The sequence below is a fragment of the Microtus pennsylvanicus genome, chromosome 10 (assembly GCF_037038515.1).
Source record: "Microtus pennsylvanicus isolate mMicPen1 chromosome 10, mMicPen1.hap1, whole genome shotgun sequence".
Lineage (NCBI taxonomy): Eukaryota > Metazoa > Chordata > Mammalia > Rodentia > Cricetidae > Microtus > Microtus pennsylvanicus.
The window spans coordinates 92,456,950-92,601,128 of NC_134588.1; the positions used below are offsets into that span (position 1 = coordinate 92,456,950).

The 144,179-nt window shown below is 40.0% G+C and overlaps 1 protein-coding gene and 1 pseudogene across 1 annotated transcript; both read left to right on the plus strand.

The window, feature by feature from the left end:
• The first annotated feature begins 1,003 nt into the window (after nucleotides 1-1,003).
• On the plus strand, nucleotides 1,004-3,043 carry Crp (C-reactive protein). The gene is made up of 2 exons (XM_075987555.1): nucleotides 1,004-1,173; nucleotides 1,389-3,043. The coding sequence occupies exons 1-2, from the start codon at nucleotides 1,110-1,112 to the stop codon at nucleotides 2,000-2,002; spliced, it is 678 nt and encodes a 225-aa protein (XP_075843670.1). The 5' UTR covers nucleotides 1,004-1,109; the 3' UTR covers nucleotides 2,003-3,043.
• A 31,060-nt stretch (nucleotides 3,044-34,103) lies between these two features.
• LOC142858165 (high affinity immunoglobulin epsilon receptor subunit alpha-like) lies at nucleotides 34,104-103,182 on the plus strand (annotated as a pseudogene).
• The last annotated feature ends 40,997 nt before the right edge of the window (nucleotides 103,183-144,179 follow it).

A 144,179-nucleotide genomic window follows, 5' to 3' on the forward strand; every position in this document is an offset into this window, starting at 1 on the left:
GGAGTTAACAGAGCAGAATGCTGAGAGGAAGAGGAAGTGAGCTCAGACTGGATAGCTCTCCTCTCTGGGGCAGACGCGATGAAGCTTCGACCCAGGATGGATGTAGGCTAGAGTGTTCCTGGTAAGTGCACCTCATGGTGCTACACACATTAATAGAAATGGGCCTAGCAGTGTTTATATGAAAACAGTTTGTGTGTTGTTATTTCGGGGCATAAGTTAGCCAGGTGGCCAGGAGCTGGGTGGCAGGAATGCAGCCCGCAGCTCCTTCAACAGTAAGGGGTTCAGGAGCAAGACAAAGGAACACAGTATTCAACTAGAAGCCTGAGTTAAGTAGAGACCTACTTAACTGCTTAACTTTAGCTAGGCTATGTGATTTGTGAGCAAAAGAAGCAAACAGCGAATCATCCTAACTCCTCTCTGAAGCTTTCACATTAAAACAAAAAACAATAACAACAACAAACCAAAACAACAACAACAACAACAAAAAAAACCAACCACAGAAAAAACAATGTTTCTCGGGATTGAGCACAGTGGTACATTTAGGATGGGACACCTGTTCCCTTCAGTCAAGCGCCTCTGATAAGTCTATGCAGTTGGCCAAGAAAAGTTCGTTTTTGGTGCTGAGAATGTCATGCTCATTTTCTTTATTTCCCAAAGCGTAAAAGAACAGCTTCTGGAAGTGGTTAGCAGATGCTGGAGATGCAGGCATCATATGCACACACGTGAGCGCTCATCTATTAAGCTAAGATTTCCCATTATTTTCTTAACCTAGATAGGCAAAGGGGAGCCTTGGGAAGTGTCCTCATTTTTCCTGTCACAAGAAACTGGTGATTCAGTGGTCACAAGAGTTTGTAATAAATAACCCACATCGATTTCTCTGTTCCAGAATGATTTTGGCTTCCCTTCCTCCCAGTGGTCTGACATTTGCCCCAAGAGGCAGTGTTAGGAAATCATTTACAAAGTGGTCCAGCCTCTCCATCTGCTATAGTTATAAATCCAAGAATGGGCTGGGACTGAGGCAAGGGATCCAGGACTTCTCATCATTGCTCTGTCAGATACAACTGTGTCCTCGTAGTGGAGAAATCCAGATCCCAGCAGCATCAACAGCCATGGAGAGGCTTCTGTGCTACTTACTGATCTTGATCAGCGTCTCTCAGGCCTTTGTCCAGAAAGGTAGGAGCTATTCTAAAGATTTGATCTGGGGTGAGAAGGATGAGAGCCTAATATTTAACATATGGAATTCAAGAAGCAGCATCGGGTACAGATGTGTATTTGTTTAACCTAGGAAAAGGCCAGATGCATCTTGATCCCAAACTCTACTTGTAAATGAGGGATATATCATTGTTATATGAGAAACTACTCACCTTTTTTGGTTTTCTGTCTCACAGACATGTCTAAAACGGCCTTCGTATTTCCCAAAGAGTCAGCCAATTCCTATGTATCCCTGGATGCACTGTCAAAGAAACCACTGACAGCCTTCACTGTGTGTCTCCATATCTACACAGATAAGAGCACAACCCGCAGCTTCAGTATTTTCTCTTATGCTACCAAGAAAGACTCTAATGACATTCTCATATTTTGGAGTAAGGATAGAGGGTATATTTTTGGAGTGGGTGGGCCTGAAATACTGTTCAAGGCTTCCGAAATTCCTGAATCTCCAACACACATCTGTGCCAGTTGGGAGTCTGCTACGGGGCTTGTAGAATTCTGGGTTGATGGGAAACCCAAGGTGCGGAGAAGTCTGCAAAAGGGCTACACTGTGGCGACAGATGCAAGCATCATCCTGGGGCAAGAGCAGGACTCATATGGTGGTAGTTTTGATGTAAACCAGTCTTTTGTGGGAGACATCGGAGATGTGAACATGTGGGACACTGTGCTATCTCCAGAACAGATCAATACAGTGTATGTTGGCGGGACACTCAGCCCCAATGTTTTGAACTGGCAGACACTCAAGTATGCAGTACAGGGTGACGTGTTTATCAGGTCCCAGCTGTGGCCCTGACCTACTGTTGTGAGTCACGAGACACCTCCTGGGATTACATTCTCTCCCTTGTCTCCGGTTATAGACCTTTTAACACCAACAGATGCTGCAGCTCTAGTCTGTGACTATGACCCTCCCACCTCCCTGCTCTGCCTTCCTTGGCAGCAGGGCATGGCATCGAAGTGTATGGCATTGCAGTTTGTGCATCACACTGGGAGTCTTTATCAAAGAGAATCGGAAAGTTGCATGGTTTTGTTTTTGATTTTTTTGAGACAGGGCTTCTCTGGGTAACAGCCCTGCTGTCCTGGACCTTGCTTTGTAGACCACGCTGGCCTTGAACTCATTGAGATCTACCTGCCTCTGCCTCCCAAGTAATAGGATTAAAGGTCTGTGCCACATCACCTGACTTTTATAATATATATTTTTAATTGAAAGAATTTTAAACAATCACTCACTCTCACATAAATGAGAAAACAGACATACAAAAAGAAGAGTGAATTTTTTTATTTAAATTTTTTGTTTAAAGAATTTTATACATGAATGCTGTATTTACTTCATTTCTACCTATCCCTCTCCAAATCCTCCTGTGTCTTGATCTTTTATTTATTAGTTTTATATGCATACACATAAATACATACAATATGTATCATCTGTCTGTCTGTCTATCAATCGTCTATCTATCTATCTATCTATCTATCTATCTATCTATCTATCTATCTATCTATCTATCTATCATCCATTTAGCATTGCATGGATCTTGTTGAGGGTTGACCACCTGGGACTGGATAACCTATGGGTCGGGCGGCACACCCCTGAAGAAAACTGATTCTCCTTTTCTCAGCAGCCATTGGTTGCCTGTGGCTTTCATACAGGGGTGGGACATTGTGAAATTTCTTCTATCTGTGTTGCATGTAAACTAGTGTTGCCATTATGAAGGTCTTGTTTTGGCAACCCAGAAAGATGGAACACTGTCTGCACTGTGCTCAGAGTCAGTTCTTTTCTGAAATAAAATCTATATCTGAACTTCCCACGAGTCAATAAAGCCACTATGGTTTGAATGAATTGGGGCTGTTTCATGACTAACTTCATTGTCAACACTCTGAAATCAAGAGCCTGAGTTCAAGCTGATGTTGCTGCCTTGCAGGACCATATCCATAGCACTCGGCCTTCTGCTGCTGAAATCTCCTGTAATGAGTCTCTTTGAGAGGCACAGCCCTGCTTTGGAGATAGCTGGTCATTCATGGGTTCAGGTGTGGGGTCTGACACTTTTAGAATTCCAGTTTGGGGGAAAAACCCTAAATATCATTGAGAGTCATGATTCTGTAGTTAAGGCCCATGATGGAATACGTTTGTTTCATTCTGTTTGGCTTCTTAAAGAAACAGACTCCTAAGGTACCCTTTACCATGGTCTTTCAGAACTGGGTGAATGTTGAAGTTATTTCATAAGGCCCTCCTTATTCAGGGTTGGGGAAGGGGTTCATTAAATTATTGTTTTAGGGAAGGTATATGGTAGACTGGCTAAATATAGAGGTTCTAGGGTTAGGTCCAGGTCTTGGTTTTATAACTTACCAATTTTGTGACCTCTATGACTCAGTTTTCTTATTTATATACAAATTGGGAGAAATGATTTAATCCACTTAAAGGGTCATTTTAAGAGCCAGATATGATCACACCAATAGAAATCTCTTATAAAAGTCACCCTCTGTTATTGTTAGTGGACATTGAACTCTATGCATAAACATTATACACCCTGAAAATACCACTGCTGGGATTTGTCTAGGTTGGCAGCAAGTGAGTTTCTGTTTTGCTAAGAATTTAGTTCGGACCATTAGGAGAATGAACAGAGTGTCATTGAAGAAATTATTTATGAATATCGATTCCCCTAATTGACCTTTGATAACCATTTAGATGCACAAGAGTTAAGAAAATACATTCTTAGGAAAACTGTGAGTGCAAATAATTCTCCATTGTCCAATTAGGGTAGATCCATACACCCTGACACTCAGCTAAGTGGGAGAGAGGGTTGATGCTCTTCTCTAGTTAACGAATCTAACCAAGAGATATGTCTTAATTATAGAAGTCCGTTCCAACTCCCCAGGGATGTGGGATGAGCTAATATGTTCTTCAGAATTCAATTATGGGTATCTTGCTACTCACAGTCGAGTGGAGAGCCTCTGGCCCTGATGGTTTTGTCCAGGGAAATTTTAACAGGTAGCATTTACATTCCGTGTGGATTAAAAAATGTTAATAAATTATTTCTATAGTGCTTAAATTTAAGCAATTTAACCTACTGGTGAATACTTTGATGTAATCTTTTTAGAAAATGTATTCCTAGGTACCTGGTGAATTGTCATCCGATATGAAGTTGTTAGATGTAATCTAATAAAATGCTATCTACTGAGGATGATTTTGTTTTGGGAATGTTTGTGCCATCATTTTATATTTTTGTAAGTGGATAATACCAATCTTCCACGTTCATCATGCTCTTCCATTGCTCTTGGGAGTACAAACTTGTACAGTTGCTTTGGAAATCAGTATGGCGATTTCTCAGAAAATTAGGAAACAATCTACCTCAAGACCCAGCATTTTCACTGTTGCGTATATACCCAAAGGATGCTCAATTATACAACAAGGACATGTCCTCAAGTATGTTCATAGCAGCATTGTTTGTCATAGCCAGAACCTGGAAACAACCTAGATGCCCCTCAACCAAAAAATGGATAAAGAAAATGTGGTATATTTACACAATGGAGTACTACATAGTGGTAAAAAATAATGACATCTAGGAAAAACCATATTGAGTGAGGTAACCCAGACCTGGAAAGACAAATATAATCTGTACTGGGTGACATTGGTAATACTGTGTCAATACATGTCTTCCCAGAGTTTATACATCCAGCTTATCCAGTAACATTAAAGCACAAGTTAAAAAGACAGAGAGCCATGCTGTACTTAAACTCTGATATTAAAACTAGGCAGTAGCTAGGAAGATGGCTCAGTTGGTAAAGCACTTGTCTTACAAGTCTGAGGATCTGAGTTCAGTCCCCAGAGCTTACACAAAGTTGCCAGGCATGGTGGTCCATCCTTGATCCAACACTGGGGAGGTAGAGACAAGAGGACTTCCAAGGCTCACCAGTCAGTCAGTCAGTCTGATCTAACTGGTAAGCTCTGGAGTAATGGGGGATGCTGTTTCAAAATAGATAGATGGTGTTCCTGAGGATGATCCACTCCCGAGAATATTTTCTATCTCTTACATTTCAAGTACAAATAAATGTGCACACAACTGCACACACCTGTGCACAGGTAAATAGGCACAAGCATACACATGCACACATATAAACAGGGAAAAATGACATGCCTTGTTTCCTGGCCTGGAAGGTAAGTTAAGTGGGATTATTTGTTTATTTTTTCCTAGTTCAGTTTCCCTGGACACCTGGGCCCAGTGACACCCTATAGACTAACATGGAAACCATTACCTCTGGGATGTGGATCCTGAGTGTAGACTCACTTGGCTTCAGAACTGCTAGGCCAGACTCTCTGGAGTTAGAGCCTGGGAATGTAACACATCATATTCCCAGTGTGCTTCAGAACCAGTTGTCTGGTGGGCATTCATAGTTCCCAAGAAGCTTCAAGGCAGATGTGGCTGTCTTTAAAGAAGGTTCTAGAAGAGATAGACCCAGAGAATACCCCTGACCCAGCTTTGGTGCATGCTCCATGCTCTGTGAACGTGAATATGTGAACTCGTCATGTCCCATTGAGGCTCTGAGGGTGCTGACTGTCTAATAACAAGGCAGATCCCTCATAATATTTAAAAATACTCTGCTGGGTGGTAGTGGTGCACAATTGTAATCCTAGCACTTGGGAGGCAGAGGCAGGCAGATCTCTGTGAGTTCGAGGCCAGCCTGGTCTACCAGAGCTAGTTCTAGGACAGGTTCCAAATCTACAGAGAAACCCTATTTCAAAAAACAAAACAAAACAAACAAACAAAAACAAAAAAACACCCTATTCTTTTTCAAAAATATTTTTATTTTTGAAATTAAATATATATTTATTTAAAAATACATATCAAATATAAATACATCATTTCCCCCTTTCTACCATTTAACCCTTCCCACACACCTCCCCTTGCTTGTCCTGAGGGCCTAGGCCAGATCCATGCAGGTTTGCTGATGGTTTTGGTTCAGTCTCTGTGAGCCCCTGTGAGCCCTGCTTAGTTGATTCCGTTGGTTGTGTTCTCATGGTGGACTGAAGGAGCACAGACTCTTTCTTTCTTTCTTCCTTCCTTTCTTTCTCTCTCTCTCTCTCTCTCTCTCTCTCTCTCTCTCTCTCTCTCTCTCTCTCTCTCTCGGTCTCTCTTAGTAGACTTGGGACTCACTATACAGATTAGGCTGGCCTCAAACTCATAGAGAGCTTGCCTTTGTCTCCTGAGTTCTGGGTTAAAGGCATATGTCACCATGAACAGCTATGTTTTGTTTTCTGTGTAAGGAAACCAAGGTCTGAAGAGGTTAGTTAACTTTCTGAGAGGTGGTATCTGAATCGAGACCACGTAGCCTCTAACCACGTGTGTCTTACCACCGCACTTATCTGCCAGCAGATCCATGCCTTATCACCACACTGTACTCAAGTAAATAGGGATATGTATGTCTTCCCTTAGGGAATGCCCATACTTAATTTCTTTCCTTGAGACAGGGTATTTTACATCCTAGGCCTCAATCTCACAGTATAATCAAGGATAACCTTTAACTTCCAATTCTCTTGCTTTTACTTCCCGACTTCTGGAATTATGGATGTGTGGTACCATGCCTTACATGGTGTTGGGGATCAAACTTAAGACCTTGTGTGAGGTAAGCACTCTACCATTTGAACTATACCCCATCCTGTATATTGTTTTTATTTATTCAGTTTCAATATTAAGAAAATATTAGGCTGCCTATGCTTGTAGTATACTGTCAAGTTCTTCTCCAACCTGGAACTCCTACCTCATATGCATCTATGAATGCCTCAGACAATCCCTTACCTAGGAAGCATTCTCCACAGGCATGGAATTATGAGAAGATCCCTCCACACCCATTGATCAACCCTAGATGCTAATTAGAGTTACTTGGAGAACTTTTAAAAACCTAGAAGCCATGGTTTCACCCCAGATTATGACACTAAAGTTGCTGATGGTGAGACCCAGGGATGAGTGTTTATAATGCCTAGATGATTACAATGTGTTGACAAGTCTTCCACTGTGGAGAATGGGGTACCCCTATACTAGGTGCGGTAGCTATGAAAAGATCCCAAGGTCATGGCTGCTCTAGGACATGATAAAGTGACAGCTCCGTGTTTCCCATGCCATTTATTCAAAAAGCTGCATGGTTGACAGGCATCCTGCCTTGGTTCATGGCATTTTTCTTTTTCTGAAGACTGTTCCTCGGAATGCTGCCGTTTGGGGTGTTTCTCTGATCTACAGGATCTTTAAATCAGGGAGAATCCAATGTGCCAAGGTGTCTAGAAAAGCTCAGATTCTTTCCTAGTTTTATGAACCAACACAGGCTCCACAGAGAAGAGAGGAGGTTCCCACCACCCCACCCCAGAGAAGGGTCAGGTCACACTGGAGCCTGATTTATTGCACCCAGTGCTCGGTGAGCTGACAAGAACAGTCACAGAGCTGTGCCAGCAGCTGCTGGAAACAGCAGGGATTGGAACCTGGCTCACAGGACTCTCTGGCTCCCCTTCATTTAAAGATTTGTTCAGCATTTCCATTTTGGAGGTAGTTCTAACAATGTAGTGGACTCCATAAAATCAATAAAATTTCCAGCACCCGCTAACCGTGTTGGAGGTTGTATTCTATGAAGTCATCTGCAGAGCCCAGATGTTAATAAAAAGGCAATTTCCGCACTGGGAAAACATCTTATTTTTTTTTGGTCTATGTATTTTCACCATAAAATTGTTTTTCTGTTTAGACAATGTTATCTCTTTTATTGGCTAAATGACTAGAATGAGAGGACTATAGTTTTGGACCAACTACGTCAAGCCAGTCACATATCTTTTGAAAATTTGGTGCAAGAAGTCCTTGGGAAAGGACAGTTTAAAAGAAAATTTAACTATGCATCATTAAAAATCAAACCATTCTATAAGCATATGGTAATATGAGGGATAAAGCATAAAGGCATAACGTCTTCTTTTTTTTTGGTGTGGTTAGGATATGTTAATCAACATCTGAGTTTTCTTTCTAGTCAATGGAGAAATTAAAGCGTATTATCAATTCCTCATTGAATATCAGTGAAAAAAAAAACAAACCTCAGGATGAGACCATGATAAATAAGCTCGACTCCCTTTTACATAAACTTATAATGCTTTACAATGGAGGTTGCATATTTTTTTTTAAAATTTATTTATTTATTAAAGATTTCTGTCTCTTCCCCGCCACCGCCTCCCATTTCCCTCCCCCTCCCCCAATTAAGTCTCCCCCCAGCCCGAAAAGCAATCAGGGTTCCCTGTCCTGTGGGAAGTCCAAGGAACCCCCACCTCCATCCAGGTCTAGTAAGTTGAGCATCCAAACTGCCTAGGCTCCCACAAAGCCAGTTCGTGCAGTAGGATCAGAAACCCATTGCCATTGTTCTTGAGTTCTCAGTAGTCCTCATTGTCCGCTATGTTCAGAGAGTCCGGTTTTATCCCAGGCTTTTCCAGACCCAGGCCAGCTGGCCTTGGTGAGTTCCCAATAGAACATCCCCATTGTCTCAATGTGTGGGTGCACCCCTCGCGGTCCTGAGTTCCTTGCTCGTGCTCTCTCTCCTTCTGCTCCTGATTTGGACCTTGAGATTTCAGTCCTGTGCTCCAATTTGGGTCTCTGTCTCTGTCTCCTTTCATCGCTTGCTGAAGGTTAATATTCAGGAGGATGCCTATATGTTTTTCTTTGGGTTCTCCTTCACCAACCCCGCAACTGACAAAGGTCTGATCTCCAAAATATATAAAGAACTCAAGAAACTAGACCGTAAAAGGCTAATCAACCCAATTATAAAATGGGGCATTGAGCTGAACAGAGAATTCTCAACAGAAGAACTTCAAATGGCCAAAAGACACTTAAGGTCATGCTCAACTTCCTTAGCGATCAGGGAAATGCAAATCAAGACAACTTTAAGATACCATCTTACACCTGTCAGAATGGCTAAAATCAAAAATACCAATGATAGCCTTTGTTGGAGAGGTTGTGGAGAAAGGGGTACACTCATCCATTGCTGGTGGGAATGCAAACTTGTGTAACCACTTTGGAAGGCAGTATGGCGGTTTCTCAGGAAATTCGGGATCAACTTACCCCTGGACCCAGCAATACCACTCTTGGGAATATACCCAAGAGAGGCCTTATCATACAACAAAAGTATATGCTCTACAATGTTCATAGCAGCATTGTTTGTGATAGCCAGAACCTGGAAACAACCTAGATGCCCTTCAATGGAAGAATGGATGAAGAAAGTATGGAATTTATACATATTAGAATACTACTCAGCAATAAAAAACAAGGACTTCATGAATTTTGCATACAAATGGAGGTTGCATATTTTAAAACACTTTGTATTTATTTCTGTATCTTAAGGACACTGTTTCATTGAGGCTATGCTCTGGTTTACTTGGTCTGGCGTAGAGCCAAATAGCCATCCATTTGGGTCTCTTATTCATAAAATGGGACAGTAGTTTTTGGAGCTTCAAGGACTGCTAGTCTCTATCCCCTCTTTCCTTGCTTCTTAATTACACACACACACACACACACACACACACACACACACACACACACACACACACACATATTTTAGAAGCACTAATGCACATTATGGAAATGTTGGAGGAAAAAAAAATCATACCTAATTCCACTACCACAATACGAGGACATTATCTGGGGCATTACAGCCTTTTCCTTAAAGTAGTTACTTCTTTTAAATGCAGTGTGCAGACTCGTCTTCTATTTCTTTCTCTTTTCTAATTACACACATTTGCCATGTTGTACCATAAAGTTCACAACTAACATTTTAAATGGCTATCCATTCTGTTTAGTGGGTGCCGATGTACATAGTTTTCTCAAATGTGCCCAATTTTCTAATTTTTCATTACACTAAGCAATGTTAAACGGTTTCCTTTCTGAACAAAGTCTCCGCCCTGCCATATTTTACATCATTTCCCAGGATGTGACTGTTCTAATTTCCCAGGCAATGCCACATACAGCTTCTGGAGAACCAGCCGGTACCGTGGAGTCGCTAATAAATAACCCATATCGATCTCTCATTTTGTGATTTATCTTACTCTCTTTGGTCTTAGAGCTTTGATTCATGGCTCCAAGGGGGCAATTTTGGAAAATCATTTACCAGCTGAAACATCCTGACGGTGGCACATTTAAGGTCAAGGTAGAGGCACCTGAGACAGAAGGATTACAGATGCTCAAATCCAGAATATACGTCTCCTGTATATATTTTCCAGGAGGATGATCCAAATTACGTGCACACTGAGACCAGGGCCATGGTGGGGCGGCAGAAGGAACATGGAGTTTCCACGTTTTTCTATGTTTTTGGTGTTACTCAGTCAGGGAGCAAGCCCCTGCCTCACGTAGCTGAGACCCCGTTCTAGGCTTATGACTGGCCACTCTGAGTCTGGGTAAAAGGTCAGCCTGGAGGAGGAGTTGTGGTCTGGGGAACACATCACTCTATGGTTTCTAAATTCAATATTGCCAGGCAAGGGGTGAAGACAGAGCTCTGCAGCCTTACAGGTTTAACTGACCCGCGTTTGTCTTTCTGCTTTCCATGTTGTTGCTGTGAACAAAAAGGTCTTTGAGTTGCTCTGAGTTAGAGGACTCCATTGTGACTTTGGAGATGGTGCCGAAAGCCCCTTGAAGTTTTCTCAGTGAGCCTCACAGACAAACGGATCCAGACAAGAACTACAGCTTCTTTGTTCATTCCCGGGGCATGCAGACACCTTTTTCACCCATGCACCCTGTCGGCGGGTGGAGCCTCCCGAGAATTCTCCTGTGTTGGTGTCCCTCTGGCCACTGCGTGTCTAGCACAGGGGTTGCAGAGTTCTGGGTGCGCAGAAATCCAGTGGTAAAGGGAAGCCGGAGAGGGGGCACTCATGGGGACAGAGCTACCTTCCTGGGGCAGAGGCTGTAGTCCCAGCAGTCCTGGTAGGGTCTTTAATGAAAATCAGATTTTGATGGGAGACACTGGAGATGAGAAGATAATGGGGTCTTCTCTTTCATTTGTGCTGTCGAGATAAAGAATCCTGATATTAACCAGGTATGTGTTGATTGGGTGTTCAGTCCTTAAGTTCTGAGCTAGTGTAGTGTTTTTTAAACACTAGTCTTGCTCCTGACCACTTACCATGGACCTGGGTGCCTGCTGGGGCTCAAAATCCATCTTTAACATTGTCATTTTGCTGGCTAAACATCTGGGTTCTGTACTCCTCTCTCTATTTCCACTAGCACAGCCATGTAGTAAAGAGTCTCGTTTATGACTGCACTTTAGAATCACTGGGTCATGCCTCAGGTCAATTAAATACAACATTTCTGGAATTAAGACCAAAACATCTAGGTTTTGAATAGCTCTCCTAGTGATTGCCATGTTCAAACAAAGTCATAACATTTAGGTTATTAGAGCAAATGAACCAGCATTTTTTTTTCTAAAAGACTTGCATACCCCTGACTATCATGCTGCCAAATTTTTCATTTCTCTTTATAGATACACCTGGCACATTTTATTGTGCTTTATTGTGTTAACTAACAGAGACAGGAATGTAATTTTTCTAGCATTTGGCCCCACCATCGGCATGTGATGGTTATAAATTAGAATCAGCGATCTCCTCTTTAATCTTTTTCAGTTTGAAGATTCAAAACTCTAAGAAGATGTTTTTTTGTTGTTGCTTCTGTTTAATTTGTTTCATGTCTTTCTTTGGATGGCCAGTTTTTATTGTGTGAAATATTTGTTGCTTTTCCATCTCACTTATCATCACACAGATTTCTTTTATCTCTGTCCTCATATTTTGATACACTTTCTCTCAAATTCTCCTTCATATTATAGATTTTTTCTTTATACATATTGAAACCCTTACTTTCTCCAATGCTTTTTAAAATTCTGCAATGCTTTTTTTGAGTTATCTTAAAGTCCTTTTTCAGATTGAGTATGCCTTTTTTCTGCTCTCTACTTCCATTAAGTCTTTCCCCCCTTCAATTTGGCTGAAAATTTAATATACAGTTACTGTCTAAAGTTTTCTAAATTTTCATGTCATTAATCATTTTAGAAGAAAATGTTTCTAATGTTTGACTTAGAAGTTTTTGTTTTTTAATCCTTTCCAGTACTGCTATTGCTAAAATATAGTGTGAAAGATGTATTCTCTTTGATCTTTGAGCCTACTTTTAGTCTACTTGACTTGATTACACGCTCTGTAAACTTTAGCTAACTGGCTGATAGACTTAGGTTACATTAAGTGATGTTAGTCATTCAGCTTCAGGACAAGCCAAGAGAATCTCCTTTATTGAGTCCTGCATCCCTAACAATTTCTGCTAATTGTTCTTGAGTCATCTGGACATACCTTTTTCAATACTTGGATTTTCACATCCCTCTTGAAGGAGTATCTCAGAGATTGGGGAGAACACAGGTAAAGGGAACAGAAAAGACCAAACTTTGGGTCCTTTGAAGAGGACTTTGGGTCCTTTGAAGAGGCAGGGAAAGAAGGAGGGAGGGAAGAAGAGAGAGAGAAGAGAGAGAGAGAGAGAGAGAGAGAGAGAGAGAGAGAGAGAGAGAGAGAGAGAGAGAGAGAGAGGCTTCCTTCAACCATTGGTTGGATCCTCCTCCTTTGGACTAGTACAGTCCTAAGTCTGATACCCATTGGCCCTTAGTCTTGGACACATGATGCATGTGTCCTCTCTCTAGGACTCTGAGATTCTCTACCTTCTACCAGCTATAGAAACAACAGAGATTTTGATTGTGTTTCCTTCTTGAAACTCAGTGTGGAGGAGGAAGCCATGAGGAGAGCCACGTTTCCTTCCTTTAGGTCTAACCTGGGTTCCTTAAACAGCCTAAGGTTGATGTTCCTGTGATCCTTATTTGAGAATCTCATTTTAACACATACTAAACAGGGAAGAGGTGAAGTAGAGTTCCTCTAGGAACTCTAACAGTATCACTAATGATTTCCGTCTCAAGCTTGTTTTTAAATTTTAAATTATGTGACTGTGTGTGTATACTTATGTGCGGGTATTTGCATATGAATGCAGTATCCCTGGATCCATAACAAGACTTCGGATACCCTGAATCTGCATTTATAGGCTGTTGTGTTCCGTTAGATGTGGATGCTGGAGACGAAAGTGGGTCTCTGCAAGAACAGCAGTTCTTTCTCTTAACTTCCGAGCCATTTCTCCAGGCCTAGGATGGAGTCTTTCTTTTACATGCAATGATGAACCAATAATAAAACCAATACCTGCATATTGAGTGTGGGGAAGCTAATTCTCCGGCTAGCACATAAGGGGCAATCAGGACAAATGCCTCCCAGACTGACTTCCCATCCAAACAAAGGACGAGGATCGTTTTAGAAGGAAGAGGAAGGGGGTAAACATTGGAAGTAATAACTGGGACGATGATTTCTGACTTCTCCTGCGTCTATCCTGACATCCTTTATAGCTCAAATGAGTTTTGTCAAGTATCATCCTGCATCTGGTTTCACAGCAGCAACTGGGGTCCCAGATGTCTGTATGGTTGTGTGGGCATCTGAAACAAAACACGGGCTAGCAAAAGAGATGTCTCTCAGAGCTTGAGAGGGTGTTTGCTTGATACTGGATGCTTTCCTATTGAGAAGTTCTTCACCTCCAAGTAGCCAAGGCTCGGCTTGAACAGGACTTCGGAGTTATAAGAACAGCATCTCCTGTAGGTGGTGCAAACTTCACAGCATTGCCTGGGAGATGGTTTTCTTCTGGAGCCAGAGCAGTGTTCTCCTGAACTTCCAGTCCTAAATGGTATGAAGTTACCCAGAAGGTAGAGCAGGCTCACTTTGAAACAAAGAGCCAGATGATGCTTGTAGTCTTTGCCCCTTGGCTTGTTGGTTTCAGGATCTGAAAGGTAGCTTTAACATCAATCCTTTCTAGATGTTTCTCTTATATTCTGGGTCAGATAAGAGCCATTTTAGGCCTCTGATTTTCAGTTTCTTGAAGCATTCCTTGAAGGAGCAAAAAGGAGCTTGAGGTGTCTCGGCACTTTGCCTGGCTCTGTCTCTTAAAATATGTATCCCCTTCAGCAAGTTACAAAAAAGCCATATTCTCCAGGTCTCCTTGCCTTTTGAAGGGAGGTGGCACAGGGCCCACTTCACTGACACAAGCTAGTTCTCAAAGCATATTATCTCTGATTTACTATTGCTAAGAGAAAAACTCAAGAGCAATTAAATTTAACAATGTTTAATTGAGCAAAGAATAATTTGCAAGTTGGGCAGTTCTCAGCTTCCCAGGAAATGGCAGCCTGTGACATGGCAGACGGCACGGAGATAGGAAACAGAAGCGAGGTATAGAGACATCTCAGATGGTCACAGCTCTGCGTCTACCTTCCTTGGGTGTGACTGAACAATGGCCACCCATGACTAGTTGAAAGTAGGACTTCCCTGATTGGCTGAGGCTTACTTATTTGCTGTAAACACATATTGTTGAGTTTTATTAAGTTTATGAAGTTACAAATTTGTAATAGTGGACCAAAGTGCTATGTCTCCTCAGACTAAGTTAAATACTAGTAACATTGCTTTTAGCTTGGTCAGGATTATGAATTTCAAAGACACAGGTCAGGACCGGCAGTTTAAAGAAATCTATCAATGAATATGTGTAGAAGAGACACATTACTCTACAAGGGATGTGTCAGGGGGTGATGGAGAAAATTTCATATAAGTTGTCACAAACTTAAGGCATGGAGAAGAAATTGGATAGGCTTGTACTTGAAAACACCATGATTGAGGAGGATGGAAGACTCCAGCAAGAGGAAGAGAGATTCAGAAATCAACACATAAAAACTCTTTTTTAACATTTTAATATTTTAAATTTTTTGAAATCAAAATATAATTGCATAATTTTCTTCGTTCCCTCTTCTCCCTTCAACCATTCCCATGGACCCCCACTGACTCTCTTTCAAATTCATGGCCTCTTTTTCTTTAATTGTTCACACACACACACACACACACACACACTTTAATTTGCAAATATAACCTGCTCAGTGTGTATACTGTATGTTTATGATTTGAAGACTGAACACTTGGTAATAGACTACCTATGAGGGAAGACTATCCTAGCTCTTAGCATTCCTTAATTGCTATACTTCTTTGTCTGGGATTGAGGCACTGTGAGATTTCCCCCTCCCTTGTCAACTTATCTATCGGTGCTGTCTTTGTTCAGGTCTTGTTTAGGCAGCCATGTTGTGAAGATTTCACGGGTGTAGTTTCTTAGGGGATTCTAGGGGACAGAATCTCAGAGCACACTTCCTGATCCTATTGCTCTTGTAATCTTTCTGTCCCTTTTTCTGCAACGATCCCACTCTATTCACAGTAGCTAGGAAATGGAAACAATCCAAATGTCCTTCAGCTGATGAATAGATAATGAAAATGTGGTACACATCTATTACGGTTTATTTAGAGCTGCAAAGAGAGATGAAATCTCGAAATTTACAGGTAAATGGATGGAACTAGAAAAGATCAGACTGTGAGGCAACTCTGACCTAGAAAGACAAATGACGTATGTTCTCTCTCATCTACAAAAGGCGTTTTTTTTTTCTTCTTCAGATTTTTAGGGGAAGACCAGAAACTCAGGGAGGGTGGAGTCTAGCTAAAAGACAAGCTTTGTTTTGCAGGAAAAATAACAGGAAATAGAAAAGGAAGAGGGAGTATGGTGGTCTGTCTTGCCCTGGTTGACTCTGTAGGGAACGAGAGGAGCAGACTATCTATGGGTAGGTGATTGAAGCTTTTGGGGCTCAGCAATGATGCTCCCTTCAAGAAGGAAAAACAGAGAGAAAGAAAGCAGGACATATCACACTTGAGGAAAAGAAGGTAGAAAAAAAGAGTTCTATATTGTTATATGGTGGGGGTGTGGTGGGCAAGGACAGGTTTGATATTCCATTGGAGAAAAGATGGAAGGTAGGAGGAACCAACTGGGGATGCACACAGTCATCCCTGCTCTGTCTCCAGGAGAAAAGCTTAGGAAGCTCTGACTAGGAAGCCCGGGTTGCTGGCTGACTGAGCCTTTGGTGGGGAGCCAGGCTCCAACACTGAGCATGTCCATCCAGACTATGATGCTCTTTGCACTCAGCAGTAATGCCTATACGCAAAGTAAATAGGCTCAGTCTCCTAGTGAGAACCCTGCCAAAGTGTTCCATTCCCTACTATAAATCCCCAAACACCAGCTGCAGAGGCCCTGTTTTTTACCCTCATCTCCCTCCATCACTGGTTTACCTACCCATCTTTAAAGTCCAGCCCTTCTGCTGTTTCCGATGATTATCTTTTTCTGCACAAATGTACCCTGAATGCCTGGTATGGGATAAGAGCTAGGCTTAGGTGTTTGGAGTAAGCAGTAAAACCATGGAAACAGCAACAGCTTCCTGCTCCCAGTCGCTAGGAACTCATATTAAAGTTACTTTAAATTCGCTTGATTTTTTTTGTCACCTTGGCATTTGTTCTGCTCCATGCCTCAAACATTCTCTCTTTGGATTGGGGCTGGCTGGCCATCATTCTGTCTCAGACCTGACTCCTTTGCTTAGAAAGGACCTTTCCCAGTCATTTTCATTACCTGTTATTGTTTTCTAAGCAAATATCATTATCTGAAAAATTTTTATTGTTGTTTTTTTATGGTTTGCTTATTCTACTAGACTGTAAATTCCACGAGAGCGGAGACATTATTCTCGGCTGTAGTCCCAGTTTCTAGAATGGCATGGGCTCATAGTATGTTCTCGATAAATATTTGATGAATTAATTAATTCCAGGGAAGCAGCAGAGAAATGCTGTGGGCCTTGCTGAGGATGGGGAAATACTTAAAGAGCAGGGCATTGTTAGGTCATAACTCTGCTCACACAATGGCTTGTATTAATGTATGAGAGTTTGCTCTTCAGAGAAAGGAGGGCCTGTGGAGACAGAGGCTGTGCTGGGTTCAGTGTCACTCTTCTGGAAAGAAAACTGGAAGGGAACAGGAAATTAAAAGATTATAAAAAACACATAAGCTAGACAGTGCAGGGGCTTTGGTAGCTTGAGGAGTGGTTAGACAGCTGTAGACCACTGCATCTGTCTAACATTTTTGAAGAGACAGAAGTATTCCAAATGATACTTTCCATAATAAAAAGCTGTATGTTCTGGGTGTGGCAGCACCAGCCGTTAATCTCAACAGAGGCAGAGGCAGAGGCAAGCAGATCTCTGTGAGTTCGAGGCCAGCCTGGTCTATAGAGCTAGTTCTAGGACAGCCAAGGCTACACAAAGAAACCTGTCTCCAAAAACAAACAACCCAAAAGGTCTATGCATCCCAAGAAATATTCCCCAAGACTGTGGAAACTGATTATTTTTTTTTGTGCAGACCATTTCTGCTTTTGTTTTTAAATGTCATCCATATTTTTTTTTTTTCGAGATAGAGTCATATATTAACCTGGTGTTGCCAAGTAGACCAGTGAGTCCCTGGGATCTGACAGGGTCTAGCTTTTCAGTGCTGGGAACACAAGTGGGTGCCACTGTTCTCCCCCTCTCCTTTTAACATGGGTTCTGGAGGCTTGAACTCAGGTCCTTACGCTTGTAAGATGAGCACTGTACTGACCGAGCTATCAACCCAGCTCCCACAGCAGAGACTTCTCCCAACTCTTGTGTGTGTATAAAAGACAGCCTAATTTACTGTTTAGTTTTCACTAAGAATCCTTTTGTTTTGAAATCAAAGTGTAAGCATATATATCGAATCATGAATGTGTAGCTCCGGGTTGTTTTCCAGACAAACTCGCTTGTAAAACCCTGACTCAGCTCCAGCCTTTTCAGGATTTCCCACTTCCATTCCCAGACACAGTTTCTTCAGCCAAAGCCATTACATTAATTTCTAACTTGGAAGATGAGTTTTAAAACTTTGTATAAGATATTTCCTAAATCTTAACTGCTGGGCCTTCTCTTTAGCTCCTAAAATATTGTTTATGACCCACTTAGGAGTAAGTTGTTGGCATGGTGTCCTATCACATCCAGCACTCAGTATGGAGTTCATGCAAACAGACAAGCAAACAAACAAGGAAACAAACCACCCTCTTTAAAACAAAGAACCACCAGGACCAGAAAAATTAAAACCAATGCATGACTATTGTGTAATTCACTCAAATGTCATCAAACGTTTCAATGCTGTCTGCAGCAGGCAGTTGCCATGTTTCTTGAGTTCCCTTTGATATCTGGGACATTTCCTTATTCTTCCTATTATTTCTACCTTTTTCTTTTAGTTCTTAAATAAACTTTAAAAACAAATCAATGTGTGCATAATAGTAACAAAAACACATGAAGGAATCCAGTCATGAGCATCTGCTTTAACCATACAAGGGTACCAGTTGCAGCTGTACATCAGAACACTGCTCATTTGGGTTTATCAAATGCCTTCTAATGATTAGACTCAGATTATGAATTTTTGGCCAAAATATCACAGAATCGATTCTGTATTCTTACTGCATTTTATCAAGGGAGACACAATTTTGATTTGTCCCATTATTTGATGATTTGACTACAGTAATTTCATCAATTTTGTTCCACTCAAAGCTATTCTTTTCTTTGCAAGTAGCAAATAAGTTGCTAGGAGCTGCGTCAAGACTGTCGAACTTCACTCACTAGGTTTAGCATCCATCAATGTGTCTTGGCTGTATTAATTATGACGATGATAGTTTATTAAATGGTGATTTTCTAATTCTGCCATTCTTTTCTCTCTAATAATGACATTTAATTGTAGAATAAAAGCTGCCTCTCCTGCTAATTTATTCACCCATTTGCTTATAGCAGGATGAATTGAGAGATTATCTTTGGTTTCACTCTATTCTGTAGCACTTTCACTTGAATAATTGTACGTACCAATTTCTTGTTAAAAATTTTTGTGGTTAAGAGAGATGTCTGCTGGTTTCTGAAAGCGTTCTTACATTCAGACTTGCAAGCAGGCGTTTCCGAGGATGGCAGTCTCAGGTAGCTTGATTAACTCTTTTCTGTGTAAGCGCACAATCTTTGGGGATCACCAATAATCTCAACAGGTCATACGTGCCTTGGTGGGGAGACATGATCCTCTCTTCTGGCTTGCTCTCCTCTGGCATCAAAGTTTGGCACCAAAACAGAATATATCCCAGAGGAGAGCATTGCTGGTGTTAGAATAAAGGCACATGCATTTTCTGGGGCTTACATTCCCCAAACAAATAGTCTTATCCCATCAGGTCCCCCTACCCAAGAAATACCTCTGACCCAAGGACTTTTTAAAAAAAGATTTATTTATTTATTATGTATACAACATTCTGCCTCCATGTATGCCCACACACCAGAGGAAGGTGCCAGATCTCATTACTGATGGTTGTGAACCACCATGTGGTTGCTGGGAATTGAACTCAGGACCTCTGGAAGAGCAGACAGTGCTCTTAACCACTGAGCCATCTCTCCAGCCCCTGACCCAAGGACTTTTGTTTCCTAGAGAATGTCTTCTTGTCTTGTGATTCATTCTTTCACAGACGGAGACAAAGGAAAGGTGGTGAAGAGAATGCTCAGTGGTTGGCGAGACTACCTGCTCTTTGCAATCAGAACTTCACCCTATTTAACAATGGCCTGAAGGATCAGGTTGGTGCTGATGCGGGGATGGTATGCTGTCCTCATCAAGCCCTGTGATGGGAGTAATAATCTTCTTAGAGCAACACGAGGAACCCAGGTAGAATGTTGTTTCCCAACCTGCCCCTCTTGCTGGTTTGTCGACTTTCCTTCCATCAGGGTTCACTATGGAAGGTCCAGACTCCCCAGCAGGCCTTTCAGAGGACGGCATCTGATGCCCCCTGTTCTAAGTACTTACCCCCTTCTGTACTGAGATCCAACAATATCTCTTTCACCGCTGTGACGTTTTCAGAGCTCGGTTCTGGGGAGGGACCCTTAGCTATTGTTAGTTTCTCATATTCTACAAAACTGGCAAACTCTTAAGGAAGAGATTTAAAAGAGGAGCCCCAAGATTCTTGGGAAGGAAAAGATGCAAAGTTGTGAGGCCACAGGGGAAGTACACTGGAGGGATGTGTCATATCTCTGAAGGGAAGTTCCATATTACATAATCCAGATCATCCCAAAGATGTCAGTCATCAGTAAATTAATATGTACGTTTGATATAATTAGAATAAAATGTCCAGCTTATTTTAATAAAAAGTATGATGTTAGACACAAAGAATAAAAATATGAAAAATAATAAGAAAATTTTATTTTTAGTAAAACTTAATATGTCTAAAGCCATTTGAATCAAATAGATGTAGCGCCTAGATAGGTATTGACAATAGACTGCCAGAAAAACACATGCAATAAAAAGAAATCAGAGACAGATACAAATATTTATGGAATGGGAAAATTCATTTTGATGAAAAAGATGAAGATTTGGCTAATAACTGATACCGAGAATATTGCTTTTCACTTTAAGTGAAAAAAAAATCCATTTTGCAAATAACACCAAGCTAAAAGTTGATCTTCAGTTCTTTATATATAAGACAGGAAAATAACCAAAAGGTTAAAATTTAGAAATGAATCTATAAAAGCTCAATGTCATAGAGTCTTTGCCAGGACACATAGGAAATGAAGGATACACAAAAATTTTGCTTTGGAAAAAAGTCAGACAAATTGACAGTGAAAAGCACCGAATGACAAAGCGGGAGAGTGCATCCCCTCCTCTCCTTCTTTCGTTGTGGTGCATGCATGTATACATGTGTCAATCACCCAGGGAACTAATAACCTCAAAATCCTAGAATTATAAAAACACGAAAAAGAGAAATAATAGAATTATATGTGGTAGGACAGTCACAGCAAACAAATGTCAGATGGCTAGCAGATGTCTCAATGGCACCCAATTTAGCTTTTAATATAAGAAGTGTGATTTAAAGAGCACAATGGTAGATGCCTTTCCATACTATTATGTGAAAAAACTGTAAAGAAAAGCCCTTAATACCCAGCTTTTCCCAGGTTATGGCGAATGAGCACTTTCATCAATTTGTGCTGGGGATGTAAATTTTGAGAGGTGTGTTGCAATTTAATTTGACAGTATTTATTAAAATTTTGATTTGTTCATGTTTTTTTTCTTTAATTCTGCTTAAAGAAATCCATTCTACAGCAATAAAATCAAAATCTATTAGAAGATATGTACAAAGATAGAACAACATTCTAACAGCAAATGTCTGGAAAAAAACACATGTGTTCATCAACAAGGAATTCTGTGTTTTTTTAAAATTTAATTTTAAAAAATTGATTCTTTGGGAATAGCACATCATGTACCCTGAATCCATTAATTTCCCAGTCCTTCCACATCTGCTCTTCACTCTTGTAACCTCCCCACCAGAATAAAATAAAAAAAAATAAAATTAAGAAAAAATCTTGCCGATCCCTCTAGTCAATGACCCGCTCCTCTCTCAACAGCAGCCTCCTTACACACCCACCACAACTATTGTGTTTTCGGCTGAGCAGGTACCATTCCACTCCTCTGTCTTTCCTGTCTCCTCATCACGTATTCATTTGTCATAGTGGAAGCTGTAGTGTACCGTATAGTAGGCCCTTCTGCCCAAATACTTGCAAACGTTCATTGCAATGGTTTGTTGGTCTGGTTCAAAGTCTCTGGCCTTTGCTATATCATCAATATTGGATCCTCACCGAGACTCCTCTCAGATATTCTGCTGTTGTTCTGAGTCATGGAAATCTTGTGGTTATGGTTCCACAGGACTGACTCCTTCACAAGTTCTAGTAGCTCACAAATGGGGTAGATGTTGAGGTGGGTTAGCCAACTCAAAGTCCTGGATCTGGGGGCCTGAGTAGAAGCCAAGTTGATCAGCCTGCCAGATCTCCTTCACCCCTGCCATCAGGCCAGCTTTCCTGGGAGGGGTGGGCCTGCTAAGCACAGCCCTTGGATATCAACATGGTTTCAGGCTATAGCCCAGACCACAGACATCCACATAGCTTTTGGTTGCAACACAAACCCCAGCTGTGGTAGGGCAGGGACCCAGACATGGTTCTTGGTGACAACATGGGTAGGACATCACCATGGCTTCAGGCAATAGTGCAGGCCTATTCCTCACCATGTTTGTGTCTCCAGTTCTGCATCTCTTCATAGAGCACACTTCTATCTACCTCCCATCTTTCCACCACACGCTTGCTCATCAGAGTGGCACTCACCCACCTGCACAGTGAGGCCAACAAGGAACTCTTGAATATGGCCAAGTTATGCCACAATCATACTATGCAATGTTGTGCAACTATTAAAAATAACAGACTAGGTCTACAAATACCATTCAAGAAAGACAGCATAAAAGGAAGTCATGGATCAGTATGGGTGGAATGGTTCTGTTCTGCAATAGAAGAACATATTTCTCTCTGTGTGTAGACAGCCAGTAGGCAGAAAAACAGACAAATACTTAAAATGTAGATTTGTATACCAGTAACATCACTTGAAGACTATTCTAGGTTGATATAACAGCTAGAGGTTGGGACTGTATTATTATTTTACTGTAAACTTTTAAAATTGACTGGGACATGTCAGTCATTATTGCATGTAGAGACAATGGATTAATTAAAATATTTAAGGACAAAGTTTAGTGGGTGAGCTGAAAAAGTAACTGAGAAGAAATATTCTGGGGATGACTTCCTCCTCTTCTTTCTCCTCATCCCCCTCCTCCTTTTCCTGCCACATGTTTATACAGGTAGTATGTGTGTGTGTGTGTGTGTGCACGTGTGTGTATTTGCTTGCAAATGTAAGGCTTTAATGCAAAGATGTACAACATGTATGTACATATACATTTTGAGGCACAAAGTTGAAGTCAAGTGTTGTCTTAGTTTCTTCTTACATCCTGTCATAAAGTAACTTAAAGGCAAACACATTTTTTTTTGGCTCATAGTTCAAGGTATGAACTATAATGGGGTAGTCAAGGTAGCAGAGCTTAAGACAGTTGGCTACATGGCATCCACAGTCAAGGAACAGAGTGTAATAGATGCTTGTTGTTAAACTTGCTTTCCCACTTACACAGTTCAGAATCCCAGCTCAGAGAAATGAAGCTACCCATGGAAGGTGGGTCTTCCCATCTCAATTAGCAAGTGCTTTGTCCAATGAACCTGCCACCAGACCTTTGCAATCTTTTTAAGACCATGCACTTTGAAATATAAGAATATAATTCCATAGCTAACATATCAGGGCAGGGTTAGATTCTACAGACAATGGCATCTGTTTCTCAACTCCTAGGGTACTGGAGTTGAAATGTTTTCATTTCATGGTAGCAGAGAAATGTTTTGCTCCTACAATCTTGTTAGTCAACCTAAACCACCTTACAAATGGGAGAAAAGGGGTCTTTGAGTCTGGGCTTCATGGAAGTAAACCAGACTCCCAGAACTCCGTTTAGACCTATTTGCTGAACTACAAAGGAGCCTGAGAAATGGAGTTGGGTTAGCATCATTCTAAGAGAGATGGTAAGTTGGAGAATGAGTAGGCAGTCACATGGCCCACTCTGGGGTTTACTTTGTAGAGGTTAATATTTTTACATAAATTTATAACTACATCATATTTTATTGAAAATAGGATATTAATATGCACATTTCCTAATTTTAAAATAGGGAGCACACAAACATGCGCACACACATTTGTCAGGGCTTAACATTATTTAAGATATTAAAAGTGGTTTTTGAGAGGAGAAGGAATTACAGATAGTTTTCTACAATAAATATATCTTGATTTAAGAAACTATATTTTAAAGCAGTTTTAAGGTCACAGCAAAACAGAAAGTATAGAGAGTTCTCCTACATCTTTCCTCCCCATCGTGAACATCTGCCCCCAGGGTGATACATCCACTGTGCTTCATGAATGCATCATTATGCTAAGGTTCATTCTTGGTTTTGCCCATCCCATGTGTTTGCATGACAATACATATCTGCTACCAGGGTATCATAGAGAGTAGTTTCTTTACCTAAAAATGTCTCATGTTCTTCTCATTCAGATCCTCACCTTTTATTGGATAACCACTGATCTTTCTTACAATCTCCATAGTGTTATCTTTTTGAGAATTCCCAGAACACAATGTGGTTGGAATTACACAGTACACGGTCCTATCAAATTGGTTCCTATGACTGATGATTTGCATTTGAATTATCTCTACCCACCTCTCTTCTCTTTATTTCACTTTCTCTTCCATCACTCCATATATAGGACAGTGGTTCGTAACCTTCTTAATGCTGAGATTGTTTAATACATACAGCTCCTTACGTTGTGATAGTCAACCATAAAATTATTTTCATTGCTGCTTCATGACTCTAATTTTGCTACTGTTATGAATCAAGATGTAAATATCTGATATGCAGGATATCTGGTATGCAACCCCTGTGAAAGGGTCATTAAGCCCCAAAGGGATTGTGACCCACAAATTGAAAAAGCATCATGTTAGACCCATGTAGTCAAAAGCTCTTCAGGTGATTTGAAGCAGAGTTTGATATATGCTTAAAGTTCTTACCTTTATTTTATTTTGTCTTAGCATTTATTAATTAAGCAAAATAATGTATTTTGTTATGGCATTTACATGTATATAAAATACTTTGATAGAATAGACTCCCTTAATTATGTACACTTAATACTGTTTATCCTACAATAACCCCTTCCTGCCTTATGTTATCTTTTAAAGATTTGAAATCTGAGAGAAAACCTGTGAAGTTGCATTTGTTATTCTCTACGAATTTTATATGTACCCTATCAGTATTTATATAAACTTTGGTAAATTAAATGTAAATCCTAAAATACATTTAACATAGAATAGTTAAATGAATAAGAAGAGGAAAAGATAAGATAAAAATGAATGCAAGAGAGCTCCAGTATTTTCTTGCTGACTTTGTGGATGTACCAGGTACAGCTGGAGAAGGGCACCATTCATGGCTTAGTGCCCTGAGACCACCGTCCTTACATATCTGGTTCAAGCAGCTTTGAGTTTTCTGGGTCTTACTAATTGTGTAGCTCCTTTTGCTGCACTTGATCACCTTCTCTTTCTTTAACTCATGCTTATTCCTTTTGGAAGATCTCCAACTAGATCAACTGCCTTAGCATGTCCTTCAAAACCTTTTCTGTGAGTTTGCATGCACACACATTTCTCAGTTCTCCCCACTTCCCTCTTCTATTTTAAACCTCAAACACACGGTGACTTTCTAATCCCAAATATGTGGTCCACCACCTGACTTTGCTGTTGCCTTAGTATTTCTTCTAGTCAAAAGCAAGTCTTTTTCACAGTTGGGAAATCCCTACCATCTTGAAAGCCAGCGTTCATGTCCATGCCGTTAGAGTACTTCCTAGATTACAAATGCGTTGAGAGCAGAGAGCTGTGAAGTTAATTATGGTAATCAGTATTTTTTTAGAACTCAGTTATATTATGTGTTCCACGAGTGTTAGCGGAATTAGAGACAAAGAACGTTAGAGCTCTTTTGTGCTGTGTTGTTTTGCTGGGAAGACACTCAACCCAATCAGCACATGACAATGCTGGGACTCCACTGGCTCTCAGCCCTAGATGGCCCAAAGGAAGGAGAGATAGCAACGGCACCACGATGCCCAGAGCTTGGTGGGGATTCAGCCATCTTTGCTTTGTTCTGTTCCTCTCTTCATCCCCTCAATCCTGGTTCTTCTGTGTGCTTGAGGACCTGTAACTTACAGTTTCAAAGCAAACATTTTTCTTTTAGGTAGTCCAAATGGCCTAGCCAGTCTGGTTCAGATAGGGTTGATTGTACATCTGGGGCCAACCACTGAGCCCAGTTTTTCACCTTCCCTGGGCTAGGTGTGCGGAGAAGCAGGGAAAGGATGCAGAATTTTACAAATCTAGGCATCTACAGCCAGACTCCCAGACAGATTTTGGTTTCTTTTCCTCTTGACTTTTTCTCTCATATCCAATTTTCACAATTTACTTTGAATTCCTGCCAAAATTACATCCAGTAAAATATTTACCACAACAATGATGTTTATTTTTGGTCTAGTTTGAATAGCACAAAATTACATTTTTGAATTTTGCAATTTTACTGTCATTATTGATTTCTTTTCAAAAATTATGAACATTTAAAACCCAAAACACTGTGGATGTATTTTGGAGTAGAGTACTTGCTTAGCTTGTGCAAGGCCCCGTGTTCATCCCCTGGCAGTGCAAGGAAACAAGTAAAAATTGCATTTCCAAGTGAGAATGGATCTTGCTTAATGAAGACAGTTTGCAGTGCAAGCATCAAATCGCCCAAAGCAAGTAGAATCGTCAGGGAAATACAGAAAAGCAGTCTTTAGTATATAGAAGACTAGACATTAATATTGTCCCCTTTGAATTAGAGAGAAGACGACAAAACTACCCCTTGTCATTTGTAATTGGCAGTAAACAGCAACTTCCAAATTAAAAGGTTTAGGGTGTTTTGAGAAGCCTGTCTAAATATAGGATTTATTATGTTTAAATGTGAATGGGTGTAAAACGTGTTTCTCTCGTTTGAAGAAAGCCACACATTTAACTACACTCTTACTGTTGGAAGCTCCATCCTAAATCTTACGAAAATATACACATGGCAAAAAATTTTTTCCTGCCAAAATTTTAAACAGTACTTAGAGAGTTTTTTTTTAAAAACTTTCTCAACTCAAGTAACTTATTTGATTTAGACTAGTTTGACTGCATTTTTTAAAACATAACCACTTTTAATAGTATTCTTTTTAAAATTTTATTTCTATATTGTGTGTATGGATTTTTGTTAGCTTTTATGTCTGTACCTAGTGCTTGTGGAGACCAGAAGAGGGTGACAGATCCCTCGGAACTGGAGTCATAGATTCTGTGAGCTGCTCTTTGGGTGCTGGGAATTAAATGGGGATCCTCTTGGAAAGCAGCCAGTGTGCTCCTAACCACCAAGCTGTCTTTTCAGCCCCCATAATCACTTTTTGTACTTGGGAAATTTTAAAAAGAGTGAAGCTTTCTTCCAAAGTAATTAAACCAACTTAAAAAAAATGCTTTCAGTTTTTAAACAAGTTATTTCCTAAGAGAAACTTATTTTGAACAGTGAAGTGGTTTTGAAAATTGTTTGTTTTCCTACCATCGGATATATTTATACTGAATTGGGTGGAGGTGTTAGTCAAAGTTTACAAATTAAAGATTGATTTATTCTTTAACTGATGAGGAAAAAAAGTCTTCAGGAAACATCAATATCCACATGAGATGAATTGATTAAATTCTTATCTCAATAATTGAGAGGGGACACACACAAATTTGACTTACTTAGGAACCTGTAAGAGCCTGAATACTCACAATAAATAGCTGTAAGGCAAAGCTATTAAAGTTTTCACGGCTCACAACAAATATACAGGAATGAAGATGGTGTTTCAGAACTGATTAAAGAAAGTTGATTGCGGAGACCATGAGTCATTGGAAATTCTTTAATCATGTTGATGTGATGAAAATGATAACTTTGGTGTTGTGGAGAGCAACATCATTACTATCTTTGCTGAAAATTCTTTCAGTGGTATTTCCCCCAAACAGTATAACAAACTGACCAGTGGATCAGAAACATTTTTTTTTTGCCTAAAAATGACAAGTGCCTTGATTTTTCAATAAGAAAAGATGCTGATTATATTTCCACCAGGCAGTCATTAAACACTCAGCTGTCAATCATTGGCAGGTAGGCTCCTTATCTCGGTAATCGCTCTCATGTGAAAATAAAATATAAGAGCAAGGAAGTAGGCAAACAGCCTCTGTGTACAAAACACAAGTCAATTACCACCAAATTCTATTTCTGTCTCCATGAATAAGCCTAGACTCTTGAAATATTATGATATCAAGAGAGATAAGAGTAATTGCTTGGATGTTGAATCTGATTTAACAGCTGTCTACTGAGTCAAGTTCAGTTCAGGTTTGCTAAGTGACTTGTTTTCTGCCCCAGCCTCAGAGACTGGCCCACAGGTAGAGAGAAATGTAGAAAATGGTTGTGTTATCTAAAATGATTCTGAGTAATTTTAAACCTAAATCATTTATAAAATATCAACATATTAAATATTAGGATGTAAAATATGCATCCCTTTTATAATAAAACATAAAACTGCTAAGACTTTTCATGTTTATGACAAGTTTGCTTCAAGGAATAAATCATTCTCTAAGGAGGGATATGCGCCCATTCATTCATTTTCAAGTATGTGTGCGCGTGTGTGCGAGTGTGTGCGTGTGTGTGCGTGTTTATGTACTTGTGTGTGTGCATGTGTATGTGCTTGTGTGTGTGCATGTGCGTGTGTGTGTGTGCATGCTCTAAGTTGGGCATTCCAAAGTCAAAGCTGAAAGCTTGTATGGGGCAAGTTGACAGTCAAGGGTAAGGTACCCAAAGGGAAGTGAATTTCATGGGAAATCATATAACTAAAGTTCTTGGGAAGCGGAAGTGGGGGCACAGGAGTTGACAGGGAAGGAAAATATGCTCAATCCCTATATAACTGTACATTGATCTGGTTTTGAGGCTGTTATTATATTTTGAGTTTGAGTGCACAAATAAAATTGAGTATGGCTGTCTGCAAAGGAAGGGCTTTTATTTTCACACAGAAGATTTAGCTAATTCCAAAGCTTCTGGGAAGAAGAGGTCTGAGAGGTGGGAGGAACTGAGAAGAATGAAGGGAGCTCGTCACCATTTTAGGTCCTTGCTTATAGGAAGTATAGCTTTTGAGGCTCTAACATGATAGATGGGTTAGGAGAGGGATAGCCTGGGGTGATTTAAGGATGGTAAACCAGGACCTGTGAACTTCAAGAGCATGCCTGACTATGAACCAGAGCTAGTTCCCTCTGTGGATTCTTTCTTTTTTTTTAATGTAAGTAATTTTTTCTACATTTAATAGTATGAAGAAATATGGAGACTTGAGAGAAAAGTTTACCTCCATTCTGGGTTCTCAGTCAAAAAGAGGAGAGAGGCTTCCCCAAGACCATCATCAGATAGTGGAGAAAGAATGTCAGCCTCAGGGAGCCAGGGCTAGGGCTAACGAATTCACATTTCCTCTCTTGTGCAGAGATGTTTTAAGGAGCCCTTTGTTTGGGTGGATTTGGAGAGATGAGAAGCAGTATGTCCGGCAGAACCCTCTGTGTGCTGTGGAAGAAGTAGATGAAGAACAAAAGCTTGCTTTTTTAAGGGCAGGGGATCAGAGTAATTACTTATTGCTTAATTCTTTTTATTTTCCTTTGCTCAAACAAAACCCAGTAATTTAATGTCTCTTGAGACAGAGCTGATAAATGGGGTTTAGGATAGTGTCTGGCACATAGTGAAACAGAGATGCCTATTGAATAAATGAATTAATGAATCAATGAAGAGTGTACACCTTCAGTTCTTATAGCTCACAGGTGGGGAAAGCATGTACAAACACATTTCAATGAGATACGTGTTATTATAGGCTAATGAATACTGAACCTGAAGATGTCATTTTACCTTTGAAATGAGGGAAGGGTTAACAAATTATTCAGAGGTGTTGAGGTTTTTGAATGTAATAGGAAAACACAGTTTCTTTTTCTGGTTGGAGAAAATTTGAGAAAAAAAATTATGATTAGTTGGACAGGACTTCTTAAATGACTCAATATTGTGTGATCAGTTTATGCCTAGAATCTTGGCATCTAAGATGTAATGTTTAGATCATCCCACAGGGGTCAATGACGCATGGAGGTGGACACAGATCAAACCCTCAGGTAGTCAGCTATCGCATCAGAACTTCCTGTAGGAAGGACAGAGGAGAGAAAGTCACAGACTTTCTGCAAATCTTAAGTTCTGTGTCAATCTCAAGGGGTCTCAGCTGTCAGGGAGGACATTTTACTTTTTTGTCTGTGGTTTAGAAACAGCCCGAGATAGATAGGTAAGGCCGGGGAAACTAAAAGCAATCATTCTATTATAAAATAGGTCAAGTTAAAGCTTTGTGTGTGCAGTAGACACCACAGACTACAATTAAGACAGGTGACAAAATAAAGCCAGAATCATAAGGAACTCACCTGGTACATTTGCCCTAAAGAAAAGAGATGACAGTTGTTTGGGCTGCTTGGGAAAAACTGGAGATGGGATGACAGCTAAGAGTGTATCTTAGATTGCCTTTTTCCATCTGCAGTCTGACATTTAGAGGGCTGGGCTGCACAGAGCCAAATAAGCTGTCCTTTTGAAAGACTCAGTCATCTAGGAGAGACAAACAATTCAGATTCTTTTATCCCATTGGATAGAAACGAGATCTGTTTTCTCTCTTGGGGAAGGGTAGTGTGATTCCTCTTCTCTGCCTTGAATAAGGGACAGCACCCACTTTGGCACCCACAGGTGATGGGCTCTTTGAAAGTCCCAGGAATAACAATGGAGGGAGGATGAATGTCTCTCAGAGGTCAGTGTGACAGAGTGAGACACCACCTGAGTGAGGTTTCATGAACTTCAGAAAAGTGTATGAGAACAGAAGCCCAAGAGGAAACAGAACTTGTAGAATCATGTCTAGGGATTCTCAGAAATAGCTGATGCATCTCTGAAGCTGGGAGAAGGATCATGTTTTTTTATTTATTTATTTATTTTAGTTAAGGTAAAACCCTCTTTCCAGATTGGTGAGGTCTGGAAAAATAAGGTACTGTCCACAAGCCAGTTAGAATGCCTACAATTCAAACAGTATGTATGATTGGGATGTGTCCCTCTGAGTTCACATCTTGACAATTTAAATCTCACTGTAGCAGTGTTGAGAGGTGGGGTCTTCCAGATAGTCTGTCATGAGAGTTCTTCCCTCCTGAATGAACGAATGCTGTCATTTTGAGAGTGTTTCCTTGTTAGCTGCAGGCCTCTTGACCTACGGCTTTCTGACCTCCAGAAATATAAGGAACTTTTTTTCTTTAAAAAAAAAACAAAACACCCTGATGGAGGAAGGTCATTGGCTAATAAGGAACTGCCTTGGCCCATTTTATTGGTTAGAGCATAGGTAGGTGGAGTAAACAGAACAGAACGCTGGGAGGAAGAGGAAGTGAGCTCAGACTCGACAGCTCTCCTCTCGGGAGCAGATGCCTCAGCAGAGACGCCATGCCCAGCTCCCAGGCAGACGCACACTATGAAGCTCCGACCCAGGATGGACAGAGGCTGGAATCTTCCCGGTAAGCGCACCTAGGGGCGCTACACAGATGATTAGAAATGGGCTAAATTAATATGTGAGAATTAGCCTAGATAGAAATGGGCCAAGCAGTGATTAAATGAATACAGTTTGTGTGTTGTTATTTCGGGGCAAAAGCTAGCCGAGCAGGTGGCTGGGATGTTGGGGACGCAGCCCTGCTGCCCTTATTACTACAAATGACGCCCAGACGTGTGGCTAACTGAGTCCACAAAAAGCCTGAGAAAGCTTGGAAAAGAATAGAGTAAAGCATGTTTCTTATGGCAATTTCTTGGGTCTGCTCTGCTTGCTAGAGGCAAGCAAGCGCTCTCATATAAGAGAGGCTTCCTGACTCAGCTTCAGCTGTAAAACCCTGCAGCTCATTAAGAGGTCCTGCCACGAAACACTTAAACAGTGTTGATGAAAAGCTGAACACATGCTTTTCGGTTTTCAGCCGTAGCAGGAAAAACCTGCGCCATTTAAAAATGCCGGCTTTCTGGGCTGTCCTGCCAGGGCAAACTCTGACTCTTTTACGCAGGCGGTTCATGCGGTTTGCAAGCATAGACTGCTGAAGCTGGCTTGCTGGCAGGGACCTTGAAACGCCATGAGGCTGGAAAGCTAAGGAATGGGCTACATCTAGCCGGCAAAGCCCCGCCGCTCCTATTACTACATCACCCACTTTGCAGTATTCTGTCATAGCTGCAGTTAAGTAGAGCTAAGGCAGACTGAGGGCTCTCTCCAAGGCTTCTCAAGTGCTCAGGTTTGATCATCAAGTCATGAAAGCAACATGGATCAAGCTGTGTCAGAATGTGCAATATTGAGGGTCCAGGAAGTAGCACCAAGATCAGAAGGGACACTGGCTCATTTATTTAGCATGGATGGAAAACTCTTCCTCCATAAGTTGGAACAGAAGAGGCAAATCATCACATGTAGTCTCTACCCATAGAGGCCAAGTAATTATGGCTGCAGCATATAGTAAACACATTGTTCTCATCAGAGAATGTGAGTATTTTTATTCTCAGTGGATACATTTTCTATTTTTTCTGACCATTTTTTTTTATAAAGATCTTTGAGGCATTTTTTTTTTTGTATTGAGAGGCCCTGACAGAATGGACCCAGATTTTTAGGTTAAAATGAGAGTGTCCGGAGAGAATAAATGCAGGTAATAAGCACTATTTATGGGGCTTTGTCATTGTGAGGCTTATTTCTCTCCGGGTATGTCACTGTTAGTTTGAATGACTGCTTATTATTTCATCCATCACATGGATATAGCATAAATCACTAAGCCATCCATTTATGTAGTGAATATAAATCTTATTCAATAAACTCAGGTGAGCAAGAAATGTCACATCTCTATTTGCTTTAAATCAAATTAAATAACTCTCTGGGCTTTGTCCTACAGGGTTGCTGAAAAATTCTAATTTAGTCACTACTGGGGTTTCCCACCCATTGTCCCCGTCATGGAAAAGTCCCCAGAGTCTTACAATGATACTCAAATGTCAGAGAGGTACTGATGTGACCATTGTCTAAGCCTGTCTGGACCTTTGAAATCTGTATTTGTGCTACCAAGTGGGTCACAGGTGTTTTGGCCCATGTTGCAAGCCCTAAGGTGCATGGGGGTACCGTAGAACCAGTCTCTCAGGGACTCTGCTTGTACTTCACAGGGCTGGCTGGGAGAGGAACCAGGATTCTCAATACCCACCAGTTCTGCCAGACTCTGTTCCCCCAGCTTGGTATTGCCTTCATTCCTCCTGAGTGTCCCTGTGTTTCTGGTTTTGTTTTTTTCAGCATTCAATACAATTTCTACAAGAACTCAGAAGTTTAGAGGACAAATATTCAATAGAGGATTATTCTTAAAGCTTCAGGGTCTGCTGTTTAACACTCAAGATGAGAAAACTGAGCATGTGTGCCCAGAATAGGGTGTACTCCAACATATTCTAGAGGAATAGAACTGTATCTGTTCATTTAGCTGGTAACCATCACCCCATTTTTACTTAGGGGTCACACTTACTCAACAGGCAGTGATTATTACTTACTATGTGACAGAATTTAGACCAGGCACTGAAAACAAAATAGCAAACATTGTAGGGTCTAATCACTACCTTTAAGGACTTTGTCACAGTAGACAATATGTGTATACAGTTGCCAATGACAACATAGTAGATAATTTTTAGGGGGAACATTTAACCTAGAGTGGAGGGATGCCACAAACAGTCCCAGAGACTCCTTCATACAGATTGAAATTAGAAAAAGGACAGAAGTTAGCGGAGCCACATTGAGGACCATGCACAAACATCTGGAGTTGGAAAAATCCTGTCATGATTTAGAAACTGAAAAATAAGCAGACGGTGACACTCAGGACCAAGGTGGAGAGAGGACCCAAAATAGTAAATGAGGCGCTGGTTGCTTAGAAGCTTGTCATGCATCCTGAGGTCCTTAGGTTAACAGGGCTGACCTCTCTGCTTCTTTTCCGGTTGCATCTTTTATTCCTGCCTTACTTGTTTTCCACTTCAGTGACTGGAAAGTTTAAGTGCCTAACTTTCTCTCCTCCACTGGAACTGGGGGCAGCCTTGAGAAAGAGTTCTGGGCTCTGAGTAGTGGGGTGAGGAGACTTCTGTAGTTGCTGTTACCTCTTTCCTCAGTCCTCTCCCTGCTGGTTTCAATGGGGGAGAAGTTATCATGAGGAACAGCAGAGATGAAAGACAGCCATCTTGTTCAGGGATGGCTTCGCAAAGTCACTGTACCCAGGCCGAGCTCCCCCTGCTCAGACTGCTGGTGGAACGGGGTGAATCAACACGTGGTTGCTTAAGTCACCTTGAGTGGGTTTCAGGAAGGTGGAGGCCGATGATGACGTAGGAACTATTGAAATGTCTTACGTGTGAGGGTTGATAGTTTTCCTTTAGAACGAATGCTCCTGCTGCTTTGTGAAAACTAGGATGGAAGGGGACAGAGTGGCCGTGAGGACACCAATCAGAGGTGTGTTGGAAATCCAGCTGGAGGTAAATAGGTCCAAAGCATCTGTGTTAGATTTGAGAAGTGTTTACAAGACGGTAGGGGTGGGCGGAGCTAATTGGAAGTAAGGGAGAGGAAGCTGTTGAGACGTTTTTGGTTTAAATCAGCAGAAAGAATTTTGATTTATTTTTATGTCTTTTTTCCATTCAAGCAATATTGGGCTAAAAACAACCTCTTTAATATTTTGAATGTTATCTTTAAATGGTGGATGGAATGAGTTTTCCCAGGGTTCCAACCCAACTCTAGGGATTGGGAGCTCTGGAAATGTCTTAAAGCTATAGCATAAATGCTATCAGTTGGTAGGCTCTGGATAAGGCCACTCTGTTCCATTCCTTCTGGTAGATCTGGGGGAGAATTTATTTTATTCCTTTACGTAGCAGCTAGAGCATGCCCACGTTCTAGGGCTTGTGGCCCTGTTCATCCACCGTAGAGTAAAAACACAATGTTTCCCATTTTCCTGTGATCCCTTGCTTCCGTTTTAATAAGGAGTCTTGTTACTGCATTAAATTCATCTGTACATTCCCATATAGTCTTGTTATCCCTGGGTCCTGATTATACCTGGAAAATTCCTTCTGTATCTAAGATAGAATAGACACAGGTTTCAGTGTTAGAACAGAGACCACTATTTACTTCATAAATCTGTTTTTATAAGAAGATAGAATTGAGATCCTAAAGAACAAAAATTCAGAAGGCTTGCAGGGTTAGCCTGGGCTGTGACTAGCTCATATCCTGTTGACATAGGAGTGGAAAGATTAACCCACGCCAGAGTTCATGGGCATGAAGATGTTAATAGCATTACCGTTCTCTTAGGCAAGCTTCTACTCCGGGCAGTCTAACCACATCCTTGCTCACTACCCTTTCATAGCTAACTCCAGGGATTACCTCAAAGAAGCTGTCTCAGGAACTTTAGGATACATATTCTGATAACACCCCCAAATATAACCAGATTATGTTACCCGTGGACTCTGCCCTGAAGACTCCCTCTGTTCGCCTCATGTGTCCTAATTTTCTTCCTCTTATTCATGTATAATGCTTCCTGTTCTCCCTTGTCCTTGCCCATAAACATCCTCACCTCAGTCGTAGCTCCGCTATTTTATGTCAGGGAAACTTGCATTTTGCTCTATAACGTGAAGAGCTTCAGCCGCATTTCAAAGGGCAAGACATTTTGCCTCTGCATTTTATAAATCCTCTGTGGCAACGTTACCTTTCTACACCATCATTACAGAGCGACTTTTCATCAGCCCCGATTGGAATGGGGGTTCCTCCTAGCTATCCCTGAGCAGCGGCATTTCTGGTGAAGGTGGAAGCGTTCTGTACCTGCTCTGTCCCATGTGGTTACCACTGTGTGCAGGTGGGTACCATTCCTTAGAAATTTCACCTGTTTCACATTAGTAAGAATGTAATAGCCAGGGGCAGTTAGTAACTGATACACTGGACAGCACAGACCTAGACACTTCTCCAGACTTAATAGAAGGTGAGTGCGGGGTACAGGAGAGGATCTTCTCCACAGAACCGTGTAATAAGGAGAGCAAAATGAAGGAAGGGCCATCACTGGAATAAAAGAACAAATCTGGGAAGGTCTAAAAATTCCACCAAGCTGTCTGGCCCAGTTTCCCTTTTTTCTACCAGATGGTAAATGAATTGTTAACAAATTGTTTAAGGTATTCTGAAGATCTGTGAATTATGTTTTTATTCGTTTGACTGGGCAATATTTCTTGTTACCATTTTAAGTTAGCTTAGAGAGTAATGCATTTTATTATGTCATCTTCATACTATGTCGGCCTCCCAATGACCTCTCTTGACCCCCGTTCTCCTCCTGCTGCTCCCTTTCACCCCACTGATGGATTACCTTCCACACTTATGTCACATGTGTTCCCTATCCACCTCAGTTCTCGTTCTCCTCTCTCATGATAGCCTTGCTTGTCTTTTCTCTCTACCTCCCACCACCATCTTTCTCTCTCCCTTTCTCCTCCCTCTCTCTCTCTTTCACACACACGCGCACGCGTGCGCGCGCGCGCGCGCACACACACACACACACACACACACACACACACACACACAGAGAGAGAGAGAGAGAGAGAGATTTTAAATCCCGGCTCCACATATAAGGTGTTTGTCTAAGTCTGGTTTATTTCAATAACATAATGAATTCCAGTTTTATCCATTTCCCTCAAAATGTCATTTCATTTTCCCCGTATGGCTGAATAAAACTCCACGGTGTATATGATACGTACCACATATTCTTTTCCCATTCATCTGTTGATGGACATCTAGAACAGCTCCATTTCTTGCTCTCAGGCACCTCTGTGGCAATGTGGACTTCGAGTTCTTTGAGTTCATATACAGGAGCGGCATAGCTGTGCCATACTAAAAATAGTATTTTATCTCATTCTCCCCCTGTATTGTTCGTCCTCCCTCTTGAATAACAGTGAGCTCATCCATACTTGCTGTTTTGTTAAAAAAAAAACAACAACCCAGCAAGCCCAGCATGTGATTTTTGCTCATGTTGCTGTGCAGGAAATAGAAGTGTACAGCAGGGCCCTTCCTGTCTAGATTGTGAGGCCCAGGCCTGAAGGCAGGCAGAAGCACCATGTTGCCTGTGGCATTTGATGTATTGCCAGTTTAAAATTATGCCCAGGACAGGTTGTATTTTAAGGATCTGAGATAGATAGAGAATTTATGCTGGATCCAAGAGAAAACCCTGCATTGAGAGGATGCTTCATATTTGCTGCAAGTCTAAGGTGCAACCACAAGAACTCTGTGGTTTCTCTCCCAGGTTGCTGAACATGGCCTCCACTCAGAAAGAAGAGGTGTGTGGTGACCAAGACTGGGGCCTGTCCTGAGAGCCTAGGTGAGGCCAAGCTCAGGAGGAGGTTCTGAGGCTAGCAGGAGTGACCCAGGCTAAGAAACAAAAGGAGTTCCTGGAGGAGAAGGGAGGGTAGTGGGGGCTCCCCTTTACTATGCTTCTGTAGCTGTGGGTGAGGAGTTGTATGTACCGGGTGCAAGCAGAACAGGAAAGCCTGCAAGAACACCATTGCATATACTAGGGTCTATCTGTAGGAAGCAACAGGAGAGCGAGAGAAGGGGCAGAGAAAGAACTCAAGAAAAGTAAAGTCGGAGTGATGAGGATAAATACCACTGCGGATGGTGCTTAGTGCCCTTTATGCTCCATCTATTATTAAAGGCTCCGAGACACTCAAAGGAGGACAAAAGAAAGAAGAACAGTCCCTGACAAGTTCCCAACAAGACATGAGAGGATACCAACAATGGACGGCTTTCTCTGACACTTGTAGTGCAGGGGAGATAAGCAGCTGCCTAAAAGCGATTACAGCGGCGAGAGTCCCTACTGCAATGTGTCCTGAGACCTAGTTCTGCGGCCCTACAGCTTGTACAAAACGCCCTTTGCAAGTTATAGATAATAAAGGATAGATGTGTCTGTATGAAGAGTGTGAGCAATGAAAGCTAGGATAATTTGTTTCTAAGAAACCTTTTAATTCTTAACATCTAGTTCCCCACTGAGCAGATGTGTACCATTTCAAAGTGTTTTTCTTGGTCTAAGTCCATGAGAAAGACATGATTGAGATATTTCTTGTCTCAAGAGAGTTCTCAGACTAGGGGAGGAACCCTATAGATGTCTAGTTATGCTCCCATGATGCAAATGTGTGAACAGATAATGGCAACGGGCCGTTTATTCTTTGTGGAAAACTGGAAGGACAGCAAGAGATGAGCTGTCAAGGAGTCTTCATAAGTGTAGTGGGATTTTAGACTTTAAAAATGAAGTAGACTTTTCCCCAGCAAAGAACTTTTAGAATTAACTTTAATGCAGAAGTTCTGAAACCAGATAAGGCATGGGTTGGATGCTTAATAAGAGTTGCTGAGTGTTCTGCTTCAGTGGCCATGGTGATTAAGGATATTTATCTCACTTGGTACAGCTAATGCCGAGGAGGAGCCACTGGGAACCCAGGATGTTTATGTCCCTTTTGCATGACTGCTGTCCAGGATGAATAGGAAAAAGTCCCTCATACTCAGACCACTGGGGTACTTCTTGAGCATTGGAAGTTTACTCTAATCTTTATGACAATGAAAAGTACCCCAGAAATGTTCACCATGAACTGTGGGAGGGTGATGTCACTGCCTAAGAGATAGTGAGTCGTGTATCTACCGACATAGGACAACCAGCTCACTCACTTTCTGTGGACATCCACAGGGAGGAAGATTACTATCTATCATCTATCTATCTATCTATCTATCTATCTATCTATCTATCTATCTATCTATCTATCTATCATCTATCTATCTATCTATCTATCTATCTATCTATCTATCTATCTATCTATTTATCTATCTCTATCTAACCATCTATCTACCCTCTACCTATTATTTATTTACATATTTATTGATTGTGTGTGCACATGCATGTGAGTGCCATAGCAAGCATATGGAGGACAGAACACATGTGTGGGAGTCACTTGTTTCCTTCCACCACTAACACTTTGGGATTTGAGGGAATGGCTTTATTTCAAGTTGCTAGGAAATCTCATATAGTTTAAAAATTGTCCATTATTTCCACTGAGTGCCTCAAAGAAAATGGATATTTGGAGGATAATTAAGTTTATATAATCTCATATACTATATCTTTTCTTTTTGGCACTGGGGATTGAGCCGAGGGTAAGTTGACAAGATCTCATAAGATATTTATTGGCCCTGCTCACGTTTCTCACACTTGGAACTCTGATGCTTCATACTGTAAAATATGTGCAGTAACACCTCTTTAACATTTTATTCATGTATTTATATTTTACCCAACTCATAGATGTCTATAATAAAAAGATGAGGGCTGGGCATGACGTTCAGTGGTAGACTGCTTAGTACATTCAAGATCCTGGCTTTGTTTGATCCTCTGTGTCACAGAAAACTATTAACCCCCCCCCCCAAAAAAAACCCACCCACAATTAAAAAAAAACCTAAAGATGAAGAATAATATAGAAATGTTTTCTAGAAAAGTGATGATCTCATGCCTCATTAATGCCCCCAGTACTACTCCACTTGAACTTTTAAAATGCATGTGTCTGTGGAGGTAGCCCCCACTTTTCAGAAGCCATGACAACTGTTCTAAAGCCCTGCTTTTGTTTGTGTCTTTTCAACAGAATCCACAGACCTTTTAACAGCACGGGAAACAGTGATGCATCTTGACCGCTTCTCTGATTGACCACATCTGTCCTCTCCTTATATTGCATCTGCTGCTTTGTAATCTTAGTTTAAGTCCAACGGCAGAGACCCATCCCAAAATATCTGCCTTCTCATCTTGCATTTTATAGGATGGAGGACGAATGTAAAACTGTCTGTGATCTCTCTCTTCCCCTTTGCCCTTCTCTCCTCATACAGCTTGTATTTTCAGATCACCTGTGGAGTTTACGCTCTATTCTTAACAGAGTAAAAATTATGTGCTTTGTCTACAGATGGATTTTAAAAACTGAAGCTTGGGAGTGTTTATGTGATTATGATTTTGTGAATATTGTCCATTGCAGAGCCAAGTGATATAATTATCTTTTTCTTTCTCTTGTTTTGCTGTTCCTTAGAGTTTCCAATTCTTTTTTTTCTCTTTTATATCCTGTCTTTGCAGCAGTAAGAATATGGCCAAATCAAAGGAATTAGTTTTTTCTACCGTTCCCCCTACCTATCAATGCCTTATTTTTGGACTAAGCTGCTCTTTTTTTCCTAACCTGGGCTGATTGTTCCTTAGGTTGGCCTAAGAGATGTCATTTTGAGTCTTCTTTTCATTACTCTCTATGCTGTGTGGTTCCGGTTTCTTTGATCTCATATCTTTCTCTTTGTGGTTCACTTCTTAGCTTTTCTGGAACGTGCCTTAAAGTAATTTTCCATGGAAAGGTAGGAAGGTTCTTACGTATCTGACAATGCCTTTGTTCTGCTCTCTCAGATTAATATCAAAATGGTTGTCAAATTCTACATTGAAAATACCCCTTCCGTGTGTGTGTGTGTGTGTGTGGTGTATGTTTAAAGGCTGTCGGAGGACATTGGGTGTCCTGTTCTATTACAATTTGCTTAATTTGTTGAGACGGAGTCACCTCTGACTCTGGAACGAGGCTGGTGGCCGCCAAGCTCCAGCCATTCTGCCATCTCTACCTTCAACAGCAGCGGCACACAGCCCAAATGCAGTTACACCCAGCCTTTCCCATGGGTGTTGTGGATTTGTACTCAGGTCTCCATGTTTTTAAGCTAGAGCTTTTAGCCAAACCCTTTTCTCTCCTTGCTTATGACTGTGAAGAATCTTCTCCATTAAAATTTATATTCATTTTCTAAATTTGATACCAACATGTTTCTCATAATTTAACGAATTCTTTTTCTGCTGAAGAAAATTTTAGAATTTTCTCAATTTTTTTTCTTTTTTTTTATTGATAAAAGGAGAATAAAGAAAAGAAAGAAAAAAAAACAAATTTCCACCTCCTCCCAGCCTCCCATTTCCCTCCCCCTCCTCCCATTCTTGTCCCCCTCCTCCCACCTCTCTCCCTTTCCCCCCACTTTTCTCCCCTCCCTCTCCAGTCCAAAGAGCAGTCAGGGTTCCCTGCCCTGTGATAAGTCCTAGGTCCTCCCCCCTCCGTCCATATCTAGGAAGGTGAACATCCAAACTGGCTAGGCTCCCACCAAGCCAGTACATTGCGTTGGATCAAAACCGCGTGCCATTGTCCTTGGCGTCTCATCAGCCCTCATTGTTCGTCATGTTCAGAGAGTCCAGTTTTATCCCATGCTTTTTTTGGTAACAGTCCAGCTGGCCTTGGTGAGCTCCCAGTAGATCATCTCCACTGTCTCAGTGGGTGGGTGCACCCCTCGTGGTCCCGACTTCTTTGCTCATGTTCTCCCTCCTTCTGCTCCTCCTTGGGACCTTGGGAGCTCTATCCAGTGTTCCAGTGTGGGTCTCTGTCTCTATCTCCATCCATCGCCAGATGGAAGTTCTAGGATGATATGCATGATATTCGTCAGTATTGCTCTAGGGTAGGGTCATTTCAGGTTCCCTATCCTCAGCTGCCCAAGGAACTAACTGGGGGCCTCAGCTTGGGCACCTGGGAGCCCCTCTAGGGTCAAGTCTCCTGCCCCTCCTAAAGTGGGTCCTTTAACTAAGAAATGGGGTTCCGTGCTCCCCTATCCAACCTTCCTTTATCCCGATCCTCCTGTTTCCCCAAGTCCCCCCTCCTTTCCTTCTACCTTTTCTCTCCCCATCTCCCCTTACCCCCATCCCACCCCACCCCCAAGATCCCACTTTTCTCCCCGGCAATTTTGTCTACTTCCCTTATCCAAGAGGATAACTATATGTTTTTCCTTGGGTTCACCTTCTTACTTAGCTTCTTTAGATTCGCCTATTGTAGACTCCGTGACCCCTATTTATGGCTAGAAACCAATTATGAGTGAGTACATCCCATGTTCATCTTTTTGGGTCTGGGATACCTCACTCAGGATAGTGTTTTCTATTTCCATCCATTTGCATGCAAAATTCAAGAAGTCATTGTTTTATTTTTGTGTGTACCACAAGTGAGCAGGTATCTGCAGAGGCTTCAGAATCCCTGGAGCTCATAAGTGGTTTTGAGTTGCCTGATGTGGGTTCTGGGAACTGAATCTTGGTATCTCAAAAGCACATCAAGTGCTCTAACCACCGAGTAACCTCTCCAGTCCTTCAGTATTCTGAAATTTCTGGAACTTGGGACCAGGAGGTCGTTTTGGGTACATGGTAGACAATCTTAGTTTGGAAATTGTTTGTCAAATTTGAAGTATTCTTATTTATTTTATTATGATCCAATTGAAGCTTTCTCTTTCTTGAATTTGTGTTACTTGGACATTAGAATTTCTTGGTTCAATGCTCAGAGAGATTTCTCATTTTATATTGTGATTCTTTGTTCATAATGCTTAATTTGTTAATCACAAATTTTTGTTTCCAAGTGCTTATTTTTCTGTTATTTCATTGATTTTTAAAACAATAACTTATTCCCTATTAATGGGAGCTTGTATATGAAGTTATAACTTGTAAATTTTTAGACTCTCCTCACTCATCCTCTATGGTATTGCTCTATGTAACTCCAGCTTGGCACTAAGGATTCTCCTGCCATAGCCTCGCGGGTGCTGGGACTGCAAGTCTGTGACATCCATCACACCTGGCGTCGGGTTTTATTTTGAAATTTTCTCCTGTCCCCCGAGTAACCCACACCACTTCAAGTTAATTTTCTCCTGCCTTATCTCAGTATTTTCCTCCTCAGTTGCATTCACCTCAAGTACAAGTGCATAATGGACTTTGGTCATCCATCATATTTAAGACTAAGGAAAAAAAATTCAATGTGCGTATGCTTTTTGGATGAGTGTGTGGTGAGGCTGCCTTCAGGTTGGACATTCTTTAATTACGCAGTTTAAAGGGCTCCCTAAACCTTTGAGAGCCCCCACACATCACTATCTCCATTTATGTGCTTTATTTTGGTAATTCTCCTTAGAAAAGTACCCTTTGTTTAAGCATTTGTTTTTGGCATGGAAGTAAAACACTTATTTTTCCAGCCAGTGTGATTAAAGGATTAAGGGAGGACTGTGGAATCAGCACTGTTCATAACTTTCAGGGTCTAACGTCTTCTGTCTGTGGCTCTGGGTCTTGGAGGCGGGATGGTGATTTCTAGGCTCTCCTGGGAAGATTTTCTCCCTGCTCACCGGCGGCCCTCTCATTATTGTCATATATTCTAGACTACAGTTTCCCTTGCCCAGCTTCAGAATGTTTTATCCACTTTTCCTCTCGCAGAAATGTTTAGAAATATTTCACTTGCTAATAGCTACTCTCCTATTCTTTTCAATGCGGTGAGTTTATATCATTTTTATTCTTTTAACATCTTGTTAATGTTGCCTTGGGAGAGAGAACAGATAAACATTTTTGCACACTTTGCAGATTTGAGTTAGAGAATCCTTCATTTCCTCCCACTGGATATCTTAAAATTTTTTGAATTAAATTTCTTTCGTAGATGTAATATATGTACATCCTACAAAATTCATGAGGTCCAAAAGGGTTGACAGTAAAATTTAAGTCTTTCTCTTTCTCTTGTTCTCTAGGTACCCAGTGTCTTATGCACCCTCCCAGACAATCTCAAAGCAAACATATATTTTTTGCAATTAAAAAATTCAAGCAGAGGCTACAAACACACTACATTGTGTTTGTACATGGTACATTCCCTTCATATTCACTATTATCTCAGGCTTTATACTGTATTTTTAAGCATTATTTTAATTTCTGCATAATGTTTCATGAATGAATACTTAAAAAAAGCATTTTCCTTCCATGGAGAAGGGAGGGAATGGGGTTTGCGGGATGGTGGATATGATCATATTTCATTGTATACATGCATGAGTGTCTTAGTGTTTCTATTGCTGTGATAAAACACCATGACCAAAGCAACTTGAGATGCAAAATGTAAGCAAAAAATTTGCTAGCACTTTCATATCACTGTTCATCATTGGAAGAAATCAGGGCAGGAACTCAAACAGGGCAGGAACCAGGAAGCAGGAGCTGATGCAGAGACTGTGAAGGGGAGCTACTCACTGACTTGCTCCTCATGGCTTGCTCAGCTGTCGGGGTCCATTGGGTTTGTATGTTTCAGGGTAGGGGCATATGAATTAGAAATATTTGGCAGACAAAACAGAGGTACAAAAGAAATAGATAGTGATAGAATAGAGTCGGGAGGGTAGCCCAGTGAATACTGAATTTGCTTGCATTTATTTTCCATATGCTTATATACCCCAATCTTAAAGGGGCAGGGAAGAAGGCAAGACTTCTTTGCCAGGATACGAGCAAGGAGCAAACAAAGTAATTACCTCTTTAATAACCGAAACATCAAGCAACTATATCCCGAGTTAAGTATTCTGTTGTTTAGGCAGGACATGCAGTGACCACACCTTAAGTCAAGTATCCTGTAGGCCGCCACTCCCTGGGTCAAACATTCTATCATAACCTTGAAGGAACAAGAATAGGCCTGAACTCTACATCCATGGGCTCTGACACTCGGTCACTTTCTTATAGAACCCAGGACCACCAGCCCAGAAATGGCACCACCCACAATGGGATGAACCCTGCTATATCAATCATTAATCAAGAAAATGCTCTGCCAGGCTTGCCTACAACCCGATCTTATGGTGGCATTTTCTTAGTTAAGGCTCCCTTCTCTCCAATGACTATAGCTTGTGTCAGGTTGGCATAAAATTAGCAAGGACAATGAGATTCCAAAATAATATTGAAGAGCATTTCTTCATTGGTGATCTTTTAACTTCCCCTCTAATCATTCACTTTTGTAAAAACACAATGGTTTCCATTTTTTACACAGTATTTCACATATGTATGGGTATCTCTTAGATACATCACAGTTAATTGCCAGTTTTCTTGGAGTGTTAGCTTTCTTGTGACTGGAACAGAATAGCTGACAAGAAAAGAAAACTCTTGGTTCAGTAGATACAATCCCTCACTTCAAGGAAGGCAAAGGGCGGGTGGCTTCATGAAAGTGGGAACTGGGGCCGCTGACTTCACGGCTTTGGCACTCAGGAAAATAAATCAAATTAGAGCCTCAAGACTCATGTCTCAGCACCTTCCCCTCCATTCAGGCCCCATCTCCTAAAGGTTCCAGAGTCTTTCAATACAGTGCCACGAAGGTGGGGGAGACTAAGTGTTCAAACAAATATGGGGGGGCATTTCACACCTAAACTGTCATAAGGAGCATCGATTCTCCTTCCAATAATGTCAGACCTACTTGTGAGTCGATACCTTTCAGAGCATATGGTTAAGATCCTGTCAGAAGCCACTCCCATGGTCTCAGCTTAGTTTCATATACAGACTTCTCAAGCAGTACAAAGGTTGTAAAGAAGAGAAGTAAGGCAAGACGACGCTGGGAATGTGTGTGTGTATATATGTGTATATGTGTGTGTATGTGTGTATATGTGTATGTGTGTGTGTGTGGTTAGTGATTGATTACAGGAGTTACCATCTCCATGGCTCAGGAACAAGCAAAGTTGTTGAAATGATTATTTTAGAAACTCGACAGAGAGTCTGATCCAGAGACTAAGACCTCTGTGGATCAGGTATGGTTTAGCTGGTACTATGAAGCTGGAGGAGGGCTGAGACCAAACTCCCTGTCGGTGGAGGGGAACCGGGAGGATAAATGATCAAGTGCTGAAAACCTTGCAATCTGGACTCTGGGGCTGCAGTAAACTGGACAGCAAGTGAAAACTGGATTGCTGTGTTGCTGGAGGAACAGAAAACGGGTGGGGAAGAAGTTTACTCTTTTTCTGGCAGCTTCCACTCTATAACTCCTATGGGGGCAGAACCGAGATGTGTTAGGGTGTCAGCATGGGTACCCCAGAGCTGATTTAGAAAGGTAGGACTGGACTCAAGACACAGTAACTAAAAACAAAAACCAAAACCAGACAAACAAAAAAACAAAGCAATACACCACCACCACCAGCACAAAACAACTATAAGGCATCTCAATGAATTGCATTTTGATAACTTAATAGATGTAAAGCCACAGCCTGTTATTATTTATTTTCTTACTTAATTTTATTTTTTTATGGTTGTTCTGGTTGTCCCTGGGGGCTCAGGTAAACCTTACAAGGATGCTTTGAGCTGCTGCTGCTTCTTCTTCTTCTTCTTCTTCTTCTTCTTCTTCTTCTTCTTCTTCTTCTTCTTCTTCTTCTTCTTCTTCTTCTTCTTTCTTCCTTTTCCTCTCCTCCTCCTCCTCCTCCTCGTCCTTCGTAACACTGCTTAGCAATTTTCTTATTAGGGCTGAAATGGAATGCATCTTAATTTTGGGATAATCTGAGGATTCTTTCTATAAGCTGTTGCTGGCTGTCCTCCATTCCACTCACTTTCTTTTGTGTTACCGCTTTCATTTCTTTTCAGTAATTGGTCATCTAATATGGCCTGCACAAACCTTCCCCTCCAGTTTGTAATCTACTTTCAGGATCATGAAGAATCTGTTATGGATAGTTTTAATTTTAACAGAGCCAAGTTTATCAGTATTTTCTTTTGTGACTTCAGAGCTTTTCTCCACATGTGAAAAAAGTTTTCCAATTTTGAAATTCTAAATGTTTATCCTTTTTTTTCTTTAGTTACTGTTATTGGTCTAATTTTAAGATTTACTTATTTGGTCATTTTTGAATTTTCCTGCCATGTCATTAATCTAAATCTTTTTTTTTTTGCCTGTCCATTATCCACCCATCCAAACACTTGCATTAAACAATCCACATTCCCACACATGATTTTAAAATTGATTTTTATTGTAATTTTTGTATTTTGATCTGTTTTGAAGCTTCTTTCATTAACATGTCTACTCATGTATTAGCACTGCATTATTTTAATTGCTCTAGCTAGAATGTATTTAAAATCCCTCTTAAATCCCACTTTCAGAATCTTGGGCTCTTTGCTTTTACGCTCTCATAGCAATATAGGTCAACTTCAGGAAAGATGACATTATCACCTCATTGAGTTTTTCTCTTTGAGAACATGATCTACCGTCCAGTATATTTTTTCTGCTTATTTTGTTTATTTCTTAACAATTTAGTGTGAATTCATACTCTGTCCCTTTTCCCCCATCAGCAGCTACATCTTAGCTGTCCCTAAATGTACAAATTACTACTCCATTTTATATGTGAGATTCAGAATAGCAACATCCTGTAGCTTTATTGAAGATGAGCTTGCCTTTCAGGTTTTTTTTTTTGTTGTTGTTGTTTTGGTTGATATAAGAGAATAAGGGAGAACAACTGTATTTTCTTTGACATTTAAAAGTCAAATGCTCTCTTCTTTTTCCCCTCACATTAAAGACACTAAGGGTCCCATCAATTGACTACAGGAAATCCATTTTGGTATTTGCATGCATGTGTGCATATGCATGTGAGTGCATGTGTGTGTGTATGACTGTGCACGTGAGTGTGTGTGTGTGTGTGTGCACGCACACATGCGTGTTGTGTACCTGTGCACATGCAGGCCAAAAGACATAGCGAGTGTAGCTTTTCAGGTGCTATCCACTTCTTTTGAATCAGGGTTTCTGACCACCTTTGAATTTGCAGATTTGGCTACACTGATTGGCCATTGAGCCCAGGGAGCTTCCTGACTTTGTTCCCAAACACTGGGATTGCAGAGCAGGCAGCAGGCCTGGGTTCTGGAGGACAGAGCTCAGCCCCCCATAGCTGAAAGGCAAGTATTTTACCTACACTGAGCTGTCACCCTCGCCCCATGAAATCCAGCTTTTATCTCTGAAACTTTCTTGAAATTTCCATGGAATAATATATGCTTGCATAAATGTTTGTCAGCCCAGTTAGTCACCCACTACCAAGCTAGCTTGGCATGCATTTTGCAGATAGCATTTGTCTCTGTTAAGACCAGCACCCCTTACTGTGTAGCTGCTCTCACGTATTTCAACTGCTTGCAAACTGTGAATCCTTCCCAGGAGGTGCATGGAAGCATTTTAAGGAGAAATGGAGCAAGCATCCTGGGGCCATGAAAGGGGATCACTCCAAGTGCTGGTACTGGTATTGAGAAAATGACGGTAGTTGTTACCCATCGATCTGTTTGCAGCTTAGGTAGTTTCACCTCTTTGCTCTGAGTGACTTTGAAGGAAGATGACTTCACCATGTTGTCATTGGGAAGGTGACTTTCGTTTTGTACATAATTAGAAGATAATTAAAAGTTAACAAAGAACATTACTGTAATAAAGCTTCTTGCATTGGCATTGAGTTGTCTATAGGAACAGTTGTTTTCATGCTTACACTGAAAAGACAATGAAATTGATGGCAAATTCCGTCTTCCCATAGTAATGAAGAACACTCATCCATGTATTTGTAAATTAATTTTCTAAAAAACGCTCATTTATCTTATTAAGAAGCATATTTCTTGCCCAAACAGGCTTTTATGTTTAAAATTATTTATCAAATCTACATACGAATAAAAAATTGAAATGATTACTTAATCCGGAAAAGATTCTTTACAATTTAGAAATCTTAATATTCTTCAGTATATATGATGTAATATATTTTTTAGGGTGTCAAAACTTATTGTATGCCAAAGACTATAAAATTACTTATGCTGTAATGAGACATTTTAATCGACAAATTAGAAATGGGTGATAAAGACACATACACACATTCTCTCAATTCTTTCAGACTTTAGATGACAAACAGAAACAAAGCCAAGAAGGAAACCCTGTGTAGCTACTGCCTAAGTTTTATTGAATATAAATGGCTACTTTTAACTTCCAAATCTTTGAGACTAAGATAATTCACCAACGAGTGTGTAGGGAAGGCAAATCCACCCCGATGAATGCAGTTTTCGAGTCTGGGCTCATACTGTTGGGTGTGCACACCCTGCGATATCCTGTCTTTGCTCCCATGGTTACAAGGACCTTCCCCACATTCACAAGTAAAGACCCCTCTCCTTCCCTCCCTCCACCAGAGTTCCTTAGAACCTAGCCTTTCTTTTAAACACCAGACCCCAGCTTTTAGAAATACAGGGATGTGGACCACTATTCTATTCTGTTTACATGAAGCCTGCATTTTGTGGCTTGTGTAGGTTTGCCCGTTTCCTAGGGTCACAGTGTCACTGCTACTTTCCTGTGGGATAGTAATGTCTGTTCAGAGGGCAGCAGAATGGGGTAGATGGACTTAAGTAATTCTCACATCATTTGTCCTGTTTTGCCTTAAACAGTATCACATACGGGGCAGCAACAGTCTATCAGGGCAACAGTCTGTCTCCTCTCCAGTGACCAAATATTAGGCCTGAACCTCCTTTATAGCCATCTCTTCAGTTTCCTCTTCTCATGAGTCAAGGCTTGAATAATAACACACCGGCCTTCCAGGAATCAGCAAGAAAGTCTCATACAGAGAAGATAAATTCGCCTATTAGAATACAATCTGCAGAGATAAAGATATGTTAAATGGCACATGCAATTTATATCACTTAACGGAATGCAACCTGCTCAGCTGAAACCTTTTATATTTCAATTCCGTCCAAGTTCAATGGACTAGCTTAAAAGACATCAGAAAATTAAAAGGACCTTCAAGTGATTTTTGCCCTAGCACAAATGGTGGCCTTTCTGAAACCTCAATTGCTTCTGGAAACTCTTTGAAGGGATTATGGGTCTCCTGGAAGGTCCCACGTTCTTATCTTCAGTTTACCAAGGTACAGAACATGGCAGTTGCCTCCCCGGAGTGTCTCTTTGGACTTGTTGCATAGTTTTAGCCTATACAAGCATAGACTTCTTGTTGCAAGGAGGGGCTGTTTGTTCATCCCAGCCGCCTGGCTAGCTTAGCCCTGAAATAACCACACAGAAGCTGTATTAATTAAATCACTGCTTGGCCCATTGGTTCTAGTTTCTTATTGGCTAATTTTTACATCTTAATTTAACCCATTTCTATTAATCTGTTTATCTCCATGTGACAGTGGCTTACTTTGTAAAATTCCCAACGTCTGTCTCCAACGGACCCATGGCATCTCTCTCTGACTCTGTTTTCTTCCTCCTAGAATTCAGTTCTGTCTTCTCCGTCTACCTAAGTTGTGCCCCATCAGGCCAAGGCAGTTTCTTTATTCATTAAACAATACAAGCAACACATGGAGGGGACTCCCACATCAACTTCTTGTACTAACCCGCAAGAACAAGAATGAGAAAGAGGTGTAGAGCAAGGACAAGTGAGGTGCCTCTGCTGTCTCTTAGCTCTGTTGATTGTTTGCCGTGAGGTTGGGGCCTAAGAGGATGTGGGGTTTCTGGCCTGGAACTCTCTATCCTCCAGCCTCAGCTGCTGATTTCTGGGATTATAAACACATGCCGCCAGGGTAAGTCTTCTTTGGATATTTAGTTCACAGGGTTGCAAATAATTCAGACATGGTCTGATTGGAGAGATGGATCAACCTTTATGAACATATGTTGCTTTTGCAGTGAGCCTGGGTTTAATTCCCAACCATATATAATTCCACTTCCAGGAAATCCAATGCCCTCTTCCGACCTCTGTGGGTACCAGTGTGCATGTGGTGCACATTTATACATACAGGAAAAACACTAACACAGAAATAAAATGAATAAATCCAACAAAAATTGTTGGCTTAGGGCTGCTTGTTGGTTCCCAGCTGCCCGGCTAGCTTAGACCCGAAATAATCACAAAGATACTATATTATTTAAAACACTGTTTGGCCCATTAGCTATAGCTTCTTATTGACTAACTCTTACATATTAATTTATCCCATTGCTATTAATCTGTATATCACCACGTGGCAGTGGCTTACAGGCAAAATTCCGGCATCTGTCTCCGGCAGGGCTACATGGCTTCTCTCCAACTCTGCCCTTCTTTCTCTCATCATTCAGTTTAGTTTTCCCACCTGGTTCTGTTCCCCTATAGCTCTGCTATAGACCCAAAGCAGTTCCTTTATTAACCAATGATATTCACAGTATACAGAGGGGAATTCCACATCAAAAAATAATAAAGAAAAAGTGTTGGAGATAGCTCAGTGGTAGAGTACTTGCCTGCCACGTACAAGTCCTGTGTTTGAACCTCAAACACACACACACACACACACACACACACACACACACACACAACACAAGCATGCACGCACCCACCCATACATACTTGTACACACATTTGCACTAATTTAGACTTTATAGATGAAGATAAAATCAAATGAGATAAAAGTCAACTCTTTACTCCTGTCTCCTGCTCAGCATAAAAATATAGGTATTTCTTAGTAACTTTTAAAAAACTCCACAATTTTTCAAACCTCTCATAAATATTGATATCTTATTAGCATTATGTTCTGTGGCAGCACTGGTAGTTTACTTAGAAAGTTGCTTTCTAAACAGTTTCTTTCCCTTCCAACGGTTTTCTGGATTCCAATTTCATGGAATTTCTGCATGTCTCTTTACCTGGATTTTGATGTATTACATGCAAATTTTTTCTCCACTTTTTTCTTTTGACTTGTTTGTCTTTTGGCTCTGGATTTTAAGAAGTACATTAAAAATTTAGATAGTACTTTATTGTCAGTTACACACTTTGCAAATTTCCTTTTCATCTGTTTCTCATCTTGCAAGGTTTGAATACCTTTGACCTCATAGAAATTAAGATTTTGAAGTAATCAAATATATTAATATTATTTTTGTCAATTATATTTTTGTTTAAAAGGGCTTAGTCTTTTATGACCAATTCAAAAGATTTACTGCATATATTTCTTCTACTTTTATATGAATAATTGAGAAAGCCTTAAGGTTGGGCAGTAACTTTTTATTTTGCTTTTAAATGTGGCAGCTGATTCTGTCAATAGCGCTCATTGAACGGAATGATTTTTGTTCTCTAAAATGTCACAGTACTGTTCATTATAGATCAGATCAGCCTTGCCTCTCCATTGTGTTCCATTACAGCCCCTGTAACAGGCTCCTCCAGATGACACACTTTATAATTTGATTTGATGCCTGTAAGAACGATTTCCCATCTTTTAGATTTTGATTTTATTGTATTTAATTGCTTTTGTTCATTTCTTTTTGCTATTAAAATTGTTTTTAATAATATCTTCATGATTTATTGCTTTTGTGCAGAAGGCTCTTGTTTTTTATTTAATGATTATAATAGTTTCTGTCGACTTGACACAAAACTAGACATACCCAGGAAGAAGAAACCTCAGCTGAGCCTTCATTAGATTGGCCCGTAGTCATGTCTGTGGGACATTTTCTTGATTGCTAATTGATCTGTGAGAGCACATCCCGTTATGGGGGTACCATCCATGGGGTACCATCCGTGGGCAGGTGGGTCTGAACTGTACAGGAAAGCAAGTTGAGCAAGCCATGGGGAGGAGCAAGCCACTTCACAGTTCCTGTGTTGGTTTCCCTTGATGGCAGAGTATAAGCTGTAAGCCAAATAAATCCTCTACTCCCCCCAGTTTCTTTTGGTCAGTGTTTCATTACAGCAACTAAAAGCAAACTGAGATCCTGATCAGACATCTGGGTGCCTTCTTGTTACTTCTAATTTTCAGTTAATTGTGTTGGGTTTTCTGGATAAGTGAACGTATTGTTTCCAAGCATAGTAGTTGTAAATCTGCCTTCCCAATATTTATGCTTTTAAAAATAGCATTGTTGCCTACTGCTAAGACTTCTGGCTGATTCGAATAGTGGGTGTGACAGAAGGCATCTGTTTTGTTTCCTGACTTGTAATGCTTGCAATATTTCAGTGTTTTAACTATGTTAAATTGAGTTATTTTTTTTCTATTTAAATTTACTAATTTAAAAATGGATTCAAATTTTGTTACATTCTGTTTCTGCACCTACTTGATGTTTTTCATTTAGCTCAGTTAATGAGATAGAGTAACTCGATGGTGGTTTTCTATAGCATTGCTGCATTCCTGGGATGGATACTGCCTGGTTGCTATGGGTATCCACCTTCATCAGATACAGTGATTACTTTGATTGTTCCTATTGTTGTGACTTTTCTATAAGAACAGTGTATAATTTTCTCATGCTTTTCTAGTCTAGAACAAGTGACTGTTATATTAGCAGTATAAAAGTAGCTGTTTTTTTTTTGTCTCCATTCTGTATTTTGAAACAGTTGGTATATATTCTGGGAACATGTGGTTCCCTAGTAAGCCTGGGCTTACTGTGATCTACCTGGGAGGCATATGTCTGAAGAAGGAATTATTTTTTCCAAACAATTTCTCCCGTGGTTCAGGTTTGTAAACATTTATGCCTATATTTCTCAAATTTTGCAAATTCTTATCTTAGCAAACATTGTGCAATTCATTTAGGTTTCACCTTATTGCAATTCATTTAGGTTTCACCTTATTGTTATATAACTTACACATAGTGTTCTCTCTGTAATTTTGTCACAATAATTTTTCTTATTGCTTATATTTTCCTTCATTGATCAAAAATATCATTTATTTCATTAGTCTTTTCTAGCAACTGACTTTGTCTTTTAACGTTTGAACCTATTAATATTTATTGTTTATATTTTAATAATAATTGCCTTATCTTTATGTTTATTTTAAATTATTTTTAAGTCTTTGAATTAAAAGTACACTATATTTTAAATTTTATGTGTGTGTGTGTGTGGTATAGGTATGTATTTTTAAGGGCATATGTGTGTGTGTGTATGTGCAGTGTGTATGTATTTGGAGGCCAGAGGGTGATATCAGGTGTCTTCCTCTAACACTCTCCACCTTAAATTTTTGAGGCAGGGTCTTACACTGAACCTCAAGCTCACTGACGACTGGCCTGTGGGTTCCAGGGGTCTCCATACTTCTGCCACACTAGTATCAGGATTATAGTTGAATGCTGCTCTGCCCACTTTTCATGTGGTGTGGGGATCCAAACTCAGGTCTCATGCTTATAGCAAATAATTTATAGATGGAGCTATTTCTCTAGACCTTTATTTTATTTTTAAAAGTCTCTCTCTCTCTCTCTCTCTCTCTCTCTCTCTCTGTCTCTCTCTCTCTCTGTCTCTCTCTCTCTCTCTCTCTCTCTCTCTCTCTCTCTCTCTCTCTCTCTGTCTCTCTCTCTCATTCTGCCACATGTGGCCAAAAGAGGGCATCTGATGCTTAAAACTGGAGTCGGAGGTGGTTAGGAACCTCCTGATGTGTGCTAGGAACTTGGTTGGGTCCTCTGAAAGAGCAGCAAGCCCTGTTAACAATTAATCCATCTCTCTAGTTCCAATCCATATTTTATATTTAATAATCTTAAATGATATATTTACATATTCATATGCCACTTTAACTCATTTTAAGTTTAAGCAAGCACTTTCACTTTCAAGTTTGCTTTAAATCTATTTTCAATTGACAACTGAAATTGAATGTATTTATGGAATACAGTGTGTTTTGGAGTATGCATGTTTTGGAAGTTTTGGAATGGTTAAATCTAGCTAATTAACATATGCACTATGTATATTTAAGTTTTGTGTAGTTAGATCACTTAAAGTTTATTCTGCTAATAATATTCAAGTAAAAGGATACAGAGTTACAGTAATGCCATAGGGATAAATTTAACAACCGTGATTATAGTTAAAATAACATATTGTATTATATACTTGAAAGCTAGTAGAATTTCAACTTCCAGTGGGTAGGGGCATGTTGTTTGCCATCTTTTATTCCCAGTTTAATTGTATTGTGGTTACGGACTATATCACTTGTGACACCTGCTTTCTGGACCATGTTGAAATTGGCTTTGTAGCCAACATGTGATCAAAATACACGTTTCCCATGAATAGTCAAGTGTTTACAACATACAACATTTGAATGTGCATATGTCCTATGCACAAGATTAATATTATTGTTTTAACTTTTCTATGTTTTATTATTTTCTAAAAAAAAATCTTAAAACACAGTCTTAGTTTGGTTTACTATTGCTGGGAAGAGACTCCATGACCATGGCAACTGTTATAAAGGAAACATTTAATTGTGGTGGCTCGTTTATAGTTTAGAGGTTCAGTCCATCATGGCAGGGAGCACAGCAGCGTGCATACAGGCAGGCATGGAGCTAGAGAAATAGCCATGTGCCCTATATCCTGCAGGGGAACAGGAAGTCGACTGACTTCACATTGAGTGATGCTTGAGAAGAAGACCTCAAAGCCCACCCGCACAGTGACACACTTCCAACAGAAGGTGTGGCCCAGATTAAGTGTGTGCCCTCCAGCTTGAAGGTCTGGATTAAAGTTTTGTGCCATCCAGTCTCTTCCAACAAGACTACACTTCCTCCAACAAGGCCACACCTCCTATTAGTTCCTCTCCCTATGATCTTATGGAGTCAAATACATTCAAACTACCACAATTACATTTAATTTTTTTTCATTTTTAGTTTTTGAGAAAGATCTCACTATGTATCCCCAGTGTGCTGGTAATTCACAGAGATCTGTCTTTCTCTGCTCCCCAGTGCTAGGATTAAAGGTATGAACCACCACACCCTGCCTGATCGGCTTAAGAGAACTTTATCTTAGTACTGGGACTAATTATTTGGTAATTTCTTATTGTGGCTTCTTGTCATTAAGCCAGGTTGCTTGTTCCATTCCTTGCCACTGATGCTTATTGTTTGAAACATTTTTATTCTTAGTACAAATATGTTCCCTCATTAATATTGCTTCCATTGTTAATATCAAATATCCCTGTTTCTTAAAAAGCATTCCGCAATTGACTCCATTTTTCCCTACTTCAACTTTTTTCTATTTTTTTTCATCTGACACTTCTTTTTCCTATTTTGTTATTATTTCCTTGATTGTGCCATTTTTAGTGTTTCTCGTAAATACTGTTGATAGTTTCATTTAATTAACTCAATCAGAACATTGCCAATTTCTAATAGACGCATTTACTTAATCACACTTAATGTGATGATTGATAGATTTGGACCTGCTCCTAGGTTTTTCTATTCAGAAATTTGTATAATTTCCTTCTCTTCCCTCATTTTTGATTGACATTTTTGTAAATACCCTTTAATGACATAGAAGTTAAGTATCTTGGTCTATTCATCAAATGACTACCCATATATTAACATATATTTTAACAAATACTTATTTAATAAGGCCTGAAATAATTAAGCAAATTAGCTAGTGTTTTTCACTCTTTATGAATTCCATATGCTATAACTATACTGGTGTTTTGATCTTGAGTGCTATATTAATATTTAATAATACTTAAGATGAAAACATTTAGTTTAGAATAAATTTCAGATAATACTTTCTTCATCATAATGGAGGCAGGCAGCTAAGAGGTCCTTTTCCTAAAGAACAACTATGGAGCTTGATAAAACTCTCAAAAACATTAGCTGCAGCTCTGAAAATTTAGTAAAAAATTATACCTCAAAGAGGGAAACAAAGCCTGGTACTAGAAACCTAGGCAACCACTCAGGACTAGTAAAGTCATGGATGGTGGAGGAGAACCTACAACCACCACTTTACCAAAACTGTACAATCACTAACTACACTCTAAATATTTGTCCTTAAACCACTGATGAGTGTAATCTTCACCGCTCATTGAAGGAGCTTCATTCTGCAGCAAATGGAGCCCACTATAGGAACCTGCAAGCAATCAAGTGCAGAGTTGAGGAGCCCAGTCCCAAGAGCTACATGTACAAAGCACTCCCACACCTAAGGTGCAAGGAAGAGAGAGCAGAAAGAGTGGAAGAGCCCGAAGATCAGGGAATTTGCTGTGGGGTTGTGTCTCCTACTAATGCCAGAAGCTACACTCACAACACCTCACCAATATAACTGGCCGAGCGTGAAGTAAACAAGGATGACACCGGAAGATGTGACCAGGCCTCAACTTTACACAGAGAACTGCAGGCAAGTGAGGGATGCTTAGAATGGAAGAACGTCCCTTCCTAGGTCTGCTGACATTCTGTGGGCAAGACACAAAGCCAAGGACTTCTCTGCAGAAGCTAGAAAATGTTCATTTGATTAAGAGCATTGTCCTTATAGGTGGTGATCTCACTTGTAAGCAAACAGGAAGAAACAAAACCCCCACCAGCCTGAAGCTGTTTTCCTAATCAGACCAACCTACAGACCAGAAGGCCATACAGGAATTTGAAGAATTCTGTAAAATGAGACTAATATAAAAGATTTGAAGAATTCTTCATTCATCTTGGGCTAGATGAAGTTTGTGTGCTCATACAGATGACAATGGTCTAGGCCTAGATATCCCAAACATCTTTATCCTGTAGGATGGGCTGTCATACTCAGGAGATGTGAAAGAGCCTGATAGAAAATTAAAGCCGGAGAACCTTCAAAAACAGTCTACTGTTTACGTGTGCCCTGAAGCCCACACAGGTGTCCCTCAGCAAGCTTTAGTCAAGGTATTTAAAACTCCCCCTAAATATATTTGCCTGAGTCCTAGGAGTCAGAAAGGATGAAAGTGTATGCAACTCTAAAAGCAACCACACTGTCCTGGGTAGACAGACTCCACAGACTTTCCTCAAGCTACCAAACAAATGAACAGTGGCAGCCCTTAGGGGAAAAGAGTCACAATCTGTATTGCTTCGCTTCAATGTATTAGTTAAAATGTCAAGTAGTCAACAAAATATTATGCAATACCCATAAAAATATGGTTCATATTTAGGGAAAAAAGTTATTTAATAGATTCTAACTTTTACTAGAAATTAGATTTAGTAGCCAAATCAATCAAAATATTTACAATCAGGGTGAAGAATATAGTTTTATTGTAGGATATTACCTAGCTTGTATAAGGCCCTGGTGCCAGTCCAAAGCCCCATTTGGGACACACACTGGACACACACACACATACATATACATACACACCACACATGTATACACACAGAGCACACACCCACACTCCACATTCACACACCCACACACATATGTGACACATTATACACACATACACTGCCTACATACACACATACCCACACATGCACACACTCCACACACACCATATGTACTTCCACACTCTTACTCCATACACACTTTATATGGATACTCCATGAACATATGCATACACATACTACTATAAGTCACATTTTTATAGTAACACTATAAAACGATAAAGTATAAAGGAAAACATCATTCAAGAACTAAGGAAAGTATAAGATGACAAAAGGAGGGGCTGTAGAGATAGCTCAGAGGCTAAGAGTCCTTGAAGACTTGCAGAGTACCTAAGTTTGGTTCCCAGCACTCATATCATCTCACAACTGTAGCTCCAGCTCCAGGGGTTCTCAAAGCCTCTTCTAGCCTCCAAGGCCATCTGCACCCACATAGTGTACACAAACTAAGTCACACACACACACACACATACACACACACAACAAATAAAACAAATGACACATAGAATGAAGGATTTCAGCAAGAGATAGAGGTGACTTATTTAGTAAAGAGCAAAAGTTGTATTAATGGATTTGAAAAAAACTATAAACAATAACCATTTTTCTTCATGTCTCCATAGCAAATTTATGATGGCAAAAAAAGAAGGAAAAGAATGAATTTTAAGTTGAAGAAATCTGAGCAATAAAGACTAATGTTAAAGGAAGGGCAGTCTGAGACCCGTGTGACCATATGAGGCTTGGCAACACACACAGGAAGAGAGGAGAACAGAAATTATTGGAAGACTTAGGCAGCAACTACTTTTAAGAAAAAAATGTCTGAATAATGTCCTTATGAAAATATTAATCCAGAGACCTGAGAAGGTCAACAGACTCCAGGTAGGAAAGCTGTAAGGAAATCCACACATGGATCCACTATAGTGATTTGTTAAAGACTAAACACAAGATGAGAATTCTGAAAGCAGTAAGAGAAAGATGGAAACAATATGATTGGCAGCCGGCTTCTTACAAAAAAATCCTAGGGGACAGAAGCTAGTGAGGTGACATGCTGAAAGAACAGAAAGATAAAAAAACCACCGGCCAAACTAAACTTTTGTGTGCATCAAAACTATCTTTTAAGTTTGAAGATGAAAGAAAGACATTCTCAAATAAACATACACCAAATTCATGTACCACTACATTTGACCCTTTTCTTTCGTTGGTATGATCTTGTACCCATGACTGCATCAAAGGGTTGTTATTTTATATTTTGAAGCTTCACAGGCCAATTCTATACCATTTCCTCTTTCTCACAGCTTATCAGAAATTTCTGGTTTCCAGGTCAATTTTAGAATTGTTATATTTCATTAAAAAATCGCCTGAGGATTTAGTTGGATTTTCGCCATTGTACCAGTTGGTATTAGTAAAAAACAAAACTAAGGAGTCTCACTAAGGGAGTCCATCTAAAATGCAAATGATTTCACTACAAAGGGATTTTTGATTCTGGGGTAGAACCTCAGAGAGTGAAGATTAAATAGCTAAAGTGAGGAAGGGTGGTGTGGTTGGAATCAGAATGGCCCCCATAGGCTCATGTATTTGCATGTATGTGTCCCAGTTGGTAGACTTGCTGGAGAAGGTGTGCCACTGATGGGTGAACTTTGAGGTTTCAAAAGCATGTGCCAGAGTCTCTCTCTCTCTCTCTCTCTCTCTCTCTCTCTCTCTCTCTCTCTCTCCCCCTCCCTCCCTCCCCCTCTCCCTCTCCCCCTCCCTCCCTCCCTCCCTCCCTCTCTCTCTCTCTCTCTCCTTCCCTCCCTCCCTCCCTCCCTCCCTCCCTCTCTCTTTCCCTCTCTCTCCCTCCCTCCCTCTCTCTCTCTCTCTCTCTCTCTCTCTCTCTCTCTCTCTCTCTCTCTCCCTCCCTCTCTCTTTCTCTCTCTCTCTCTCCCTCTCCCTCCCCCCCTCTCTCTCCTAGCCCTCCCTTATCTTCCCTCTCCCTCTCTCTTTGCATCCTGCCTATGGATAAGACATAAACTCTCACCTACTTCTCCAGTGCCATGCCTGCCTGCTGCCAGCCCCCAATAAAATGATTCCTTCTGTAAGTTTCTTCTGTAAGTTATGGTGCCTCCATAACAATAGAACAGTAACTAAGACAGGTGGCAATGTGACTGTTCTTATAGTCTGTATATCTGCTTTCTGGTTCTCCCAGGATGATGGAAATCTCACTCTCTGGGATCCAGATCACTAGGACAATTGTTTCTTGGGAAGAAAAATTTTTAACATTTCAACTTGGGCCCATGTCTCCTCCGATGCAGTCATCTGTGATCAAGCGACAGAGATTGATGGTATTAGTGTTTACCTGCACCCACTTGTTAGGGACAATCTCACTTTATTTACTTATTTATTGTTTTGCTATAATTGAAGACAATTCCATCTGCTAGCTTTTTCTCGACTCTAAGCTCTTTGGGTGACACTGCTTTCTTCTTCCTCATGGGCATTGTGGATGATGTCAAACTCCCGCTCCTTTATCCTCACCCTTTCCCTGTGCTTTCAGCTTTTCTTCCCTGACTAAATTTTGAGGGCCGATGTCAGAACTCACTGCTTGATTTTGTGGTTGTGTCTAACTTATTGTTCAGCCTGTATATTTTCTAGTGTTGCATTCAAATCACCAAGGTTTATGTTTTCAGTATCGTTTTTTAATGAGGGTCATGTAAAACTGTACTGCTTGAGCATGTTGTGGCCTTTCATTAAAACCCAGCTACTCCTACCATTATCATCATCTCTTTGTGTATGAGCTCTATTGTGTACCGAGCTTTGTGTTTGTCTTCTATGTGTGCCTGACTTTTCATGTGGCTGCTGGGGTCTGAGTTAAAGCTCTCACACTGTGAGGCAGGCACTTAACTGAAGGAGCCATCGCCCCAGCCCCATACTTTCAATTGCTTTCTACAAAATAGGAATTAAATAAAATTCTGGAACATCTCAGTGGTTCTCACCTCTTTTTGTTATCGCGAAATCACAAGATGATGCGGGAGACTAGATCCTACCACTTTGAAAACTGCTTTTGTAGTATACTTAATTTTTTTTGCTATAAACAGAGCAAACTAGTTTGATTACCATTAAACTGTTAAAATTTAAGTAATACAGACTTGTTTACCTTTCTGAAATGTATTTGTTCATTTTATTTTATGTTTATGTGTGTTTTACCTGCCTGGATGCCTGATTATCTTGTGTATACCTAATGCCTACATCAGATCCTTTAGAATTTGAATTACAGATGGTTATTAGCTGCCGTATGATGCTGGGAATTGAACCTGGGTCTTCTGGAAGAGCAGTCAGTGCTTTTAACAGTTGAATCATCCCTCTAGCCTCTTATAAATAGATTTATTATAAAATATTTTATATTTGAACGTATAGCAAAAAACACACAGAGGCTCATACTCACACATTTACATGCATACACACATGTGCACATGCCCAAGCACATACACAAACCTGCACAAATGCCTATACACAAAAATACCCATGCACACCCATCACATAACATCATTGCACGTGCAAATGCACAACCCTCACACACAAACACACACATTCACTCACATTTGCATATGCACACCCACACAAAGGCGCACACCCATACATTCACACACACACACACAGACAACCACAAAACACACACGTACATGCTGAATGGGGGCGTCGTTAATGATTTTAGGGTGTAACCTGTGTGCCAGGTTTATCTCAGTTGGCAGTTGAGTGAAGTAATTTTTTTGGGGGGTATTCACAGGAACCTTTCGGGAGGTTGTGGTCTATCATACCATATCAGGATAGATGCAATCCACAGGGTCTGGGAAATGATGGAGGAAGGTCATTGGCTAATAAAGGAACTGCGTTGGCCCATTTTATTGGTTAGAACATAGGTAGGTGGAGTAAACAGAACAAAACGCTGGGAGGAAGAGGAAGTGAGGTCAGACTCCACAGCTCTCCTCTCGGGAGCAGACGCCTCAGAGAGAGACACCATGCCTTGCTCCCGGACAGACACACGCGATGAAGCAAGCCGCCAGGTTAGACATACTGAATCTTTCCCGGTAAGACCGGTGCTCACAGATTATTAGAGATGGGTTGATCGGGATGTGAGAATTAGCCTGTAAGGGCTAGAGCTAAAGGGCCAAGCAGTGATTAAAAGAATACAGTGTCCGTGTAATTATTTTGGGTAAAGCTAGCCGGGCAGGCGGCTGGGGTGTTGGGGACGCAGCCCTGCTGCGGTTCTGGGGACACTGCCCTTATTACTACACATACATACTTACCCATGCACATACACACAGGTGCTCACAGGCATCCGCACTCATGTGTGATGAGCACATGCACATTCACATGCACACTTGCCTACTACACATCATGTAGGTACACTCACAAATGTGAGCACTAACACACTTTTGCAAATAAGTATAGTCATACACTGACATATGAAAACACATTCAGACACACACATACACACTCACTCACACAGTTAGTCCCCACCTTCATACCCTCACATTTATACAAAATCATGCAAACTCATTCATGCTATCACCTGCATATAGTCTCACATACACTCACAAAAGAGAACTCACACAAGAACATACTCACATGTGCACGCACACACATGCACACTTATACATATGTACACACTCATCTTTACATTTATACACAACCACATACTCTCACTCAAAATGACCACATAAATACACATACTCACATTTGGGCACCCATAGGCACAAACACACACATGCTCATACATATGTATAAACACACCTCTATATGCACACAGAAACACTCACATGTGCAATTATATATCCACACACTCACACCTAGACATTCACATTCATACTCACAAGTCACACAGGTATACATACATGCACACATAGGCATTTCTTTATAGCCACAAACTCATACATACATTCATGTACATATAGGCACATACCTAGATACACAGTTATACAAGTACATACACGCTCACACTCACAAACTTGTGTAGTATACATACATCCACGCAATGCATGTACATGCATATAAAACCTGCGCACACCCACATCCCAACTTATGTGCATGCACACACATTCTCTCACACAGATACAAAACACACAAACATCAACTATCATGGATATATAAATATATGCACACCATTACACACAGATACATATAAACTTATGGACATTCATATATACACTATGCTAACACATGTGTCAATAAATAAAAATGTGATACTTTAAAAAGGGATAACAAACTTGGAAACGATGGGTGTTATAATTTAGAAAAAGCGGTGTGTGAGAGAAAGACACCATGAGACAGAGTTTATGTGGAGGGGTTTTTATTAGGGGAAAGGGAAAGTAAAAGGAGGGAAGGGGGGGAGAGACCAACCTGTGGGTACAGGAACTGCAGAAGAAACGAGAAAAGAGAGAGAGACAGAGAGAAAAGAGGGGGAGAGATAGAGATAGAGAGAGCAAGTCATACAGACAGACAGAGACAGAGGAAGAGAGCGAGATGGGAGGTGGGCAGGGCCCTTTTAAGAGGGAAACAGTAAATGTGCACAGGAGGTGCTGTTAGTGGCTACAGCTGAGGACGTATACCCCAAGGTCAGGCCAGGACAGATGCCTGAATACTAACGAGTAATATGAGAAACTAAAACAGAGAATCCAATTTTGATTGAGGTTATGTAGGTTAGGAAAGACATCCCTATGGAAATTTGATCTAAATTGAGTCCTGTCAGATTAGAAGAGTATCATTAAAAGTATAGTGGGAAGAGACAGATGGAATATTCTGGAAGAAGATCTGGAACCATAAGGAGGTTTCCATAGGCTAAATTGGTCTCTATGCCCCAAATTTACATTTTATGTAGCACCCTCATTTGCATTAGTATATGACTTTAAGACAGGACATTTTAAGAAATAATGAAGGTCAATGAAGTCATACTAATGGGCACTATTGCAATGTAACTCCATGTAAGGAACCAAGAGAGCATGCACATGCAGAGGGCAGACCATGAGAGGACCCAGAAAATGACGGTCTAGAGGTCAGGGACAGAACCCTAAAACTCAGACTTCCAACCTCCAGGGCTGGGAAGAAATGAATTTCTAGCTAGGCTCCCTCATCTGCATTCCTTGTACTGGTAGCTCTAGCCAGTGGACTCAGTGGCCACATTCATTATTTAGCTTTCCCTTCTGCCTTCTGGTAGCTTCTTAGCATTTTCCTCATTCCAGGCTCCCTTTTCTCGATTTGCTCCCTGAAGCAACCGTCTTCTTTCATGGTCACAGCCATTTTCCTGGTTCATAGCTCTCTTGTCTGAATTGTGGGTTATATATTTCCTTTGCCAGGTTTATTTTCTCCTAAGAAGTCCATCACACCCATGTTACAGCTCCCATAGTCCTCATTGGGTTCGCCGGCACCAGCCAGCCTGTCTCACAAGAGTCCTTAGACTGACATTTTCATGTATTTTCCTTCTACAGGCTTCTCTCCCAGACCAGGATTTTTCTATTAACAGAGATTTTGTAAAGTTCATTTCCTGGGAATGATACTGTGGGATCTTAAACAGTCTGTCATGCTCACTTTTCTCTTCAGCTATTCCAACTTGTTATTCTTGGTCTTTAAGGTACCTTTGGATATAGTTAGCATGTGTGCTACGTCTCCCACATTTTACTATTGCTTGCAGCATGCAGTTGTTCATTCCTTCATGTATGTAGGAAATTAATGAATTCCAGGACTACCCTGCAGAAAGTCAAATCGACAAATGTTTGAATCCCTTACATGAGTTGGTGTATTTGCATGCAACCTATGTGCATTCTCCCATTTGCCTAAAAGGTCTCTAAATCAGTCGTGAATTCTAGCAAAATGCAATTGGTATACACAAAGCTGATGTACTGCATTGCACAGGGATCAATGGGAAAAAAGTCTGTATGTGCTCACAGACACAGTGTGGTGGTTTGAACGAAAATGGCCCCCATAGGCTCACAGGGAGTGGCACTATTTGAAAGGATTAGGTTATGTGACTTTGTTGGAGTATGTGTGGCCTTGTTGGAATAGGTGTGGCCTTGTTGGAAGAAATATGTCACTGGGGGTGGGCTTTGAGGTTTCCGATGCTCAAGCAAGACCTGGTGGCTTACTCTCTTTTCCTGCTGCCTGCTAAGATGTAGAACCCTGAGCTCTTTGTCCAGCATCGTTGTCTGACTGTGTGCTGTCACGCTCCCCTCCATGATGATAATGGACTCAACTGCTGAACTGTAAGTTAACCCTAATGAAATGTTTTTCTTTAAAAGGGTTGCTATGGTCATGGTGCCTCTTCACAGCAATAGAACACCGACCAAGACAAATAGCAGTAATTCCAGCCTTTAGTTGGTTTAATCCATGTATATGAAACTTTTAGGTTGGGAGGCCAACTGTATTGCTAAGTCAGCCTCTCTCTCTCTCTCTCTCTCTCTCTCTCTCTCTTTCTCTCTCTCTCTCTCTCTCTTTGACTCTCTCTCCTTTCTCTGTCTCTGTGTGAGTGTGTCTGTCTGTCTGTCTGTCTCTCCCTCTCTTTCTCTTTCTGTCTCCCTTTCTTTCTCTGGTCTTATGCATGTCAGACTGGCTTCAAGTAGCTGAAGATGAGTTTAAACTTTTGGTCCTTGGCTCATACCTTCATGGTTCTGAGACATTCAGTTTATGTGGTTCTGTGGATCAAATCTAGGGCTTCATGCTTGATAGGCAAGCACTTTACTGACTGAGATACATCTCCTGGTTGTCTATCTCTTCATGTACATATACGTATATTTACTTTTATCCTTTATTCTTTTCTTTCCTTTCTTCCCCTTTCCTCTATCCTTTCTCTCTCTCATTGGTTTGCTGTCTTTCCTTCTTTTCTTCCTTCCTTCCTTCCTTTCTTTCTATGGAAACAGGGCCTCGGTATGTAGTTCAAGCTGGGCTAGAACTCACAATCATTTTGCTTACAATTCTTAATCACTTAAATTACATGTGTGTACCGTTCCATCTGGTTTTTATCTATATTTCTCTCATTTTTAATGATTTCAATGGGAATACAAGGTGTTGGATATTATAATTGTCTCCTGAACAAGTGCGTTTTCTGATTCTCCTTTCCATCACCCCTCTCTCTTCCTGATACCTAGATCCCTCTTTGTATCTCCCAAGTCTTTTACCTCTTCTATTTGCCATATTCATCTGTATTTTTGTCCTTAAACATTTATCTCACTTTAAATTTTGTGGATGCATGTGCTGTGTGGGCATATGCATATGAGCGCCATCTCCTGTGGAGGCTGGGAGAGGATACTGGACCTGGAGTTACGGATGGTTGTGAGTCCCTGTCTGGGTGTGGGGAACTGAACTCAGGTCCTTGGCAAAAGCAATGTGTGCTCTTAACCAACCACTGAGTTGTCTCTCTAACCCCATATATATAAGAAATATATATATATATATATTTCTTAGTGAGAAATATCTTGATATGGAGCTGCTATATATAGTTATTGCTTAATTATCATTCACAAATAATGTAAAAATTTGGTATTTCCACCAAATGAGTATAACATCCACTGTTTCTCAGGTGATATTTTCAAAATTTAATTTTTTTCCAGTAGTATGGGTAATAGAAATATGTCTAATTATTGCTTTATTTGTATGTTCTCCATTTCCAGAGGGCTGAACATGTCAATCATTCATGTTTATGAATAAACCCCTCACTGTAGATATGTACCTCACCTGGGAAGCACACTAGAGCTGACCCTGTGGTTAGGACTCAGGTGAGCTGACCCCGAGGACATGGGAGCAGGAGAGTTGATTCCACCCCCCACTTATCTGCCACGTGGTGGCATGGGTGAGGCAGTGATGTCTTGTTCCCCTCACCTATTACCATCTACAGCAGGGGGCAGAGTTGGCCCTGGGGTCAGAAGAGTGGGAGAGCTAGCTCTGACCCTCACCAGCTGCAGCACATGAGCAAACAGCCTCTGCTTCCCTTCTGGGCACCACACTAGAGCAACAGAGCTGACCCTGTCCCACCTTGTATGCCCCCTGCAGTAATTGGGAGAGAGGGCTTCTCGTATTCTTAGTAAAATAGAGCTGGCCCTGGTGATATGGATGAGGGGGACCTGGAGCTGAGGGCCTGAGAGCAGGAGAACTGGCCCTGTTCCTTGCTGTACGCTGTATTGGGTGAGCTAGCCAAGGCAGTGCTGGAGAGAAGAGGGAAAACAAGCGAGCTGACCAACCTAGCTACTATCCAGGCCCTGAACCGGGACTATGAGTTGACCCACACCAACATCCACCAAATCTATGAACTGTTGGAGCATGTGAAGGGGAACAATCTATAGACCCAAAACAGCAGGACTTCCATGACACAGGACAACAGGATAGCCAAGAGGAGCCCCAGTGGAGCCCATTATCAGTGGTGTAGCAGAACATAGGCCTGGAGTCAGACCAAGCACTCGCGGCAATGAACACTTGCAAGTAAAGATGAACATGGTAAGTTGTGTCTCAATGGGACACTACAGCGTCCATGACAAGAGTCTTCTCTTTTTTTTTTTTGTTTCTGTTTGGTTTTATTTCTTTATTTTGTTAGGTTTTCAGTTTTTCTTTTAAATTAGTTTCTGTTTTGGGGGAGAGGTTGCAAGGGCAGAGGGTGGATGTGAGGGGACAGGGAGATAGGTGGGATTAGAAATGAATGATGTGAAATCCAGAAAGAATCAATAAAAATTTAAAAAAGACAAGAAAACAAATAATCCAACCCAAAATATGGGCCAATGTTCTGAACAAATATTCAAAGAAGAAATACAAATAGCCAATAAATAGACGACAAGAGCTCAATATTCTTAGCCATTAGAGAAATAAGAATCAAAGCACATTGAGGTTCTGTTTTTATCTCGTTTAAATTGGCTGTTGTTAAAACAGTATTATTATCTAAGAAGAAGTGATGCGGGCGAGGGAGTGCTTCCAGGTCATTGGTAGGAACGTGGCACAGGAGCTACAGAAAACAGTATAGATTTTCCTCAGAAAACTAGAACTAGGACTCACACATGATCTAGATGCTCACTTCTGGCCATATAACTGAAGGAAATGAAGTTAGCATACAAAGGAGATACATCTATATCTGCTTTACTTTTTTATTTTATAATGATTTATTATTATTATTATTAGATTGTTATTTTCGTCCCAATCACAGTTTCCCCTCTCCCCTCTCCTCCCGGTGGTCCCCTCACCTCTTCTCTGCCTTCCCCCTATCTACTCCTTCTTTGTTTCTATTCAGAAAGAACAGACCTCTCATGTATATCAACATGCGTATTAAATTGTAGTAAAACTAGGAATCTCCCTTTGTGTTAAGTCTGGGCAAGGCAACCCAGCGTGAAGAGTAGGGTCCCAAAAGCTGGCAAAAGAGTCAGAAACAGTTCCTGTTCCCATTGTTAGGAGTCCCACAAGAAGACCAAACTACACAACTGTAACTTATATGCAGTGCCATGTAAGTGCCTGGGTTGTCGGTTCAGTCTCTGCGAGCCCCTTATAGCCCAAGTTAGTTGATTCTGGTGTTTTGTTTTTGTGTGTTGTCCTTGATCCCTCTGGCTCCTCCAAGCCTTTCCCCTTCTCTTTTGCAGGATTCCCTGAGCCTAATATTTGGCAGTGGGTCTGCATCTGTTTCTATCAGTAGCTAGATGATGGTAATTGGTGTAGGCATTGATCTATGTGCATTTCACAATATCATTAGGCATCATTACATTGATTTTCCCCCAGTCATGCTTGGTTCTACCCTAGCTCTCTGGATTGTGCAGTCTCTGGACCCTGGCACTGCAGCCAGTGTCAAGGGTGGGCTCCCTCTCTTGGCATGGGTCTAAGGCTGGACCAGTCATTGGTTGGCCACTCATACAGTTTTTGTGCTACCTTTACCCCATCTTGTAGGCAGGACACATTGTAGATTGAAGGATAGTGGCTGGGTTGGTGTCCCAATCCCTCCACTGAAATTCTTGCCCGGTTATAGGAAATTGCCAGTTCAGACTCAGTATCTCCTGTCACTAGGAGTATTAGCTAGGGTCACCCTTGTAGATTCCAGGGAGTTTCCTCTGCACTTGCTCGGAAATGCTCCTTCCCCTTTCCAGTCATCTCTTCCAGTACTTTTCCCTTCCATTCTCTGACCTGATTCCTCCTATTCCCATTCCCACCTGCCCCAGTCCACATGACGAATCTATTCAATTTTCCTTTTCCAGAGAGATCTAGCTGCCCCCCACCCTTGAGTCCTTCTTATTAATTAGCTTCTCTGCTAATGATGTAGCATATTTGTCCTTAACTTTATAGCTAATATCCAATAGTAAGTGTGTACACACCATTCTGTCTTTCTGGGTCTGGGTTCCCTTACTCAGGATGTTTTTCTAGTTCCACCCATTTGCCTGCAAATTTCACAATGCCATTGTTTTTAACAGCTGAGTAATACTCCATTGTCGTGTAACTATACCACATTTTCTTATCCATTCTTTGGTTGAGGGACATCTAGGTTTTTTCCAGTTTCTGGCTATTTCAAATACAGCTGCGTTGAACATATCTGAGCAAGTGTTCTTGCGGTATGATGGAGCATCCTTTGGAATACTTACTTTATTATGAAACTGCTCCCAACAATCAAGATATAGAATTAGCCTGGGCATAAATGTAATCTGAAAGTCAGAGCAGAATGATTAGGTCCTGGATGAGGGTCTGGGAAAGCTTTGGGTAAAGAGGGGAGGCTGGGGAAAGGTAGATGAGGGGAGTTGCATGACTATAGCCTAGTGTGTGGATATATGGAAATGCTGTACTGAAACTCATGAAGTTTTACATTTAACATCTTTTGATAATTACTGTAGGAAATTTGTTTGGGTACTACTATTTTTTTTTACTTATTTAAAATTTTACCTTTATGATATGAATTCACATATAAATGGATCCTCTAGAATTTTTTCTTTCTGTCATCTGTTGGTGCACTACCATGTCAGTAACATACTTAAATTATAGGAGTTTTATAATAATCTTTGATATTTGTCAGGACTATTTTCCAATCATTATTTTCCTCATTTTACATTTTCTTGGTTGCTCTCATGCATTTAAATTCTAGATGAAATTTAGACTTAGCTTGCAACATTTCATAAAATAGTCGTGTTGAAAATTGGATTGGAATTTTATTATTTTGTACCAGTTGTTATATTAGTAACAAATGCATAAACTCATGTAAAATAGAAATGATTCTGAAACCACAGAAATGAAGCACAAAGGATCCTGAAGAATCTCAGAGCATGGAGAACATCATTTGTTGATTAGTGGCACAGGTTGTGACTGCTCTTCAGTCCTTAGCAGCCTAAGCTCTGTTTCCTCACCTTGTCCTTGTCACTGATGTGACTCAAAGCCTTCAGTGCCTGCTATCCATGCCCTCCAGGTTAAGTTCCAGTTATCCCTAAGTCACTGAGTTAGTCTGTTTCCTATTACTGTAACAAGATACCAGAGACAATGTATAAAGAGAAAAGACGACTTCTGATAACTGTTTTGAATCTTCTAGTCCATAATTTAGTGACTCCCATGGCTTTGAGCATCTGGTGAGGGAGATATATCATGGTTAGATGCTGTGGCAGAACTAAATTTCCCATCTCATGAGACAGGAAACAGGAAAGAGAAAGTGGCTAGGGTACCACGGTCCCTTTCAATAGCATATTCTCAGAGATGCCAGGACTTCTCCCTCCTGAAAGTATGTAGTACTTCCTAACAGCTCCACTTCAAGGATCAAGGCTTCAATACCCAGACATTTGAGGGTACTTAGCATCATCTCATATCACAGATCTTCACAATACAGGCATCTCTACTGCATGCATGGGTGATGTGGGATTCCCCTCTGTATGCTGTGAATACCATTGGTTAATAAATAATTGTCTTGGGCCTGAGCAGAGCAGAATAGAGGTAGGTGGGGAAAAACTAAACTGAATGCTGGGAGAAAGAAGATGGAGTCAGAGAGAAGCCACAGAGCTGCCAGAGATAGACATGGTGGAACCTTGCCAGTAGGCTGTGAGCCTTGTGGCAAAATATTAAAATAATGGAAATGGGTTAAATTAAGATGTAAGGGTTAGCCAATAGGAAGCTAGAGCTAATGGGCCAAACAGTGATTTAATTAATATAGATTCTATGTGGTTATTTCAGGAGTCTGGGCAGCTGGGAAATTAATAAATGGCCTCCCTACTACAAATCAGTCCTCAAACGTGGTCAACTATATCTATGTAAAACCTGAGAAAGCTTGAAAAGGAACCCTAGACACAAAAAAAAATCCCAAAGTTTAGCTTTTCAGCTGGTGGCATGCTGCAGCTTCTTTAAGAGAGGTGGTCCTGATTCAGGTAGTAGCAAACAAACAAACAAAAATAAACACGTGGGTTTCAAACGGCTTCCTGGGCCTTGCTTGCTAGTGTGCAAACTGTGGTTTTATCAGGAGGCCCAGCTGAGACAATGCAAAGTTGGATCCATTTATTTCCTCCTTCAGTTTACCCGAATTTAGGCACTGTGGATTGTATCTCAATATTTTTCAACATTTCTTCCACCAGTGGATACGATGTAAATGGCACAAAACTGATCCCGCTGTATATAAAATGGGCAATGGGAACAGGAGGGCGAAGAACGAAAACCAGAATCCTTCTTTAGAGTGCTGAAGAGAAGGGGATGGTAATTACATCTAGTGGTAAGGGGAAGGAGAAGGAGGTCACAGTTCTCGTGTGTGTTTTTGGTTGCAGATTTCTTGAACTTTAACTTTCATCTGACTTTGGTACTTCTATGTTCTCCTTGTTTTAGACCTTGATACGATTGATTTTCTTCCCCCCATGGACTTATCTTTATTCCTGAGGTATCTAAACAGGCAGCATTACTGGATATTAAGGATTTTGGATGTCTTATATTAACAACTAAAAGGACTTTCCCAGACAGTCTGTGTTGCTGTAGCTTTAAGAAAAACGTGGTTTCACTCTTAAATGTTCTTTGGTGTTTAGGGTTTAATGTGTTCCAGCATGGCATACAGTTTTAGTAGGGAGTTTAGAGACAGTCGGGGGGGGGGGGCATGGTTAGATTATCTCCTTTGGTCTCGAAAAGTCACTGATGTGTTCAGTTATATCCTAGGACACCTAGTTAGTCACATGACCTAAGATAGTCCAGTTCCTTTCTTTGTTTCTTTTCTCAGTAGCATAGAGACCACACAGTGGTCTAGTGATTGCTCTTTGTTCCAAAATCAGCAAAATCTTTTCTGGTTTTCCTGGTGTTTGTATTTGTGGCATATACATTAAAATTTACATAGCACATAACTACTTGTTTCTCTTTTATCTTGATAGCCTTGTTTACTTAATTTTGAGCTAATATCCTCTGCTTTTCAAAAAGCTGCCTCAAAGCCAGTTTAGAACTAGTTAAGGTAATTGTAAATAAGTAGAGGTGCCTGTGTTAAAGCAACTGATCACTAGTTGGGATCAGATGGGAGAGAACATTCATTTAGTCCTTAGTAAGAGGTGGCCAACCTCCCTCCTTCCCTCCCTTCCTTTTTTTTTTCTTAGACAAGGTCTCACATATCCTAGGTTGGCTTCAACTCACTGTATAGATGACCCTGAACTCCTGATCCTTTGCCTCTACCTTTCAAGTTCTGGAATTACAGGTGTTCATCACCACACCCAGTTATGCGGTGTTGGGATCAAACCTAAAGGTTTCCTGAATGCTAGGTAAGTACTCTGCCAATGGAGCTACATCCCCAGCTTCTGGTCAGAGTTCTCAGACATTTTTTAAGACAGATGCCCAACTTGCATTTTAGAGCAGACCCCAAGACTGAAACTTGTACCAGCCTTTTCCATCTAGTGGTTCACAGCTGCATTCCAATAAGTTTGTGGGTTTAAAAATAGTAACAGCATTTAGTTAAGCAGCTAATAAATTATTTAACACGGTCTAGTTTTTCGTTTGGAAATGGGACAGTTTTGTCTCCTTTGAGTGTATTTTCAATGAACACTCTGGCTAATGGCAATCAGATGAATGTGCTCAGAAAGTCTGGTTTATGGTTTGATCATTGTGTAGTTTTAAATAATTTTATTCATAGTGGATGCTATTTAATTTGCACCCATGGTGGACTATTGATAAATACAAGAACCATAATGAGGCCTGCTGTTGAAGTATAAGTTAATGGTAATAATTTAGCAACTTCACCTCAAGATATCTTACTAAAATTTTAAGTAGCATTCAGTTAATTAAACCTCTTATGTGGCATATTAAACATTATTCAAATTAAGAGAGAATTCATTGTCAGGATGATATTGAACAATGTGTCATTTACAGAACTCTATATTTGGGTTCAAACAAATGTGCTATAATATCAATTTTATAGTACACTTAGATATTCATATTTATCTTAAAGTAAATAGCCTGCAATTTGCTAACTATGAAAAAAGTCTTTTTACATTGTGAGTTATTAAATATATTACAAAATGAATTTAAATATAGTATTCAATAATACAGTGATTAGAGTTTTAACTTACAACAATTTATTTATTATATTTCATACAAAATTTGAAAACATAGATGAAGGAGTCAAAAGGTGCACTCTGTGTGTGTTTGTGTTTCTGTGTATGTGTATATGTATTTGCTTCTTTTCATAGAAAAGACTTTATAAGTAAAAAGAAAAGAAACAGTAGAAAATGACTTTTATAGGTGTTGGATTACTCACCTTGTTTTTGTGAAACTGTGCCTTTGACAGAGGCAGTGTTATGCAGGACTCTGTGATGGTATTGGCAAATACGTGATAAACAGAGAAAGAATTATTGATCCCTGATATGTTTATTCTTGAGGAAAAATTTCCCCTTCATTCATGACAGAGAGTGATGTCATGCCGTTTTCTACAAGAGAATGAATTTAGCATTAAATTAACTGATTTAGGCAGGTTGTGGTGGCACATGCTGATAGGATTTACTGAAGGAGGCAGAGGCAGGAGGATCACGAGTTCTAGGCCAGACAGAAACAAAACAAAGCAAAATTTCCAGGGGCTGGAGAGATGGCTCAGTGGTTAAGAATACCGCCTACTCTTCCAGAAGAGCCGGTTCAGTTCCCAGCACCCACACAGCAGCTCACAACTGTCTGTACCTCCAGTTCCAGGAGATTTGACACCTTCACACCAATGCACATAAAACAAATTTAAAAATTGAAATGAACTGATTTAGGATTGGCAAATAGAAGTCCATGCTATGAGCCAATGCATATTCTCTACCTGGCCATTATGGCCTTTTGTTTATTAGTCTATTTAGTGTTGAATGAGAAAGAGAATAACTGGCAATACCAAAATGGATCCCTGATTACTGAGGATGTTGGCTGAAATGCGAGAATTTCTATGGGAACTTATGTCTGGAATAAATGTGTTTAGATTTTGTGCTCTTTCTGAATGCCCGCTCTGGGTTCACAGGTATTTCTACATTTTGTGGAATTTATCATATAGTCCTTATTAAACTCAGAGAATACTTCCTACTTCTTATTTCCAGTAACTATCAGTGTAATATCACCATGCAGTGCCCTGGTATGGGGTCCTGATGAAGATGAATGGGTAAGACTACTATAAGTTCAAAGATGTCAGACAGTACTATCATTGTAAAAAATTATTGTGCCTCTCAATGTAGGTATGCGTGACAAATTACTTCCATGAATTTTTTTTGCATAATTAAACAGAAAATAATTTATTAAATAGAAATTAGCAGCAGATAGCTAGCTTGGAGGGGGGAGGTGAGCACAAAGTCCCACCCTAGCTGAAGAGCTGTTGGCATATAAGAGGTGGGAGAAGTTGGGGGAGGACTTGAAGAAAGTTGGGAGAGGGAATGAATATGAACACAAAATATTTTATGAAAATTAAAGAGTCAATAAAAACATTAAAAATATATGAACAGGTAAGGGTTTATTTCAGTGTTAGAGTGCCTTCCCAACTTATACAAGGTGTCGTATTATAAAAAAAAAAGTGATGGAAGAAATTAACTGAAGTTAACACACTTGTGACTTTCAAATCTTTGATGGCCATGGTAACGTCTTCAGCCTTACCCAGAATGCAGCTTGGCCTTCATTTGATTACTGTAGAAGGCAGAATAGTAATTATTGATTTCTGCTTAGCACTTACTATCACAGAAGCCAGTTTTCACGAGTCGTTGTCCCATGGTACGAAATTTCTCTTGACCTCAAGAGCGAAGGTCGAAGAATCAAGCAAGATACTCTCATACACACAATACTCGAATGTACTGGATGAGGAAGTTGTCTATTCACGTGTCTTTGAGCTTTTTTCACCTTTATGTTTTGGACTATACAAATCAATCAGAATCCTATTGACTGACTGATTCCTGAGACCTTTATAGGATAAGACAAAGACAGAATCAGTTCTGTAAGGAAGCACTATCAAAGGGCCTTGGAAACTGTACTATTTAGGCCCAATTTACTTCAAGTGATCCTGTTCTGTTACAATCTACATCCAGGATTCTTCCCACTCCATTTTGATTTTAGATATTGCCTAAAAGGGCTGTGCCATAGAGAAAAATGATATCCTTGGGAGATTTATTTTTCAACATTCAGTTCTTTCCTTGCCAATCTGCCCACGAATGTATCAAAGAACCTGATTTTATATTATGTAAGTACCATATAACATATCATTATTAGCTTACATATTATATATTATTTTATATTATATATCAAGTATTCCTACCTTCTGTAGTCTTTGAAAGGTTTCTGCTTAAGTGTTTGGCTTAGGATCTTTATTCTTTTTGTTTGTTGTTTTTTGAGACAAGGTTTCTCTCTGTAGCTTTGGAGCCTGCTCTGGTACTCACTCTGTAGCCCAGGATGTCCTCAAACTCTAAGAGATCTGCCTGCCTCTGCATCCTGAGTGCTGGAATTAAAGGTGTGTGCCACCACTGCCCAGATATTTTTTTTTGTGGGGGGAGATGTTTGTACTTTAGTGCTGTTTAGGCCAGTCAAGATCATTTTCCAAACTCTCAAAATAGATTTTAACAATTACGTGTATCTGTTAAAAATCTAATATTTTACATGCATTATTGCTAATGAATGTATCCATTGATGCCAGGAGATGTCTGCAATTCCTCCCAGTTGCCATATCTTCTTTTAATCTGATTCTCCTCATCCTCTTCTTGGGTATCAATTCTGGATACCATAGAATAATAACAAAAGGCCAGGCACAATGGGGCTCATTTTTATGACTTCAGAGATGCAGTCAGAAGAAGCAGCAAGACATATGGAATGGGAATTGTTTTATTGTGTAGTAGGGACTCATCATCCTCCACTGCTTGGCCTTCTAGACTGCCCACATCTTATGGGTCAATAACCCACTTTTCATCAATACAATGATTTTCACATGAGAAATAAGAAGTTATGAATGTAACAGGTGTTCTGATTTGTCAGCTGGCAAAAATAGCTTTTTCAAAATGATTTCCAGTGGTCTCAGCTTAGTGAGTACTGGCAGTGAGAGTCATTTACCATAGTCATGAAGCAGTCATATTTCTACTTCATGGTTGAAGTAAACCCAGAGGTATCTCATTTGTTTTTCTCTCACTCTGAATTACCCAATGTCATCAGAAGCGAACCTCTGCCTACACTTGTGAATTCCTCCACCATCTGAAAATTCTCCCATCACAGTTGGAGCTCAGTTCTTTGGGCCCCAGGGCTCAGGTTTTTTTGTTTGTCCAGAGCCTTCTCAGCCTTGACAAAGGTTGCATTTGCTCTTTTCCTTGGCATGGTTTATAATGTTGGCATTTTTAGAGGATGAGCTTGAAGTCTCATTCAAACTTTACTCTTTTCCTTTCCATTAATTAATTTCTATGCATCGTTCTTCCAGTTTACTTTTTATTTGATATTTTCTAATTATCTTAACTTGTATAATTTAACACCGAATTCTTTTATAGTCAACTATACTTGAAACACATTTAAGATTATATTATGTCTTATATTCTTTGTTTTTCATATACTTCATAGAGCTAAGTATGGTGGAGCTTAGTATGTATGGAGTGAGAATTGATTTGTGTTCTAGCATGTGTGCCTCCTTTCTCCGTGTATGTTAAGTTTATTGACCAGTGTTGTTTTCTAGAGACCACATCTAAGTAGCACTGTCCTAAAAATCTAAGTTTCACTGGGACTACTTAGTCAATTTGATGAATATTTCAGAAAATATATAGTCTTTGTGTGCCATAAAATACCATAAATCTGATGAAGTATGTTCTTGTCATGTTATCAAATCCTCTGTGTTCTTACTCTTTTGTCTATTTGATCTAAGAGTTTGTGTAGAAAGACTGTCAATTACATACCATGATGGACCTGTTCCTTTCTCTTTATGTTCTCTTTAAAAACTTAAATACAATTACATTATTTTCTCCCTCATCTTTTCTCTCTCCAACCTCTCCCATGTACCCCAGTCTTGCTTCCTCTTGACCTCATGGCCTTTTAAAATTGTTGTTTTAACAAAAATGGACACATACACATATACACACATCCCTACATATATAAATATAACCTTTTAAATCCATTTAGTGAAAGTGGTCCATATTTGATTTCAGGGCTTATCTCTTGGTATTAGATAGCTACATAATTAGGAATCTCATTCCAGGTAAAGAATAATTTTCTCGCTCTCCATAGTCATTAGTTGCATGCAATTCTTTGTCTAGGGTGGGGCTCAGTGAAACTTCCCCTTTCAGGTTGGCATGTCTCCTGGTATTATACTTGTTCAGGTCTTGTTTAGGTTGCCATATTGTTGGGGTATCATGGATGAAGCTTTTCCTGATTTTCTAGGAGACAAAATCTCACAGCAGCTTTCCTGTTTGTCTGGCTCTTACAATCTTTCTACCCCTCTCTTTTGGGTTGTACTCTGAGCCTCAGCTGCAGGAGTCTTGAAGTAGATGTATCCTTTGGAGCTGGGTACCCCATAAGCGCTTGTTCTCTGTATTTTTGCTGATTGTTGTTTTCTGTAATGGTTTCCTTCTGTTTTAAAAAAGAAGTTGTTTTGTAGAATATTATTTTAATGTGTGTTACTTTTGTTTATGCTCTGGAACATTTGTTTAATGATACAAAGATGTATTTCATTGAATAAAATTCACCTGTGGTCCGGAGGCTGCACCAGCAATTAGCTGACAGGAAGTAGTAGGGAGGAGCCAGGTGGAGAAGGGTTTATAATGAGGGGTAAGAAACAGCATGCAGACTTCTTGGGAGACATGAGGAGGTGAAATAGTTGAACTGCAAGCTACTCAGCCTCTCTGGGAAGCAGGATATTACATCAACTTTTGACTCTTAAATTCTTAAGTGGGACAAAGATTTAGATAAGTTTTCTTAGTAGTTTTGAAAGAGTCAGAGCCTGAGGAAACAGAACTTCTTCAGGCTGCAGCTCTTGCGTCCTAGCTGCTGCTGGTAGTTATGGAGTTGCGGTTGCTGACTAGGATAGTCACAGTTTAAAAGGCAGACAATTAGAAAAGAGGACAACAATGTTGCTTTGATGAGGAGTGAGAGCTACACTTACCTGTGGCTATAAGGTTAAGTATTTAGAGTACGATTAGGAATTAAGCAGATTTAGTAATGGGTTCTCTTCTAAGACCCATGACCCTACCAGTAGTGGGTAACTGACTAGGTCTCTAGTACCTACCAGGTATGATTCCCACCCCCACATGTGAGTGGGCCTTAAAGTCCAGTGAGAGAGCTTTTGCTTATCGCCAGGGTTTGAGCAACACTACTGCACCACTAAGGATATCTTGTTATGCAGGTCAACTGGCTATTGTTTTAGTCCATAGGTCTCAAAACTGGGTGGGGCTACTGGTTAATACCCTCTCTTGGAAGTTTACATAGCACCTTCCAATATTAGGAAACCTAGTCCTCAGTGAAAAAGCTTTCAGGTAAGATCCACCCAGATTCTCCTGTGTCTGAAGTGCATAGTGTCTACAGCAATAGGCATTTAAGGTCAACCTCTAGGAGGCAACCAAGGGCAAAAGCAAGAACTTATACTTGACTTCTCTGATCAGTATCTTAAAGGGGAGTTTCTAATACCTGGCATTGAGATTTTTGTTCAATAGTCTATGGATCTTCAGGGAAACATTGTTAGCCCAAGTAGCATGACTTATCTAAACAACATGTGTATGTGTATACACATAGACTTACATGTATTTTAGATAATTTAGGTAAATAAACAATGATGATTTATTATTTCCATTTCAGATATCTTGGTACTGTTGATGAGGCCAAGAACTGGAGATTGGATAGGTCATGGACTGATGGAGGAAGGTCATTGGTTAAAAAATAAAGAAACTGCTTGGCCCTCATATGTTAGAACATAGGTGGGTGGAGTAAACAGAACAGAGTGCTGGGAGGAAGAGGAAGTGATCTTAGACGCCATGCTCCCCTCTCCTGGCAGACACGATGAAGCTCCGACCCAGGATGGACGTAGGCTAGAATCTTCCCGGTAAGCACACCTCGGTGCTACACACATTAATAGAAATGGGCCAGGCAGTGTTTAAAAGAATACAATTTGTGTGTTGTTATTTCGGGGCATAAGCTAGTCAGGCGGCCGGGAGCTGGCGGCAGGAATGCAGCCCGCAGCTCCTTCAACAACGGACTTCAAGTAAAAAAAATCTCCTAATTTTATGTTAGGTGAATATAGAAATGAAATGACTTAAAGTGTCATATGGCATATGCATAGAACAATGCATCCCTCAATTCTAATTAACGAAGGTTGTTCTTGCAGAAGACTGTAATGAAATAAAAATGCGAGTTTAAGTTTCTTATTGAAGGGTGTGTGTTGATTTCAGTCCTTTTCTTTTTGATGTTTGTGTTCTTAGTTATACTCTGTGTTTCAGTAATTACAGCATCATGTGTTATCTTTCTGCGGTCTCTTGGTTATGCTTACTCCCCCCCTCCCCAACTATTGCATTCTGTATTCTGCTTGGGATTGGCCTACTAAATAGGATTTATTTTAGCCTATTTGGAGCATGAATGGCTTTTCTTTTTCCTTAGTAATGGAAAATAGTTTTGCTTTTGTTGGGTGCAATAATCTAGGTTGGCTATTTTGATTTGAATTTGGAGTGTATTGGTCTTGGCTTTTTTGGCTTCCTAATTGACAAATCAGCTGTTATTCCGTTTGGTTTTCATAAATATGTGGCTCGTGGTTTTTTCTTTTGCAGCTTTTAATTCACTGTCTTTGTTGTTTATATTTAGTGTTTTAACTGTTGTATAATGTGAGGAGTTTCTTTTCTGGTCTTTTTTATTTGGTGTTTTGTCTGCTTCTTGTATCTGTGTTGGGTATACCTTTCCTTAGTTTTGGGGGAATTCTTTTCTATGATATTGTTGAATATCTGGTTTATGCCACTGCACTGGTATTCTTCACCTATATCTATGGCCATAATTAGAAGATTTGATCATTTGATAGTGTCTTACATTTCTTGCTTTCTCCTTTTCTGTGTCTAAAAATGCTCATATTTATTTCTTATTTGTTCTGGTTTCTCTACTTTACCTTTGAGTCTGATATTATATATCCATCTTGATCCATTCTATGTGTAAGGTTTTCCCTTGATTTTATTAGTTGAGTTTTCAAAATTTTAAATTCCATGATGGTTTGAATAGGGTGTCTTTCATAGTCTTGAGCATTTGAATGCTTGTCCACAGTTGATGTCACTTTTTGGAAGGCTTTGGATGTGTGTGTGTGTGTCAGGGGTGGGCTTTGTTGTAGGAGGTGTTTCATTGGAAGAAGAATTGGAGAGTTTAGAGTCATGCCATTTCTAGTATTCCTTCTTTGTCCTGGGCTTATGGTTCCAGACAGGAGCTCCCAGCTGTTCCTGCTGCTGTGTCTGCCAGCTGCCATACTTCCCTGCTATAAAGGTGATAGATTCGAATTCTTCTGGAACCATAAGCTCAAATAAACCCTTCATGTTTTATAAGATGCCTTGATAAGAGTGTTTTAGCACAGCAACAGAAAAGTAGCTAATTCAAATCCATTTGAATTCTCTTCAATATTCCTATCTCTTTATTGAATTCACTTTCCAAATCCTGGATTGTCTTCATCATTTCATTCAGCCTTATGGCTATATTTTTTGGCCATCACTCAGACATATATTTTCTTTTTTTTTTAAAATTTATTTATTTATTAAAGATTTCTGTCTCTTCCCCGCCACCGCCTCCCATTTCCCTCCCCCTCCCCCAATTAAGTCTCCCTAGAGTACTACTCAGCAATAAAAAACAAGGACTTCATGAATTTTGCATACAAATGGATGGAAATAGAAAACACTATCCTGAGTGAGGTAAGCCAGACCCAAAAAGAGGAACATGGGATGTACTCACTCATATTTGGTTTCTAGCCATAAACCAAGGACATTGAGCTTATAATTAGTGATCCTAGAGAAGCTAAATAAGGAGAACCCAAAGAAAAACATATAGGCATCCTCCTGAATATTAACCTTCAGCAAGCGACATATATTTTCTTTAAGTTAATTTTTGTAAGTTCTATTAGGCCATTCCTTTGTGTCTTCTTTAAATACTTGAATTCTCTCATGAAGTTTATTATTGTTCTTCAAAATTTTGTGTCTTGGGATTCATCTAGGGAATTCTCATTGGAGAATATCTCTATATTCTGGTGGGTTTGCTAATTTTTAATTATGTCATTTATATATCCCTATTGATGAATTTTTTTAAAAATAGAAGATTCTTGCATAATTTAGGTCAGATGTAAGCTAGGAACAAGAATTGTAATTCAAATCCTCATACTCTAATTTTGCATCTTTCGTTACATTACAGGGGAAAAGTGAAAACTGTTTCCCTTGATTTGTTAGTGATACCTACTTACAAATTGTCATGATCTAATAAACTTTTGCCTTATGGTTATCATGGATGTAAATGTTGGGAATACGTGATAGGACGTGTTATATCAGAAAACTGCTGCTAATTGATAAGAGACTCCCTAATGCAGACAAAAAGGGAAAACTATGTAAGTAAGGCTTAAATGCTTAAATGCACTCAGAAAAGAAATGATGCAGAATAATGGATCTTTCCTGTTATTTTATTCAGGCCACAATTTCTAAGTGTCATTTCAAAATAACATTTGCATGCAAGTACATTGCCATGAATGAGTCATATAGAATCAAATTGCTTGTAGTTCTTGGACACTAGGGATTTTGTTCATAAACAAAATATATAAAAGGAAGGGCCGAGCTGTTTTCTTCAGCCATACAACTGGGCCGATGAGCAACTATAGACTGAGACTTGGCAGCACCAAGAATTTCATCGTCCTTTTCATGTACTCACTTTATTATGCTGTCTTTCCAGTTAATTAAATTTATAGTCAAATATCCAATGGTTAGAGCAGTAGAAAGAGGATTATAAAGGCATTTTACATATTCTGAAAAAGACTGACAGGCCATCAGTCATAAAGGAGAACAGTCCATGATGCTAATTACCATGGAAATTAACTAAAAAATATGTCCTAGGGGCTGGTTTTCTTGGGCACAGATGCACGGATAAGATTGGTGGCTCCAACAAAGGCTGAAGAATTGGAGATCAAGAGTGTCTGAGCACTCTCTGCTCCTCTCTAATGTGTATAGATATTCTAGAAAGATTCACCTGTAGGAAGATCAGATGATTTAATAGATTGCAGCATCTTGATGTAAAAATCAATGTGTTAATTGCTCATTTATCTCTATAATAAGTATTTATTGGAAATTTAAAACATTCTCTGCACTAAAGTGAGCTTCAGGTAAGGACACGTTGATCAAATACATGTAGACAGTCAGTTCATTGAGTATGTGATGAAGAGTCATATGAGAGGATATGCTACTTTCTTTTATTTTGATACATACTGTGGTTAGGGAAGACTGAAGTGTTATGAGAACAATAAACAGCTGCTGGCATTCATTTTAATACACTGTGCACACATACCCACCAGGAAGTGAAAGCTCTTTCCCTGGGGTGGGGCACAGACAAATGTCTACCCTATCCTTATAGGACACCACTGACAGGCCAAAGTATGAGCCTACCAAAGATCAACTTGGGAAACCATTGATTTTTTTTTGGCTTACTTAGAAAGTGTGGGGTAGATGCTACTTACAGGAGCATGGGTGACCCCAAAGTAGATGCATTACTGAAACTGTCACCCCAGAATGGATGATGAATTCTCATAGTTGCACAGATGGAATCTTTACTTATGTTAGCCTTTTACACTATACTACAGAAACCATAAGTCTATGTTCAATGAAGGCAGAATTACATGTAACTGTTTGGAAGGTTCAAGAGTGACTGGATGAGACATCAGGTGACGGTCTAATGACCCTCCCTGTATCCTGTTTCTGTGGAGGAATGTCAGCAGCCGACAGGCCTGATTTTGAAAGTTCCTAGTAAGTAGTCACAGCTGCTCTGATGAAGATGGTAGTGTCTCACTCGGTGGGTGGCTCTATAAGATATACAGAAAGATTTAAGTGAACATGTTAGCGTTCTTAGTTGCTCTGAGCTTTGTTAAGAGACTTTGGCATGGGCCAGATCCAACTCTAGTGAGCCTACCACTGGCTTATGTGGTGTAGACATAGAGTCCTGTGGAGATTACACTAAGTTTTTTTTAAATATAAAATTTTAAAAGTTTATTCTTTGAGAATTTCATACATGAACACAATGTATTTTAGTCATATTTGCTTTTCAGTGTCTCTTAGATCCCTTCTGTATTTGCCCCTCTGAGATTCATGTTCTGTTCTCTTTTGGGATAACTCATTGATTCTAACTAGTGTTGCTCATGTCTGCATGGGTTATCCATGGGAATATGAGTACGACCCCATCAGCATCACACCTCTAATGAGCTAACCCTCCCTCTCCTGGCAGTCATTAATTGCCAGTTACCTCAGCTGGGGTGGGATCTTATGTACCCTCTCCTCATCTGTGCTGTAATGCTGGATGTGGATTGAATTTGTTCATTCTTCCATTCATCACTCCAATTTAGATTCCTTGTTAGTTCCTACCTGGCATGTTTTGCTCATTCATTTTTTCTCATTTCATGGTCTTTCTGCCTACATCATGCTCCAGAGTATATATGAACACTAATTCCTCAATCTTTCCTTGCTCCTAAATCTTCAACCAAAGCAGTAGCAAAAATGACTGCTCTATCACAACAGCAGAAGCCTATTTTGTTCTTTATTTGCTACTGATTAATCACTTATATATATATATATATTTCCCACAAACCATTCTGTAGTGTTTACTCAGTCTAAAATAAAGTCATTTAAATTGGTTGTGTCTGAGTTATTTTTCTATTTAATGTTTCTGGGTTTTCATTATTATACTTGATGACTTTTAACAAAAAAACTGACTAGGAAACTGGGAGTAACTCCCTCTCCTTACAAATCCTTCATGCTTGCATCAATCCTGCTTTATCTCCTTCTTTCTTCAGCTTCTGCTTTCAAATCTGTCACTGCCCCCCACTGCTTTTTCTTTTCACCGCCACCAGCTTGGAGAAAGAGGCACAGAAGGCAAGGTTTCTAAATGTCCTGAACTGTTGCCCTGGCAAGTCAGAGAGGAGAATGAGGGACTCATCCATCAGGCAGCAGGAGTCCCTGCTCTTGGCCACCACACACAGGGCCACAGTGCCCACCTAACTAGCTGCTGTTCTCTTGAACCTGTAACCTCACAGGTAGGAAACACTTGGATGTTAGACCCACAGAGGACCTATAAGTCCATGGAGCCCTACCTTTCCTTTTAATAGAACCATTATTTTGGAAAGATTCTCAACTTGAGAGATATACACGTGAAATCAACCACTTAAAAAATTAGCACTGTTGTTTCTATAGTTATAAGGCTGTAGGCTTGCATGATGACATCTTAGGCCAATTCCAAGGTCTTTTAATTGCTTCTCATAAGTAAAATAGTCCATTGGGGGGTTAATAAACACTAATCTGTTATTTTTAAATTTAAATGTTAAATTTTACTTGAAATTGTGTGCACAGTTCAGTTACTTATACATTACCACTTGCTATCTGCACAGAATAAGTTAATCGTTCCAATGTCTTGATGAATTGAGAGGTGATAACCTATACTTTTTTCTAACATCAGCCACTTGTTTGGGAGGAGAGAATAGAAAACGGAAAATAAGGCAACTATCCATAGTAAACAGTTGTCAGTTCTTTGTTTTGTCATAACTGTTCTTTTGTATATGAACCTCACATGGTAGGTGAAGATGAAGGCGTAGTGGAATTTCCTTTGTAATAGGTGTCACTGTTAGCCTCACATGATTGAATTACTTTCTCATTTACTTATTATCAAATGTTGTTCTTTGGCCATTTCATTGTAGGGTCTTCATCCACACCTCCATCTTGTTCATCTTCACGTCTATAAGAATGCTACCCATCAGAGACTCTGTCATTTCACCCATCCCTCCCTACAGGAAGCCCTCTCTATGGCCTCTCATCATTATAGTCCCCATCAACCAAATTAGTCTCTCTTGGGATAAATAGGTCTGAGGGTCTAAGTCTTAAGTTTTAAGCTTTCATATACATATATATATGTATATGTATATATGTATATAAAATTAATCATCTATAATAGTCAAGCTTATTGTCATACTAGTTAGATTTTCTAGATGTACAGAGATATATTTCAGTTAGATATGTTTTCTTCAAATCTTTCGGAGACCTTCAGAATATGGCATTTAAAATGTTTTAATAACTTAGGACTTTTCATGACAATGAGACACATCTGCTCGTAGCAGCACCAATTACTTTGAGAGAAAGATGGGCATCAAAGAGGCTCCTTATGGAGTTGGTTAGCCATTTGGTCAAGAAACTGCTCTTGCCTGGACTGTTGCATAAACTAGACATGCAGGACCCACAGAGCAATGACTGCTGAACTTGCCTAGATGAGACAAACCTTTGGGGTTCCTGCTTCATGAAAAAGTCTTCCGGACACATTCAGCACACAAAAGAAAGTGACAAACTGCCAGTACAGACGGGACTGTCTTTGAAATTTTCTGCTTTGTGGAAAAGTCTTCAGGATATTATGGGCCTGTAGGCTGAAGATGGATGCTCCAACAGTACAGAAGAATTTTGGGTGACTGTCCAGGCAGTGAGATGTCTCTGTCAATTCTAGAGTTTTGGAAGTTGCTTACAATGTACTTCCTGTTTACTTAGGTATTATTATATCCTTCAGGAGTCTTTGATGGAGTTGAAGAATAGATAAGTAGTTATAGTTTTCCTTAGTTATGATAAAAGATAAAGTAGATATAAGTATTGTAACTGTAATTCTTGCTTGATATCTGTTTTGTTATATGTAATTTTAATATGTTAAAGTTAAAACCTTTTTTATTTAAATAGAAAAGGGGAAGTGATATGGGATTTACCTCTGTATGCTATGATTGCAATTAATGAATAAAGAACTGCTTTGAGCCTATAGCAGAGCAGGGTGGGGTGGATCAGAGCTAAGCGGGAAAGACTGTACTGAATACTGGGAGAAAGAAGGGCCGAGTCAGGGAGAACCATGGATCCACTGCCAGAGAAAGAAGCACTGAAAGTTTTCTTGTAGATCAGGACCTCGTGGTGACGTACAGATTAATGGAGATTGGTTAAATTAGTGGTTAAAATTAAAATGTAAGAGTTAGACAATAAGAAGCTAGAGCTAATGAGTCAAGCAGTGCTTTAAATAATATGGTTTCTGTGTGATTATTTTGGGGCTAAGTTGCCGGGAAACAATAAGCAGCCCTCCTCTAACACAAGTGCATGATAGGTCTCAAAGTAGACACATAAAGCACCAAGGATATCCCTGCATTCATGTGGGCTGTAAACTTAAAGTGGATTTTAGGAGTCTGCTAAATTATCACTTCATTGAAATAAAATGTGATGATAAATTTTTCTAGAGAGATGTTAGTTGAAGGCATATGGGCTCATGGCAAGCACTGGGGATGGCATGAAAATAATTTATGGGCAGAATGAGAGATGAAGAAAGTATAAGCATAGTTCATAATGTTATAGCTCTAATGTCTATGTCAATGTTGACACTGTTTATTAGTGAGAGCTGGAGAAAAACTATGGATAGGGAAAGAACCAGTTTTAGGGAGGAGAATTAAATAAAATTGTTCCAATTAAAATTTTGTCCTGTGGCATCTTTTTGTACATGCTGTTAATGTTAAATAGATAGTTTGGAAAGTCCAAAAAGTATTTTTTTGCCAGAAATATATGATTTTAAAGCAATGGCATATATCTGAAGTGACAAAATAAGATGAAGTCAGCTATTTTAAAACAAGAGAGAGATTATCTAAAAAGCAAAACAAATCCCAGGATAGATCCCTAAGAAATAAAAACATCTCAGAATAGTAAAAGGGACGGATCCAGAAAAAATACCAGAGTGAACAACTCATAAGATTAAAGGGTCCTCACTAGAGCTGGGAAAGAGAGCACACTTCTAGAAGAGTGCTCCTAAACAGCCCATAAATGAAATATCTGTCTGTACTTAGCTCCTTCACAGTCAAAAAATTCAAAGAAAACATAATAATACACATAATCCAGACTCTCTGTGTATATTCCATCTTTACATGACTTATTTTTCATTACTCCTTTTAATCTATGACTGTCTGTACTCTTTAAAGACTTTATTTTAAAAAATGATTTGTTTCTTTTCCAACTCTCTATACTCTTTTTTCTTCACTCTCCCAAGCCTATGTACATTTATTCAACACTATGATCCATTTAGAGGTCTTTTTTAAAATCTGGATTTGTCTTTATCACATATCTGTAATTATTTACTGTTTAGGAGCACTTTTTGAAATGCTAAGCGCTTCTTAAAACTTAAGCTGCGCCATTACTATGGTATATATGGTACTTCCTGCTTGCTCTGCACAGTCTAACATGGTGGAAGTCTGTTCATGCCAGAGACTGCCAGGTGGGAGCCATCCTCACCACCTCAACTCTGATACCCATTTGGCCCATGTTGTCACCAAGTAGCTTGTAGTACACTATCCACAAACCTCATTTAAATGCTTGATAGCTGAACCTCCCAAAAGAACCAGAGCCATTTGTGGTAATGAACCAGGAAGCACCTTTAAACAGACACACAGCTTTTCATGACACTTCAAAGAAAACCTGGCTCTTTGTTCTTCTGACATTCATAATCTATCCCCATTCTCATTTCTGTCTCATTTCATGCTCTTGCCTCATTGCTCACCGAACTTCTGTTTTACTGTCCTCTTAATTCCTAGATTTCTGTGGTCTTCCTTGTTATGGTACTTTGAATGTCCTATTGTTTGACATGTTCTATCTTGGTTTTTGGTGTGGTAGCATCTTGTCTCATTCTTTAATATCATTCCCACTAATATATTAAAATATATCCCACTGATATATTAAAATACATTACCTTGTGCTTGCACACAGGAATGTTATTTTCTTCCTCCAAACTTCAGCGAAGTGCAACATGGTCCATTTTAGTTGTTTACATATTTGTCCCATGTCTAGTAGGAGACTTGCCACCACAAAAGGGAAATTACTATTTTGTTTCCTTTTTTGCATCATCAGCAAGGAATACTGTAACTGGTACATGAATAGATTTGTGTACTAGACAAAGAAATGATACATACAGTTAATAATATTCTTGTATTGAAACTAAATGTGTTGGTTGAATGGTAGAACAATCAGTGTCAAATCTAAGCCTGTATTTAATTCATTTATACCTTTATCCATGACAGTTCAAATTCTGGAACTTCCTGTTTAGAAAATACAATATTATTTTAGAAAATAAACTTCCTGTTTAGAAAATAAAACAGTATTCATTTTCACAGCTTACTTTCTTCTTTCGGGGACTTTTAGACTATGTAATTAACCAACAAGCTATATTCAAATTCTAACTTTAATGAGGCAGACCTTTATAATTACATGTAGATCTCTTCTTTTACACATTGCTGTTATGACATTACTTAACTGTATAACAAATTTGTATAAATCCAATTTAGAAATTAAGAATATAATTTTATTTCAACTTTTACTATTTATAGCACATTTCTTCTGATTGTTGGCTCTTGGGTCATATGGAGGATCTTCTCCATTCATTTTCTAGTAATATGACTTTTTATTAGCTATGATAAAGAATACCATTCTATATATGGAGCTTCTTAATGGTGGACACTGTACTGGCTTATTCTTTCTTTTCTTTACTGGACAACTTAAAAAGCTTCATTGCAAGTTCATCAAGACAATTTAAGTCACCAGATAAGAATTTGAATTAAAAATTAAAAAAATAGAATGCTAATTTATTAACTAATCATGTGAGTAAACCATAATCATATTTTGTCATCCATGAAAATGCACATATTGCCATCTTTAAAACAATTCCAAATCCCTGTACAAGGAAAATGTGGTTTAAATAATGCCAGAGAATGTTACTGAATATTCTGACTACGTAAATCTTTCTAATAATCAACATCACAAAGTTCTAATCACATGTTAAACCTTGAGTTTTAGTCTAGGGCCAGATCCTTGCTTGAGTGTCTTCTTAAACCTCTACTGTCTGTGGGCATTAACACTTTTGGAGGACCTGGGAGAAGACTATGTTCAGCGTCCAGTTTCTCCTTTCTGGGCGCATGTCCATTCATCAAAACCAAGACCAGTGGTTTTCAGCCCCAATAGGCCCTGCTGCTGTCATCCACTTCATAACATCATCTTTGCTGCTGTGATATGACATCTATAGATTATAAACTATAAACTGACTAGTAGTTACAATAAAGTTAATGAAAGTCAGGCTTCACGTCTGCCCACTCACATGGTCTCACCAAGGCTCTTAGTGAATCATTTTGCTTTTATTTTATTGTATTTTTTTTGAGACAGGATTTCTCTGTAGCTTTGGAGCCTGTTCTGGAACTTGCTCTGTAGACCAGGCTGGCCTTGAACTCACAGAGATCCACCTTTCTCTACCTCCTAAGTGCTGGGATTAAAGGCATGTGCTACCGTGGCCTGGCTTGAATAAATCTTATATTTTTATAAAATTTATAAAATTAAGACATTTGTGTTAGCCAACTTTCTCTTCCTGTTTTAAAAAAAATGCCTGGATAATCTTAATCAAAAAATATGAAACTTTTATTTTGCTCATAGTTTGTGAAGTTTTAGCCAGTTGACCCTGCTGTCTTTGGGTCTGTGATAAGGCAGAATGTCCTGGCAGGAATCCAGGCCAGGGGAGCTGCTTACCTCATGTCTGCTATGAAGCAAAGAGAGAGGAAAAGCTAGGACATGGGACCCAGTATCCCCTCCAAGAGCATTCCTCTAGTGGCCTTGGCCTCCCTTGGCCCTGCTGATTAAAGGATTTCCCCTCAGTACCACAGGCTGCAGAGCCAGCCCTTCACAGGGATCTTCCCAGTGTCTTGGCTGTAATCACCCAAAGGCACCGTCTTTTCCCACTCAGACTTCTCTCCATCATAGTTCCCTCCTGTTGCTGACGGGAGAGTAGCTGAGGGTTGCTCTGAGTTCAGGTAAGAAGAATGCTAGCTGGGGAGCTACTTAGCTCTGCATTAGTGTAGTAGATGGTTTAAGTAACTTTCTGTTGTTAGTAATCTATTCTAGTCTATTTTACTATAGGTGTGAGTCCCAAGATAACCCTTCCCCAAGAACTGGCTCTCCGGGCTTCACAGCACAGAGGGGTGCATCTGCCATTGCTGGGGGCAGGCGGATCTCTGTGAGTTTGAGGCCAGCCTGGTCTACAAGAGCTAGTTTCAGGAAAGGCTCCAAAGCTACAGAGAAACTCTGTCTTGAAAAAAACCAAAAAAAAAAAAAAAAGAAAGAAAGAAAGAAAGAAAGAAAAGAAAAGAAAAGAGAGAGAGAGAAGGAAAGACAAGGGTGAAACATCTGGCCTGAGAAGCTATTCTTTAAAAAAAAATGCAAACCTCAGATATGTCTGATTTTATTAGCAGAAGATTTGAATTGTTTCAATGCCTAATGAAAATACAAAATTTTCCCCCATAAAGAACTTACTCAATAGCACAGAATAGAAGATTATAAATACATGCTAATGTTTTTGGCTTTTGTGATGGGAATCAAGCATCCAGAAGCACCAGGATGCCTGCATTTGTGAGCCCAATCCCGCAGCACTACAAACAATAATATCATATGTTGAAATTGCATTTGCCATGCACTCCAGCTGCAATAATGAAAAATAAACATTGATCAATGATGCCAGGGGAATGAATTATACTTTTAGCTTCCCTACCAAAGTAATATTAGAATATTACTCTCTGATAAAGAGAAGATCAAACAATATGAAATAAAAACTTGTAGAAAAAGAAAAATACTGCAGAAGTGTGCATATTAACAACACATTATTTTTCTTGATTTTAAGATTTTGTGTTGTCTGGTTTAGCCCTTTGTAATGTGTTGAAATTTGTTTTCTTGATCTAAATAAGTACTCATTGAAATACTTAATATTGTATCCATTATTCTTTATTAAATTTTTAGGAAGAGACCCCTAGGCAATAAAATTTCAGGGAGCTAAGGCTGGATCTGTCTTTGGGTGCTACCTCCACAGTGCCTTGTCCAGCTTTGATATGAAGGTTTTTGCCTTGTTTTATTGTATCTTGTTTTGTTGTATTTAGCTGTTGTCTCTTGGAGGCTTATTATTTTCTGAAAGGAAATTGAAGGGATGTGGAACTCGGGGAGAGGGATAGTGGGGGAAGCTGATAGGAGTGGATGGAGAGCAAACTGTGGTTGAGTTGTATCGTATGAGAGAAGAAGGTGTGTGTGTGTGTCCATGTGTGTGAGTATGAAGAACACACACACATAAGATCAGGACAACTCAGAACTTTAAAATGAGAAAACTTTATTATAAAGATGTGAGACTGTGATTCATAAGTAATAAACACAACCTGATTGAGCTGTAGCTGACCATGGAAGCTGTCGATGATCCGATTCTTTGAAACATCAAGATTGAAGGACACTCTTCAGGAAAGGAAAAGAACACTCTTCCCTCAGTACTCATGCAGCTTATTTCCTGTAAAATCAGATAAAATGCTTTTGTACTTCTTTGTCAAAGTCAAAGTCAAGACAATAAATGATAAAACCTGAGCATTGAAATATATGCCTACAAATGGGGAGAGTCTTAGCATGTAAGGCTGTTGTTGATCTTAAGTATCAGAGTGTGTTCAGTTGCCTAGTATTTCACAAATGTCTCCAAATATTTGCTATCAAGACTAACAACCCAAATACATGTGCACACACATGCACACACATGCATACACGCACACACACGTGCACATACTCCTCTAGGCTTCCTGTAGATATCTGTTCATTTGTTTGTTACATCCTTCCTTTCTTTGTTTTGAAGTCATTGTTGTTGCTCTTTTGTGTCTCTGTGTATATTTGTACTTATGTTAGGTGCAGGTGTGTGTGTCTGTGTATGTGTCTGTGTGTATCTGGAAGCCAGAGATCAATATTGAGTGTCTTCCTCAATCACTTTTGTTTTTTGAGACAGATTCTCTTACTGAACCTGGGGCCCACTGATTCATCTGGCCATCTGGCCAGCGAGCCCCAGGGATCTTTGTGTTTCTACCTCTTAGCATGGAGTTAGGGTGTTTGGGGGCACAGTTTTCACGTGGGTGTTGGAGGTCAAATACAAATTCTCATGCTTGCAAGCAAGTACTTTACCAATGAACCATTTCACAGCCTGTTTTGTTTAAGACAGAGTCTAATTCTGTATCTTAGGCTGGCCCAAAAGTCTGGCAGATGATCCTCCTGCCTCAGGGTTCTTACTGCTGAGATTATAGGTATAAGCCTCCATGTATGGCTGTCTCCCCGCCTTTTTTTCAACACTCTCAGTAACTTCCTTTATCCATTAAAAACACACTGGTCACAGTACAGTGTAACTACAGGTCTGAAAAATAAGGATTCACAACTCACCTAATAAAATGTAAATGCTCCAGGCTGGGCCAAGACCTCTTGTTCTTATCTACTGCCAGACTAAAGGGACTCCTTTCAGAGAAGTCTGTTTCCATATTTCGGTTCTATAAGTAAGCACAAAATATCCTCAGCTCACACTACATTTGGCCAGTGGCTGACCACAAAATAGGAATTTCTGCCTGGACCCACACCTGGCTATGACATCTGGTTCCTGCTGTATCCCTGCAGTCCTACAGAGTGATGTAAAAAACTGTTTTTCTAGAGGGAGGACAGGACTCCTAAGTGTTACTCTTAAGTCTAATGATGCAGTTGCTATTAGCTCAGAGTGCTAGTGTTATGGTATAAAACACCAGGTGCTGGAAATACATTTGGAGACTATTCCCTATTCAAATTTTGTTTCGGGGGAAACTTTCACCTAATTCTCTCTTCTCTAACAGCAAAATCTCCATCCAAAACACCCATCATATCAGTAATAGACACTTTGGTAGATTCAGTTTTGGCCAAGCTCTGTGACGAGCACTTCACTGTATTAACTCATTTAACACTCATAAACGCCCTTAAGGCAGGCACCACCACTACATGTATTCCAAAAACGAGGCATCAGAAACATGAGACAATTTGGTACCCTGAGACAGCCACATAGTGAATAAGGGATCTGAGTTGAGAATCTAGTTTACGTATCTGTTGACATCCTAGGCTTCTATTTTCTTTGAAATATGTACAGATAATCATTTTAAAAAAAATATTAACCAACCTAACATAATATTTTAGTATTTTGATAACTATTTACCACCACTGCATCTCTTGTGTATCTTCCTCAGCAGGCTTACAACACAGTTCTCCCTGATCAGAGTGTTCTGTGTACAGTCAATCCACATCTGCATCTCTAGGAAGACAGGAAGGCAAGTCTGAATTGCTTTAGTTCTCTTGGCTAGAAATGATGTTCAGAGGCAAAGCGTGTAGTCAGTGTGCTTTAGAGCCCCTCGTGGCCCAGACTCTTCCCTCATCTATAAGATGCCACAGATGCCTCATCTGCAAAGTGAGTGGCTGTTTATATATCCCAAAGATGGGCGCTTAAAAATCAGATGCCCACCCTACATACATGCTATAACACAGGGTATGATGTAGACTACATTACGCTCAGTTGCTGGTCCAGCCCTGAGAAAATTTAGGGCACCTATGAATGCTTTTATTTTCCTGTATATTTTGTAGATTAGGGAGTACCCAAGAATTCTAACACCACTTAGGTTAGCTCTCCCCAGTGTATTGAGTATTCATCTGCATTCAGAAAATAACCATGCGCTCTAATGTTTTAACCACTTGACTTCCATTATAACATTAAGTTGGTCTTTCTGGTAAGACCTTCCCATAAATAGCCCATAGCATATCATCTTTAATCATACCAAGTTTTAAAATTTAATTACGGTTACCTTTAGCTTTGCATGATAGTCTTATTTTGTTTTTAATACATCAGCTGTTAGGTATATATTGTATGGTTAATTTCCATTCAAATGGTGTTTGTTTCCCGTGAAAATTTCCACTAGTTTCTCCCTTTCTGGTTAGAGAGAAATTATTTCTTAAAACTGGAAGAGAGGGGTTGGAAAGATGGCTCAGTGGTTAAGAGCACTGGCTGCTGTTGCAGAAGACTGGAGTTTGGTTCTCAGCACCCATGTCAGGCACAGAACACCATGGAACTCCTGTTTGAGTGGGTATTATGACTCTGCTGGATTTGTAGCCATCCCAAACATACATGCACACACATAAATAAAAATAAATCTTTTAGAAAAAACGAGATCTTCATAGAATAAACAAAATCAAAATGCCACCAGTGACAACTAATTGCATGGCTGTGGATTGAGAAATCATATCTTGGAATGATGAAAGTAATGTATAAAACAAGAACTGGATGAATTAGATCAATGGTTTCTTGTCTGCATGAGTAGCTCTGGTAAGCCTAAGAAGTTTTTGAGTAGGTGTTATGAATCCATAGGGACTTAGTCCCAGTGTGCTGACAGAACAAAGGTGCATCACTCTGTCCGTCTACCTGGTTACCTGTATGTACTTTACTGCCAAATTGCCTTGCTTAAAATCTTAGGTCTTTAGTTGGCAACTGAAAGTCCTTCAAACACTGCTTAGCTTCTTTATGATATAATTTCCTTCTTACTAATGACATAGAGTTGGTAGGAGGAATGAAACTGATAAAATGTGTTGCATATTTAGCCTTGCCCATGATCATTAGAGAGCATGTGCTATTTATGAAATACATATACCATGAGAAGACAGGTATACTGTCTTTTCAACAGTCATATTTAATATTATGTGGATCTTGGTTTTATTGAACATATAGAGTAGGCTAGCACATTGGCCCTTTGGTTTCCTGACTTTGGAAGAAGCAGGCAGTGGGTAGGCTAAGTTTTGATGCTGCTCTTTCAGACATGGTACAAGACAATGAAGTTTTGGTTAAAAACTTCTCACTCTGAATCCAATTTCAAAAACACCTTTCAGAACAAAAATCTCATCATTTATGCATGGCCATTAGAATTTTATGTCTCCATGTGACAAACTGAAATATTGATTGAGTCTTCTGAGAACTGGCAACAGGTCTAAATCTGAGCAGGGTGAGCAATTGTGTATTATGTATATATGTGTTTATATTCAAAATCCAGGACAACCTTTGTGTGTGTGTGTGTGTGTGTGTGTGTGTGTGTGTGTGTGTGTGTTATTGAACCATTTATCATCACAAAAACTTTCAAGGCAGGGAGAAGTTTCTTCCATTTATTTTCGGTGCCCTGAGCCTATTGATTCCTTCTCAGAATAATATTCTCAAATGCATGCTCACAAGAATAATAATCACAGAGGAAACAAATTAGTTTAAAATACAATTTCCATAAGATTTAAAACCTTCCCGTGCCTCAAAGCACATGTTCTTAGTCTAGACAAACTGTACTGAAGAACTGAGAAGCTACTTCATCTAGGCATGAATACAAAACATGGATGGAATTTTTTATATAAGGTTAAGAATGTATAGAATGGAAACTATCAAGAAGGGTATTTGAAGCTCTCATTAATTTGGAGCTTAAGTCTGCCTTCTGAATTCTGAGCTTTTTCCTTTGCTTAATTTAGTAATGTTCTGTTGTTGTGATGTTTTGATTGTGTTTCACAAATAAAGCTTCCTTGGAATCAGAGGACAGAGCTAGCTACTAGCTGACCAAAATTAACCACAGAGGTTTTGGAGACTGTAGACAGTAAGTGGTGAGGTGGGGTGGAGTGGAATAGAGCAGGTGGTAAAGAACTGATGGCTTCTCTGCTTCTCTGATCCTTTAGATTCTTACTTACCCCGATATCTGACTTCTGAATTTTTATTGATAAGGAATAATTAGATTAACACTTCAGTGCTCTTTAGTTATTAGAATATGATTGTTTTCTTTCTGGTGGCCATCTGGTTTACTTTTTAAAGGGCTGCTAGTTTAGTTTGTTCTTAAGCTTTAGTGAACTTCCTTGGTCGTCCCTACTGTTTTTCTGTTGTTTGTTGCTGTGTCTAAAGCATCTTCTTCCTCTCACTGTTGGGCACTTAAGTGTAAGCTTTAGATGGTGAAGCAAATAAAAGCGATCTCACTAACACCCCCTTCCTCTTCAGACTAGGCAAGCACCTCTCAGGGAGCTCACTTCTGCTCCCACGGAAATGTAAGTAGGAGCTGTTTGCACAGCTTCAGGAAAAGCCCTTGTAGAAACTGTTTGAGTCACAGCAAAGTGACAGCAGTTCAGTCAGCTTTACTGGAGGACCCTATCCTAGGAAAGAGGAACCCCCAAATCTCTCAGTAAATTCTCATCAATGTATAGTGTATAATCTGTCTCTGTCTCTTCCAGAATCGAGGAATTCAAATATGACCCCCCAGCACCTCAAAACAAGAGCCTTTTCTCTTTTCCCTTAATGTCTCTCCCAACCACACTTCTGTGTTCTGTTCCTTCCTGATCCTGCTTTTTTCCCATGACTCCAGAGAGGAGTGAAATTGCTCAAAGTTCAGTGCCATGAGATACCAGTTATTGATCTTGTACAGGTTTCCAATTGCTGTAACCCAGCTCCAATTAATATTTCTATTAAAATTATTCAACAAATAAAATTAATAAAAGGGAGAATGCATATTTACTAAACATCTTTTACATGCTAGATTCTGTGAAATAAATTTTTACGTATGTTTTAGAAATTAGTTTTCTTAATAAATCTTATAATAAAAAACCAGTGAATTAGTCAGAGGGGCAAGACATAAAGTGAACTAGTATGCATTTAAAAGAGAAATTCACATTGGATGAGTATAAAAATTGAATATTAACTAAATATGGGGAGTATTTAAAATTCATAGATCCCATAAGTTAGGGCTTGTGTCTACCTTCCTGTGTCATGATCCAGATCAGGACCCAGTGGAATAAGAGCCCCAGAGACTATCTCAAAAGGGTTGGTCATATAGGGGATCACAGTGAATCAGAGCCAGACTGAGTGAGGCAATCAGCAGACTAAGTAGGAGAGGGTCAGTAACTGAGAGAAACCCAAAGCATTTCAGCCATTGTTCTCAATGATCTGGAGGGTTCTTAAATGGAGCATCATAGTGGCTGAGACATTGATTTTGGAGTCATATTTTTACATGCATAAACCCCCAAATTTCCATTTAATAGATGGCATGATAACACAGATTCCATAACCTTTCTAGTTTCCTACCAATAAAATATAGATTGTAATAAAATCTAATTAATTTAGACAGTAATATCTAACCCATAAGATTTTTTATGAATAGTATCAGTTATATTTACACAGTGCCTGGCACCTATCAAGGGATTCAATTAGTACTTACTTTATTCTGCAGTCCCCTATACCCCATGCTTCTAAGATGCAAACCAATACTTGTGCATTGAATGGTACCTTAAGGAAGCCTGTGGCTCTGCTGAGACCCATGGTCCTCAGCCACCAGATTCTCGGTGTGCAGCTTCAGGTTCAATGGGAGCAATTGGGTGACTATAAAATTGCCCAATTTGGCACAACATTGTTATTATCTCTGGAGAAAGCCAAGCCCAGGCGAAGCTGATGAGTGAACCAGATATGGTGCAGAAAACATTTCCTTCTCCTTTTTGGTTTCAAGCCTATTTTTGGAACCGTACAGCTCTCTGGCACAGCACTTGAAGGCACAAAGGCAAAAGCTACTGCCACTGGAGGGTCTGCCCAGCTGTGGCTGGCCCTGCTGCTCACCTGAAAGTATGGATTCATGCACTCTCCACCCCAAGGGACCAAAACGCATCTAGAGGGCACCAGGGTGGGGATGCTGATGGTTTTTTTGGGGGACCTTGCAGCACATAGGCAAACCATGGGGGCATTTCCTGGCACTGTTTAGTAGAGAGGAACACAGGAAACTGGGATGAGCAGCACCTCAGTGGGAAACCAGGCTAATAGCTTGGACCTTTTCAGTCCTCTGACATCCATTAGAAAACAAAGCAGATGACAATGGAGAAGGATATAGGAAAGAAAAAAGTTTCTTCTCCCCATTGATCATTAAAACTTCATTGTAGTATGATTTCTAAATGATTTTAATAATAAAAACCCGGAATCAGATAGTAGGGGGTGAAAGCTGAAAGATTAGAGAAGCAGAGCAGCCAGCCACTAGTTCTTACCTCTACAAGATCCTCAGACCAAATGGGGTGACCTGTTTCAAGTCCTCAGACTGATTGCATTGAGCTCCTGTCTCCTTCCCACTTACATACCTTCCTCCTCTTGCCATATACCCTCCTGTCTCTTCTTTAATAGTGCTGGGATTAAAGACATGTGACTCCCAAATACTGGGATTAAAGGTGTAAGTGAGTTATCACTGCCTGGCTCTGTTTCTCTTGTAGACTCGATCAATCTTGTGTAGCCCAAGGTGGCCTTGAACTCAACAGAGATCATTCTGCCTCTGCCTCCTGAGTGCTGGGATTAGAGGTGTGTGCCACCACTGCCTGGCTTCTAAGACTGACTGGTGGCTTGGCTCTGCACTCTGATCTTCCAGCAAGCTTTATTTGTTAGATCACAAGCAAAATATCACCACACTTCACGGATGTAGGTTTCATTCCTACACCAATCCCGGACCTCTTATGTCCTGGAAGTTGGGACTAGATGCTAACTTGCCCTTTATTCATTTTGCAGCTCTGGGTGTCACACTATCGAGCGAGTCCTTTGTCTTTGTTCCTCCGATGTGTCTGAGCATTGCTCTCCACTTGTGTGACTCTATACCACCATATTTGTTTCCTAATGACTGCGAATCTTTCTCACCCTGGACAGCCTGTTTCCTAGCCGTGCCTTATCTATTCCTTCTTTCCCCTTGTTCAAAAATTTTCTGTGTACCAGTTTCCCCTTTCAAGTCGTCTCTTCTTTGGCTTGAGCCACCAGCAGTGTCTTACACTGACATGCCTCAGCTGCTGTTCTAGGCCTTTCACACCTGCTCACCTGACATCCACATTACTATTCTTATTGGTGTGCTATAACTGAGAGTCCTCTATCTCAGATTACGTCACTTAGTGGAGGTTGTACAGCTGACAAAGACTTGATTCTATCGTAAGTCCCTGAGATCTGAATATTGTTCCTTGACTCTATCTCCCTTTGTCACCACTATTTAGCTATTTATTTAGCTTCTGCTTAAATTTTCACTGCATCTCCTTGCTCCTGAAAGCCATCCAAGAATGACACTGTCTTAGCACTTCGGACTGGAGAGGGAGGGGGAGGGGAGTGGGGGGTGGGGAATGGGAGGAGGGGGAGGGAAAAGGGAGGCGGAGAGGAGGCAGAAATTTTTAATAAAAAAATAAAACTGATATAAAAAATGACTGTCTAAATTTCAAATATTCCTCATCCTATATATTTACAATTAAATAGTTATAGTAATTTAGACCTTATAAAACTTATATTTTATCAAGTCTATTTTATAGTTTTCTTTTCATTATTATAATTTATTAACATACATTGTATAATAAAGTGTACTAATCCTTTCTGTAGTTTGAAATGATTGACAGTTGTTCCTGACATGTTTTGAAGCCTTTGATATTTATTTATCCATTATTCCTACAGTCAGTCATTTAATAATTATTTATTAAACAATATATACCATTATGATAAGCAATGATTGTGACAAATACCATCTTTATCTGCAAATAGATTACAATTTTCATTTCTAGATATTGAAATTGAAAAGAAGAGAATTAACATAGGTTAACTCATTACATTAGTTTGCTTCTTTCCAAACCTCTTATTTTTGTGCACTACCTTTATATCTCTCTTGGTTGCTTCCTGAGGCCACAACTCTGTTTACTTCACCCTTTATTGCTTTTCCTAGATATCAAAACAGAGATTTGTCACCACCTCTGCCAGGGAAGATGGGACACTAATTGATTATTGGGATATTTGTACTTTTGAGACTGGATAGTTTTCAATGACTTAAAATTTCTTTTATCTTCCCAGTTTTACTTTCTTTAAGCCACTCAGAAATCTGCTGTGTCCTTGAACTGCAATTGAATAAAAATATTTACAGAAAGGAAATTGGCCCTTAGAAGTCATGGAAATAACTCCCCTCAAAAGAACTCTACTAAATGGATCCACGATGGCACCAATTCTAGGGTGACAACTCCACATGTGAATATTGTAAGTGGCACTATTCAGGACAGTGGAAAATACGTCTATCAGAACCAAGGATTTTGCAAGAGTATCTAGAAGTGATGGCATAGAAATTCAACAAATATGGGAATATATATCTGTTGAGGGGTAATGTACCTGAAGATTGGAAGAGTGTTGGTTATTTTAAGACCAGGACTGCCGGGGATTAGACTCAGGACATCTTTGTGTCTTCTCCTGCACTGCTCCTTACATATCTTTCAATAGTCAAAGTCCATTCAGTCATAAATGTTATTCCTCTGCTCTGTTTCTTCTATTTTACATAGATATGAATTATATGGTCAAATGTCATGGCAGACACATGGACACCGAGAAAAGCTGTGTGTGCATACTTGGATCATAGAGCTCGGGGGAAGACTTGTTCTGAACAATCCATGGACCATGAAAGATACTTATGTGCATTCCTCATTTTCTTTACTGTTAATAAAAACAATTCTGATGTTTATTTCATCTTTATTACTCTTTTAGTGTCAAAACTTAATGCAACATATTTAAGTATCAATAAATGTTGAATAAGCATGCTATCTTTTGAATGGATAAGTTGCACATTATTTTTTTCTTTTGAGAGAAAGGTGTTTTAAAGGCTTTAAGCCAATTCTAAATACAAAATAAACAAGAGAGAAGTTATTTATTTCACTGTAAGTTTATTTGAGACGAGTTCTTAAAGGTCTTTACTTAAGTACACTATACAAGATAGCTGTGTTCTCATTCAAAATTTGCCATTTATGAATGTTTTACAATTTTTAAAAGTGGCATTAACCATAAAATATGATTTTTATATCTCATTGAGTCATTATTGACAAATATTCATTGAGTATCTGCCTCCTTCTAAAAACTGTGTTAGGCATTAGGGGCATAGAACCAGACAAAGCCCTGACAATTTGATGCACAGATCTACATAGGGGAAAGTACAGTAAGTAGAAATTAAACAAGTAATTAACATTGATGCATATATTTTAAAGTTTTTTTTACAAACAATAATTAAAAATAGAGTTGAGGACCCTCTCTGAGGAAAGAGAACAAAATTAATTCCCTAAACTAAAACTCCATGGGATGTGTCTGTCTGTCTACTTTTGCTTAACTAGACCCCAAGTATAGCAGATTTGAAGGGGATTCTGCATTTCAAGCCGTGTGTGTGTATGTGTGTGTGTGCTCATCTGGGGCAGGGAGGAGGGGGTGGGTTAGAGAGGAGGGGAGTGAGGCAGGGAGGAGGAGAGTGGGACAGGGAATAGGGGAGTGAGGCAGGGAGGAGGAGAGTGGGACAGAGAAAAGGGGAATGGGGCAGGGAATAGGGGAGTGGGGCAGGGAGGGGGAGAGTGGGACAGAGAAAAGGGGAATGGGGCAGGGAATAGGGGAGTGGGGCAGGGAATAGGGGAGTGAGGCAGGGAGGAGGAGAGTGGGACAGAGAAAAGGGGAATGGGGCAGGGAGGAGGGAATGGGGGCAGGAATGGCTTTGGAGAATTTTTAGCTCTAGACTGACTTTTCAGGGGGATAAAGAATTCACTGGTGTAGAAGTTAGGGTATACATATAATTTTGTCTCTTTTTTTAGTTTATCTTATGAACCAATAAAGGGGTGGATGGATCATCCGTGGATGACCCCTTTTTAATCTGCCCGTGGGCCTGTCTGTCCTTTTCCCCCTGCAGCCCTTCTTCAGTCATACCATGAACGCTCTTCAGACTGACTGATTCTCAGGCCTCTGCAGATGTGGTGATGGAAGGGGTCCTTCCTCATTAGAGCCATGGCTGGAAGAACTGGGATGTTCCTAAAGTGACCTACAACAAGGATGATCTTGGTCTTGCATAATCTTATGATGGCTCCAAAATCTTCATTAGAAATACCACACTCAATGACAGCGGCACCTATTGCTGCTCAGGCAGACTTCATGGGCTGTACTTTACTCTGAGAAACTCAGGCTACAGGGTGAATTGATAAAGAAATATATAGTCTTTAGCAGGTGAAGAGAAAGTGGACATATGAGCTTTTGAAATTGGTACAATCAGGGCATCTGAGCTTGTCTGTGCAATGAGAAGACCCAGGACCTAGCTCCACAGCAGAGTCCTTGCCAAGTCTTGATGCTAACAGCCATGCAGAATGGAATTTTTCTGATGATTAATGGGATAATTTTGTTAAATGACTTTTAAAAACTCTCACGTCCTATATAGACATAAAAGATTACAATTAGTATTTTGATCTCAAAATTGTCTCTTGATCCTGTGAAGAGTGTTTGTATGTATCGAATTGAAGAGGTTTGGGAAACTGAAGGAAGCAAGGGTACAATCATCTTGGAGAGTCTGTATTAGCTGAGGATGGTGGGGAAGGAAATCAACCGTGCAACGAGGTGTGTGTGCAGGTCCTGAAGGAGGAGAGTGAACGCACTGAGGGCTGTCTTGTGGGTTCCTCTATCGCTCCTAAGAAAAGCCACTCTTGAGCTGGGCAGGTGGATCTCTGTGAGTTTGAGGCCAGCCTGGTCTAAAAAAGCTAGTTCCAGGACAGCTAGGGCTGTTACACATAGAAACCTTGTCTCAACCCTCCCCCTGCAAAGTCACTCTTCCTACATGTCATGTAAGGAGGGAACTTTGAAATGCTTGCCTTTGAAGGAAGAAATTTTGCTTTATCTCATTATGCTCATAAAACAAAGCAAGAAGTAAAATCTCAGAATTAAGCTCTGATGGTGTTTGTTACATGCAAATAATCAGTGAAGAGCATTATGTCTCCCATGGATTTCACTGGCTCAAGGGACCACCAGACGGGAGTTATTGGGAAGCACTTATCCCTCCACAGTTCTCTAGAGAGCATGGACTTGGGGGGGCACCCAGAATCTTGGATGTTTTCTCTCTGGTCCTGGATACCCCATCAAGCTAAGGGTGGAGAATCATGCTTGTGTCTCTCTTAAGGAAGATGGATCTCTGAGCCCCCCTTTTCTTTTTCTAATCTGAATTGTACAATTGTTGTATTTATGTCCCGTTCTAGTTTACAAAAGTAAGTATCATTGGCTACAATTAATTGTCCCATTGCTGGTGGTGATTGTTTGCTGTGGGGTTATTGCTCTCAACACAGCAACAGTTCAAACTAATCCTGAAGATTCAGTAGACAAGAAAACACAACAAACCTGGAAACTTAGCTTCTAACCTAGGCACATAAAGGAACTGATGCCATTGCTGGAGAGACAATTCTTACAGTGATTTTTCCATGGCACCCCCAACAGCTTCGCAACTGTCAAAGTCACTCACATTGTCCAAGGAAAAGTCTGTGCCTGAGGATTTGCATAGCTGCTTCATTAGACCGACTGCAGCTGGTTAAGCGACATGTAATAGCAAATGCTCACTAAACACCAGTTTAGTGAGTTAAAGAATGAGTTGCCAAAGGATCTGTGAAAGAGAAGCACAATTTGAATGAAGTCAGTGTGGAATCATGTAATTCCTGCTGAGGATCCTGGCCTTCTTCATTTGTTTATTTTCTTCTCGGGCAGTTGTTCTCAACCTGCCTAATGCCGTGACCCTTTATAAAGTTTCTCATGTTGTGGTGGTTCCCAACTATAAAATGAGTTTTGTTGCTACTTCCTTACTGTAATTTTGCTACTGTTAGGAACTGTTAAGTAAATATTGGATATTTTTATGTGAGCCCAAAGGGGTCCCAACCCACAGGTTGAAAACGACTGTTCTAGAAGAAAAACCCATGAAGGTATGCATTTAAAATGTCTTATTTTTTGTAATTATAAGCAGGAGGTAGCATAGAAGACATGCTGGAATGCTGGCAAGGTGATGGCATTTTGTGCTCTCTCTTATCTGTTGCTATGAAATTTTGATTCTTGACAAAAATTTCAAACCATGAAAAAGAAGTTCAGTCTGGGATCCCCATGTGATCAATTTACCCCTCTTGGGTCACCCAAATTTATGTACAACTTGTGTCATATCTCCATAGTGTGGTTTGACCAAAAACACTGGAGAAATCCAATAAATAATAAACTCTGCTTATAGTCTCGAACCAAATAAGTTCTCAGGCAAAGAAAATAGACAGTTTGATTTGTTTTCCAAATCTCATTGTATGTCACCAAAATATTCACTGAAGGCCTGGGTCTGCCTCACAGTGTGAATCAGATGAAGTTTCTTCCTAGCAAAGGTATTTATTATTAGGACTAAACCACAAAGAATATATATATAAGACCTGGATTTAAATATCGATTCTTTTATTTTCTGGGTTTGTGATTTGGGAAAAATCTATGTATATATCTATCTATGAGCTAAGTGTTTCATTTCTAGAATTGGGATGAGTATAGGTACCATTTCTAGCTCGGCTCCTGTTTTGAGCTCATGCAGACAATGAGTTGGGGTTTAAGGAAAACTCTAAGAGATAGGGGCTAAGCTGTCAGTGCTGATTAGGAAGTTATGACAGCCAGTTTGTAAGAGCAGAGGACCTCGAGTTTGCCCAGATTCTACACTTACTGACTTTGTAGAGGGAAAAGGTATGGGGACAATTTGGAAACACAGACTAGACCTGGAACTCTTACTTTGTTAAGAAGTGCTTGAGAGGTAAACAGAGTAATTACTTTAGCTTTTTATTGTTTGAAGACTGCATATGATGTGAACCCTCTTCTCTTCTTCCTCCCTAATATTTTCCTTATTTCATATGATAAAGAATGGCTCCATCCCTGGGTTCATGTAAACAGGCGTAGTGAATGCAGAAGTGATGATTTCTTCTGGGACGCAGGCAGGGGAAAGTTCTCACTGGAAACTCCTGGGTGATTTTATGGGAAACTCTCTCTGCTTCCTGCCCAAGGCTTATTTCAGGATAAAGCCTTCAGTCCATTGTTGCCAATATACACACTCGAGACACATTGTTCCACAGAGTTTCCTACAGTGTCAGTGTCTCCGGTGCTGAGCTAGACAGGAAGTTCCTCCTTTATCTCAGACTTGGTTGTGATGCCAAACACTCAGGAACTGAGAGGCACTTGATGTGGGTGGAAATTCCAGTCTTGATCAGCTTGAAAGACATCTGAGGAGTTTCTAGAATCCTGATTATGGCTGTTCACTTTTGCCTCCCTATATCTCCAGTTAAGCTTGGGATGGCCATGGGTAGAGCAGAGGGATGGAAGTCAAAGCTTCTTCTCACGGGGTGCTGAACCGAGCCAGGCCACTGGCAATTCTTTGAGATCTGTTTTTCCTGTTTGGGAAGGGACTGGACCAGGTGGTCTCTAGAGTCTCCCTAATCTCAGACATTGCTACCCATTTCTATATAGTGACCGTCAAGGCTCAGAGACTCAACAGTCATTTCCTGCCTGATGCCAGGGTGGATTTCCTTTCATGCCCCATCACTGGGCACCCAGATTGTCACTGCCTTTATGTGCTGATTCTCATATATAAATTCCTGGTTTCTTTTAGACTGTGTCTGTTATTTCACCATCATTTACATTTTACTCAGGAAGTTAAGTAGAAAACAAAGTTTTACTTAAATGCTTAGTGATTTCTAAATTATATAGTTTCTAATAGTGTGTATTTTGTATTGCTATAAAGGAAATATTTCTGTATGTGCTAAATATTAACTAGATTCTACAGACTAGTAAAGAAATTCACCCCTCACTCAGGCAGTCTTCTTGGTCACCTCTGCTCTGTAACTAACCGGTCTAGGTAAGAGCATATAATGACTGCAACCTCCTTAAAATAGATATTCACAAATTGCCAAGTATTCCCAATAGTCAGAAGATGAGGAAAAAAACCCAGCATTTCCTAGCTTGTGGCCTGTGGAAGCCAAATTCCAAGGCTATCTCCTGTATAGAGCTTCAGACAAAACTTCTATGTAGAGAGACTGCCTGGAAACTAAGTCCCTGGGGGAAGGAAGGCTTTCTTAGGGTTTCTGATGTTGTGATAAAACACTATGCTCAAAATGTACCTTGAAAGAAAGGGTTTATTTAAACTTCCAGTTTCTCATTGCAGTCTATGGTTGAAGAAAGTCAAGGAAGGAAAGAAGTCAGAGTAAAACATAAAGGCAAGAACTGATGCAGAGGTCAAGGAGGGGTGCTGCTTACTGGCTTGCTCCTCATGGCTTGCTCAGTCTGCTTTCTTGTAGCTCTCAGGACCACCCACCATGAGTTGAGTCATCTCACAAGAAAATGCACCATTCAAGCCCATAGGCCAAAGCTGGTGGGAGTATTTTCTTAACCGAAGTTCCCTCTTCCAAGGGGCTCAAGCCTGTGGCAGGTTGGCATTAAAAAAAAAAAGCCAGCACAAAGGCTTGTATTCTCTTTAAACAGGAAATGAACAGCACAGGAGCATCTTTCTAAATCCAAAGACGTAGTTTTTTGTTCTGGAGGGCAGAAGCCTCCGAAACAGCCCAGGTCTCTCGATGACATCAGAGAGTGGCACTGTCTTTCTGCCTTAGATCACTTGCCCAGCTCCAGACAGGTAATTACCAAGTTTATGCTCCCATCTGGTGCCACATCAATTGCCACAGTACTCCCACTTAACGCTGTACTTTACTAATGCTCGCAGAATCACGAGCACGTTCACCTGCAGATGCCATTCGCAACACCTGTGCTCTTTTCAAAGTTGAGAAGGCGCAGATGGACTGCCAGTCTTGCTGCAGTCTTGCTGCTGTTCAATACAGCACAGGCAGTGGACAAAATCTCCCTGCAGTGTTGTTGGGTCAGGGTGCAAAGGATCTGAAATTATAAAATGTCAGAGATTTATTTATTTAAAGATGTTTATTGTGTACATAGTGTTCTGTCTGCATGTATGTCTGCAGGCCAGAAGAGGACACCAGATCTCATTACAGATGGTTATGAGCCACCAATGTGGTTGCTGGGAATTGAACTCAGGACCTTTGGAAAAGCAGCCAGTGCTCTTAACCTCTGAGCCATCTCTCAAGCCCCAAAGATTTATTTTTAAAAAGAATTTCAAGGAGACTGTAACTGTATAAAATTATTGTGGTGAAAATCTTGTCGTGGTAGACATAACACAGCATTTGGGATAAAATGTATTTTAAAACTGAAATAAAGGATCTTATCCACTTGTACTAGAATAAGTTAAGGCTAAAATTTTTATTTTCTATGAATGCCAACTGTTCTCTGTGTAAAACACACCCCAAACAAACCAACCAAAACAAACACAATACTTTACCACAAAAGTCTGGTGCAGGAGATCCTTCTGTATTTGTGTTGCTTTCATTGGTTGAATAAAGAAAATGCCTTAGCCTTTTGATAGGGCAGAACTTAGATAGGTGTGGAAAAGAGAACTGGATGCTGGGAAGAAGGACAGTGTGGCAGACACCATGAAGCTCCGGCCTGGGACGGACACTGGATAGAATCTTTCCCGGTAAGCTACGACCTCATGGTATTGCACAGATTGGTAGAAATGGGTTAGATCAGGATGTGAGAATTGGCCAAGAAGAGGCAAGATATAATGGGGCAGGCAGTAATTTAATTAATACAATTTCTGTGTGGCTATTTTAGGTCGGCAAGACACGGCCCGCTCCTTCTATTACAAAAGTCAAACTGCATGTCACCTTTCTTTAAATTATATTTTAAATAATGCACGATTACAAATTTATCTATGTCAAGAATTTACCCTTTTCATAATCAAGTTTTTAAAAAACATTTTCCCTTTCAATTTCTGTTTTTAAAATATCTTAAATTCTACATTATTTCATGTCAAACTTTTACTTCCATCACATCCTGGTTTATTGAATTAATACATATTTCATGTCCATTGTAATCTCTCAAAGGCTAATTTCACCCACACTGGGTGGAGTTGGTGATTCAAGAGAAAGTGTGACAGAGGAAGCATTTATTAATGAGCCAACGTGCAGGAAGGTCACTGACTCTCATCTCCTACTGACATACTTTTCCCTACCCCAAGGGAGAGTCCTATATACTTTCTTTTTATTTTTTTGTTACTTTTTAATGATTTTTATAAACATATTTGTGTCATGGTCCTTCCCTTCCGCCAACTCTTCCCAGAGCCTCCCCATTCTGTACCTGCTCAAACTCATGTTCTTTTCCTCTATTAAAAGAAAACCAAATCCAGAACCAAACAATAAAAAAGCGCATGCATACTAACACTCCTCTAAAATCTGGAATTTGTTTTGTGTTGGCCAATTATTCCTGAGTTTGGGGCCTATCCTGAAGTGTGGTTGCTATGCCCAATGTTACTCCATTGAGAAAACTGATTTTTCATCTCTCAGTTGCTATCATTTGCAAACAGCTTCTTCATCAGGGCTGTGTCTTTTTGGCCTCATTCCTTTTGTGCTGAGATTTTGTCTGGCTCTAACCTGTGCAGGTCTTGTGTCTGCTGTCATAGTTTCTGAGAGTACTGTGTACACCGGTCCTGTTGTGTCTGGAAAATAATATCTCCTACTATCTCTGGCTCTTCCAATCTTTCTGCTTCCTCTTCTATATAGATCCCTGACCCTTGAAGGAGGGATGCGATAATGACATCCCATTTAGGACTGAGTCTCCCACTCTTCATATTGTCTAGTTGTGAGTTTTTTTGTGCTAATTACCATCTACTGCAAGAATCCTCTATGATGGAAGTGGAGTGAGGTACTGAACTATGGGTATAGCAATATGTCATCAGGAATCATTTTGTTGCTATGTTCTTTTAGTAGAGTAATAGTGTCATACTTTCCCTTAGGATCCGCGAACTCTACTGCCTCAAGATTTTAGCCTCACCAACAGTGTAAGGTATGAGTTCTAACTTGAATCCAGTAATGTCAGTGGTTACTCCCATAACACATGAATGTTTGGCTTACACAGTGTTTGAAAGAATAGTCTCAAGATCTCCTGAGTAAATTGGGAGCATGGGAACCATGGGAGAGGGTTGAAGGGGAGGGGAGAGGTAGGGAAAAGAGCAAAGAAAAATGTATAGCTTAATAAAGTCAATCAGTTCAAAAAATACAACACAACACAATATAAGACAACACAAAACCCAAAAACAGAAGGTCAAAGAGAGAGACCCTAAGGAGCTGGAATAGGGGATCAACTTCATTTCCAAATATGTAGATTGGAATGATTTTTGATTTTTTTCCTAGCATTTGGGCTATTGAAAGACTCTTGAAAACAGTGATTATATGATATGATATGATATGATGTGATGACTGAACTCAAAAGAAAGAAAGAATGAAACAAAGCAAGCAAGCAAGCAAGCATAGTGTCTTCGGAAGTGTTTGTAGTACACATCTTACCTTGTTTATGTAGGTCAGGGAGCCCAAAAGGGACAGGAATGATTCAAATTTCTGTGTTAGCTATGATGCTTTGTGCCTGATTTTTGTTGTGGTCAGTGTTTCCGGTGAGAACTCTTCTGGGTGTGACCTGGGAGTGGGCAAGGGGTGCCTGCAGTTAGTTTATGAGAGTTGGACTTCAGCTGCAGCCAATCCTAATAAGCTAGGGCAGGCAGGAGCAAGGAGAAAATTCTGACAACTGTAGAGGTGTGGGTATCCTTTCCCTATATTGTATACATGTATGTTTCTTTCTCGTTTTCACTTTGACTTTTAAAAGACTTAGAAAATTACCAGCTCTAGTTCATACTCAGAAAAATGAATAAAACATGACTCAATAAAATAAAAACCATTAAGCAGGCAACTATTTGTTGTCAGTCTCCAAATTCTGCCTCTGTACCCCTTGACAATTACAAGTATTCTCTCTCCTACAGACAAAAACATCCCCTGTTTTGTGTGGCAACTATTTCTTTATATTAGTTTATCGTGTTCCACCATATGCCACAAATGTCACAGTTCACATATTCTTGTCTGCATTCACTCTTTCATGGATGAAATCATATAAGATACATTGTTCTGCCCCGTCTTATGATGTTCAACATTGTGTCTTATAAAACTCATCAATTTTGTTATGATGCACACAGTGTACAAATTTTCAGCTGTATCACAGGGTTTTTGTGTTGTTTTTAGCTTTAGGGTTATTATAAATGGTTCTGCAGTGAATGCGCTGAACAGGACACAGACATATTCTGACATCGATTCCCTAAAAATTGAGTGTGGTACAATTTAATTCATTTTTGACACTAACTACCCAGAGCTAGTGCAGACCTCACAAAATAAGGAAAAGTTTCTTCATAAGACTGCCACTAGTTCAGACACCAGCCACAAATCACAGGGAGTGCCCGGGTTTCTGTTTGGCCTGCTACAGACTTCAGAAAGCTGTTTTCCGTCTTCGCTGTGGTACACTGCAACACGGACCCCTCATCAACTACCTGGTGTTAGCATTGTGTTCAATAGTGATCTCAGTTCTTCATAAGACCAGCCCCTACTTCTTTATTTGTTTTATTGAAATTCATACAATATATTCTAATCACGATTTCTCCTCCCCACATTCTCCCATATTCTCCCCACCTCCCCATCCATCCAACTCCATGCCTTTTCCCTCTCCTCTTTAGAAAATAAACAGGTAAATAAAAGTAAACAAACAAAACCATTAACAATAAACAGTGAAAAAGAACAACACACATAAACACACACACACACACAGAATCTACAAAACATAAAGTTGGAAACCATAATATACCAGCAAAAAACCGATAAGATAAAATGCCCGAACAAAGCAGTATGAAATAAAAAAATCTACAAAAACACCATGAAGGTTTTTTGTGTGTGTTGGCATCTTCTGTTGCACATGGGTCTTGCCCTTAAGTATGTTTTGTTTATCCAGTGAGACACCAGTAGACAAAACCGATTTTTCCTTTGCAAGAGGTTGTCAATTGGAGATAACTTCTTGGTTTGGAATAGGAGCCGCTGTCCACTTCCCCCTCTCAGTGCTGAGACCTCACCTGGCTTGAACCTGTGCAGGCCCAGTGCATGCTGCCACAGTCTCTGTGAGTTCATCTGCGTCAGTCATGCTGTGTTTAGAAGGCATTGCTTCCTTGGTGTCATCCAGTCCTCTGGTTCCCGCAATCTCTCTGCCTCCTCCTGAAAGGGGAGGGCTTTGATGAAGACATCCCATTGAGGACTGAAAGTCCCAAGGTCTCTTACTCTCTGTACACCGTCCAATTGTGGTTCTCTGTATAAAGTCCCATCTACTGCCAGAGGAAGCTTCTTTGATGATGGCTGAATGAGACACTGATCTATAGTTATAATAGAATGTTACTAGGAATCATTTTATTGCTATGTTCCTTTAGCAGAACAATAGTATGTAAGACCAGACCCACTTCAATTGCAAGTCTTATGGTGATGTGGGAAGTCCTTCTGTATATGTGTTGCTTTTATTGGTTAATGAATAAAGAAGCTGCTTTCAGCCAATGGCTTAACAGAATATAGCCCAGCTGGAAAAGATAGCTAGAGAGAGTAGGCAGAGTCAGGGAAAAACAATGTGGCAGCCTGCTGGAGACAGACGCCTCTGCAGGAACCTACTGAAACTTTGCCAGTAGGCCACGACCTAGTGGTGATGCACAGGTTAATAGAAATGGGTTAGTTTAGGATATAAGAGTTAGCCAGAAATATGCTTAAGCTATTGGCCAAACAGTATTGCAATTAATACAGATTTCTGTGTGGTTATTTGGAGTCAGGGTGGTCGGGAACAAACGAGCAGCCTCGGGAACATTATGAGAACATAAACTAGGGGACATCTATGACATCAGAACACTGGATTATCCTTTCAGATTTGATAATTCGCTAGAATGGTACTTGTGACCATAGTTTTACAGATGAGAAAGAGCCACATGAAAATATACACAGGGTAAGACAGGCGGGAGGGTACTACAGTAATGCCCACGTCTTCTTTGAAATTTGGGTGGTTCATTCTGTCAACATGATAAGCTGGAAGCTCTAGAAAGCTCCACTAGGCTTCCATCTCCAGATTATTTTTTCTTGAGGTTTTAACACAAAGATGCAATTGGTTGAATTATTGACCATGAGATTGAACATGCTTCAGTTTTTCCTTTCTGGAGTCAGAAGTCAGGGAACTCATACCCTCTAATAAGGTGCTGGCCTTTCTGATGACCAGTTCTTCTCTAAGGTTGCTCAGGACCTTATAACCATGAACAAAGATGAAATGCTTTTAATATATTTTTTTCACCAATATTTTGGTGGCGTACACCTCAAAGTAGAATTTGTGGGTAGTAGCAGTAAACGCATAATTTGCAAGAAAGTGCCTAACTGCTTTACAAGGTGGATAGCAACCCTAATTTATAGTCTCATTGATAAACATTTCTGTGAGTACATTTCCCCCATCTTTGTAGATGCCTGACAATAGCAGGCCTTTTAATTTAGTCTGTTTCATAAGTGATAGTGTTATTGCACATATTTTTCTGATAATATTCTCTTCATTTTTGAAAGTTTTCACTGGATATACTACTTTAAACTGGCAAATGTTTTTTTTCCTCTACTATATTGAAACACTATTCTATGCTGTCTAGCTTCATGGTTATGTTATAGAATCTCTTCTCAACTTGCTTTCTCTTATAATGATAGTTCTTCAACAGAGAGAAGGGCACACCAATTGGTTAGCCAGTCCCAAATTATCAGCCCTGGAAACATGCTTATGAGTACCATTGTCCAGATTGAACAGATTATAGTTGAGAATATATGTATATATACATATGCATATATGTATGTAATAAGTGAAAACAGAGACCGTGAATTTGAAGAGAGCAAGAAGGAGTATCTAGAAGGTTTTGGAAGGAGAACAGGGATGGAAGAAATGTTGTAATTATATAATAACCTCAAAAATAAAAAAGGAGTATAAATTACCCACCTCTGTGTGTATGTGTGTGTGTGTTTGGGGGGGGGAGGGGAAACAGCTATCTAGATATTCTAAATGTATTTTTGTTTTTTTCATTTATTTTCTGCCATTGCACAGTGTTATATCTAGATGTGAGATTGAAAAAATATTTATCCTGTCAGTAGCTCAGTCTTCTTGAATATTTGGACTAATGTTCTTCTTTGGTTTTGGAGTCTGCTCATCCATTTATTATCTTCCAAGTATTGTTTGTACCATTTTGCCTTTCTCTCTTCGGACATATGATTAAACATTGGTTACCCAGTCTTATTCTAGTTTGCATTTCTTTTATGTTTCCTACACTTTTAATTCATCCTTGTTGAGTTCTGTTTCTTAGGACTTATGCATTTTAACATATTTTTCTCATTTTAAAGTTTTGTTAACTTTTCAGTCCCAGAATTTCATTTGACTCTCTCTCAAATATATGCTGTCAGTTTTTCTGGTTCTTTGTAGATTATTTCCAAGCATTAAAATGTCTTTTTAACACAGCAAGCACAGTAATTTTATAATCTGTGTCTGATAGTGCCTATACATAATGCTTTACAGGGAACTTTTAGATGTTTATTGTTTTTCTTGAATCTATTTCCTCATGTGCCTGATTTATTTGCTGTTTTTCCCTGTAAATAAAAGAACATCTGTAGACATATATAGAATAAATCTCTGTCTCTGAAGAGAAAGCTTGCATTTCCTAGCAAGCCTAGCAGATTTGAACAGGGGTGCACCACATCCTGGATCATTTTAGTTTGTGTTCAAGGTTGGTGATTCCTTGGTCATGTGGTGATGTGATGCCTGGTGGTAAGGTTCTGCAAACTGTTTACTCCTGGGTCACCTAAGGATGGAGCTCACCAGGTTTCAACTTACAGTAGAAAATGGCTTACAGTATTGATTCTGTCTTTTGTTCAGGTTCTAGGCATTGACCACTGCATTCTTTCTCTGTAGCTTTGGGCCTGTCCTGGAACTAGCTCTTGTAGACCAGGCTGTCCTTGAACTCACAGAAGTCTGCCTGCCTCTGCCTCCCAAGTGCTGGGATTAAAGGTGTGTGTGCCACCAATGCCTGGCTTTCCATTATATTCTTGTCCTTTGATATCTTTAAAATGGAAACTCAAGATTCCTAGGATTGGGGAGCACTCTTATAGCCAAAGTAATTCCCATGTCTACTTTTCTCCATATACTTCTAGTCTACCTTCAGTCTTCACTATATGTGTGTATGTACAATTGTTATTACTATCTTGTTATTACCCCTTTCCTTAATCTTTACCCTGTATCCCTCTTTATGAATCTCTATAAGTCTCTCAGTTCTGTAGATAAAATTATGTTTTATATAGGACCAGTGAGAAGGCTCAGTGGGTGGAGGTATTCCAACCTGAGTTTGACCCCCAGATCTCATAAGGTAGCAGGACAGAATGAACTCTCCAGAGATGTCATCTGGTTTCCACATGCCTTTTCCCTCCTAATGCTTCATTTGCTTGATGTCATGATGGTTCTCCATAGAATATGTGAGTGACAGCCTTACAGAGATGTTTAGTTTGAAGATGGTACTGTAATAGTATTAATATTCTTAGGAATAATAGTTAAAGTACAAATCCTATATTTTAAATAATGAAGAAACAGTAAAATATCAAGTTATAAAATAAGTAACAGCAAAGAAAAAAATCAAACATTTAGGTGTCCCGAAGGAACCAGGGTAACTGCCAGCAAAATGTACCTCTTAAAGATAAGAGTAAATACTGATGTAGTCTCTGATTCCCGAGAAAACACCCAACAAATTGTAGAACACTTAGAAACTTAATGATAGTGCCAGAAGGTCACTGTTAGTCTTGAAGTACTTTTAATCAGTGCTTTGAGAAATAGTATTAATCACAGAATATGTGCTAATATGCAAGAAAGTATGAAAATAAATGTATTAATCATGTATCTCAAAAAGTTATTAAAAACCCAATAATATTATCTAGTGGAGAGCAAAATAAAGGAATTAAGAAAGATAAAAGCAAAAATTAATGATTTAGAAAACAGGGAACTGAAAAATTATTAATGACTAAATAAAAAATTAATAAAACATAGAATATAATAGCTAATTTTCATCAGTTTTGATTATGGACTGCATAAGTCTGAAATCCATGGGTCAGGGACAAACTGGAGCGAGTCAAGTTGTCATGTCTTACACACAAATTTTTTTCTATTCTTTTTTTTTCTAAAGAAATTCCATTCCTCCAAAAATTTCAACGGATTGATTGTCCTTAGAACATCTAGAAAAATGTTCCTTACTTAAAGCATAGTACTGGTAAGCTACAAGATTCCTTCACAGAAGCACCTAGAGTAGTGTTTGGCTAAATTGATGGAGACTACAGTTGACTGTCACTTCATCTAGTCAAGACAGCAGGAAGGTGGCACAGATCCCTGCTGTAATTAAAGAAGGCTGAAGAAATAACTGTAGACTCACAGAAATTTAGACAGGTCCTAACAGATGAGCATTGAAGTCCACTCAAACAAATGTGAAAACATTGAGAGAATAGATAAATTTTGGAAACATACACTATCTCAGAAAGAACAGAAAAACCAGACCATCACTTTTTTTTTTGGTTTTTTGAGACAGGGTTTCTCTGTGGTTTTGGAGCCTGTCCTGGAACTAGCTCTTGTAGACCAGGCTGGTCTCGAACTCACAGAGATCCGCCTGCCTCTGCCTCCCGAGTGCTGGGATTAAAGGCGTGCGCCACCACCGCCCGGCAGACCACCACTTTCTATCAGACACACAGGCAGTTGTCTAGGTGCCATTTCCTCCAAACATTGTATCAGTGAACAGGTAACCTGGCTGTCTTTTAAATGCTCCTGAGGCAATGCTGTATTTTTGGGTTTTCTGTGTTCAAACAAGCATGGCTGCCAGACACATGATCATTGAGCTTTTGAATGTATTTCCTTCTGTGGAGGGACTGGATTCTAGCTTCGCTGAATTTTAGTTCATTTAAGTCTAAATAGCCACATGTTTTTGATGGCTATTATATTTGAGAGGGCAACTCTAATAGAGGAGATTAAAAACATTGGGAGTTTCCAAATTCTTTTCATAAATTGGGCAAGTCTATTAAAAATTGGACTTAAAATACCACAGATCAATGTCATTTATAAAAATTGATGCAGACATATCAAATGGAATTAGCAAGCAGAATCAAGTAACACTTTGAATGTATAGTATAGAGAGACCACAGGGAGTTTATTGTAAACATTAAACGTAGTTGAGTATGTACAAGATCCTATGATTAATACCTAGTATCATTAAAAGGCTAAACATTTAAAAAGAGATTAATTGTTATGATATGATGAAAATGTCACCCTGACTCGGGGTTATTCTTTAACACAATAGCATTAACTGGAAAGCTTAAACAAGAGAATGCACTGTTCACAATTCTAAAGATTAGCAGTCAAGATCTAGAGTCTACATGGCTGGGTTCTAGTAACTATCATCTTCCTTGCTTGCAGATGGCTGTCATTGCATTGTATCTTCAATTGCTGGAGTCAGAGAGGGCTTCCCTCTCATCTTATGAAGACACAAATCCCACAATGGGGCTCCACTTTAATGATCTGATTACTTCCTTCAAACCTGCATCTTAACACCATCTGTGTTAGTCTCCAGAAAAACAATCAATAGAGCATTTATTTATATAAAAATTACTTAATATATTGGCCCATAGGATCACAGAAGTGAAAACCACTTGTGAAGACTGCCTGAGAGCTCGAGTTAGGGAAATAGGTAAGAGCTCCATCCACGAATCTGAAAGCCTGGGACAAAAGTCAATGATGTAACTCCTTTTCAAGGCATAGGACTTGGGAATTACCCAGAGATACTGATGGAAGTCTCAACCCAAAGACTAAGGCACCTCAAATGTGATGCCGAAGGGTAATGCCATCATTTAGGGATTTTGAGAGCATGTGGAGTGTAGTTTATAACTGTACTGACTGGTTTTGTGTGTCAATTTGAAACAAGCTAGAGTCATCACAGAGAAAGGAGACTCAGTTGAGGAAATGCCTCCATGAGATCCAGCTGTAAGGCATTTTCTCAATTAGTAATTAGTGAGGGAGGGCCCAGTCTATGGTGGGTGGTGCCATCTCTGGGCTGGTGGTCCTGGATTAGATAAGGAAGCAGACTGTGCAAACCAGGGAAAGTAAACCAATAAGCAGCACTCCTTCATAGCTTCTGCCTCCAGGATTCTGTCTTGCTTGAGTTCCTGTCCTGACTTCTGTCAGTGATGAACAGCAATGTAGAAGTGTAAGCCACGTAGACACTTTCCTCCCCAAGTTGCTTCTTGGTCATGGAGTTTTGTCACAGCAATAGAAACCCTAACACAGACAATAACAGATAAGCAATAAAAACATGTCCAGGGGATTTCTACCATAATGAAAAATCTGAACATTGGTTTATTGATGTTAGTCAACATAGTTGAAAGAGAAAAGACGAGAGGAGAAAGAAAAGCAAAGAGAGAGCGCGAAAGAAGATGGAAGTTTAAGTTGATTTTTAGTAAAACCCTAGAATCATCTGAAAATGTATTGAATTGGTAAGGAATTTTAAAAATGTAGCAGAATATGAAATTACCATAAAGAAGGTAATAGCCTTTAAATATATAAACAACAACCAGCTAGACGGAATGGAGGAATACAATCCAGGTATTATAACAACAGGAAACTTTCTTTCTACTCATTCTTCCTTTGGTGGTAATGGAAATTGGAAATGGGCAAAATTTCCGAGAACAATCTGAAGAAACATGCAATAGCCAGCTGAAAAAAACTTTCTGGCTTCTACAGAAACACAAAGGGGAACATGAATGCATGGAGAAGGACAGGGTGTTCTTGAATAGCAAACAGCAGGCTCTGGATGCAGTACCGTCTTACCAAGCCACCAGTGGGGATCTTCTGTGACAAAACAAACTGATTCTAAAGTTCACTGAGAAAACTGAAGAAGCAAGAATGACCAGGGTTTTTTTCTCCTGTCTAATGTAGCACCATACACATTAAAACAGGATGATAATTTCACTTAAGTGGATAGATTAGTGTATCGGGATAGAAAGACCAGATAGGAAACCAAGTGCATCCAAGAATTCAGGCTCCAATAAAGACATCATTTCAAAATACAAGCGAGGAAGAGTGCTCAAGCATCTGGGTGGCCATCTGGATGTGTCCTCATGCATACTTAACATGCCAGACCAAAATGGTTTTTGAGTGAATTAAAGATTTAAATGCAAGGGGAGAAGATATAAAGCCATAAATGATTAGAACATCAAGAGCCTTTAAGAATAATTCTGGCTAGAAGAAAGCCTAAGCTTGACACAGACCACAAGTCATGGGAATACTGATAAATTCAACTATACTAAGTACCCTTTATGACAGAAACATAGACAGAAGATAGATGATCTAGGAAAAAATTTACATAACAAAGGGCTGGATTTTGTACTATGCTAGAGGCTTTCATAGATTGTTTGGGAAGAGTCCAAGAGCCCACTAGAAATATAGGCAAAAGGCATGAATAAATACTTCAGAGAGAAGGAAATACCAGCAGCTCATATAATCATGAAAAGATGTGCAACAACATCCTTCATAATTGGAAAAATGCAAATTGAAACTTCACTGTGATGTTAATTTTCATCTATCAGTTTGACAAAGATCAAAAAGTTAGAAAACACAGTGGGCTGGCAAGTGCCAGGCAAAAGAGGCCTTTTGTATTGTTTGTAGGCACGTCAACTGTGCTCTCTGTGGCCAGAGGGTGCACAGATAGCCAGATTTGTGACTGCAGTTTTGGAAAGATGCTGGGAGAAGCATTCAGGTTTCAGGGTGTAAGGAAGTGATTTGTGACTTCACCTACAGCCCAAATGACTTTATGCTAACGCTGTTGCCATAGCAGCGTTGTGTCAGGGAGCGTGAGTCCATATCACATAAGTGATCGCAAATGCAGACTATAACTCTCACCTTTGACTCTAAAGTTCCCATGAAAGTTCTACCATAGCATCCATTCATTCATCTGTTCCTGCACATGACAATGCCCACTCTGCTATGCCCTAGGCACTCTGCCTTTGCACCCACACTCTAATTTTTACCTCCCCATGGTAATTCTTGTCATTTTTCTATCTGAATGCTGATTTTGCTTTTCTACCGCTGGATTTATGAACCACGCTACTAATCTAGTACCTGTGTTTGCTGTTGTCCTGTCCCTACAGGATCCACCGGTTGGGCTTACTGTCCACAGTGTCTTCAGCGAAGCAAAACGGTGTAAGCCTCATTGTAGCTAAGATACTATGGGACAGCTGCTGTACCAACCATGGGACATTGATTCAAAAGCAAATACGGATTGATTGCTCACTAAGGTACAGAGCTAGAGATCTGCAGTGAACAGAGAAGAGAATAGCTGCCCTGGCAGAAATCCTCCATTTGTGACTGAAAGGAATGAACCAATTAGATGTGACTAAGTATGCCCTCGAGTGCGGAATGCATTTAGTAAAGTAAAGCAGTTGTTCCTGGATGGGACAACTAAAAAAAGGGAGCAGGGAAACTAGGAGGGCAAACAGGTCTTTCTGTCCAAGAAACTGTAACAAAATGGCCGAGGCTGACGATGCCTGATGGCCCAAACATTTCTCCCCAGTGTTCTGCAGAGAGACTTTGGACAACCAGAGGGATTAAATCAGGCGAGAATCATAATGTCAAAACTTAATGCTAAGCAGAGGAGAGGGAACTAGAGAATGTGCAGAGATCATTTTCTTTGTCAAAAAAGCAAAAGTGGTATGCTCGTGGGAGCCAGCCTCCGTTAAATGCTCATAATTAAATGGATCTTAATTATGCATAGGGTGATAAATGTTAATTGATATGAAAGAGAAAAAAAGAGAAAAAAGTCTCCGTGTAAGGATATGCATATCCCTGAAGACTAAAAATTAAAGAAGTATTTAAGGCTAGAATTCCCTCTCTATAGAAAACCAGGGAATGGCAGATGGGCTGCTTTGGCTTTAGGAAGAGAAGATCAGAATGAGCAAATACCTCTCTATACCCAAAGGTAGGATGCCACTAACGGCGTTTCCCTGGATGCCTCCCACGATAAATTTTCTCAATTCCAGCCTTGGCTGCAGGGTATTAGTAAGGGAATCAAAAATTCAAATATTACAAATGCACAGTGTCTGGCTTCCAGAGTTGTATTTACTGTAGCTAATATTTAACAAGTGACTAACTTGCCAATCACTGAATCTAGTACTGTACCTATCATTATATTTTTCCAAGGATGTTTTTAAAATGAAAGGGTTACATCCATATAATTATGGGAACAATCAGAAGTACACAATTTGATGCAATATTACAATGTGAGCACTTGTATAAGTATAACTTAGGTCAAGAAATGCAGTGGAACATTCTCAGGGGTCCCGGAAATGCTCCCTGTACCTCCTTGTCATGAACTTCTCTCTGTTCTCTCTAAAAGTCATCACTAGCCTGATTTCTGGAAGAGACTGGCTATGCCTACCTTCAAACTATATATGAGGCAGAATTAGTTTGCATTGTATTGTGTCTGGCTTCTCACGTTATATTTGTCAAATTCATTCACTTAATAATTTATTCATTCTCATTGCAAAATTGTAATATGTGACTTTAATATACTTAATCCATTTTATTATTAAAGGTTATGTGGAATGTTTTCATTATCAGAAAAGTATGATTTTACTTTTGTGAACAATATAGTGCACATTTAAAAAATATGTTTATGTTTGGGGTTATTCCTAGAAATAAAGTTTGTATGTCATAAATTATCAATGAGTTTGGAGTTAGTAGAAACTGCTATGCCGTTTTCAAAGAGGGGGTGTCCATCTCTCTTACTGTGCCTTAAGTGCCATTGTTAGAGTGGCTTTGTCTCCTGCACCTCAGACTCTACTGGGCAATCCTGACAACTGGGTTCCAAGAAGAGTTCATGTATCAGGTCCCATTGGGTGCTCAAACACATCCCATCTTTGGGATCAACTTAGCTCTTACCTGAAGTGTGCAGCACACATTCTACTTCCTCTCTTGAAGATGCTACGACACTGAGGAGATTTTAGGTAATCTGCTTGGCAAACAATTGTGTTCATCCCAAAAATGTAGAGTGGACGCTGATTAGGAAAAAAATACTCCCAGTCTATTAACTAGAGTCTTCTGTATCCTTCTTGAGAGATTCTTGGTAGAAACTATCCTCAGCCATCCAGAGAACTGATTTTAATAACAGACCTTTATTTTGGATTTGTCTTATTCCCCCCAGGTGTCTCTTTACAGCTGCTTGGTACCATATCCTAAATAAACTACTTATAATTGAGCTCCGCTCATAAGTTTCAGCTTTCTGTGGTTCTTGATGTTGCTAATCAAGGGCTGTGCCATTAGATTCTGTTAGTTTTCTTAGACGTTCCATTACTAGCATAACTACTTCCTTGTATTAATGTTCCTGTTTTACATGTAGACTGCACCCTGTTTTTACTGCTATGAAGATAAACCATTCTGGCCTCCAGTTCACTACCATATGATCTCAACGCTTTTTCTAGTTCTGGCCCTGTTCCTTTCTCATAGCAATGCATTTGCACGGGCTCTTGAAATTTTCTCCTCTCCATTTGATCTTAGCCATTTATTAATTCTTTGTGTCAGAAACAGGAAAACACGGCATCATCACATTCTTGAACTGTGGAGGCTGATAGTCAGGGTTCAAATACTGACTCTACTGAGTGTGATGTGGACAGATTCCTTTTTTCTTCTTGTCTCTAGTTCCTTACCAACCAGATGAGAACATTAATGCATCATAGTTAGGCTTGAAATAACTTTGTAAAGCACTTGAAACCATCCTAATGGATAAGAACTTAGTAAATGTTAGTTTTTATTGTGACCCTAAACTCTCCATTCTCACTTTATTTCCTTCTTCGAGCTATTACTCTGTATATACTGATTTACCATGAATATTCCCATTAATAATTTCCATGAATTAATTAGTTTCCTTCACTTAAATTATGCTTTCAAGTATGCATCATGTCCCATATTTCCAGTCTTCAGTCTGCATGTCATTTTTCCTTGTTGCTTAAACATCTTGAAAAAAATTCTTCATCTGTTCTTTCTATAAGTTGCCATTTTCTATCTCACAAGAAAACTTTATATTTGATGGTGTCAATTATATTATTCCTGTGTCTCCAGAACCACAGCAATAATAATAGCTATAATTATGAGATGACTTATATTTTATGGGGCATTATTAGATATGAAATAATAAATTCAAGCCCACTGAAGGTAAGATTAGTGCTTTTATGTCATATGATCACTGTATATTTTACAGCAAATCATCAAGAGACATTTAATTTTTATATCTTAACTTCTCCACAAAATATAACATGCTATATTATCTATAGTTTCCACACACTAAGTAAGCCCCTGAAAATGGAGTTGGTCACTCCCTGTTAAAACTACTTGACTTAGCAATTAATTTACTATTCAAATTACTGAAATAAGATTTTCAGTAGTTTTTGAAAATTAAAAATCACTCTAAATTTATTTCTGTTCTTCATTATCTTTGGCTATAAATCATTTGTAACTTTTACTCTGGATTTTTGACACATTTTACTTGTGAGATTAGTATTTAATTACAAAGCTCCTACCTTTTCTTTCCTCTCTGCTCTCCTTTGAATTCATAGCCTTTCCCCCTACTAATTGTTATTGCATGCATATGTGTTTATGCATAGCATATACATATATATATTCCTAAATATAAAACCTGTTCAGTCTGTATAGTGCTGCCCCCATGTGTGATTTGAGGGCTGGCCTTTTGACACCAGACAACCAATTGGTGTGCCTCTCCTTGGGGAAGGCCACCTCTCCCTTTCCCAGTGTTCCTCAGTTGTCTGTATTTCTTTGTGCAGGGTTGAGGCCTCCTGGGCTTTTCTCTGTGTACTTTGTTGTGCTTGTTGGTGTCATTCTTGCTTTGGTTCATACTTGTGCGGTCATTTGGTGATTTTTTCCCCCCATGTTCTCCACCCATGCCTGATATTCTTCCCTGATTACAGGATTTCAATATTCTGCTGCTCCACAAGGATCCCAGGTCCAAGTGACGAGTGTGGTTGGGTGCCAATATTCTGCTGCTCCACAGGTCCATGTGTCGTGTGTTTGGGTGGACAGAATGCTGAGTTGCTGATAGTCTGGACACTTACTAATAATAGCAAGCTTTCCAAGCCTATCTGAGTCAATTAACCACACTTGAGTCTCAGATTCCTTACATAGAATAAGATAAATGCAAAGATTTCAGGATTAGTGTGATTATTTTGAGTGGCACCATTCTGGTTTGTGTGACACCCTTCTATTTCTGTCACCATCATTCTATGTCATCTTAATGTTCCTTAAAAACCTCACTTTACCTATCATGCCAACTTCACATGGCCTCGATTCCTTCCTTCTCTACCAGTCAAGTCTTTTCCTAGAGGTATGAACACAAGAGATTTATTATCTGTGTCACGTGAGGTCTTCTGAAAAGAAGGAGGGTACAAGGCAGCCCCCATCCGCATGAGAAACACCTTTCTCATACTCAGCACTGGGCTGCCTCTATGCAGTCCTTTGTTTTATGGGTCTGGTGTATGAAGTTGCATCTCAGACAGTGATAAGGCCAGAAGCATATCACATCAAATCTAAAGTCTTGTGGAAGAGTGAAAGAACACCCCTGTCATTTTCCTGTGGTGACTGTTTGGGTTGGAAAGCACTGGAAGGTGACTTTATGTGTGCATGTGCACAAAGTCTTAGAATGATTATAACATCATAACCTAGCCACAATCGCAGTGAACCACTACAGCCATCTACCCTCCATGACTGGGCTTGTCTTTCTCAATAGGAGTAAGAGATGATGGAAACATTCCTATTTGTCAAAGAATTAGGGCAGCAAATGTATACATACACTTCGGGGGAAAAGTGACGCTCTACGGTGGGGTTTAAAGACCGACAACCCAAAGCCACAAAGGAACTGAATGTTCATACATAAGCTCTAGGCCTGGAGGGAATCTGGTCTGGATAAAAACCAAATTCAAATAGGTGATATAGGCAATCTTCTGTAAATATGATTTATGTGTAAATGACTGCAGTAAAAAAATAACTGTTGGCTACTCTCTGGAGTTCTTTGAAAACAAATCAGTTCTAAGGTGCCAGTAATGGATTGAGTAATCTCTTAAGTAATTTATGATAATCAGACATGTAAGCATAAACACAAGCAACTAGAAAGAAACAAAATAAAACAAAAAAGCAAACAATTCTCAAACTCACCTTACCTACAGGATACTCAGTGTTTCCAGGGAGAGTATAACAAAATCTGTGCTTTCATTATTATTTTTTGTGTGAGGTATCTTTGCCATTTCAGGCACAGAAGCACTAGCTTCCAGTGCAGGCTGGCTTTGAGGGTATACCCTATCTTGGTCTGCCAGAGACAGGCTCATGGTGGTATCAGTGTATATTAATGTTCAGTCATGTGTTAAAGCAAAATAATCAGGGGGTTATTAACCTGGGGTTGTTTCTGGACCCAGAATCCTTACCAAGTAAACAGAAACTTTCATTTGAAGTATTTATTGCAGCTGACTCATTACAAAAAAATGTAATTCTGCAAAAGGGATTTATCTTCCACCTTTGGGAGGCAATCAAGGACAACAGCAACAGTCTATAATTTTTTTTGGAAGGGTTTTGGACAATCCTGACCAATAACTCCAAAGAGAGCTTCTCATGCTTGGTGTTGGTGTTTTTGTTAGGGAATCTATGACTTTTGGGAAGAATATTTTCAGGCTAATGTGGAAGGGGGAAAGGCCATGAAGCCTCAAATCCAGACAAAGAGCTATAGGCAATCAAGGAATACTGAGAGAAGGCAAAATAATCTCCAGGCAAGAGCACATCAATTGATTTTTGAAAGCCAAATGGCCAACCCTGAAAACACATATACTAACTGAGCAGGTTGTATTTTTGTATTTAGGAAAAATAGGATATGAATATGAATTTGAGAAAGAGTAAGGTGTATGGAGCACACAAGTGATTCGAGGGATGTAACTATATTATAATCAATCCAAAAAATAACTCCAGTTGACGTGAGCGTTTGTGCCCAGTCTTATTGCAACTTGTTATGCCATGTACCCCTGAGATACCTGTTATTTTCTGACAGAAAACAGCAGAGCAGCGGACCAGGGGTGGAGAGGTGGGGAGGGGGAGAAGAAATGAGGGAAGAGCTGAGAGGAGTGGAGGGGAGGGAGACTGCAGTTGGAATGTGGTATATGAGAGAAGAATAAATGGAAAGAAAAACAATAAGGGAAAATTGTTTTAATATGGAATTAGTATATAAAACATCAGCTTTCATTAGTGCATTTTCAATCAAAGGGAACTTTAGTAGTTTCTTCTCCATCTTCCTCTCTCCCACTCCTTGCCTCCGTACCCTCCTGTGTAACCTCTTCCAGTCCCTTTATGTCACATGTGTCCTTTTGCCCTCTCTCTCCTTCCTTAGCCTCTCTTGGTCTCTTTTCAGTTTTTCTTTTTAGGTTTTCCTTACATTTATATCTATTTATGTACATAATTGTATATATTACAAACTAGAGTTCACATATAAGAGCAAACACTGATTTTGTTTTTGAGTTTGGATCACCTCATTTAATGTGACAATTTTCTAGACCCATTGGTTTTGCTGCACAGTTTATAATTTTACTTTTCTTTAAAGTTGAATAAAATTTCACCATATATGTGTCTCACATTTTCATTATCAACCCACCTGTTGGTGGATAACCAGGCGGGTCCCACTTCCTTTTCACTGTTGACAAGAGCAGCAATACGCAGGGTTGTTCAAGTATCTCTGTGATGAGATACAGAATCTTTTGGGTACATGCCCTGAAGTGGTACAACTGGGTTATATGGTAGTTTTTCTTGAGAAAACATCAATGGATTTTCATAAAACCTATAACAGTTTGTACTCCCACAAACAGTGGCTAAGCATCCTCCTTCCCCACATCCTCACCAAATGTATCCACAGGCATCTCTGATGGTTTAGGATTGGCTAATCAGTTAACAAGTTGATTGACTCTAACTGTGGACCTCCTATCCAGCTATACCCAGATCAGGTAAATGCCAATCCAGTGATTCCTTTAGCTGACTTTTGTGCTCAGTTTATAAGAGCCAGTTTCTCACATTGCAGTGGGCCATCTTACTATACTTTTTCCAGTTTAGGTTTCTCCTAATTCTTGAGTTATGGTTTGTCACATAAATGGCAATTAAATTTACTTTGCCTAAAGCTTTTCTTTTAAAATATTTGGCAGAAGATAAAAAACACTGATGACTACTTATGCTGGAGAGGTTGTGGGGGAAAAGGAACACTCCTGCATTGTTGGTGGCAGTGCAAGTTGGTACAGCCCCTTTGGATGTTAGTGAGGTGATTTCTCAGAAAATTAGGAAACAACCTTCCTCAAGACCCAGTAATACCACTTTTGGGTATATATCCAAAGGATGCTCAATCATACCACAAGGATATGTGCTCAACTATGTTCATAGCAGCTTTGTTTGTCATAGCCAGAACCTGGACACAACCTAAATGCCCCTCAACCAAAGAATGGGTAAGGAAAATGTGGTACATTTACACAATGGAGTACTGCACAGTAGAAAAAATAACAAATTTTGCAGGAGAACGGATGGAGCTAGAAAGCATCATTTTGAGTGAGGTAACCCAGACCCAGAAAGACAATTATCACATGTACTCAGTCATAAGTGATTTTTAAACATAAAGCAAAAAAAAACCAGCCTACAAATCACAATCCCAGAGAACTTAGACAACAATGAGGACACTAAGAGAGACTTACATAGATCTAATATACATGGGAAGTAGAAAAAGACAAGATCTCCTGAGTAAATTGGAAGCATGGGGACCTTCGGAGAGGGCTGAAGGGGAGAGGAAAGGCAGGGAGGGGAGCAGAGAAAAATGTAGAGCTCAATAAAAATCAATAAAATTAAAAAAATAGAACATGTGGCAGAAAGGGGAAATGTAAAGATCCAGCTCTTGACCTTTCTTCTGTGCTTGTATTTATTTTACTGGTGCAGTGTTTTCTTCCCCAGGGGTAGGCACTCTTTCTTTTCTTCTCAGAGTCCTGCCCCACTCAGTCCTGTTTAGGCATAAACCAGGAAGCTTTAAAAATTGTTGAATGTGGTGTTTTGTGTGTGTGTGTGTGTCTGTGTGTGTGTGTGTGTCTGTGTGTGTGTGTGTGGTGTGTATGTGTGTGGTGTATATGTGTGTGTTACAGAAGTTAGAGTTTGATGCTGGGCACCCACTACTGCTCTCTACCTTATCTTTTGAGACAAGGTTTCCTGCTCCACCCGGCAGCTGTCACTTTGGCTAGAGTGGCTAACATGCAAGCCCCAGGGTTCCTCTTGACTCTGTCCTCCCAGCACTGAGGTGACAAGATCATATGTTACTTGGCTTTTCTGTGGATTCAGGTCTCTATATTTGTGTGGCAAGCACTTTACTCATTGAGTCCCTTTCCCTCTCCCCAGGGTCACACTTCGTTTTTTTGATAGCATATAGCCCTCAGTGCTTTTCGGGCTCCGATGGATTTAGAGCAAAGTTCCCCAAGTTACATTTCTTAGGAACTCTGATGGAAGACATCTGAAGCTTTATGGATAAGTGAAGACTCCGGGTTCTTCACACACAGAAATTCAGCAACAGAGTATCCATGCATGTTCAAGGCTGTAGAACATTTAATTATAAATACATATTCTTTAAAAGTTCCTTTGTATTTGTAATTCAAAATATTAGTATATTATTTTCCATATTCTCCCTTAGCAATATTTATTTAGTTTTGTATTTTTATTGCTTTTATTTCTAAATTTTACTTTTACTAATGCAGTGCATCCCATAGAGTATTACAGAGCTTCTGAGGAAGAAGCGGGTTCCTTCCCTGCTCTCGTCTTTCTTATCTCTGGGCCCTGCTTCATAGAGGAAATTCATTTGGTTTTGTCTCCCTGTATTTACTTCTTAATTCTGTTCTGTTTCTCATCTTGATTTATTGAATTTAAGTAATCCATCAACTTCCCCATGTAATACAGATGATTTAGTTTTCTTATACCATTCCACAATCATTCTATTGTAGCTAATGTGCATCTATTTCACATGGAGTCTTAAAATATGTTAGTTTCATGTGCATGCATTTTTCAGGTTCATGAGATTACATTTTATACTTACTTGTGTCTTCCATTTTCTTTGAGCATTGTGTGTTTGGATATGTTTACTTTGTTTTAATACATGCACATATTTGGGCTAGCATATGAAGAAATTTATTCATCTCATCGTGACTAGTTATAGAAAAAGATCAGTGCCAACCTTAATGGCTTTATTAGCAGGGATGGGTGAAATGGATATAATAGAATACTCTTCTGCAAATCAAAATCATCAATTGGACCTTGTTGCTCGCTAGCAGGTGCAGACAGGTGCTGCGGGACAAAACTCCTCACTAGGTGAGGTCTGAAAAATCACTTTTCTAAATTCTCTGTAGGAAGCATACAGATTTTTCACTCTGGTGGAAGGTACCTGTACTTAAACAATACCTCCCCTTCTCTGTTATCCTCGTGTGGATCAGTTTGGTGCCCTGGACCAGCAAGGTGTTTTTCAGTGACAGAATCTTGAGGGAAAGGACCAGAAGGTCAGAAGATAAGAGGATAGAAGATTCTTGGGATTGGGAGGTCTTGAATAAGCCATGTCTTATTTCACATAAGTTTATTAAGAAGTACAATATCTTGTATACTATTCCCAAAGGAGAAATACTAAGTCAGCAGAATCTATCGTAGGAGGGGACTAAGTCTGTAGGAAGCTAATCAAGCAATGCTGCACGAGGAGAAAGCGGTGTTTTAAGAGTGGTACAGACTGAGCACACAGTGGTCTTGTGACTGATAACCTCATAGGGTGGGAAGAGGTGGGTTCTTAGGATCTGAAGCCAAAGCTCCCCTAAGGCTCTGGCCTCAGGCAATCACCAGCTCTGTCTAAAACCATATTCCTGTGTTCCTTCTCTATACATCATGGCCTCAGGGAAAGCCTCAGTCATTATTCTAGCTTTGAATACTTGGCTTCCCCTTTTCTCTGCATCCCAATATCCACAGCTTTCTATTTGTCTTTGGACCTTTCCTGCCCACTCCACTTCCTACAATTTTGGTCCCATAGAACAGAACTCCAAAAGCCTGCAAAGCAGATGCCAAGTCATTAATAATAGAGAAGAAATTTAAATTTTTTATAGGCCAATCTTTCCATTACAGAAAATAAAGGGCTAAATATATTCATGTGTGGTTAAATAATTATATGCTGTCATATTTTGTTTATCTTTGTGTTCTATGCTCCACACGCTTCTTCCACCCCAATTCTCACCCCCAAGAAGAGCCCAGGGAGGAGTAATGAGAGATTCAAGCTTAAGGAAGACAAACCATTGCATAAACACGTGACAGCACACATCTCCAAGTGAAGGGTGGTCATCTCGTAATTAGATATGAACAGGAAGTCAACACTTCCAAGGTTCTCAGGGCCCATTATCTCAGTTGCATAAGAACTACCCTTCTAAATGTAGAAGTCCAAATTTGCTTTTTCCTGTGAATGTTAATTAAGTTAAGTAGGAAGCTGTCAAACCACTCTCTTGCAAATACTTAAAGAGCCCAATAGATGTAACCTCTGTTTTGGGAGATGAAAAAACACAAAGTTTGGGTGATAATGGGGAAAGTCACATTTTGCCCCTGATGTGATTATGAAAACACTCTTCTTAGGTCTAAGTGTGTCTTCATTATGTACCTTCTGACATTGAAATTGAATTATTAAATCTTTCTCAGAGGTACAGGGTTTGAATATTTTCAAATGTCTCAAGGGACCTGAAAATACTAGGTTCAGGATAGAGGAGAGGCACAATAAAAAGATTAAATAATGTGTTCTGGCCCCTACTGGGCCGCTGCACTCATGAACTCATTGCCTACACAACATGGAGCCTTCTATCATGGAGTGGAAAGGGGGCTCATAAGCCCCTCCCATACCTGAGAAGCTATGGGTAGTTGGTGACTTCTTGTGAATGGAGAGTCAGTTTTCTTCAAGGACATTGCTCCTGGTAAGTTGATCACACTCTAATGAATGATCCCATACCCAGAAGTATATAGACAGCACAAAATGCAGCGAGTCATAAGTTACAGAATAAAACAAAGAAATTGGGAGGGGGGCAATAGGAAAATGGCTGTACATCAGGGCTATGGGGAGTTAAGAATGCATATGACCAAAATGCATTCTATTGTATTCTTACAGAATCAATAAAATAGTTTTCAAAAGGGTATGTTAAATGCTGAGTCTGGGTAGTTTATTATTCCTAACATATAGGTATCTGAGAACAAGTCTGGAATAATGAGATCAACTTAGTGTTTTCTCTGTGTCTGCCTCTTTGCTACAGAGGTCGAAGGTCCAGTCTTTTCTCACCTGTGTGGGAGTGAAGGTATTGGGCATGGACAGGCATTGGCTTTGTTTCAGGACAGTAGAAGCCTTGGCCTCACTCATAGCTTACTCATCTGCACAGCTGTTCATGCCCAACAAATGCGTATTGAGACCTGAAAGTTGCTCCCTGCATGCATGCCTAACACAGTTCTGAAAATGTGCATAAAGCCCTCACTTTTGAAGGTTGAAAAATAAATCCTATGTGTCATTAGAAGAACCTGTTGAGAAATAAACAATTTTTACAAATCCTATTTCCATGTAATCAGCTTATTGATCACTTTTAACACAGTTGGATGGGTATAAACAGCTTGATTTTCACTCTCCAGTTTCTGTTTCCAACCAGGCTCAATAGAATTTCTATTTCCTGTGTCTTACTGCTAAATTGGACAATTGCCATGTGTCTTTTTCTTTCAATTATTGAAAGTTTTGCTTGCCTTTCCCCAACTCTGTCTGCTACCTTAGGCAGTGTTATCCTATTGATTTTCTTTTTGTTCCACTGTTGGGACTGGGGATAATGATAAAGAAGATGGGGTCTGTTATTTAACCTTCTTGAGGAGGGAAAGGGGAAAAATGTCTGATAATATGTTGACAAGCTTGTTAGAGTCTCTAGGCATGGTGATCACATACTCACTTGATATCATTGACAATATCAATGACTCTGATGCATTGGTACATGAACACTAGCATTGACATATTGACACTGCTATTGACACGCTTTTTGTCTGGAGAAGGTATTTAATTGCTAATCTTTGTGCATGTGTAAATTCTCTGGAGAGTTCTTCCAAACCTTCTAGGCAGTTACTTGACACGAGAAAGAAGATCCTCGCCCTTCTCAGATCCTCCTCCTAGAAGATATCTACAACTTGTTCTTGAAAGCCTCTCTTGCCTTGTGACCACCCTTGGGAGAAGAACCTGCAAGTTTCCTCAAGCCAACATACTTGGCTCATATGCTGTTGTCCTGCCATCTCCCTTGTGTTCCGATCACTCCCTTAGTCTTCTCTGGTGAAGGAGAAGTCTGCCTCCTTTGATGGTACAAAATAGTCTGACAACATCTGACACTGGTCTCATGAGGTCAGCAGCAGTAGTTAGTGACATGTAGTCAGAGCCAGCTGAGAATGATCACAGGGCGCTTGTCCTCAGGAATAGGATGAATTATAAAAGTTGTCAGAGGAAGGCTGTTCTGTGATTGGGATATGAGGTAAACCATGATCTACATGGTGTGCACGGCTCTGAAGAATTTGAAGGATGGGCGGGGTTGAAATCTGTTAGGCTGAGGACCGGTAAGTACAGGAGGCCTAGGTAAGGGGTGAACATTTCTCACTGAGAGGAAGGCATCTGTGGCAAAAGCAGGGAACCTTCCAGTGAGGATTTTGTGGCTCTGAGAGTCTTAAAGATCCAGGACAAAAGCTGGAGTGTTGGCCTTTATGGTACCCCCATCTCTCTCTGATTTCCTTTTTTTACTTGTTTTCTGGGTTCAGGATCAGATTTCTGAGTCTATTCCACAAAATTATCAAACATGGAAATGAGATACCAGTAAACTCTTTTCACAGCATTACCTCTTATCTATGAATAGATTTCTGGCTTCAGAAAAAATGAAAGAAATGAATGGGTGGGACGCTCTTATCCCTGGAGAATCATATTGTTAGCGAGCTTTCCATTACTGTAACAAAGTACCCCAGATAACCAATTTTAAAAGAAGAAAAGATTATTTTGGCTTATATATTTAGAGATTTGTGTGATTAGTTGCTTGTTTGCTTTGGGTCTACAGTAGGACAGTACATTATGTTAGGGAGCTTATTGTGGAGTAAGCTATTCACTGTGGTGGTGAAATGAAAAAGAGAAAGAGGAAGGGACAAGGCAGGATGAAGAGCAAAGGCTAGAAAGTACTAGAAGACTTCCAGTTAGGCTTTATCTCTTAAAGGTTCCACCAATTCTTAATGATGTCATGGATTGGGAAGGCCAAACCTTTAATATATGACTCTCTGGAGGATACATACAAACAGTAGCAAACTCCAAGGCTACCTCCAGAAGTGTATGATGTGGCTCTTTAATGGAGGAAGGTCATTGGTTAAGTAATAAAGAAACTGCTTGGCCGCATAGGTTAAAACATAGGTGGGAGGAGTAAATAGAACAGAATGCTGGGAGGAAGAGGAAGTGAGCTGAGAGGCTATGCTCCCCTCTCCCGGGCAGACGCGATGAAGCTCCAACCCAGGATGGACATAGGCTAGAATCTTCCCGGTAAGCGCACCTTGGGGTGCTACACACATTATTAGAAATGGGCTAGTCCAGGTGCGAGAGTTAGCAGAGAAGAGGCTAGATATAATGGGCCAAGCAGTGTTTAAAAGAATACAGTTTGTGTGTTGTTATTTTGGGTAAAGCTAGCCAGTGGCGGGAGCTGGGTGGCAGAATGCAACCCGCAGCTCCTTACAACAGCTCTTTATTGGTCACATGGGAGTAAATAGAAGGATATCGTAGCTCTGCTTGATTGGAAGCAGGAAGGATAATTCTTATCAAAGTCAGAGAGAGAGAGAGAGAGAGAGAGAGAGAGAGAGAGAGAGAGAGAGAGAGAGAGACAGACAGAGACAGAGAGGGAGGGAGAGAGGGAGGGAGGGAAAGAGAGAGAGAGAGAGAGAGATCAGGACAGAAATGTTAGTGACTAGACAGTCACTATATGTCTAGAAATAAAAATATGTCTTTCCAGCTGTGTCATTGATTTAAGAATATCAAGATTGCCACTGAACACTATGCACACATCCACTAAAGGTATGTCCTTTTCCTGGCAAGATAACTCCAAATATAGCTGAGTTTAGGAAAGGAATAATACCTGGTGCTGAGAACCTTCAGACTTTCTCCTATCACTTTGAGGGTTAAGTCATCAGTCTTTATTTTATATTTTAATAACTAACTTTCAACATCTCTGTAGGGATGGGACTGGAAGTTTAGAGGGCTCGATGCTTCCATTTCCATGCTGGCACACCCTGGCCATTGGTGCAGGTATGTAAGATAAGACTTTCCATTTCTAGCTCCAGCAATGTGGAGCTGCCGAGTCTGCCATCTATTATGCAATGGCAGTGTCGACACGAGGTTTTACATCTCCACAGTTCATCTAGTCTTAGAAGGCCCTGCTGTTCTTTCTGTACCCTTTCACTTCCATCCTTTAGCTTTGGGTGGAAGAGGAAATTGGCTAGATAAAAAGACTCACTGGTATGCACTTGGGCAGTGGCTTTGCATGGTAGCTAAGGGCTATGTTGGCGGAGACTGTCCATTTGTTTCCTGGTTGCTCAGACCCAAAATAACTACATAGAAACTGTATTAATTAAATCACTGCTAGGCCTATTAGCTTATATATATTTTTAGCTAGCTCTTATATCTTAAATTAACCCATCTCTATTAATTTGTGCATCACCACGAGGTTGTGGCCAACCAGCAAGGTTCTAGTGTGCTCCCACTGGCATCTTTCTCCTTTGAGGCTACATGGTTTCCCTCTGACTCCACCTACTTTCTCCTATCTCTGCTTGGAATTCTTGCCATTCTCTATTCTGCCTGTGAAAGGCCCAAGCAGTTTTTTTATTCACTAACCAAACACATTCACAGCATACAAAGACAAATCCCACATCAAGGCTATCAGCTATCCTGATCTCTGTATGTGACTCTGTGGCATGAAAGATAAGAAGGCCAGATGAGTGAAACACTTACCATTTCCTCTTCAAAACAGTTGCAAGATCTATTGCTTAATTTCAGTAAGAGGTTGTATTGGTTCTTGGCTCCTGTTTCCATCTACAAGGGAGTATTAGCATCTGCCAATCATTGAAAATGCAGAAACTGGTGCGAAGATCTACCTTCTTCCACACTCTAGTCTCATAATGGTCCGTTACATTGCCAAGATGCCCTCATATCCCTGTGTAGCATCCTAGCTTATCAGCAGCTCTCAGCACTTCACCACAGGGATTTCTTTCCAGAACATTCTCTCTGGATGAACCCAATTTGTTTCTGTTTGGAAAACTACCTTCTATATATTTGCGATCTCTACACCATTAACTCAGTCTCCCTCGTTCCAATTCAAGACCCACAAATCTACCTGCCTCTAGTTTACCTCCATTTGAACAACTCACAAGCAAAACCTTATAAATAAGGCTCAAAGCCCAATCATTGTCTCCTTTTTCAAACCCCAGTCATTTCTCTCAGTATTTCTTGCATTGGTTAACTGTTCACCAGGTTACCTAAGTTAAAAAATTTCAAGATCATCTTTGACTCCCTCAACTTTCACATTTAATCCATCACCAAAAATTGTCAATCTTCCCTCCCACAAAATTTTCGGATCTGTCAGTATCTCCCCATCAGCCCATCCTTCTTCTCAGCCTCGTCCACCGTCACCTGTCTTCTACAGTCCCACACTGCCTTCTCAGTCAGGCTTCTCTCTTCCTAATCTGTCAACCCTTATGCTAGCAGGTGAGCTTTCTGAATGAGAAATCAAATCGTGCCATCACTTTACTTTAAGACACATGAACACTCTTCATCGTCTTTCAGGTGCACACCCTTCAGCGTGGATTATAAAGTCATTTATCATGCGATTAACACTGTCTTTCCACTTTGCCCTCCTGTCATTGTCCTGTGAATTTTAAGTCTTAGCTCTATTAAACACTTTGTAACTCAGATTATTTTATTACTTAACTGGTGCTGCTTCTGCTGCCTGGGATATACCTTCAGTCTTCTTTTTCCAAGCTCCTTTGGCAGACTCTCATCCAGAATGACAAACCTGAGCCCACCCTATTGGGTCTTCAGATTATAAACTTTCGTTCTACTTCTCCTGGCAGTGCTTCCTATTAGTTAGAGCCCACCAGTGTGCATTGCCAGAGCATTCCATACTTTTCTTTTCATGAATTTTTATCATGCCTTGTTGTAACCATGTGATTAATTGTTGGATGCATCTACTTCTATATTTGGTAGGGATCAGGATATTTTAGTCATTTCTCTAGTTCCATTGTCTGGTCTGATGTACGCAACATGCATTTGATAACTGAAGTTTAATAGTTTTTTATTGTGATGTGTTTGTATGTATGTGGGGGGGGGCACATATATGATGGTGTATGTGTGGAAATCAAAAGAAAACCTTGAGAAGCCAAGGACAATGGCACTGGGTTTTGATCCTACTGCATGTACTGGCTTTGTGGGAGCCTAGTCTGTTTAGATGCTCACCTTCCTAGACCTGGATGGAGTTGGGAGGACCTTGGACTTCCCATAGGACAGGGAACCCTGACTGCTCTTTGGACTGAAGAGGGAGGGGAAGGGGGAGGGGGAGAGGGTGAGGGAAATGGGAGGAGGGGAGGAGGTGGAAATTTTTAATTAAATAAAAAAAGATGATAGTAGGAAAAAAAAGAAAAAAAACCTTGTGGAGTCCATTTTCACTTCCACGTTATGTGTGTTCCATGAATTGAAATTAAGTCACTAGTGAAGGTGTAAGTCACAAACAATCCCACACCAGTTTGGAATTATGATTAATAGAATGGTTATTTATTTAAAGGGAAAAAACTTACAGATCACCATCCCAGACAACAGCTCTCTGCAGGATCAGGAAAGGAGTCACGAAGCTGGACTCAAGAGAGCAAGCACACGGCTACAGCCACTTTTTAAAGCAAATGAGACCACACCCAAGTGGGCTGGTATCTTAATGTCTATTGGCTGAAGGAGTGGAAGCAGCTCCCACAGCACACTAGGCTTAGGTGACAAGAGGCCCACAGAGGTATCTCACTAACCTAAAGAAATTGAAATTTTATAATAGGTAGGTGTTAGTATAAACTCATATGTATATATTTGTGTATACATATTCACACAGAGACATGCCATCTGTTCTGCCTTTTCTATGTCCCATGAAATATGGAAATCATAGAATTCTGTGTCAGGTAGTGTGGGAGTTTGAATTTCATTAATCCTCATAATATCATAGGGAGTGGCACTATTAGGAGGTGTGGTCTTATTGAAGTAGATGTGGCCTTGTTGGAGCAAGTATATCATTGTGGAGGGTAGGCTTTGAGGTCTCCTATGCTCAAAGATACCACCTAGTGTCAGAGATTACTTCCTGTTGTCTGCCTATTAAGCTGTAGGACTCTTAGCTTCAGCACCATGTCTGCCTGCATGCCACCATATCTCACCATGATGATAATGGACTAAACCTCTGAAAATGTAAGTCACCACAATTAAATGTTTTTCCTTTATAAGAATCGCCATGGTCATAGTGTCTCTTCACAGGAATAGAAACCCTAACTATGATAGAAGTTGGTATCAAGGACTGGGGTATTACTGTGTTAGGCCTGATCATGCTTTTGTTAGGAGGAATTCGGACTTTGGTACTTTTAAGTTCGGAAAGCGGTAGAATATTTAAGTATTGCTTAATGGGCCATACTAGTAGGAACACAGAAGACAGTAGTTCTAAGTGTGATTTGATGAACAGTTGAGGGCTACCTCAACAAGTTTCAGAGGAGAAGAATTTTCGTATGTTACCTAGAGATCATTCTTGTGATATTTTGATAAAGAATGTGGCTGCTTTTTGCTCTAGTTCAAAGAGTCTACCTGAGGCTAAAGTAAAGAGTTTTAGATTAAAGCTGTTGACCGAGAAAATCTCAAAATAGCCTAGTATAGACTCTGTTGTGTGGTTATTAGTGATAACTTCAACAAAGATTCATAATGAAAAAGAACAAGCTGAGCAAATAAAAATACAGAATGTACAGACTGAAGAAAGGGGCATCAGGAAGTAGAATAGAGCTAAACCTCTGTGTTCAGGGAGATAAACATATTGAAAAATGGAACAAAGGGAGTGGGCACCTCAGAGCAAGATCCTACCTAACTAAGTTCCCAAATTGTGAAAGGGAACTAAAGAAAAACACAGAGACTGGTGGGGTAGTGCACAGCTTTTGTCCCAGCACTGGGTAGGCAGAGGCTGGCAAGTCTCTGAATCTGAGGTCAGCCTGGTCTACAGAGAAAGTTCCAGGACATTTAAATTTAGGCAGTGAAGGTAACAATCAAAAATGGAAAATGGTGAAGATGTAATTGAATGAGATGGCCATGTTCTAGGCCCATTAAGCAGCTGAACTTGGCAGCTTCAGTCATGTGGTTCTGGCTTTAGAGTTAAAGACAGAAGAAACAGAATATGGAATTTGCCTCTACATCTAAGAAAAGACTTTGAGACCAGGCTTGTGTCAGGGTGTCCCTGAATGGAGGCCTAGAGAGGCCACTGAGTAAAACTGTGAACTCAGAGCCTGAATTGCCTTAGAGAACAAAAGATGTTAGAGATGCCAGAGCCCTAGAATACCTGCTGAGGAGAGCTTCTAACAGGGAAGGAATCAGCCCAAAAGAAATAAGTATATTGCAGTCAACAAAGTTGAATGGAGTTGGAGATCTGAAGAGTGTTTTGACATCAGATACGGAGATGCAGAGTTTGAAGTTTTCCCAGATGATTTTTGGTCTTGCTTTGGTCTAATATTTTCTTGGTATGCTCTATTCCCTGTTTTTTGAAATGGTAATGTATATCCTGCCATTATATGTTGGAAGTATGTGATCTTTTTTATTTTTACTTTATAGGGGATTATGGTTAATAGGTTGCATGAATCCCAGAACATACTTTCAACTTTGGACTTTTAAACATTGTTGAGACTGTGATAGACTATGGGGATTTTTGAAGTTGGACCAAATGCATTTTGCATTATGATATTGTTACAATCTTATGGGGTAATTTAAATGTAATTGGCCCCCATAATCATAATAGCGAGTTGCACTATTAAAGGTATGGCCTTGTACAAGTAGGTATAGCCTTGTTTGAGTGTGTCACTGTGGGGGTGGGCTTTGAGGTTTTCTATGCTCAAGATATATCCCAGTGTCACAGCCTCCTTACTGTTGCTTTCTGATCAAGATACAGGCAGCACAATGTCTGCCCACACACCCCATGTCCACCATAATGATAATGGACTGAACCTCCAAATTGTAAGCAAGCCATCTCAATTGAATGTTTCCTTTATAAGAACTGCTGTGGGCGTGGTATCTCTTCATAGCAACAGAAACCATAACTAAGAGAAGCAGGTAACTAACTTTAATCCTTATTAACTATATGGTAGTTGAGTTAATCTTTCTAAAGTGCAGTTATAACAGTGGAGGAAAATGATACCTCCCTCCCTAGATAACTGCCACTATCCCATTTTTCCGTCTTGGGAAGAGATTCCTGGAGATGTTAGAACACCCAGAGAGTGGAGTAGGCACAAGACATGATAACAACTGGTAGACTTAAAACCTTGTTCTCGGTCTCTACGTAGTGCTGTCTCTTAAGGATTCACTTTCACAGGTGACATCACGATTATTCATCTGCTTTTTCTATTCTACTGCTACCTGAATGGAGGGATGGTGCTGCTGTCCAGCCCACTGAGAGCCTTGTCATATGGCAGCTCATACCTGGGAAAAAAGAAAGGAAAGAGAAAGATCATGCAGGGAAATACAAACTTCATGAAGCAGGAGAGTGGGAGCTCCTCAAATAAAACCAAAACATGCCACAAAAGAACCTGGATACTTCACAGGACTAGAGAGCAGCAGACACTCACTGCCAACTCTCCAAGCCATGGAGAAGCAGTTCAAATGTGCTCATTAAGTATTTCAGTTTCAAAAGTAGCTCATTGAGATATGGTTGATACTAAGAACTGAGCTAGGCCCTGGAACAGAAGAGGTCCTCTGGCAGAAGGGTTGATTATGTCAAGGAGGTCGACTAGGAAATGGGAGATTCTGATATATTGCCAAGATAGAGATGAACTTAGAGTACGGGACCTCATAGGACGCATACCAATGCTATTTCAGAAAAACCCTTTTACAGAAAGGATATTCAGAAAGAGACTAGAGCAACTCAAAGTTATGAGCTCTCAAAGCAGAGTATTAGGGCTAACAAGAAGGTTAAGGATGGAAAGATGTCTGTGAGACAGTGAAAAGCACACACAGTTTGAAGTTAGCTCGTGGATCTTAGTGTCAACTCTAGTCTTTTCAATGACCAATTGTGTCTTGAAGCAAAAGAGTTAATTTTTCTACCAGTAACCACAAAAATGAGATAAAAACACATGTATCAGGTGCTAGGGTAAAGACTCTGTTGGTGGGGCTGGAGAGATGGCTCAGCGGTTAAGAGCATTGCCTGCTCTTCCAAAGGTCCTGAGTTCAATTCCCAGCAACCACATGGTGGCTCACAACCATCTGTAATGGTGCCCTCTTCTGGCCTTCAGGCATACACACAGAAAGAATATTGCATAAATAAATAAATATTTAAAAAAAAAGACTCTGTTGGTAAAGTGCTTGCTATTAAAGCACAAGGACTTCAATTCAGATCCCTCTCAGCACTCATTAAAAAGCCAGGTGTGGCATGTGTGTCTGTACTCCTAGGACTGGGCGAGTAGAGACAGAAGGATGCTCAGCTGAAATAATGAGCTCCAGATTCACTGAGAGAGACTGTCTCAAATAATAAGGTGGAGAAAGACTGATGAAGATAATTGATGGCCCTGTAATACCTACACACAAGCTCACTCACATTTACCAGCAAACACACACACACACACACACACACACACACACACACACACACACACACACACACTTTCAGTTGCCCCCTTACAAAAGCACACATCATAACGTGGCTTTAAGGATCAAATTTGAAGACTATTGTGAAGTACCACCTCCCTTGTAGGGTTTCTGTAGCATGAGGGCCTGCTTGGTTTCTGTCCTCCCACCAGGTCCCACAAATTACACAGAGGTCTATATTAATTATAAACTGATTGGCCCATTAGCTCAGGCTTCTTATTAACTCTTGTAATGTATATTAACCCATTATTCTTATCTATGTTAGCCACATTGCTCAGTACCTTTTTAGCGGGGCAGGTCACATCCTGCTTCTCTGGTGTCTGGACAGGACTGCGGGGACATGGGTTTCCTCCTTCCTAGAATGCTCCTGTTCTCTTTGCCCCGCCTATACTTCCTGCTGGCTACTGGCCAATCAGCATTTATTTAAAACATAATTGAAAGAATACAGAATTGTCCCTCACCAGGTTTCTAGTGGTGTGGTAAAACACAATAAGCAAAAGCAACTTGTAGAGGGAAGGGCTGATTTCAGTTTACCATTCCAAGGTCATACTCTGTCACAGAGGGAAGTCAGAGTGGGAACTCAAGCAGAGGCCATGGAGAAATGCTGAGTACTGCCTTGCTCCTCGCTGCCTGCTCAGCCTTCTTTCTTGTATAACTCAGGACCACTTGCCCAGAGTGTCAATAATCTATCAAAGAGATGTACCGCACACTTGGCTACAGGTCAATCTCATGGAAGCTTTTCTCAATTAACATCTTTTCTTCCTAGATATGCCTAGATTGGTGTCAAATTGACAAAAACCAACCGCACACCCTTTAAAGTTTAAGCATTACATAAAGTAATGCTGACAGCTATGAAGTAATGCATCACCATCCTCTTCAATAAGTCCTTGTGGAATGATACCTGCCTTTTGCAGGCCATATTTCTATACTGTTTGGGATTTCTGTTTCCTTCAAAGATGGATTTCTAAAGGGAAAGATTCATCTGATATCTACCCCTTCCTCATATCTTCAAGTCATTCCTGCTTCCTGCTTTCAGCTTCAGAGATAGTTGCTTCACTCAACTCAGCTTTTATTTTACTGGTGTTTGTTATTTTTATATATATCCACTGTTTCCATTGCAGGAGAAATGGGGGTTGAGGAATATTTGGGGCCCAGCAGAAAGGAGGCTAAGCTTTTACCCAAGTACAATTGAAAATCTAAAACTGCAAGCATTTTCTAGCCTTTGAGTGGATTTACTTGTAATTTAGCCAAAAGGATAATTATGAAATGCCCTGATTGTTAATTGAATGTGACACATCACTGTATTTTTTTTTAAAAAAATGTTTCTTGTTAAGTTTCAAAGACTATATTCAAGTAAAGGGAGGGGTTCATTTCTGTATAACTCCATGCCCTTTTGTGAAAATCTCTACTGCTTGAAGTTCTGTGTTGCTAAGGGATTAATCAGTGCAAATGACTAAATCAACACTAGGGCCAAGCGAGGTCTTAAAGCCCCTGAAAAGTTGGCTTGCAGGAAACCTGGGCAAAGCAGAAACGGAGACCCATGTGGGCTTGCCACTGTGGATTTGCTTAATACTCTACACTTGTTTCTCAATGAGGGCCAGATGCAAAGGGCATAGAACAAAACGCAGCAGGTACTGTGGTTTCGATGTTTGCCCCTCCAAAATTCATATTGTAGCTTAAGCCCTCATGGGAATGTATTAAATGATGAATCCTTAAGGAGGTGATTAAGTCCTGCAGACTGAACCTTCATAAATGGGATTAGTAACCTCATAAAAGGCTGGCGACAACCAACTAGGAACCTGGTAACCTTTCCATTTCTTGTGCCACGTGAGGACAACTTGTTTGTCCTCTCTGGAATGTGGAGAGCAAAGCACTCTCCTGGATGTAAAGACTGAGTCCTTACCAAACACCGAAACTGCTTTGATTTTTGGGCTTCTCAGTCTCCAGCGTGCACACACACACACACACACACACACACACACACACACACACGTATATATAGTTTTCAATTACTCAGTCTCAGGTATTTTGTTTCAACAGCACCAATGGTTTAAGACAGTAAGTATGTCTAGCTTTAGAAAACATGCCAAGGAGTGCCCAAATGGAGTTTTTACCTGGAAAGTATACAACCACAAAGTGAGGGATTATCTAGCACTGTTTCTACATAGCACTGTTTCTACATAGCACTGTTCCAGGCACAGAGCACAGTAAAGGGGAAATCAGTTCCTGACTCCAGAGATGGCCCAATGATAGAAAGAGTAACTAAAGCCCAAGGCGATAATAATATTCTAAAATGGCATGCCTGTTAGTTTTAAATGTCTACTTAACATAACCTAGAATCATCTGGGAAGGGAATCTTAATGAGGAATTACATAGGTTATCTTGTGGGGGATTGTCTAGATTGTTAATTGGACCACTCAGAATTTAAGCTGTATCATTTCACAGTCTGGGCCCTTGAGAAATCTAGATGAAAGCAAGCAGGCAGGCAGCGGGGGTTACATCGATTTTCCTCTGCCCTTGAAAATGGATGCGGTGTGGACCAGATGTCTCAATCTGCTGCCACGGTGACTTCTCTGCAACAGTGGACTGTAACCTGGAATTGCAAGCTCAGTAAGCCCTTTCCTCCCTAAAGTTGATTTTGGTCAGGGTGTTTTATCACGGCAACAAATGAAACGAGAGGTGTGCTTTCTCACAAAAAAGGGACACAGAAAGATCAGCTGCCTACGTGATTGGAGTAGGGTGAAGAGTGGAAAATAGTGTTTTCACTAGGAATACACAAAATAAATAGGGAAGGGCACCAAGGAAATACCTCGTGGCCAATGAGGCAGAATCCAAAACAGTCTATTCAGTAGCTAGTGGTGGTGAGTACAGATTAAGGATCTTATGCTGGGTCTTTCAACTCTAGGCACACTTTATCTTTGAACTTGTAACACAGAAACTTAATTTGTAAAAGGTCAAAACCATCGATGTTTATTTTTAAAACCTTGACCCACCGTGGACGAGCAACAGAGCCTGGTGTGATTCTTTCCTTCAGCAACGGATCGACTCTCTTCTCCACCATCTCTTCTCCTCACGTCTGACATTAACTTCTGGCGCTGCTTGTACTTGGTGTACTTATTCTTGTGAGAATTTATGCAAAAAAAATATGGACAAGCTCCTTCTCTGTGATCCCTGGACTGACGGAAGAGTGGGTTGAGGAGGGTAGAAAGGGTTTCCATGGACAGTGGGAAATCGTTACTGCTACAAGAATAGGCCAGAAAGTGTGTAATCACCACCTACCTGCCCATCACTGCTCAGAAATAATCCTCTTTGCCCCATTTCCCCTTCTGCATACTTCTGTGGCAGGCCAGAGGCCATATAAATGGTTAGTAGCTGTAATAGTTAATTCACAGGTCAGTCTGACAGCAAAGAGGGATGCCTAAGAAATTGATAAAGCACGCCTCTGAGTGTGCCTGAGATATTATCATGCCAATGAGCTTTGAGTGGTGTGTGGGGGAGGGGGGAGGCACATACAGATGTGAGCAGCACCACACAATAGGCTCAGAGCTGAGCTGTAAAGGGAAAGCAGAAGATAGAGGAAACATGTTTTATCTGTTTTTCTCCCTTGCTTTTCCTTCCTCTGTAAGTATTTTTCATTGCTGCCCAAGAGGTTCTTTGGCTGTTGGGTCCTGACCTGTCCTGTATCATTGTCCTTATTTCTCATTCTGAGGTTTTCAGTTTTTTTGATCAAGCCGCTACAGATTTTTTTTCTCTAGCCTACAGATGGCCATTATGGGACTGTTCAGCCTCAGGCTATGTGAACCAACCTAATAAATCTCTTGTTATAATTATATATACTCCATTGGTTCTATTTCTCTGAAAAACCCAACTAACACTCTGGTCTATAAGGAACCCAGCAGGGTTATGGCTCATGGCACAAGAAAGCTTGCTGGTACGAGGAGGGGTCTTTTCATTAGAAGAGACCCCCGTCCTGGGGGAAAGGAATGCCTTAGATATCAAGGACTTTCACCCTCAGATTGGGAGATATGGATCTTGGTGGCATGGCCCTGAATGGGCTTTCAAAGGTCTCACAACATGCCCAAGACTTTCAGGCCCAGCTCTGCCCTTCCCAAAGCTTTAGAGAGCTTTGAAGCAGAAAGTACACGACAGAAATGAAGAGATTTCAGACATTGAAGGAGCTTCCCAACCTAGAATCTCAGAAGTTCCTAATGATGTTCCTTGCTCTGGATGAAGTTCTTAGAATATTACTCCACCCTCAGTGAAGAGAAAAGAAAGCAGTCCCTTCAGTGGAAATGGCATTAAGGAATA

What these genes read in the sequence shown, in the direction of transcription:
- Crp (XM_075987555.1), top strand. Translation starts at nt 1,110, where the DNA reads ATGGAGAGGCTTCTGTGCTACTTACTGATCTTGATCAGCGTCTCTCAG. An exon ending in TCAGGCCTTTGTCCAGAAAG is followed by an intron (nt 1,174 to 1,388) that starts GTAGGAGCTATT and finishes TCTGTCTCACAG; the next exon opens with ACATGTCTAAAACGGCCTTC.